A 134,321-nucleotide genomic window follows, 5' to 3' on the forward strand; every position below is an offset into this window, starting at 1 on the left:
ATTAATGTCCTGACTAATGTCCTACCCTCTGAACAAAATTGTGAATTAAGCAAAATGAATTCATTAATTTGTAATTATTTCCATGTCAATATGTTTCTTGCAATGTTTCATTGTCACCACTAAGAGGCTCCACTGTCTTATTACTGAAAACAGTCAGTGGGTGACTTAGCAGTTTCTGGACCTTTGCCCCTAGTGGGGGTCTGGCAGTGACCTGATTTTGTAGCCAGCCAGCTTTGTTTTGATGATATCTCCTGATATATCTTGTGGAGAGTTAAAATAACTGCAGTCATTTTTGTACAAGATGTGCCACTGAAGACTGAAAATGTTAGCTCTGTAGTTTTTCTTGAGTAAATGACAAATTAATGGTTGTGGTGTGTTTCCTGTTGCTTGTTTGTATCTTGTAGTGATGCTGATAATAATTATCATGATTATAAGCAGTAGTCATATTTCACCTGTTCTGCATACTTACTGTGTGTTGCATGATAAGGGTCAGAAGGGTCAGTTTGTCTGCTTAGATGTTCCTCATTGCCTTCTCAGTCTCTTTCCTCTACACCATCTAACTTCTCCTAAAAAGACTTTTTTTTTTTTTTTTTTTTAATCCAAGATCTCTGTTTCAAAAACACATGATACTCAGATTGCTACCCATTGCAACAAAACCACTGGACGTCCAGAGGTGAAAATGGTGTCCAACATCTTGTCTCAGTCTGGGTAAGGTTGAAAAAGCGTATTTTGCCCAAAATGTTGGCGTATTCCTTTAACACTTGATGCTGTTTGTTACTCTTGCTACCATTAAACATTTTTTGAAAAGCACAAAGCGTGTTAGTATCGGGATCTTTTCGTGTGTCTCTTTCCTGCTGAGGAGCACAACTGGTAAAAGAAAACACACACAGTACAATGACTGAATGTGTTTATTAAAATTGTTGTCTCTTAATCGTGTGTGTGAGTCTTGTAGATGTTGGAGCAGCCTCTCAGCAGTGATTGATTGGAGATCTGTGCTGCAAAGACAAACATACATTCAGTTTGACTGGCACAACATGTGTCTGTTTTGTGGTATAACATTGTGCAGGTCACGGCTCCTTTCCAGGATCTTGAGCCAAAAGGAGTACCCCTGGCCACTGAGCATCAATTTAAAGGCTCCGGAGGTACCATGGTCTAATTTAGTGCAGGGGAGGTGTTTAATCTGTTGTTTTGCTTTTTTATGATACAAGTGTAATTTGTAGCACTGATTCACTTCATGCAGGTTATGGGGAGAGATGTGTATAATGTGTATTTTATTGAATGTGTTGCAGTTTGTTTATTTTGATGTCAGCTGAAGGGCAGATTTCCCTATGTCGTGGTAGGGGTGTGGTTAGTGCCAGCAGCAGGCCATATAATGCTGCCATTTGAGGACAAGCATTGCTGCTGTCAGGTCCACAAGCTGCCTGTGTCCATGCTCTGTTTGTGTTGAGTGTTTGGTTCCTATAGCTCTGTTCTTCATGGGTGAAAGTAAGAGCTCTTTAAAGAGACACCAGGTTTCACCACCCTTGTTCAGCAAAAAATTTGGCTGAAGGAAGACGCTCCTGTGCAGCAGAAGGGCTCAAGGACTCCTGAGTGGTTGGTGCCAGAGTTAAAGAAAGAAATCAAGTTGATGCTGGAGTCGGGTATAATTGAAGTTTTCAGCAGTGAATGGTGCAGCCCTGTTGCCTTGGTCCCTAAAAAGATGGCTCCCTCGGATTTCGTATTGACTTTAGGTATCTGAATGCTGTGTCTCAGTTGGAGCCATATCCCATGCCCAGAGTTGATGACCTGATGGAGAGAGTTGGGAGAGCACATCACCTCCCTTGACCTCAGCGAAGGCTGTTGACAGGTGACATTAGCACCAGATGCCCATGAACTGACAGCCATTAGGACTCCATTTGATATGTACCAACTCAATGTGATGTCATTTGGCTTCTGGGGGGCACTAGCTACTTTTCAAAGACTAATGAAGAGATGTATCTGAGTTTTCGGCTATCTACTTGGATGATGTGGTCATTTTCAGCTAGTCCTGGGAGGAACACGTCTCATCTGCAACAATTCCTGCAACCTGTTCACCCTACAGATGGACGCCTATGGAGATTAGATTAATGGTTAAAATCAAAGTATGGGCTGATTAGGGCCATCCAAATCAGGTGGATGTCCAAAATGGAGAAACCTACGGTATGTACATCCAGCAAGTGTGTTGCTCTTTGGTCAGTGCTACAATCTCATTTTCACTCAGTGAAGTCACAAATTAAATATGAGAGGTTAATGTGTGTACATCATGTTGGTCATCTTTGCCTTGTGGTAGGGGAGAGTGGGGTAATTTGTGCCAAGGGGCAAGTAGTTCCACCCCTGTTATCTAGAAAACCATAGAAGAAGTTGGTCATGTGACCACATATTTTTGAAGAGGCATCCATTTCACTCATCCTGCAAAGAAGGGAGACACATGGCTTGAGTGGTAAGCACATTTCAGTTCAAAAAACATTTTTTTGCCCTCCAAAGTAAAATTTTCATGAGCAAGGTTTTTTGATTGCTGTGTTTGAACAATTATAGAAAACTTTGAAAACAGTTCACACAGGTTTTAGTACTTTAGTTAGCTACACCATGAGTCTATACAGTTAGCATGATGTTTGCTCAAAACAGCTGGGGGATGCATTTTTTCCAAAATGGTGGGCTTGGGGTAAGTTGTGCCAAAGGGCCTTGGGGTAAATTGTGCCAGTGGCACAACTTGTGATTATATACTATATATTACTTAATTGTATTTTATTGTTATTGTACATTGTCTTCTTACCTTTGATCACTAAAACTATTCAGATTCAGATTCAGATAATCTTCAGGTGCTCCTTTTGGCCTTTTTATTTTGTTCTGGGTATGTGTTCATGTGGCGCTAGGCCCTGTTATAGAAAAGTGACCTGTGATCTTGTTAAAATAATAAATAAATGTTAAATAAATAATTTTGTATTGAATTTGTATTGCTTTTATATAGCATTATCATTTGTAAGATTAAAATGATCTGTTTTACTTCAATTATCAATGGCACAGTTTACCCCAGTGTATTCTCTCTAATGGCACAATTTACCCCGCACCGGGGGCAAGTTGTGCCACAAAACCACTTTTTTTTCGAAAGCTATATTTCTCAAACAGTTTATATGAGATCCAAAGTGATTGTTCCCAGGGATGCACAACATCCTAAACTATATGTGCATATTTTAGTTGGAGGCATTACTGTAACCCCCTCGCTTTAAAGGCACTTAAAGTAAAAATTGGCACTATTTACCCCACTCTCCCCTATAGAGAGCAGCAGGCCAAGAGGGAGGGATTTGTGTACAGAACCAATTGCAGGATAGCATCACTGATGAAAAACCAGCTAAACCCAGCTTCTAATGTCTACCTCCTAACCTTCAGCTTCTGTTTCCCAGAACTCAAAGCAGCGCTGGAGGCAATTTGTCAAGTTCCACTTGAAAAGGTGAGACTTTCAGTGAAACTTCGAGTCAGAGTTAAATGAAATTTTAACGCCATTCAAAATATTCTACAAGCACATTATACATGCACTACCGAAAACAACAATTAATGCATAAACCATGCTTAATTTTATATGATTGGATACATAGATGGTACAACAGTGCACAATCTTATTTATTATGACAGTTGAATGTTGTTGAATGTCAATACTTGTGTAACATTTTAAAAGTGATTATTGATCTGATTGTAGACGAGCTCTCCGGCTTCTTAAACGACAAACACAGAGAGACTTGTGTGCCGGCCACATCACAAACAGGTATTGTACACTGGAAACTGGAATGCTGATTTACAATCACAGCCTGATTCTGTCTGTTTTGTCTGACAATGATTGTCAAGCTCAGGTTGAGATTAGGTTGAAAGTTAAACAGGGTGGCATGTAAGGTATCAACCTTAGTTAGTTTTTGCTCACACATCTTCTTTAGTACCACAGTTAGATCAAAATATCAAACACCTCAACATTCATTTGGGCAGACTGTTGTGAAATTTGGAGAACAAATTCATGTCACCCACAGGATAAACCCGGTCAGCTTTGGTGATCTCATGTCCTTTCCTCTAGCACCACCATCAAGGGCAACACTGGCAAACCCCATTCTACCATTACTTGCACTCCTGCTACATGGATCAACCCTGCAGGGTGCCAGCGGCCAAGTGCCTATGCTAGTTTTTATGAAAATAACACAGCACCCTCTAGTTGTAGCAGATATATGCACTGTGGCCATCAACCCCCAGAGTAAAATGCCCCTGTTCTGGTATAGGGTTAAAATTAAACCTAAACTATTTGATGGGGCACTCCTATTTAAAAAATGAATTTGTCTGAGTATGATGACATCCAAGCAGTATCTCCCACTTTATGTTTTGTTTGGGACCTGTGAAAAAGTTCTTTCTACTTTCATCGACCTAGGTGATGGAAGAGGACAAGCCGTGCGCTCTGATCTCAGACGCGTGGAGCGAGCATGACTACCTGAAAGAGCTGAGTGACCTGCTGAAACAACACTTCCACACCATCAGCTACAGAGAGTTCCTCCAAAACCCTGCTCTTCATGCCCCTAAAATCCAGGCTATTCTCATGTTGGCTCAAAGTCCTGCAGCTGAGCCCTCACTGCTTCGATTGCTTCCCTCCCTGAAGGTGATCGCCAGTGGAGGCGTGGGCATCGACCACCTGGATCTACTGTTCATCGCCAGTCTTGGGGTGAAGGTCACTAACACGCCGGGTGTGGTCAGCGATGCCACTGCAGATATTGGAATGGGTTTGCTTCTGGCATCAGCACGGAAGATTGTCCAGGGTGAGATCAACACATGAACCAAACCAAAAAATGTGCCACCACTCTGATCCAATACACATGTCCATCCAAGCCCAAAATTTAACCAAGGGCTACAGCTTTCTCGAAGCTAAACCTAAAAAAAGATTTTATGTGTAAGTTTTGGGGGCCTATCTTACACCTAACGTAAAGCACCGCCAAGCAAGACGGAAGTGTGTCAGCTGACGCAGTTGGCATTTTCACTGTGCACTTACATTATTAAAATAGAGCCAAATAGCAAAGGGACAAAATAGAGTTTAAGTTAAGTTTTTAAGTTTTTAAGATAAGTTTTTATTTTTATAATTCCTCAGCACCATTTAGTGGCTACCACTGTCTGCATTTATATACAGTCTTAAGTGGTTGGAAATTACAGTATTTAATTTATCATAGATGCAATAGTCTTATACTACACCACAAGTCAGTCTTACACATAAGATCAGAAATGTAAGGAGCTACAAGTTGTGACAGGTCAAGCAACAGACATATGAAACAAGTTGTTTTAAAATAGAAATAAAATAAAACAAAACAAAATAAACAGGATATATGTCAGCATCAGAGGATGTGCATCCAGTTTTATGTGTTAGTTAGTTGGTTTTTCACTCAGTCATTTTGTTAGTTAGTTGGTTAATTAATTAGTTAGTGTCTTTTTGTACTGTAAAAGTACAAAAAAACATTGGTCCCAATACAGACAGTTGACAAAGGAAAAACCAGCTTAGGTGTAGGTTAACATTGCTGTAAATGATCTTACAATACCATTAGAGACTCTTGCAGAAGCAATTTGAGGTTATTACAAACGTTTGGTGGCACATTGCCTCTTTAAATGTATTTGGTCCTTTTTCCTAGGTCACCAAATACCTGTGGACTATAAAACCACTTTTTTACCAACCAACCTGATGGGATTTCAAGTCACAGGGTCCACTCTGGGGATCATTGGAATGGGACACATTGGCTACAAAATAGCTCAAAGAGGCAAAGGCTTTGAGATGAAGATCCTGTATCATAACCGGAACAGAAGGTAAAAGCAAATACTGTGCTACTGGTCAGAAAATGTATTTCTTAAAGCATATCACAGGGATAAAACCCAAATATATATATATATATATGTATACACTACTCACAAAAAGTTAGGGATATTCGGCTTTAGGGTGAAATTTCAGGATGAACCTAAAATGCATTATAACCTTTACAGGTGAACTTAATGTGACCTTCTGTAAACTTTTGAATGCACATGTCCAACTGTTCAATGTTTCAGTACTTTTTGCACAAGTTGCTGTTCTCTAACAAGGAGTTTAACGGTAAAATTCACATCAGGTGTTTGATGCTCCAGCTCATCGAGGTCGTATCATTAGGGAACGGCTGCTGGATACTGGGGTACCTCAAATGGAGTGGCCTGCACTTTCTGAGACCTGAATCCCATAGAAAACCTATGGAATCAGTTGAGTCGCCGTGTAGAGGCTCGGAGCTCTGTACCCCAGAACCTCAATGTCCTGAGGGCCGCCCTTCAAGAAGAGTGGGATGCCATGCCTCAGCAGACAATAAGTCGACTTGTGAACAGCATGAGACGTCGTTGTCAAGCTGTAATTGATGCTCAAGGGCACATGACAAGTTATTGACACTGACATTTTTTGTTGTGGTATACCCACCACTGTTGTTGGCTTTTGTTTCAAGAAATTGTTTGAGAGGAGGAAATCACCAGTGTATGCTTCTACTTAAATGCCCTACTTTCATTATATAATGTCACTGTAGCGTGAACATTTTACATTTTCCATAAATTTCACCCGAAAGCCGAATATCCTTAACTTTTTGTGAGTAGTGTATATATATATATATATATATATATATATATATATATATATATATAAAGATCCACAGGGCTCAACTGCTCCAAGCCGCGGAGTTCTATGCAGCAACATAAAGTTATCAAGTGTGGTTACTGACCAAATGTGTAGTTTTTGCTACATATATTACAATTTATCATGTAGGCTATGTTATTAACCACTAACAGATTCTCTGAAATCAAAGGGCTTCTGTGAGACCATGTCAACACCAAGACCTATTTAACATCCAACTAATTTATGCACAGACTTCAGATTTCTTTTTAAAAAGAGTCTTGCAGACAAGGAGAGAAGATCTGACAGGAGACTTTGTGGCAAGTCCTCTTGACTGGCCATAACTAACAGAAAGTATGTCATTAAAAAATGTCTTCCTGGAACTCCTACAAAGAAGGAACACATGTGAAGATGAGACATTTCCTTGAGGGACTCCAGATGTTACATGAGCCCATTGGCTGTATGTGTTGTCCACAAGTACTCACTAGGTCCTGCCATAGAGGTGATCAGGAATTGAAGCTATGTCCCAGGGGTCTGAAATAACTTCACTGAACCGCTGCATCAGTATTGCATGACTGACTCTATCAAAAGCCTTATCAGCCAGCGGCACCCAGATCTCTGTGCAATCACGAGAGTCCCAAGAACCAGAACTGCAGCATTTAGTTAGACCAGCTGTCGTTGAACTCGACCTTTTACCACAGAGGGGATGAGATCACAGTTTCCTGTCTGCACACATTTCTCCAAAAGCTTAGCTGTTACACTTGTTAAGGATGTTCGTCTGGTCTGGTTTTATTGATTTGTTCCAGGCTTCTTTGGGATACTTATATTGAAGGACTGAATGAATCATTGAAGAGATGAGCAATGACTGGAGCTCGATCTCCAGCATTTTTTCTGTCATTCATGGCTTGTCTGTTATTTTAACTCTTTAGGCATGCATGTTTCCAACATTGTTGTGGCGTGGGCCTCCACTTTGTTTTCAGTCCCCTCAGCTGAATACACATGGTTCCAGTCAGTCATGGCCATGCATAGTCCCAGTGCCTCCTTAGTGGTAGTATTCACTGTCCTTGTACATACAGACTCCTTCTTTGGCCTGTGAAAATCACCTTTGGGCATCTGATACGATCTGATATGTCCAGGGTGTTGATAAACTGTACAATGTTATATATCACAAGATTCAAAGTTGCATCCTCTCTTGTGATTTTTACTAATCAGTACATTCACTTTTAAAGTAAAGTAAGGAATCAATGAGGCTCATCCCCTTTTTCTGCTGGGCCCTGTTCAGAAGTGCTGAAGATGAGAGGGCGGTGGGGGCGACTTACTGTGAGAACATGGACGACCTGCTGAGGAGGTCGGACTTTGTCATGTTGGCTGTGAACCTGACCCCTGAAACCACAGGTCTCATCGGCCAAAGAGAGCTGTCTCTTATGAAGCCCACAGCAACTCTGGTCAACGTTAGCAGAGGTGAGCATGAAATGTTTCCTGGACATACTGATCCTGATTAAGAGCTTATTATTTGTTGCTGTATGATGAAAACCAGGTCTTTAGCCTAATAACGCTCTTTCCACGTCAGGTCTGGTTGTGGACCAGGATGCCCTGGTCAAAGCTCTGCAGTCTGGGACGATTCATGCAGCAGCCTTAGACGTGACTCACCCTGAACCTTTACCAAGGTTTTGTTTCTCTGAAAATACATTCACTTCAATTTGAATCACTGTCACTTTGTCATATGTTTGCAGTTCAATGTAGCAACTATACAGGAGTTTACTTTGCCACAGCAACAGTGAACATGGTAGCAGAGTCCATACTAACATATGGTACACTTTATCCAGTAGAAAGTCATCAGTCCCACTCTTTCATTCATTGACCATCTAATGATACTCTACAACTCTACTGCTTCATCTTGTGCAGGGATCATCCTCTCCTCAGCCTGCCGAATGTGCTGATAACCCCTCATGTTGGCTGCAGTACCTACCAAACAATAAGGAGGATGGTGGAGGTGATGGTCGAAAATGCCCGGGCTGCAATGAATGGCCTGCCAATCCCAAATGAAGTGAAATCTCAATAACAAAACTCCTGAGTGCTGACACTTTTGTTGGTTCAGAAAGCTCACACACTTGTGTCCCTTCATAAATATGATTTTACAAGTGATTAATGTCCTGCCCACTTAACAAACTTGTTATTAAGCAAATTGAATGTGTTAAATATCACATATTTCTATGTCCATATATTTGTTTTCACATAACACATAGATGTTATGAATATGAACGCTTTATCTTACGTCAAAAGTCATTTTTAAAACTTACAACAAATGAGTGTCTCTTCATTAAAATGTAGATGTGTGCAGTGAAGTGCTTCAAACTCTGATCATATTGTCTTTTCCAATGGGGAGCTTGCAGCGTAAGTATGAAGTGTCTATCAAATTACTGTAAATTACTGTGGTCACAAAAATGTGTCTACAGACAGATGCTGCATGACAATATGTTCTGGACCATGTACCCTGGCGACGGGACAGAAAAACAATTTGGTTCTTATGTTTCTTCACATACAGTGACTTAGATAAACAGTTTTAACAGTGCTGTGCTGTCAGGTAGGATATAAAACTAGAACAATCATGATTACCAATGTTTATTGTTACCACTGGAGACTCTACTCGCTTATTTCTGAAACAATTAAGTTAAGTAAGTCAGTAAGCCGGTGAGTGACAAATCAGTATCTAGGCCTTCCCCCCTGAGCAGGGATCCAGCAGTGACATGATCTTGTTATTCTTCTTCTTCTTCTTATTGTTATTATTATTAGTAGTAGTAGCAGTAGTATTAGTAGCTGTAGTAGTAGCAGTAGTAACAGTAGCAGTAGCAGTGGTAGTAGTAGTAGTAGTAGTAGTAGTCGCTGTAGCAGTAGTACCACTAGTAGCAGTAGTAGTAGTAGTAGTAGTAGTAGCAGCAGCATCAGCAGTAGTAGTAGCTGTGGTAGTAGTAGTAGTAGTAGCAATAGTAGTATTTATTTTTATTTTTTTAAAATAGAAAGACAAATAAGAGTGCACATGCAAATCCAAATAAAAGGCACAAATTAAATTATAATTAAAATTCATTAAAAAAAAAAAATCAGTTCGGCAGTATAACGCATAAAGCATAGATATAGAAACGTTTCTATATGTATGGCATAAAGCACATCTCTGACGTGTAAAATATCTTTGTAGCGCTGCAAGCTGACCGCTCTTCTGCCTGTTTGAAATTAATACTAAAGCCACTATTTTCAAATAATATCCTGTGGGGAAGACACAAGGCGATAAAATAAATAAATAAATAAATAAAAAATTCATCTCATTAAGTGGGAAAAAAAAGAAACGCTGCACTTCTAAAGAAAACTATAGAGGCATTTCATTCAGGCACTTGCAGTGGATACTAACGTGGCCCTTTCGTCATCAACAATCGACGCCGTGCCGCACCAGCGTGAAAATAGTAGTGAAAGCTGCTGAAATCACATCATTTCAGATATCCTGGTGAAATTTCAGCTCCAGCAGTTTGTGATCTGACACACAGCGCCATGTTTGTGGCCGCGGAAAACACACAGCCGTGCTTCAAAGGCTTCACTCTGATCCTGGTGAGTTCATGGACGCTCAGTTTCACTTTGACACTGAGGCATCACACTGTGATTATTTCCTCCAGAGACGTCTTTACAGTATCTTATCCACTGCACAGGTTAGCCAGCCAGCTTAATCCCTTATATCAGGTGATCATGTGTCTGTCATAACAAACTATGGAAATTTGAGAGTTTTGTCTTGAGATTATAATCCTCAGCTCCTTCCTGTTGGCATATGACCCTGCAAAGTCCAGCAGCAAACCCCCAAATGCTATGAATCCTTTATAATGGAGGAGTAGGAGGTTAAAGCTAATGTCATATTTCTCAGTTAAGTTTCTAAACAAATGCTGCTCTTTTCCTTTATAGGACATCCTAAACTCCAAGTGCATGAAGTATACATGTGACCTACATTTTAATCTGAAAAGATTCTGTGAATATCTTTCTTATCATGAGTAATACATCAGCCTTTACTTAGTATTCAATCTGTGTCTAATTGTTTCTGACTGCACTAAACTCCCATTGTCCCTCTGTGTTTCTTGTTTCTTCTCTCTGTTTTGCGTCCAGCCTGCAGTGGCTGTGGGGAACGTGGGCCAGCTGGCGGTGGACCTCATCGTGTCCACCCTCAGCATGCGGCGGGTGGGCTACATCCACACAGACTGTCTGATCCCCATGGCCGGGAACAACCCGTACGCTTCCAGCGCAGAGGACGCCCAGGAGTTGCACACCGCCGCTGAAGGTACCACCTTTGCCCCCAGTTACACCTCCGATCTCCTTATTCCTCATAACCAGCTCTCAGCCGCTCCGGTCCTCCAATCTCGTTCTTTTATCTATTCCAAACACCAAACCAAAGGTGACTGCGCCCCAACTCTCTAGAATAATCTGGAATAATCTTCCCCAACCAATTTGTTTTGCTGAATCTCTGGACTGTAAAGACTCATTTTTATGGACAAGCCCTTCCATAGATCTCCATCGAAGATCTTTGGAATGACTTTGGATGTATATCTCTTCTCTGTCTGTGCTCTTTTATGTACATTTTTATGGATTTGTTTTTATTTATAAGTGTGTAGCACTTTGTAACTGTGTGTTTTTAAAAAGTGCCATCTAAACAAAGCTTTACTTACTTACATGCTTACGCTTATGGATCGCGCTGCAGATTATTGAATTTAGGATGTCCCGTAGACTGATATTCATTAAAAACAGCTTTAAAGGACTGCCCGATGAAGATATGGTCCCATTTTTAAGTCGACAAGATCCTGATTATATTTCTGATCATTGTTATTGATTATTTTTAAGTTTTTTGACAGCTATGCAACAATTGATTCTTCGTCATAAAAAAAAAAAAAAAAACAACTATATAAATCCTACACATTATGAATGCCCAACTGATATTGTCTTTCATTGACAGTCTACACAGAGGCAGAAATGAAGCTGGCAGTGCTGCAGATCAGGGCACCGATTATTCAGGTAAAGCTGCGGTCTGTCTCATCAGCGTGATTGATTGAATGTATATAGACTAGGTGTTTTTCATATGTGTATTTCTATAAGTTGTTTTTTGCAGATCAAATTGCACTGTGACTTTCAACAGTCTGACTGCTCAGAACATCCTCTGATATCTATATTCTCTCCAGTGTCTTAGTTTTCAGCCCTGATAAGTGAAATGTTGTTGAAATTTCACTGAATGGAATTAGCTTTAATTTATTCTCTGCTCTGTGATTTATTTCTTCGTAGACAAAATCCAGAAAGTTCCGCAAATTGCTCGTGTCTTGGATCAAAGCCAGCGGGTTCTCCAGGACAGTCGTGCTGTCCAGCAGCCATGCGTACCAGCGGGATGACCAGCAGCTCCAGAGGTACGTAATGAAAGTGTCTAAGTGAGTACTGGTGGATGAATTTAAATCTGTCTTTCGGCATGGCTGCTGCTTTGTCACCAGAGGGCTCCAGTGAGCAAGTGGAAATGTTTCAAGTTCGAGTTTATTTTGAGCCTAAAATCACTGTTTACCGTCTCAAAGGGATTCACTGGCCCACATGTTTACAAAACCCCCTGACTTAATCCTCATAACAGGCAAGAAAAAAATTCCCAAAACACCCACAGATGATATGGGGAAAAATGGAAAAAATCACAGAGAGAGGAGAGTCCTTCATGGCCAGACAGGAGTGCAGTAGGTTTCAACCCAGTGGGCAAACTACAAACTATACAGTCTTAATGCAGAAGAAAACACACCAGCAGACAAAATAAAGGCAGCAAAAGCAGCAGGGGGGTTGACCAAGGCAGGCGATGCAGACACAGCAAACAGAACGACAAAATGTAGCAGAGACCTCGTGCTCTGGAGGCTGATGATGCATTTCCTCACCCTAGCTGCAGCACTTCAGCTCTCATGCTGCTGTGTCGATGTTTGTGTTTGGCAGTGACCCCCTGAGGTACCTGCTCACTCCGGCCCTGCAGAAGCTGTGTGGTGACGCCCTGAAGGAGCTGGGCTGGAAGGAGATGGAGCGAGTGGCGGCCTTCCCCGGCCTCACGGACACCAGTGCGGAGCCCCGCCTCTACATCCCCGGAGGAGGCATCACCAAGGGGCTTTTCACGGACAGGTACCACCTCACCACCGAGGGCCCCACCATGAACACGTCAAACCACGATTTGACTCATCGAGCACCAGGGAGAAACTAGACCTGGGTTTTTTGGCATATAGTTACATGTAAATAAAAAGTAAATAAAAAATTCTGTACACATTAGGCATTTTCTAGGGATTTTTTAGGCATTCTCAAATGTAAAACAACTCCAAACATAATGCACACACTTCTCAGTCACAGAATCCTTCGCTTGCGGTTGAGAGTTTTTTGAAACGCATAAAGCTTATTTGTAGTCATCTTTTAGCGTGTGGCCTTTACTTGATTTATTTATTTATTCATTCATAATTGTGTTGCACACCTTTTGAGTATGAACCCCTGTGTCTGCTCTTTTTTGCATAGGTTTTTTTCCCCTACAACCTCCCTCTCACTGTTTTTGATGTTTGATGTTTTGATGAAAAACAGCATATATTGTTACTTATTGATGATGGAGAAATCAGTTGCCCACTACACCAGTTTTTATTGATCAGGTGTGGTTATACATACAATGAGTTCGACTCCGGTTTACAGTTGCTTCTAGTATTTACATCTATCACTCAAAAATAAAATAGAAATGCAACAATTAAGAAGTAAATAGGAATAAACAGAGTACTTGGAGGTCAGTATGCACACACAACAAGGTGTGTCACCACCACGCAGGCTGTTGTTATGGCTGAATAACTGACTGTCTGTTTCTTTGGACTGGGACACAGGACTGTCTGTTGTAATACGACACAAGGGAGAGGGGCTATTTACAAAAGTGTCACATGTACACGTTTACAAATGTCCATTATTGTGACATTATTATAAAGTGGGCATGCTGACTAAACCCTGTTTCTGAGCATATTTGTTTGTGTGTGTGTGTGTGTGTGTGTGTGTGTGGCGTGCAGCTGTGCAGAGGAGCTGCCTCTGGCTGTGGTGCTGCTCTTCTGCTCAGAGGGCGACAACATCCCCGACTCCTTCACCCTGCTCAACCACCTCAACGACTGGCTCCACCTGCAGGCCAAACCTGTGAGTGACGCTCCTGAGCAGAGGGCCTGCCTGTGCTCTGCTTTGAGACACAACTCTGTATATGCTATATCCTTGAGACATGTAATAATTTGCACCACTTATTATTAGTATTATTATAATTATTATTATAATTATTTATTCATTTATTTATTTATTTATTTTTGCTGCCTGAGCTAATGTCAGCCTCCTGTCAGTGTTTGTTGATAGATTGACAAGTTTATTGTTTACTAGATATGTTCTGGCTAGTTTGGTACATCGTAGAGATAGGAGCATAAATATCAGAGAAGGAGTTGTTATATAAAGGTACAGTTCACCCAAAATACAACAAAAAATTATATTTTCCCACTTTCCCCTTGGGGATGAATAAAATATTTCTGATTCTGGTTCTGATTGCCCCTGGTGCATCCACTTAGTTTATGAGTGATTTGGCAAGGTTTCCAGGCCGTGATGTCTCCTGTGTCCTTCACATCAGCCCAGTGAGTTGGGATGGGTTTTACATGTGAAAAATTCAGCAGCAACAGCCCTTGCCAAAAACGGTGATACAGTTTGCCAGCGCTCGTTGGCAGGAAATACCTCCTAACAAAAGCCTTCGCTCCAGAGGGCTATGGATCATGCCAGCTACCTGTGTCATTACTTTTTCGGAAAGCGCTGCTGTTGATGAGTTTTTCATGTGCACATTTTGGATGGGTTGAGTTCGTCCCCCATTGTGCCGGGAAACAGGGAAGGTTGTGGCAGACTGGAAACTATCTGGATGAATAGACTGCACCGGGGTTGGGTGGGAAATCTTTTTGTGCTGTTTGAGTGAGTGAACTGCTTCTTTACAAGCGACACAGTGACGTGTTTGTAAATTGATTGTCCACAATATGGATTTATATACAACTTTATAGTACAGTGGGTGATGAGATTATAAAAATCTAATCCGCATAATGTCTTAACTCCATTTCCAGAGCCAAGAGGCCAACAAGTGGAAGATCCCGTCTTCATGGAGGCTTCTGTTCGGCAGTGGCATCCCTCCCGCTCTCTTCTGATACAGTACACACGCACATACAGGAAAGCACCGTTTTATTTTTAGTGTTTTTGAGGTTATTGCCAGTTTACGGGTACAACATGAATGGTCACTTTGTACAGAAACTCCCTCGGGTCCGTCTCTTTTCCCGGGTAACAGCCGAGCTTTCCGGTCACAACGGCTTCGGACTCCTCTGTCAGCTGTGTCTCAGCTGTGGTTTCAGAATTTCTCATTAACGCTCAGTTGGCATCGGATCATCTCAGTGAGAAGAGCGACTATTTGTGTCCTCGGGAGGAGCTGACAACCCTGGAAGACACTGCCTTCAGTTACAAGATGCATCACAGTGATGACTCACAATCATTATGTTAGTAATGTTTAGTTTACCCAGCCCACTCAAGGATGACGGGGCCTAAAATATGATTGTAAATGGGCCACACACAAGCACACAGCCAGAACCCTTCTCTAAATCTGCACTTCTGCAATGCCGATGATATTTCCTAGTATTTTAGCACTTTTTTTTGTTGTTTTTTGTTCTTTTTTTAAATAAAAAACATTGTTGACTCATGCGAATTCGGTGTGAATTTATCTCAAACCAAACAAAAAGACTTGATTGTGGGAGCCTCACTCGATCCTGCCTCCACCCACTTGACTGAAAGTGGTTGGCCAGGTGCCATACTGTATTCCTGGCAGTACCGCCTCTGCCGACATTGTAATTTGATTCCATCCCTAAACATGTTACAACCAGTTATAAAGTTGTTCTTATGACAAAGTGAAAGTGCGCCGATGCATATTTTGATCATATCCTGCAGCATTGCTAGGTCAGTGGTTTTCTTTCTACCAGCATCATTGTTTTGGGTGGGTCGTTGTGGTTTCAGTAGGGAAATATCCTGTTGTTCTTGTGCACGCAGCTGAAATAAGGGAAGAGCTTAATAAGAGCCGTAACATTAAAGTTTGGCTTTGACAATGACACACACATCATTTTAATAATGTGTGAACTACTATATGAGGATTGCTGGCCCAAAGGTAAAAGCCATTATAGACTATTTTTAACCCATTTGTATACTTCTTACAAAACTGAAATGGCTTAGAGTTAAATTTTTATCCAATAAAGCATGTGTAAAGGACACCGTAATGTTATAAAATATTGAAGTACATTACGTAGGGCAATGTGCACTCAAACACATAGCCATAGAAGGCCAAATACAAGTCATCATTATGTAAACTAGACGATACCAGTTTTATTTGTAGATTACACTCTAGGGGGAAAAGGAAACTTAAGACAAATTCATTTCAAAAGGAGAACAAGTCATGAAAGAAAGTTTCGTATGTCTTCAAATCAAATACATTGTCTTCGGTCATTTTTGTACAAACAAAAATATGTCTTTTTACACACATCTTTTAAAAAGAACACTATGTACATCATGGAAACATGCCACTGAATTTCTCATGTGGGGGGAGGGGGTGCTTTCATTTAGCCCTCCCAACACCGTGGAAAACTTCAAGTAATCTCTTATAAAAAATAGAACATTTTATTTTTGCCTCTGAAAAAAGTTCTCTAAAAATACACATATAAACACCATAACAAATTGGCAATGCATAGCCCCTATTTTCAGTTCATAGTGAAACTTAATTTTGGTAAATGCTAAATGAATGACAAAGATGCAAATAATAAAATGAAAAACAAAGCAAAGAAAAAAAAAACAAAAAAAAAAAACAGGTGTTCTGACTGCACTCCGCAGCAGTGGTGGTGGGGGGGCTGGGGTGTGAAGGAGCTGGTGTGTTTGTCATCTCTTCATCAGAATGTCAGAGTGTTTGCTGTAAACAGTTTAGAGAGATGGGATGGGGAGAGGAGCTGAGGAGCGATGGGAAGGCCGTGAGGGCGGGGCACTGAGGAGAACAAGGGAGTAGATAAAGAGGTTGTGGGAGCAATGAGGTGCATGATAGATTGTGTTGTGATTAGGTTGACTGAAGAGGGATGGTGTCAACTGAAAACAACTACAACAAAAAACAAATGTAACAGAAGATGAGAGCTGGTTGGATTCAAGGAAGAGTGGTTTTGGGTCGGGGAAGAAGCACGGAGGTTGGGAGAGAGCTGGAGATCCCTGCCGATGTTGGCTTCGCTGCCAGAGCTGTAGTCACGTGACCGCAGGTGGAGATGGTTAGGTGTCACTGGTTTTTGCCCTGTCACAACACACAAAAGTGTTTGAAAGGTTCAAGTCCAGATGTAAACAGCAGTTTATTTTATTCTGAACGAGCTGGAGAGCGATCAAAGCAACCTGTGCGACACAAAATCCAATGATGTTCTGTCAGAATCATGGGTTAAGCTATGGGATTTAAGCCTGCGCACGTGGTGGCACAGTGCTGCCTGTCAGATCACTTTGATCATCTCAGCATTAGCTTGTCAATCCACAAAAAGCAGCCATCATATGTGTATTAGCGTTAAGATGTCACACTGTGTTCAGATGCTCTTGGTTGCAAACCTTCAAGGCTGTAATTTTATTGGGGAAAAGGCCAATTATGCAAGAAAATTTTCATTTTGTCCTCCAAATTCAGAGAGCATTTGAAGGCACCACCAATCTGTTGCCTGCACCAAGAGGCCAAGGGAGTAAGAAACAGGTTGGTTTTCATATCACAGGATAATCTTGAAGGAGTTTTTGTTTGTTTTTTTTTAAATAGAGCTGACCTTGCCTTCTGAAGCTGTGGTGTACTGGCCTTTAAAAAAATCATGTAAGGAAAAAGTAACCAAGTATGCTGGTAAAATGGACCAGGAGGGGTGGTGTTTCCAGTTAATCGGCTCAGCTGCTTAGTTACTGTAGGCAGGTGCAAAAACTCTTCCTGTAAACTGCATGTCATGATATGAATGTGTGTTATGGTTATATCCTTGTTCAAACAGATTTTTTCTTTTTTTTTCTTTTTTTTTTTTTACAGGTTGAATATCTAGTTCCATTTGTACAACTGTAGCATAGGATGGCAAAACAAAGAAATGTTTAAACTTTTGACAGCTTCTTCAGACACTATATCACTATCAACAGGAGTAGTGTCAGAATTTATCAGAATCTTTTGACAGAATTAAATAATACTTTTTGCTGTCCAAATGGGAAATGTGCCACAATTTCATTCAAACTTTCAAAAGGCCAAAACCCAACACCTGATGCAGTTGAAAACCCTCAAAAACATAGAAACACAGTCATGCTTAGATTCTGAGGAAATGAAAGAATCCATAATAACAAGGAAATAAGAGCCCAGAGTTAGGAGCACCAGCAATAACGTATAATGCAACCTGGTCAAATATGCAATTGTGATGCATGCAACAGACTTTAATGAGTACCAACATTCCTGTTGTGATTAATGAGAGCTTCAGCACGGACAAAGACGTAACGGTCACTGAGGTTGTCACAGCTCAGTGGCACATGCTTACTTTAGGCTACGAAGTCTGCATTGTTGTCTTGCTCATTTAAAGGAGTGATACTTTATCATATCCCATTTCTTATATCCACTATTTCTCCTTTCAACATGTCAGAGCAGCTGCTTGGCTGTGAAGTCTACTGCATTTACTCTCTTAATAACCTGCCATACATTTGAGCCATATTCTGTAAGTTTCATGAGGCTGCCACTGCTTTGTATTGGTTGTTGATTATAACCCTGACTCATGAATAAGTAGATGAAAGATGGACAAAACAAAAGGACTTCAAGCTGTTGACAAAAGACATTTACCTCCTCCCAAATATAGGGTAGGTTGTACAGTTTAAAATGAGTACGCACCATTCACTCATTTCACGATTCAACGTGATTGACGATAAAGGGTTCATGATTTGGTATTATTACAACATTTTTAACAAAATTTAAATTTAAAAAAATTAAGTTTGAAAAATAGTGTTTTTTATTATTTCTGAGGCATAATCACTGCAAAATAATGCGTTTTCTTCTCGTCTTGCGACAAATGTATCTTTAGACTCCTGTTGTAGAGAACTAAACATTTCAATAGAAAATTGTACACACAATGTGTTATAGCAGTTTTACCACATCTAAAATGTAGCATCACGTAACAACACTATAGCACAAGGGCAGGTATCCTCAGTCTCCAGGCTTAAGCTTTTCATAGTCTTGATTTATTTTTCTCCACTGCTTTGCTGTGCATTGGATGCCTTTTTCTCCCAAATGCACTGATTTTTTAAAAAATATTTTCCCCCATTTATAACTATTTATCTATAATTTTTTTTTATTATTATTATAGATCAGTGTTTCTGACAGCTGAGTTGATATCCTGCTGAACACTGTGCAAGTCAATCACATTAAAACAGTTATGCATCAGGCTATTTAACCTACCTGTTTTAACCCCTGGTACAATTTGCATTTGCACTGTTTTGATAGTTTTGTTAGATGGTTTCATAAACTGAGTGCCGCTCTCCACAATGTGCACTGTGACATCTGGTGATGCACATCGCCACATTTTGCATTGCAAACTACCATGACATGAAATATTGTGAACACCCCTAGTTAGCACAAGTGACCACATGGTCACATATTAGAGCCCTGAGTTTCTAAATGATCTCAAACTTTAGAGCTTCAACAACCATCAGCCACAAATACACATACGCGCGCGCACACACACACACACACACACACACACACACACACACACACACACCATGCCATAGTGCAATCCAACTTGTGAACAAAACTAGAAACCACGAGAGCAAAGCAAATTACAAAAAAAAAACCAACAAAATCTCAACAGTAACCAAAAACACAACAGACACAAAGCACACACACACAAACACAAACACTCCTTCACGTACAAGTTGAGGGGGTTCTTTTTAAAAGCTTCCTCCTCTAAATGTGTTCTTCATGGTTGTTGCTGTCACAGAGGGGTTAAAGTTACAGAGCTCCCCACTGGACAGGCCAGCTCTTGTCATGTACAGCAAATGCAGCCCAAACTGTCCGAGAAGAATCACAACAGCAGATTAAGTCTTTGCCAGATATAGTACATTTTGGCCCTATTTACTGGAACAACAGACACACAGCAAAAAAAAAAAAAAAAAAAAAAAAGAAGAAGAAGAAAGGCTTCCAAGAAACACCTTGGTAAGACGTTTTTCTATAGTCGGTACACAGTCATCAGAAAAGAGTGCTTTGTCAGGTCTAAGCAGCCTCCTTGATGAGAACATCACAGAGTGGATCTGAGTGAGATAGTCAGGCTGCTTCATACCAAACGACTGAGACTGTCGAGACTCACAGAGAGGTAGAGAGGAAGGGAAATGTATAAATGGAGAGAATGCAGACTCTAACGGCTGTCATGAGATTGTTGAGTCATGCTCTGGGAAAGCCTAGCTTCCCTTTGTGGGGAACCAAAGACTATTTTGGCCCACTGGTAACAGACGTTGGACAATTCTTCTTTGACGTCTATTCGGTTAAAGGAGATTAAAGTGACTGTTTTTTTCTGTCTAAACAAGGCGACATGAAGACGTGGCTGAAGCTGGCTCAATATTATGAACCAGCTGTTTAATAAGAGTTGCACTGGTTAAAGTCTGTTGGATTACTACATTTCACACACTAACCCCAAAGCACCTTCTTCAACTGTTTCAGCACTGCAGTGTTTTATAAGTAGTGTATTTTTATTATTTGAACTTTGGATAATGATTGCAAAAACAAAAGTAATAGATTAGCACTGATGGATGTGATAGATCTGAGCACCAATCAATATTATATATATTGTATGAGGGATCACAGTGAGTAATGAATGTAAGAGATGCTCTGTGGTGAGGCATGACTAAAGCAATCCTGGAACATACTACTATTAGTTTAATGACTGGTACATATGAAGACATGAAAGGAGATTTTTGTAAAGAATAATAATCACCTTTTCCTCTTCTTTTCTGAGTCATTTATCCTGGCCTTGCTTTGCTGGGGTGTCTTTGCTGTGGCTGATTTGGAGATGCTGTCTTCTCTGCGTCTCTTGCTGTGTATAAAACAGTTAGAATAGGTAAAACAGCCATCCATCCAGCAATGTTATGCTGCAGGCTCACAAACATAATTTAAGAGACACCTAAGAGGTAAGAGGTGCTTACTCATCCAGTTTAGCACTTTCAAGTTTTTCATTGTGGCAGGATAGACTCAGCCTTCTGTCCAGTCTATTAACAGTTGAAATGGTGATCACCCAATCACCAGTGACTTATTTACAATATGTATCAGCCAATTGTGCTTACTGGCCAACTGAATGGTGCACCCTGTCATAGAGCATGGCGTCACATGCGAACACACATACAAACACATGATCAGTTACATGGTACTGACTGTGTTGTGGTGCTGTCCAGCTCCTGCTCCTTGCAGGGAGACTGACTGGGAACTTTGCTGTCCTGCCTGCAGTCTCCTCCCTCCTCCAGCTGGGGGCCTCCCCGCTGGCTGCCGTTGTACCTCTCTGAAGGACACTTGGCCTGAGACGAAGGTGGAGAGTGAGACGACGGCTCTTGGTCTTCCCGGGACAACTCCCGCCACTGCTTCTACACGGACAGAAGGACAGAATTTGGAGGGGGAGAGGAGGGCAGCCACTTAGTTCAAGTTCATCTATTGCCACGTTAAAATAAAAAAATGTATGAGGGACAAATCACATTCTGTCAAATTCAATCAAAACAAACATACAAAGCACTGAGACCAAAGAACTGGAGTTAAATGCATAATGGATGGACAATAGTGAATGTGCAGAGTCTAGCTCATTTTTGTTAGAAAGAAAATCACTACTCCATAAATCATACACTGATATGGTGTTGAAGCTACAAGTGGGATGCAGCAAAAATGTACACTTGGCACTGGCCTTTTTGTCATTGTGAGTAATTTAGGATTTAACAAAAAAACTGGTAAGTGAAAAAAAAAATCCAGCAGTTCACAGTGAACCTATTTCTAATGTGACAATGACAGCAATTTCTCATACAAAATTCACTAGTGTACTCTTTTTCTTTTTGTAGTACTCTTTTCAAACAGGGCAAAGATGTGCAGATCAGTCCTCTGACACAATATCTGAGGCTGTACAATTTTCAAAATAAACTATAACAACATTTTCCCATCACTTTAAAATACATCAACTACTTTTTGGACTTGACTGTAAGCATCACATTTGCCAGTTGCCAGCATTATAAGAAGCAAATGCCTGGAGGAGTGGCCAAAACCATCCAGCCTTAACTTGTGACAATGGGTCTTATTTATTCTACCTGTTGGATGTGAATTAGCCTGGTGTGGCGCATAAAATCAGTCTAACTTGTTTTCCATTACTTTGTCATTGTAATTTTCTGATACACATCAATTCCCAGTGTTTAACAGATTAATAGGATTCTTACTAATATTTCAGTCACACTGTCATTTATTCAAGCTTGCTCTTTAGACTGTAAAAAGGCCCTTCCAAATATTTTTACCTTGCAAACTTGCTAATATTGTGCTGTTCCTGTTGATAAAGAATATGTGCATTCAAATTCTGTGATTTTTCAGTACAAGCAGGGCAGACTGAAGAAAGTGCTTGAGCACAATGTTGAAATTGTGGTTGATTTATGATAGAAAAAATATGCCGTTTTGGTGGAGCTTCAACAAAAAAGTAAATAAAACTAGACTTTATAAAGTTTCTGAAGAAACTTTGATGTGCTTGCCTTGCGAGCGCCTAGACATGCGCTAAACTGCCAGCCCTATGCTGTTTGTGGGCTGTGTAGTGTTGTGGCTCTTGCCCAGGCAGGGAGTTGAACCCTGTTCTCCTGCATGGCAGGCAGAGACACTATCCACTGAGCCACTGGGGCTTGTGTGGGCGGAGCCAGAAATGAGGCTCTAAGAAGCACACAGCATGAGTGACAGCGCTGCTTCTGTGAAAAATCACCTAAAAGTAGTGGTCAAACTACTGCTTTTTTATCAATGATAGTAAGTCCGAGTAGAAAATAAAAGGTATCATGAGAAAGGCAAGGCTTTGGGCTTTCAAACTGTGTCAAAATTATTTTCCAACTCCCAAAAATGCCCACCTTAGAGCGAGTTGGAAAAGTGTGTCCTTCTGCTTCTCTCCTGAGACTTTGCATTCCAGATATAATGGGAGTCTATGGGGGAGAGAGCTGGCACTCCTGCCTCGTTAAGGGTCACAGTTTAAAAAGTTGAAGCTACTTTGCTTTTGTATTTACATTTTTCAAAGCAGAACTAGTTTTCCTACTACTTTCCAAAAAATTATGCATGTGGAGTGAAAATTGTGGCCAGGAGAGCAAGTTAAAGACAAAAGTTTTAGGCGAATTTTAAGGGCTGCTCCACTCTAGCCCTCAGGAATGCCACTCTAGCTCACGCAATACACACTCATTCAAAAGTCAGAGGCGGCTCAAAAATAACTCCAAACTTAAACTGTGTTTTATGCCAAACTAAGACAGACATGAAAAATTGAAGATGACACACATAAAGTTGAACATCTGCTGAGTCATTTAAGCTTTGAATGGAGTCTGTGAGCCAAAGAATGAGGGAGCTGTGAGGCTTTGAAAATGCATGAGTGTCTGCCGATTTCCCATTCTTTTTCTATGAGGGCAAAATCGCGATTTTAAAATTGAATTATGAGAAATCCTAAAGTCTGATCAGTTTGAAAATTGACACACCTCTTCTTCTCCACAAGACGCACATTTTTCGTATTTGGTGCGTGGACGCAGGTCCAAAGCTCTGGGCCCTGGAGCCTTCTGAAGTTTTGGCCATTCATTTCGGATGGCCGAAATTTTCAGGAAAATTGGAATTTTGAGAATTCCGTGGGTCGGATTCCTTATAAAAGTAATAGCACACTTCTCCCAATGGGGCCGCACATTTTCCCAATTCATTGTGGGGGCCTAAAACCAAAGCTGTAGGAGGAGTAGCGCGCCGAAAAAAAGGTGGAATAATAAAAATAACTAGACTTTATAAAGTTTCTGAAGAAACTTTGATGTGCTTGCCTTGCGAGCGCCTGGACATGCGCTAAATCAGCAGCCCTGTGCTGTTTGTGGGCTGTGTAGTGTTGTGGCTCTTGCCCAGGCGGGGAGTTGAACCCTGGTCTCCTGCATGGCAGGCAGAGACACTATCCACTGTGCCACTGGGGCTTGTGTGGGCGGAGCCAGAAATGAGGCTCTATGAAGCACACAGCATGAGTGACAGTGCTGCTTCTGTGAAAAATCACCTAAACGTAGTGGTCAAACTACTGCTTTGTTCTCAATGACAGTAAGTCCGAGCAGAAAATAAAATGTATCATGAGAAAGGCAAGGCTTTGGGCTTTCAAACTGTGTCAAAATTATTTTCCAACTCCCAAAAATGCCCACCTTAGAGCGACTTGGAAAAGTGTGTCCTTCTGCTTCTCTCCTGAGACTTTGCATTCCAGATATAATGGGAGTCTATGGGGGAGAGAGCTGGCACTCCTGCCTCGTTAAGGGTCACAGTTAAAAAAGTTGAAGCTACTTTGCTTTTGTATTTGCATTTTTCAAAGCACAACTATTTTTCCTACTACTTTCCAAAAAATTATGCATGTGGAGTGAAAATTGTGGCCAGGAGAGCAAGTTTAAGACAAAAGTTTTAGGCGAATTTTCAGGGCTGCTCCACTCTAGCCCTCAGGAATGCCACTCTAGCTCACTCCATTAGTGTGTATTGCGTTTGGAATTCCGACTTTAAACTGAAATTGTGGAAAAACGGAAAGTCTGATCGGTTTGAAAATCGACACAGTGCTTCTTCTCCATAAGACGCACGTTTTTCGTATTTGGTGCGTAGACGCAGGTCCAAAGCTCTGGGCCCTGGAGCCGTCCAAACTTTTGTCCATTCATTTCCTATGGCCGAAATTTTCAGGAAAATTGGAATTTTGAGAATTCCGTGAGTCGGATTCCTTATAAAAGTAATAGCACACTTCTCCCAATGGGGCCGCACATTTTCCCAATTCATTGTGTGGGTCTAAAATGAAAGCTGTAGGAGGAGTAGCGCGCCGAAGGATTTGCAGAAAAATAAACTATAACTAGACTTTATAAAGTTTCTGAAGAAACTTTGATGTGCTTGCCTTGCGAGCGCCTAGACATGTGTAAACCGCCAGCCCTATGCTGTTTGTGGGTTGTGTAGTGTTGTTGCTCTTGCCCAGGCGGGGAGTTGAACCCTGGTCTCCTGCATGGCAGGCAGGGACACTATCCACTGAGCCACTGGGGCTTGTGTGGGCGGAGCCAGAAATGAGGCTCTATGAAGCACACAGCATGAGAGACAGTGCTGCTTCTGTGAAAAATCACCTAAACGTAGTGGTCAAACTACTGCTTTGTTCTCAATGACAGTAAGTCCAAGCAGAAAATAAAAGGTATCATGAGAAAGGCAAGGCTTTGGGCTTTCAAACTGTGTCAAAATTATTTTCCAACTCCCAAAAATGCCCACCTTAGAGTGAGTTGGAAAAGTGTGTCTTTCTGCTTCTCTCCTGAGACTTTGCATTCCAGATATAATGGGAGTCTATGGGGGAGAGAGCTGGCACTCCTGCCTCGTTAAGGGTCACAGTTTAAAAAGTTGAAGCTACTTTGCTTTTGTATTTGCATTTTTCAAAGCACAACTAGTTTTCCTACTACTTTCCAAAAAATTATGCATGTGGAGTGAAAATTGTGGCCAAGAGAGCAAGTTTAAGACAAAAGTTTTAGGCGAATTTTCAGGGCTGCTCCACTCTAGCCCTCAGGAATGCCACTCTAGCTCACTCCATTAGTGTGTATTGCGTTTGGAATTCCGACTTCAAACTGGAATTGTGGAAAAACGGAAAGTCTGATCGGTTTGAAAATCGAAACACTGATTCTTCTCCATAAGACGCACATTTTTCGTATTTGGTGCGTGGACGCAGGTCCAAAGCTCTGGGCCCTGGAGCCTTCCAAAGTTTTGTCCATTCATTTCCTATGGCCGAAATTTTCAGGAAAATTGGAATTTTGAGAATTCCGTGAGTCGGATTCCTTATAAAAGTAATAGCACACTTCTCCCAATGGGGCCGCACATTTTCCTAATTCATTGTGTGGGTCTAAAATGAAAGCTGTAGGAGGAGTAGCGCGCCGAAGGATTTGCAGAAAAATAAACTATAATAATAAAAAGAAAAAGAAAAATAATAAGTATGCAGGATAATAAGATGTGTTGCCTTTTCAAGGCAAGCACATAATAATAAAAAGAAAAATAATAAGTATGCAGGATAATAAGATGTGTTGCCTTTTCAAGGCAAGCACATAATAATAAAAAGAAGAAATATGCAAGATTTTAAGATGTGTTGCCTTTTCAAGGCAAGCACATAATAAATCATCAATCTGCCACCATCATGTTTTTGTGCGTTGTCTAGACTCAATTTCCCCTTTGGAGAGAGAAACATTAAAATTTCCCAAAGAAACTGAAGTAATTCACATTTTCTGCTGTAAAGTTGTAGCACTGGGAAGGTGTCCTTCTACACAACTAAACCCCACATACACTTTTTGTGATCCTTCAATGATACCCAAAAGAAACTGTCTTTTGCTCCATAGAGAAACTAGAGCTGAGCCAGAGGGCAGGACCCCTGCAGCTGGTAGGGATTCAGTGTCTTGGTCAAAGACACTTGGTGGATTATTGCTGTCTTTTTTGTTGTGGGGACGTTTGACTTGGAAAGTCTCCTGACTGATTACACCACCCTGCTGAAAGCAGCATGTTCCCGCACAACAAAATCTGCAATAAGCTGAAGGAGGAGTACTTTCAAAGTTCTTCTAGGGACACATGACCTTCCAAAGTTTACACAACGTTGGAGACTATCATCTCTTTCTCTTGAAATGCCGAAATTGGCTTCAATCCAAGGATAGACACTACAGCATTTATCTCTATAACTCTTTCATGGATCTTGATGTTTTTTTAAGAAATGACTTCCACTGAAGACACAAGAATGGCTTCTGGGACTATAGCCAGAAGGAATACTTTACTCTGTGTGTGTGTGTGTTGTAGGTACCTGTACAGAGGAGTCTCCCATGATGTATTTGGCTCCTTCCAGGACAGCCATGTAGGAGAAGCGCAGCTGGTCAGGGGTCTGGATCAGGCCCATCCGGTACTTTCTCATGTCCAACAGGATGCCTTTGATGTCCACTGATGACGGGTCTTTCCTCTTGTCCATCTGAACAGGACAACAATATAATGTGGCTGAGCTAACCAAAATGAACATATAAAGCTGAGAATCTGAAAACCTCCAGGTTCTTGAAGTGATTTACGCTGTGGTTAGTATGAACAAATGATCACTTCGTATTTATCTCCCCCTTTTTTTTTTTTTCTATTCGAAGGAAAATTCCATACTCACACTTATGACCGGTCATGGAAGTTATAATTCATTGGAGCCTCACACTACACACATTTTCAGTATATGTTTTCACTTTTCTGTACATACACTACTCACAAAAAGTTAGGGATATTTGGCTTTCGGGTGAAATTTATGGAAAATGTAAAAAGTTCATGCTACAGTGATATTATATCATGAAAGTAGGGCATTTAAGTAGAAGCATACACTGGTGATTTCCTCATCTCAAACAATTTCTTGAAACAAAAGCCAACAACAGTGGTGGATATACCACAACAAAAAATGTCAGTGTCTCAATAACTTGTCATGTGCCCTTGAGCATCAATTACAGCTTGACAACGACGTCTCATGCTGTCCACAAGTCGACTTATTGTCTGCTGAGGCATGGCATCCCACTCTTCTTGAAGGGTGGCCCTCAGGACATTGAGGTTCTGGGGTACAGAGCTCCAGCCTCTACACGGCGACTTAGCTGATCCCATAGGTTTTCTATGGGATTCAGGTCTGAGAAAGTGCAGGCCACTCCATTTGAGGTACCCCAGTCTCCAGCAGCCGTTCCCTAATGATACGACCTCGATGAGCTGGAGCATCAAACACCTGATGTGAATTTTGCTGTTAAACTCCTTGTTAGAGAACAGCAACTTGTGCAAAAGGTACTGAAACACTGAACAGCTGGACATGTGCATTCAAAAGTTTACAGAAGGTCACATTAAGTTCACCTGTAAAGGTTAGAATTCATTTTAGGTTCATCCTGAAATTTCACCCTAAAGCCGAATATCCCTAACTTTTTGTGAGTAGTGTATATTTTGTACTCTCACATATGTATATAATGTATACAGTATATGAAAGTGAAAATCTTGTACATGTTAGCAGTCCCCGTGAAAAAATTATTATGAAAGATGGGCCCTTGATTTTTTCTGGCAGGCATTATTATTTAATGTATAATAAATTACTTGCTCACCTAGAAGGCATGGATAACTTGCCTATACCCTTACAGATGGAGAAAGTAATAATGAAGATAATAAAAAAATACAAATACGATCATAGAAAACCTTTCTGTAAATTGTGAATTGCATAAGACATGCAGTATGAATCCTGGATCCTTGATCCATGAAAGGTGAAAATGAGTTTGACAGTACTATGTGCACATTTTGGCAATTAATCTCCAGTCCAGATTAATAACACAAAAGGTTGAAGGTGATAAATTTGTTGGCCCAGAAATAATTCTGGCATAGCTTAGTCCTAAACCAATTCCCAACTGCAGTTCACAGGATTAGGGATTTAAGGCCCTATCTTCATGGGTGTCTAAAGACCATAAAAAGCAACGCTATGACCAATTGGTGTTTTTCTTTCCTGGAAACATGCTTTGCCAGTTCACATGGTATTTTCATGCTTGCACCTTGGGCTAGACACAAAAGTGGGAGGTGTGATGCACCGAAATGGAAACTTTACTTGAATGAGGAAGTGTGAGGTGAACAACTTAAGTCATGGAGATAAGAATCAATGTTGTCCTGCAGCCTTCACGGTACTCTGAATGTGTAACTGTTAGGAGACCTATTATGCATGTGGCTTATTACACTGGATATTATGCCAACAATCAGCAGCAACATGCATTCAACAATGTGTTCGAGGGTAAGAACCGTATAATGGAGAAAACATTTGTCATGCGGAAAATGTGTTTTAGATGCTTGGACAAATCAGGTGGCACATGACAAAACAGTGCTCAGAAAGACAGTGTATGCTTTGTTTTACACAATATATACAGGACTATATACTGTATCATGCAGGATGACAACATGCCTTGTCAGAGGAGAAATTAGAAACAATAAGGTGGACAGAGTTTCTATTGAATATGCCAGTGCTAGACCAGGTAACCTTGATGCGCAATGCACAGCAGAGGAGGGACCAGCTGGAGGAGCTGTACCCATGAATAGCATTGTCTTTATTGCATTTGTTATATTGGTTACTTTAAGAAAAAAAAAAAATATAATAATACATAATATAATAAAAAATAAAATGTAGAAAAATCAATACTGGATTCCACGTTTACTTGATTTATTCCTCTGACTTAATGAATTCTGTCAAGGTAACAGTTAATCTCTAAATCCCTCTACTGTACTCCACTACGCCCAGCACTTTTATACTTAGCTCATGTGGGCAAGGTTGCGCTCAGACTAATGAAAATAGCGAGATGTTGGGGGGCACAGAGGTTATCCAGGGTGGGCCTGGCCTCCAAATGTCCCTCCATAATGCCCACTCTGCATGTTAGTGAAAGAACATGTAGCTTGATGAGCCTGATTCCTTTTAAATGGTAAAAAAAAAAAAAAAAAAAAAAAAAATTCTCTTTACAAACTACTTTGTGTTTTGTGTTCAAGGACTTTTTACTAGCCTTACGTTGATTTCCTGGGTAACACTGGAAAAAATCTGCCTGTTATAGAATATTCAGGCAATGTTATTAGATGACATGTGGATGGAAGAGACGGGGCTTACCAGGACCAGACAAGTGTCGACGAGTGAGAATGTCCCTGAGCGTCCAATCCCAGCACTGCAGTGCACCACAGCCGGCCCCTGATCCACCCCCAATGACCCTGACTCCCGAACCTTGAAGAGAAAATTCAGGAAGGACGCTGGGGACTCGGGGACACCAAAGTCAGGCCACGTGGTGTAATGAAAGTGGTAGATCTCTCTTTTCTCCCCTGTCTTTAAGAGAGGAGACAAAAAGAGATCACAATAGTAAAACTTTTACATTTCTACAAAAGCAGTGATACACAGTTTATTGTAAGTGTAATGACAGTTTGTACTTTGTTTATTCGATATCAGTGCATTCAGACCACTACTGAGCACTGCCAGTAAGAGACCAAGCCCCATTTCCCAAAAGCATTTTAGTGCTGATTGGTCCCTACTCTGATTTGAATCAAAGATGAAGATTATAGAGTAGTAACAGGAAGCAAACAGGACCATTAATCTGTGGCTGGGCAGATGAAATATTTAGACTTTTTGTCTTTCTACTCATTGTGACTTAGCCGTGCTTACTTGGAAAGCCGATGGACAGATGTGTTCTCAGCACTGACAAGCCGGGCTAGACAATAATTTGATTACTTTGAATTTATATTTTAAATCGATGAAAAAAAATGTTGAACTGTAAAATTTATATTTTGGTATAACGTTAGTATAACAGCTGCCAAATGCTCTGTCAAACAAGCACTAATTCACTAATCTACATATAATGTGCCCTCCCAGAATCGAATGTGTGAATCACCAGTCACATGGTCATGGCTGTAGACACCCCCTCAGCTAGTAATAGCAGATTGTGTAGAACCAGAAAAATCTAGATTAAAGTCATGAAGTCTTTTAAAAATCTTGATTTTATTTTTTTGGCTGTATCGCCCAGCTCTAATGACAACCTATGTACTACCGACGTCCATGTGACACAGGTTGGTGTGTTGCCACTGAACTGTTTCAAGTGTGGTTCAAGTAGAACCACTCTTCCATTATCTACTTCTACCTTTCATTAGGCAGCCCTGTTATCTTGAATGCTTTGGCCTACATTATCATTCTGCAGCTCCAACACTCGGGTGGTATAATAGGACTTGGTGTCTTCGGACACCAGTGTGACCACAAAACGTGTGTCTCTGAAGGACATTTTCTGCTCTTCAGCCGTGGGCCAGTACTGGGCACATTTCTCCTATCAGAGAGAAAGACACAAAAAGAAAGAGAGGAGTGTGAAACATGTAAAGTAATGAAACATTTGACAGAGAAATATATGTGAGGGAATTTGGATGCAATATTTTTGAGAGCCTAAAGAGGTTAGGTTTTAAGGTAGAATTCCTGACCAGTAACAGCATGGTTGCTGGTTCAATGGTACTGAAAAGAAATCTGGAACAGAAATTAAAGAGGGCTCAGGACAAAATGTCCCTGAAACTCCAGTGATGGTTAAAAAATAACCCCACTGAATATGACTGCGCTAGTTGCTTGTATTTTGTTTTTCCACTTACATTTTGTGTCATGCATTATTTCAACATTAAATTAATTCATAAATTTAACTTTGAGAGAGTTGAAGTTCACCTGCACAAGTACTTTGAAATCCAAAACTCCAATTGACAAATCAACAACTGCACAAAAGAATAACACAATAGTTTCCCTTACATGACTGACACTTAAACCTGTTATTTTATTTTTATCTTCAAGGTAAACCAGCGGTAAAAAAAAAAAAAAAAAAAAACCTAGGTCAGACACAGTTCAAATTAGTTTATCTTCAGTGTTAGAGCCACCTCTCCATTAAATCCCAGGGAAAAAGGTGGAGAAGCTGTGCTCCGTTGAAAAACAATTCAAGTGTCAAGTGTGACTCTTATCTTACATGTTTGTGATACTTTTTCAAGGAACAGCCGGATATCTTTCAATTCTGTAGTCACTAAGGCAAGTATACATGTTCACTATGACATGCCCACAAATAACATTTCGCATGGCATTTTCTTATTAAATGCCACAATGGCTGAGATTACTGATTACTGTTGAAGATAATTCTGTTATGCAACCACCACTCCCTGGAATTGGAATGCTAGCCTAAATTTAAAAAAAAAAAAAAACAGATCCTTGTGAGAGGTTAGTTTTAACAGACTGCATGTTCTTTATCCTCTTTCTCAGAAAAGAGAGCCAATTGGAGAATCTCTTACAGAAACAAGAACCACTCTAGCAATTTTATCGACAGAGAGGGAGGGAGGGAGAGAGAGAGAGAGAGAGAGAGAGCGAGAGAGTGAGCATTATTAGAGCAGCTCTGGGTGAGGGCAAGGGCGATTTTGTGTGTGTGTGTGTGTGAGTGTATGTGGTCAGTACATCATAGAAGCTCCTCGCATCAGAGACTACTTTCACAACAACATGAAGTGTGGCAGTGTTTCATTAAAACCTCTTCATTCATAAAATACTCCACTTACAAACACAAACTGCATGCAGATCATTTATGTTTAATGATTTATGAATCGGGCAAAATGTTGCATAAATTCCTTTTAAAGATTTTTTTTCCATTTCTGCTTTATTTGATAGTGACAGTAGAGAGAGACAGGAAAGGCAGGGGAGAGAGAGAGGGGATGACATGCAGCAAACACAGGTCACTGTGGTAAGAATATAGCCTTGATTTATGATACACTCTCTACAAAGCGGGTGAGCCGCTAGGGTGTCCCCTGTTGCATAACTTCTCAAAAAAAATACTGCGCATGTGTGTGTGTTATTATGTACTGGTTGTTGTGTGGTTTCGTTTTTTGTTTTTTTTTTTTTGCCTCATCTACCTGTTGTGTGTGCCTTTTTGTCTAAAGTCTGTGTTTGCGTGCTCCTGCCTTTTAGCCTTATCTATGTGAGTGCATGTACGTGCCAGACAATGGGACAGATGTCACAACCTGACAAGGTTTGTTTTGTGATTGCTTACCGAGCCTTTCTCTATGATTCTGTTGAGCATGATCACTGCCTTAGTATTCTGTTCCCAGATCATGAGCCAAAAGTGGCCACAGGTGTTCCTGAGGGGGCCCTATGGACAACAGATACACACACACAAACAAACACATATCTTTTAGTCCAGTGGGACAGTGGGAAGTCATTTGCAATGGAAATGTGTGGGCTCCATCAGTCAACAGATGTATTACTCAGATAAAACATTTGGTGAGCAAAAGGTTGAGGGTTATCTTCATTAATGTGATTAACTGTGCGGAAAGGAGGGGGAAATGAAACACCAAATTTACTTGAAGGTCAGGATTGTTGCCACCATGTACTTTAGGTGAAGAAAAAAAAAACAGAACTCTAAGGTTTTGTGTTTCAGGTCTCAAAACTGTCTTTTCAATTAAACAAAATAGAACACATAAAGCTGTGCCCACCATTGCCTATGAAACACTGCTGGAATAAGACTGTCTACCACCAAATCTGTGCAACTTGTGCAAAGTATCATAAATAATTTTAAACTGTTGCCATAAAATTTACATCATCCAAACATAGTGGCTGGCTAGATTTGTCCTGTGGTCCTGTAAAAATACTGAATAATTAAGAGGTTATGCCATGTCTGAACTGCAAGCATCACATCAACTTCACACTCACAAGATGATGAGTCTCCTCTCTCCCCTCCTTATTATCATCTGCCTACTATCAGCAGATATATAGTAATGTAGCAATGAACCCATCTAAAGTGGCTTTCTGGCTGTATGTACTTGATACAGTTGCTGGTTGTTGGTTAGACTTGCCTGAGTCAAAATGTAACTTCTCTGGGCTTCCTCCATCACTACTAGACTGGCATTGATGTAGTCATTTTCTGTGTTCTCCAGCTTCACCCGACTGTGATCAACTGGAAGCAGAAAAACAATCTAGGATTAGATAACACACATGGATTACAGATTTAAAGAAAGTATGTAACTCATAAACAGTTTGAGGTTTGGCTTACACGGGCTGACGTCTCTGTATCTGTTGCGATTGCGATTCTCTGGATACTTTGCGACTTTGTAGGAGCATTCTTGGGACTGATTCCTGATTTCCTGAGGATCGTTCAAAGTTGATGTAGAGACCAAACAAGGTTAGAAGCTCTTACGTCCATTACGGAAAAAACACCACCAAATGCAAATAAGCTGTGATCCAATTTTGTGTCAAACTGATATGTCGGATTCAACTCGATCCCACCAGCACCTGTGCACTCATATTTGATCAGAGCCGACAACAGGGAGGAAAAGCAAAGCAATAGCATCTTATTATCTATCTTATTTGAAACGTGTCTGTCTAAATGCACAGCCCTGGGTCTGGTTACTCCGTGTGCTTTGACTAACGCTACTTTTACTTATCATATCAAGCCTGAACCATATGGTGACATCGTGTAGAGCAGACATCAAGTGAAAAAGCAAATGCTGGTGAGTTCAGATTTACGTTATCAGTGTGTAGGTAACTGTTTACAACAAAAGTTAGACTGGCTTACGACTCCAATATGAAGGAACGATAGAGAGATTAGTGAAGAGAGACATGAAAAAGTAGGAATCTACAACAGTGTCTAACAGCTTTGGTTAGCTAGCCGTGCTATTAGCTGGCTAAATTGAAATGTGCGCTTGGCGTTAGTAAGCTATCATCTCTTAGCTAACTATGCTAAGCTAACAGACTTACTAAGTATAGGTTTTGCCACCGGCCCTCTGAGTCCATGTCTTCAAATTCCTGGTCCATTTTCAGTGTGACAAAAATCGGCCTGTTACAGTCAGGGTAAATGTAATTATTTGTCTGTCTATCTACCTCATTACTTTATTTAAAGAGGCTTTTCGTCAAGGAATATCAGTCGTCCGTGCTAGCCAACCCGCTAAATGTTTGTCCGTTACCTCTGGAGTAGTTGACATCTAAAGAAGGCAGCGTTTGCGCATGCGCTTGAAGAGGGGGGTCCTTCGGTAGCTGTCAAATACAACAAAGAGTTTATAGTGAACAAGATTTAAACCGCTGGGCCAACGGAAGCACGTTTACGACGCATGTTGGTACCATCGTATACCTAATTTTGTAAATAATCCGGTGAACATCATAAGTGTATGGGTGAAATACTTGTAATATTATTAATATTATGTCATCTAATGTGGAGAGGTCTTTAAGTTGTGTAAAATATTCGTTCACGTAACTTAAAAACATGAAAGCGATAGGAAGCGCGTATACAAAGATGATTTATTAGACGTTAGTCTATTATGTTGCCAAACACCAACACCAACCTGCTGTCATGCGTTTCTAGCTGGAGCAGCACACAAACCAGTTTGGTAGAAAATTTATTGGGGTTTCTGTTTGTTTGTATGTTGACTTCAGGATTTTATTTAGCTCTGTAGTGCATTAAACATAAAATGTATAGGCTATAGTGTACAGTTTCAAACTATAGAATACAAATTTAAAAGGTTTCTCCAACTTTGCCTAAAGAGACAAATAAGTCTCTCAATAGGAACTGCACTGGTCATAAAGTGTTGAGGGGTGGCTGTACATTAACATGCCCTTTGTTAAACAATACCATGAGATGGGGCAATGTGACTGTTGTTGTGCTGAGCAAGTTGCCCCTCTGTAATCTGATTCTTGCGGGATTGATTACAGCCGAGGAACGAGGTCAGCAACAGTATTTCTAAAGTTACAGAGCATCTGTTCAGTCACTGTTTGCTCTTTTTCTTTCAGGAGTGGTGTATGAGGAATGTGGGGCGATGTTGCCTTTGTGCCGCAGCAGGAGGAATGCATTCAGTTGAGTGGTCTGGTATCTTGGCATCATTCGCTCCTTGTAAGCCAGGTTGCCAAGAAACACTGGAGCAAAAGCCTTATGGGAGACTGTCAGATCAGACCTGTGGAGCTGGTCTGAACTATACCTTTATGTTCCTCTAGCCTATAATCCAAGTTTTGGTTTATCTGCTACTATCCATCAGGTTTGGGGTAATATAATTTAATATTGCATTTTAGATTATTCAGATACACATACTGTAGGTCTACCTATTGCCAGAATATCTTCACACAAGAGGCAATAATATAACTTATTCCAATTTAAAAAAAAAAAAAATCCTCTGGCTGTCCTTGAATCAGGCATATTAACTAGGCAGCTCCACAGACGTACCATTTCCACTTTCAGGAAAGTATAAAGTCCCAGAAGAATAACACTAAACAGGAAAGAGCAGCCAGCAGCTGTGAGTCAGTGGTTACAGAGACAATTGAGGGTTCAAATGATGTGTCACTGTAAGCTGCACAGTGTCAGCGTCACGGACAGCGCTCCATGTGCCATAATGAGAAGTGTGTGACCAACAACAACTCACAACACAAACTCTGTTAACAGTATCCACCATGAGCCTCAAGTGCTGCCTTTATCAACCTGGAGCGTGTTATCAGTCATTTGTTCTGGCTGTAAATGTCCCTTGTTGTAGTTCTACTGTTTGTATTCACAAGGATAAGCATACTCTCCCGTCTCATATTCTTGTAGTTATGCCTAGGTTTATTAATAAGCATAAACCTATAAAGCCAAAGCACTCGAGCCAAAGCACTTTATAACAGCCCCTCTTTGGTTTGCTGCCACTTCTGCATCTGGATTCAGTTCTGCCTCTATTCATTTAAATTACACTTTTGCCTTTAGTGCAAAGAGAGGTTTTGGGCTTCCTCGTCTAAATATCAGAGGTGGTGCAGTCTCAGAAATTGGATCATCTGCCCAAATATTCGCTCACTGAACCTTGGCTAAAGAAATGCATTGATGACTCTGAATTCACCTTAAATGGAAATACTATAAAGAGGGCATAATTGGAATAGTTGTGTCACATCTCGCGTTTCAGCTTCAGACATACATGCTGTTTCCAGTTTGAATTTCTGGCCCTTATTGGGTCAAAATTGGGCAGAATGACTGTATTATTGCCAGAGGAGTGTGTAGACCTCCCTCTGCTGACTCATCCAATATTTATTAACCTGGCTAATGTGCTTGCTCAGCATAAAAACTCTGAGAGGCCGATTTTGGGTGACTTAAACCATGACTGGTTAACTACTTCATCTTTACTCTGGAGAATTGTGCAGTAACCTTAATTTGTGCCAACAAAATTTTATTATTTTTGTAAAATTACTTATCCAACTTATTGACAAACATGCTCCATATAAAACACTTTGAACTCTCAGAGCCTTTTTAAAGACAGAAATAAGGCATGGACTATATTAAGGCAAATTGGTGACCTTCCCATACTCCTTAATAATTACTAATTTATATTCTAAAAATCGCTGTGCAACATTGTTAATTGACTTATCCACAGCATTTGATGGGCTACAGTTGACCACAGCTTCCTTCTACAAAAAGTATTGGTGTAAATATTTGGAGCTGGTTCCCTACAGCTACCTCTCTGAAAGATGCCAGTGAGTTTTAAGTGAAGCAAATTCCATACTTGCAAAAAATAGAGACATCATAAGGGTATACATTTATTTATATATTTATTTATTTCACATGGCTTTACAACACAATAAGCTTAGATCTTAGATCTAAATAAGCAACAATCAGTCATCAAACATAACATTACTTTAACATTAACCCATTACATTAACCTAAACATAAACAAATTAATATAAACACATAAAGTTGTGATAGAGGAGTGTAGAAAGCAGCGGGTAATACTTTGGATTAACGCACGTCCTGTACAGCGTGTCCCCGCCGGAGTGACGCAACTCCTCGGTGGTCACAAGGGGGCGATAAGTCCACTAGTAGACAACTACAGGCGTAGGTGGCAGTGGGACTGGCGGGGAAATGTGTCAAGTTCACAAGTGCCGATAAAAATATATATTCCGTTGTCGCCTTAAAAATAAAAGCACAAAACACAGGAAATATATTTTATTATATGTACCGCACAGATGAACACAAGTCATATCTCCAAACACACAGTTGTGTCCTATCGTGTGTTTTTATCCTGTGTATTTGGACTGACGTGTTTTGCAGTCTTTTTCCCTCTTGGAATAAAGTATACAGCACACCTAAACATTAGTTTGCAGTTGCAAACCAAATAGGAACAAAGGCTGAAACATCAAATCATATCATAGTATCAATCTTAGGTTTTTTTTTTTTTTCTTTTTTTTCTTAATTCACCGTGTAAATTTTGTGTTCCTGTTTGCTTTGCACTTGCAATGCAATATTCAGGCGTGCTGTATACTCCATATATGAAAATAAACGCTGACGGTACAACTTTATTTTCCTTTATCACAGTTTCTCCTCCACATGTGGCATGATGTCTATCTCAACCTCAACCACGGAGTTTCCATTACTCTGAAAACCATGCACCATGATGTGGCGAGGTCCTTTATTTTGAAAAGGAAAAAAAAAAAAAAAAAAAAAACAGCCAGGAATATTCCGAACCGGAAGTATCGGTTTATTTGTGTTTTGTTTCCTGGCTTGACAACAACCAGCCACCCGGGGAATGTGCCTGGACTGATCTGCGAAGTTTTCCGCAACAAATTTCCACCCTTGTTGTACAGGCGGACAACCGGGTGAAACAACGCACAGTTACTTTGCTCTAACGGCAGAATCGAGGAAATTCAAAGGTAAGTGTAAAATAAACCGCTGGAAACGAGCTTGGTTAATATCACAGAGAGTGAACTTCCTCCTCCTCCTCTGCGGGGCTACCGTGAAGCTAGTCCTTCAGCTTCGTTAGCCAGCTTTACCGAACATCATGTCTGCTAAATGCCTCTTTTCATGTCGGATAAAGTTATGTATTCCTCCTACTTCGATACACCAGTTTGCCTTTCAGCTGTCTCGGCTAGCAAACACGCAAACCGAACCCAAACAAAGCCGAGTCGCAGTTCGGCTAGTGAGCAACTCTTTGGGCGATTAAGTTGGACGTTAGCCTCGGCTACATAAAGTCAATCCACGCTAGCTAGGAGGCTACCACTGGCTAGCCAGCTTGTGGAAAATGTAAACACAAATCTGTCCTGCCTTCCAGGAGAGCTTCATGTCGCGTTTTCGTTTTCGAGTTGAGTGTCTGACTTCAGTAGCAGCCCGAGAGAAAGTTATCCCGTCAGCTGAGCCCCGGGGCGGAGTGGACAGGACTGTTTGTTTGAAATCCTCAACTCAAATGTTAACATGGGCTACAGCTCGGACATCTGCTGATTGTAGTTAGCTTTGAACGGTGGTGAAATGCTGCAAAGTCCATTAACCCTCCTGTTACCTTCAAATTTACTAACATTTTTTTTAACCGTTTGGTCTCAATATGACCCCAGAAAATTATTATAATACTTTTTTTTTTTTTTTTTTTTTTTACCAAAGTTTAAGTGTCAGGTTCTTCATGTTTCTTGTTGACTACCTATATAGTCCTTTAAATAAAACATAACCCCCCACTCAGCCCCTCTTATGCGTCAGAGTTGTTGGGGAAGTTATGTTTTTCCCTTCCAAATATATGAATTATCAGTGGTTCTCTCACGGCTACAGGTGTGGTTACGTTTGGTTAGGGTTTTAAAGAGGAGGAACGATTTTTTAAGATTATAAACTGCATGCCATAGTTCCTCGGTGTTAATCAAAGCAACTAAAACAATTAAAATATTAATAATTCTTGTGTGTGTTATACAGTGAAAAAAGGCTTGGGTCCATTTGACTCCAGAGAAACACTGATGTGTACAAAATGTGTCCAGGACATTGAAAACAGATCATCATCTTAATTTTATGTTTTCCCACTTGTCCTCATCAAATTAGGAAAACTCATGAAATATGAAGCAAAGAAAACTATGTTAAGCATGTATTTCAAGATGTTAAATATTGAATGGGGTCAGATTGACCCCAAAGATATCAAGAGGGTTGATGTTATGAACTTGTTGTGAAACCATGTGAAGCAACTGTTGGTTGTCTGATCACTGTAGAGGCTGTTGTATCCACGACTGTCCCACTAAATCAGTAAGTCTGGAAAAGTCAGCTTTATGTATGGCATTGAAATAGGTATTTTTTCCGTTGACCAGCGATGGAAGGAGTAATAAAACATTATATTTTTGCAAAATATTTTTTTTAAACCTTGAAGCTGCTTATGAGGAAGTGAAATTACTAATGTCAAATGAGTTATTTAAAAACATGCAACTCCAAAAGGACAAGAGGATAGCGTCCAGACTAGATTCTTTTACTTAGAGAGATAAGAACTCACAAAATATATTCTTTCTCAAACAATGTAATAGATTACTCTTCTTTGCTGGTTGTTCATGGTGAACAGCTCTACACCTAGCCAGTTTACAATAGCACAGTTTTTCATGCTAATTGGGAGCCCAAATAATTTGTACTCTGTAATGATGCCAGGCTAAGTAAAATACATTAGAAAATGAACTAAAAATATTCATAGTTCTCTAAAAGATTCTAAATCACAGTAACATGGAAAACTTGCCCTTGAGGAGTGCAATCTGCGTCTCTAGCTAATCAGATGCCTCATTTTTACATCACAGTTTTGTCAGTGAGCCACAGACCTTTCAGCTATTGGAGTGTTTTGATAAAGCATGATTTCTCACTGTGTTACTGTACAGCACATGCATGGTTCTATAGCAGCATTAATTTGTAATGATTAAAAACGGGCCCATATAAAGATTCTGTACACCTTTTATGGTATAGTCAACAGTGTTACAGCCCTGATTTGTCAATGTGTTTGGAAATGAACGGATTTGGTAGCTGTGCTGTTACAGTCAGAGGATGGTGGAGGTTCAGATTGAGTCTTTTGACCCACTTACACTACGAGAGTAGCAGTTCTGTTCTGACCACACACTCTGGTTATTTGTCTGACTTGGAGATTTTCTCTCTGAAAAGTTTTGTGGAACAGACTGTCTCAGTCAAAGCAGGGCAAACATCCTCGATTGACCTTATGTTGTTTTGTCAGATGAGGAGCAGCACGGAACCGCAATATCTTTACATCTCATAGGCAGTTTCTGGCTCAATGTCAGGTTGTGAGACTGGCCATCATCACTGTGTCTTGCCAGCTTGGCCACAGTGTAATACACAGCCAGCCCTGTGTCTTCCTCTCTGTTCAAGCTACTAAGACATGTGTCTTCCAGTGTGATAACAATGGTCTTTTAGAGTATTAATATAAGCTTGGTTAATGTCCAACCATGTGCACATGGATAATAACATAGACTTAAGGTTGAAGTTTAGATGACTTTATTGTCTTCCAGTAAATATAACTGTCCAGGAATCAATAATACCTCCTGTTCCATAGATATTCAGTATCCTAAACCTGTCGCCACAGGGTAAATGTGTTTCTTAGAGCCAGGTTCACTCCTGATCCCATTCCCGGATTAGGCTAGTCCCAATTGGTATCGTGGTGCAAGTATCATTCTTTTTGGATATTTATATCATGGTAACGGACAATTATGCCATAAATACATTTGTTACTTTTAAGAGGGGAGTCATGTACTATAGATACAGTTAGCTATACATTTTTCTACCCATGGGAGCAATTTTCCAGCTATGTTGGGCTGCTGCCACTGTGCTAATGTTTACAGGCTGTATAAAATGAATGAAACAAATGTTTGCAGCAGCTTTAAAGTTACAATGCAGTCCATCAGTGCGTCTGTGGCTTTCATTGAACAGTGAGCCCCAGCGCTGCCGGTGAATTGTGAATGGCTGTTCGTGTCTCTTTCCTCCTCCATTGTAGCGCAGAGCGGAACAGCGCCGTTTCCCCCATTCTACCACCCATCTGCTTCCTACTCCCCCGCTGGTCGGGGTGAAAAGCCTTTAGCCCCGGCAGAAAGGACAGACAGTGAGGGGACTGTCATGGGATTTGGCGGTTGTGGATGTAGATGGCTGATGAGGTGGACTCACCCATGCCACCCACTTCCCCTCATAGCTACTGCTTTCTACTGATTTCCACTCTGCCCTCATATGACACTGGCTCACATCTAAACACTGTTTTGAGATGGACACAATATTCCGTTCTCTCCGTTGGCTTGTGCAGTGGAAAACCCATCCAGCTAGTCATCTTCTCAGTCAAAGCCATAAAAAGTGTTTGACTTGTTTCTCACAGGGGTTCTCTAAATGATCATCCGGTGATTATGATCCACCCCATAAATGTTAGGTATTCTGTTAATGGCCTGTCACCATTACAGCTGCCTGTTCCAAAATGACAGAGAGAGCCTGATAAAATACAAAGCAAACAATAAATAAATAAACAAAGGCACAGGTAGTGGTCAATAAAAGTTTGTATTAAAATAATAAAGTAAGCTATACTCCTTTTCCACATAATTTGAATGAATAATTATTCTTATAAGAAAAAGAGAGAGATAAGAATGTTAACATTACAGCTGTAGTTAGACATCTTAAATTTCAGCAGCCAGGAGAACACAGTGATTGCCACACTTCTCAGAAAGGGCAACTTTGCGTGCTCCACCAGTGGAAAATATGCGAGTGAGGCAAGCACGTCAGTCATCAAATGGTAAATGGTATCAAGCGCATACTATTAGGTAATTAGCACGTTGGCATAAAACCTGTGATTAATTTTCACATGGTTAGACCCACTGTGTCACGCAGCCATTAGAACAATCTGTTCTTTACTGTTTATGCTTGATGTGCACTTAACATGAAGTGCAGTTGGCAACAGACAGCCATCATTAAATGCCGGTGTCAGTTCATGATTGGGTTGGTGATTTACTGATGACGTAGTTTAAAATTTTGGCTTCCAGAATAGGTTGCAGAAATCCTCATTGTGCAGTCATAGTTTCTCACTTATAGTTTGTCATGACATTCAAATGGAGCAGGTGCCTCAGCATAGTTTACAGGATTGAATGGAAAAGTACCTTGCCCTCTTGGCTATAAATTGGAGTGTTTAGTAAATACTGCTGAAAGCTGCCTCAGAGCCTTCACTCTGATGCCTCCTGTGCCCACTCTCTCTTGATCTCCATGCATTCGATAAAAAAACTGTGTTACTGTAAGAGTGCAGTTACTATTCCTAAACTGGATTTTGTTGTATGTGTCTGTTGTCCTTTGTCTGTTCTTAACGTGTTTTATTTTAGAATTTTTGTAACTCTGTAATGGTGTGCTCTTCTTGGCCAGGTCTCCCTCGAAAAAGAGATTTTAATCTCAAGGGATTTCCTGGTTAAATAAAGGTTAAATAAAAATAAAATAAATTCTTAATACACTTCAGCTGGCAGATGACAAGCTAAATAGAGATTCATTAAGGTACAGGGTTATTTTGTTGTCCAGTGAACAGAAATTTGGCCTGAATGTGACGGGTGCTGGGCAGGCAAACAACAACAGGCCTGCATTTGCTTCAGAGGAATGTCTGATGCAGGAGACAGAGCTGACAGTTACAAAAGAGCTGATATATTTCCTCCACACTGTGGTAACTAAACAAAGTTATGTAAAATGCCTTAAGAGCAATGTAGCTTCTCTAGAATACTTGGTGTCTTGTCTCTTTGACTGCTCCAATGTCAAAAGCTGAATGCATTGTCATGATCAGGAAGTCTGTCCTCTGGCAGGAATGTCACCGGAAATTAGTCTACATCACGGAACACTTTGTAGAAGAAACCCTTCAGCCACAAGTTGTTCCCTGTGTTGGGAGCAGAGCATTGTGATTTGAATTGAATCGTTTAAAATGTTAGTGGATGTTGCCTAAGCTGGCTTATCTATCTTTGTGACAGCCCAAAGAGGCCTCAGTTAAGTCACTGTTGCAGCCTACCTGCAGTCTGGTAGCTATAGTGGAGCCACCCAGTATACTGTCCCAACTGAAAATAAGAAAAGTTTTTCTTTGCAGGTAGAATAGAAATAGAATGCCTTTATTGTCATTGCACAGCCGTACAGTGAAATTTGGTGCATCTCCTGAGTGGTACACACAATAAAACACAAGCAGCATCCACCAGTCACACACACATGCATGCACTAGATATTTAAAAAAAAAAAAAAAAAAAAAAAAAAAGGTAGTTACCGGGCACAGAAAACCAGGCCTGCAAGAATCCTCGGACACTTACATCACCCCTGCCTATATTTGGGCTTCAGTGGTGAGAAACACCGCAGAGACTCTTCCTTTGTAATACACAGTGTTTCCTATATATCTTATCTCATCTTATTTATTTATTTATTTAGTTTTGCAGATGTGCTGCTTTTTGCAGTGATTTGAATTTTGCCCTATGTCTCTCAATGGACTACACTTAGTTTTATATAATGTTAAGACTAAATTACAGTTTCATTTTAATTTCACATGTACTCTTGCCGTGGTGGTAACATCCTTGCTGTGATGGCACACCACTGTTAAATAAAAACAGAAGAAGCACTGCTCTTACATCAGCTAAACAAACCCATACAGGCACTATTTGTGATCAGCATTGTTACTCCACTACTGGAGTGGAGAATCAGAGCCAAGACCACTGTCAAGAAGACAGGAAAGTCATCAGTTCAAAACTTAGAGACTACCATAATTTAAGGGGAAAACAGCTCTATGTGAGGGGTTCAGTTGTTCACAGCATGTACCTTGGTGTTGGGATCCAGTTTATGTATTTTTTTTCCTAATTAGTTTAACAGTATGCTGAAAGAGTTACTGATCTTTGAAGTTGTACTTTCTGCTGACATTTTAAACACTCATCAAATGCAATTTTACCTTGTTCATTCAAAGTATGTGGAACAGGATCTTGCTCAAGCAGGACAGGTTCAGAGTATAGCTTAATTAAATTCCAACAAAATTACATGTTGCAATTATGAAACAGGATTTGACCTATAATATGCCCTGGCTTTGCACCAGCCATGCCCCACAACACACAGTGTTCCACTAGAATTTGGTTATGTGCCTAATTGGTCCTCTTGAAAATCACAGGCAGTGGAAACCTGCATATATTTTGTTAAAGCTTTGCAGGAGCCATCATGTTATTTCTTTGTGGTCTGAAGGGCCATACTTACTTGTTAAAACCATTACCACTGCAGCCCAAAATGCCACATTTTGCTTGCTTTTTTTTTTTTTATACCTCATCACATAAATTGTTTTGTGACCCAGTCCCCCTAAAAACATCTTGCGATCCCATGACAGTTTCCTGATCAACAGGATGGGAACCACTAGGGTTTAGCATATTTTTATTCCAATAGGTCTTTAGCATTAACATATCAGCTGATGTAAGCTCTATGATTTCTTCCAAGGGATGGAGGGGTGCATTTTGGGAGTCTGAACAGTTCTTTATTCTGCTGTACTAGGCTTCCTGCCCTGCAGTTCTCTCAGGAACTGGGCCACTATCCCAATGTGTAAGCCGCGGTTGCATGTGAAAGCCCTTGGGCTGCAGAACTTGGACACATGCACATCCGCGTGCACACAGATCCACACACATACAAACTGACCACAGTCACATGGAAAGTCCCACTCACTCTCTCACTAGTGTGCCAAGCTACAGCGCAGAGGCAGGCTGTTCTCTTTTAATTACAGCTCGGGATTGTAATTTCACATTGCCTCGCGGTTGCTTGAAATTGCTCCTCGATCCTGTTTAACTTTCCTCTCACTCACATGACTCAGTTAGCCGGGTCCATATATCATCAAGCCTTGTTACGGTGCAGGGTTTCTGGTCACAGGAGTTTCCCTGTGTGGAAGTACGAGGTAAGGACCTCTAGCCAGTTATAGAAGAGTCTCACCATGGAACTGGGTAATCACCTTCAATAGTCGCAACAGAGGAGCATTCTCTGTTTTTGATGGTCTGTGGCATTGTTCAGTTATGGGCTACACAAGATTTGGATTGGAGATAGTGTGTCTGCTAAAAGGATGCATGAGAGAATTTATTTGTTGATATCAGATCAAAGATAATTTGTTATGATGCTTCAGCGTGTAGTATGTTGAGTGTTGAAATATCTGTAAGTATTGAAATGTTAATGTATAAATGAAACTTTCTGAAAGGCTTTTATGGTTTTATTTTGTGTTGAAGGCTTAACGTTTTTTGCATCACGTTTGTAACAGCCAATTTATGATTCTGCATCAAAATGCTGCTGTAGCTGCAGGTGTCTGTTGTGCCTGCATAGCCCACAGAGGCCGCTGCCATAGCTTACGTGCACCTCTCTGAAAACATAAGTGCACAGAGCAATACATGACCCCATGAATTATGATTTGCTCGCCTTGGTTCTTTGGTTCTTTGTTCTTGTTTTTTCTTTGACCCCTTATCCCCAAATAATAAAGACTGTCACATGTCACTATATTCATGATGAGAAATGTCCCAAAGCATCATTTGGTTATTGTCATCATTGTGTGTAGAAATGTGTGATATTTGCCACGCTGTTTCAGAGAATGCCAACACAAGTGTTTATCTATGGTTTGTTAGCATGGAATTAATAAAAACTTGACCTAGCCATCTACCATTTTTGTGGTCCACATGCAGACCCACCAGTGTAGAACTATAAATGCTAGCCAGCGGCGACACATCTACACAGAAACAATAAATCAGCCTTAAATTAGTACATTGTGTCTCATTGTGGTTGGCCCATCATGATGATGATGTCAGAGGCCCAGATTTAGCTCACAAACAGAGGCTTTGACCGAGTCAGTGGCAACATTGTGTCTTTATTGTCCTGATGATCCACTGACTCAGTCGGTGAGTCATAGTCATGGCTTGGTGCTACATTTGTAGTGCGTGCATAATGCTTAGTGTTGCACCTCTCAGGCTGAATATATTTTTTGAGGTATGTATGATAGGTAATGATGGCCCAGCATCTCAGTTCTTAAACAGCTGAAGGCTCTTTATTCATGAAAGCTTGTGTTGGAAAGCATTATGTAGTTAGGACTAGACAGCGTAAGCAGTGGCCCAGCTTTGGATTTTGCACAGACCAAGTTCTTATTTTTTCTTACTGGAAACCAGTATTATAGTAGCTTCTTGCAGCTCAGTGCTTCTCGTCCTTTTACTCCACACTGTCATGTGATTTGCACCTACAACATAGTTAAGTATGTAGTATATAGATGTCTCTGTTTTTCCTGTGATTCTGGACATTGATGTCAGCGCCAATTGTGAATACCATCTTTCCCATAAATTTAAACCAGACACCTTATGCAATACGCATGAGGTGTCTCGTTTAACAGTATTGGGTCTTTGAAAACTCGCCTGGAAACCACAGATCAAGAGAATCTTTGGCTTTTCTTTCCAGCTTTTGGCAAGATTTGTCTTACATTCAAAATGAAGACTATCCAAAATAGTGAAATTAAGGTATGCAGTAAAACACATAGACACACCCATTTGTGTTCTTTGCGACTTAAGTGTGTCTTAACTTAATTTTATGCAGGGTTTGGTTTTGAAATGTGACACTTAAACTTTCAAAGCTACCATTTAAACAGCATTATCCTTTACAGCTTGGTTACCATTCTGATGCTTGATGAGATGGAATTACTGTTTTTTCGCCTCACGTAATGAGATGATTTTAGCATCTCATTTATCTTTGGCTCATGGTAAACCATATGGGTAAGCCTAACACTACTATGAATCTTTGAATTTACTCACATAAAAACAATTCTGTCATGCCAGTCTTGTTAAAGTACCTTTTTGGTTTGAGCTTATGCATTTCAGCTGAGGGCAAGGGTTGGGGCATGGCCTTTGGAGTTGAGGGTAGCAATTTCATGATGGATGAATGTGGATTACCCACTAACACATTATCGCCTTGAGAATATTTTTTTCCACCACTAGATAGTATCAAATAGCCAAGACTTTAATATAAAATCCAGAAAGACAATATTATGTGATATATTGTCAAGATTACAAGGGTGGATGTATTTCATTACAGGTTTTGGCTTTAATCCACCTTCACATCTTGTTTCTTGCCATTCTTATCATGCCCTGTTTTAGCTTAAAATTCATAGCCTTCCTGTGAATGAATGCTGTCGCTGTTGCTGGTTGATCGCCAGACTTGGCTCTCTGTTTAAATGAAGAAATCACCTGGCTTATGCATTGCTTACTTGACGAAGGTGACAAGATTGGGTTTCAATACAAAAAGTCAGTAAAAGGTACATTTGTTCAGAATATGGTGATTTGAAGTATAATGTGCCATTGTTGCTTTCACACAATATCACATGATTTGTAAGCCAGCTAACAGTTTATACTCTTATTTTGGTGGTTTACTACTCCCACACCCATGCCAGTCTACATAAAACCTGGGCAAACCAGGCACCAAATCGAGCACAGTCGTCTCTCTTCTGGCTTTTGTGTTTTGTCAAAGATCAAGACACACAGAAACACACCTTACTTTTTGAGGAAATTCTGTCAGCTCATATTGACAAACATGAGACTGGAGAGGGCAGCGCAGAGTGGCTCGGTGGTTAAGCGTATCACGTCACAGCAAGAAGATATGGGGTTCACATCTTGGCCATGATCCTCTCTGTGTGGACTTGGCGTGTTCTCCTCGTGTTTGCACTGGTTTCCTCCTGGTGCTCCAGTTTCCTCCCATAGTCCATATAATAACATGCACATCAGGGGAATTGAAGACTCTAAGTTGCACATGGGTGTGAGTGTGTTTGTCTTTGTGTTCATCCTGTGATGGATTGGCAGTCTATCCAGGGTGTTTCCCTGTCTTCTCTCCAATGCATGCTGGGATAGGCTCCATACTCATGCGACACTGAATAGGAATAAGTGAGCATGGAAAATAGGTGGATGGATAGATGCTACCAAAAGAACTGATAAAGAGGACAACATTAGGTGAAACCAAATAAACCAATAATTTTCTGAAGAAAAATGCTGGTGTACAAAGGGTAGTGTTACATTAAGTTAAATATGGACTAAATAATGGGACCTTAGCTCGCACTTGGACTTTGATTCTTACAAGCCAGAGCAGAGTGAGAGGGAATGCTCTGAGCATTCCCATTTCACACACCCATTATTCATTGTGGGTTCTGACTGCAGTTTTGTTTTTCCAAGGATATGACAATCAAGGGTGGGTGTACTAATCAACAACAGATTGTGTTGTAATGTTGCAGTCAGTATTGTCTTCATGTCCATGCTACCCTCTTATAACATGACTGATATCACATTAAGTGCGGCATTAGTACTTGGAACATGACCTTACTAGATAACAGATATAGATGCTTACACAATCCATATTGTAATCACAGCATTCTCCTGATTGTATGACAATCAAAGTATTGTGCATGTAAACAGTCAGTGATGTTACACCAAAGATGAACCGACAGACCTGAGTCTGTGGCTGTCCTCATTTACCCTCTGTCCATTTCAGCCTCCTACATGTATTTTTGTTCTCAGACTTGTAACCTATTTTACTGTGCTCAGCCTTGTTAAAGTATAATGAGGGCTAGCAGAGAGCTTCAATCTAATACGGAGCTTTAGCTTGCAATGGTGTCAGTTGTGGACTTTCTCACATCAACTCAACAAGCCTCCAAATTGTATGTTTCTAGCAAGTGAGCTCTACAGCAGTGCTAGCTATGAAAATTTTTGCTAACATGTTGTAGTGCTAGTAATACCCTTAACTATTTCAGTTCCAACAAGCGTGACAGTTTCACTTTGGACAGTTGGTTTATGTGACGAGGGTCAAGTCAATATCATTCCCAACAATTTGAACTAAAGACCCAGAGTCTAAAACTTCATTTTATTAAAGATATGTATTGTAAGAATGCTCAAATCTTGATGGGAAATGAAAATCATTCTCAAAAAATTATACTAAATAAGAAAATCACAGCTTCCTTTTAAGTACTATCACGGCAGTTATTAGTTTTGTCTTGTAAGGACTGTATACCACAGTTGGCCTCGTGCTCCTTCCAACTTTATGTGTAGTTGAAGAAGTTTTAGTAGAACCAAGACGTTGCTGGATATAGCTTGATAAATGTGTGTTAATATTCTGCTCCATGCTCGACTCATAGCTTTTAGCTTTTAGGAGTCCATGGGGACAAAGGGTGGCTGAGTCAGTAGTGAAACGGTCCCTCAGCTGTAGGACTTTTATTAAAGCCATTGTTGGCATCTATGCTGCTGAATTGCCTTTGGGTGAGATACTGAACCTCTGATCTACGGGGGTTCTAGTCAGGACTAATATTGTTATTATTATGTGTTTCAGATTCATGTGCCTGATCTGCAGGGAGTTGTAGAAGAGGCATCCAAACATTGGTAGTCCAGCCGCCAAACTGAATGTGGCCTCTGGCTGTGTAGCAAAACCCTTTTTTAAAGTGTCCTTTCAAACTAAAGTAGCCCCAGTAAAACTTAACTACTGCCTGATCCTGGGGGAAGGAGAACCACAGCCAGTCAGGCTGAGGTTTGTAGGTTATGTGTGTGTGCATACACTTCACAGGATTCCTGCCCCAGTGGAGATTCACAGTGGGCTTGTTAATCGGTCTCCTTTTGGCTCCCAGTGGAATTTTCCTAAATTCATCCCCTAAAGCGATATACACAGAGAGGCACACTCGCACATCGAGAGAGGGATGTAGCATGTAAAAGCAGGGGGAAGTATCCATTGTCCGTATAGCTTATCTGGCATTAGGTTTGGGGATTTTGAAAGGTGATGAATCCACGAGTACAGTTTTGCTTAGGATTGGTTGGCATGTGGACCAGGGAAGGCCAGGCCTAGATGTGTCATGGATATCTGGAATGTTGTTAAATTCCTGTGGTTTCAAAAGCAGCTGAAGGTGGACTAAAGAAGGGTTCCATCTCTCTACAAGGGCAAAGAGATGTGCTTTGTCAGAGTGGGGCAAGTATTATGCTAAAATGGAATAAGTGACCCAAATAGACATTGTAATTTGTGCGTGCCCCATGGTCAAATTGTCATTTTAGTCCAAGGAGATGCATCCACACACATACAAGCAGAATGCCAGTGTTTTGATATCTGACTGTGTAGTCCTCACCCACAGCAACAGTTGCCATTGTCAGTCTATTGTCCTTAGTGTTGTGTTTTGTTTGTCTCTTCCACATGAGAGATAAGCTCGGCAAATTGGACGACACAAATAGACAATCTGTCACTTGAACTCTTCAAGGGAACACACTCGCAAGGACACACACACAGCCATTCCACAGTGTAGTACAAATCTTACTACTATAATTGGAGACCGGCGTGCCCTGTTTCTCTGAACACTAACATTAACGGGCACACCATTCCTCTGACCTGCTTCATACAGGTATCAAACAATTCATAATGACTTTGGTATTAATCAAGCCTACATTACTTTTGTTGACTTTGAGTAGTTTTCGCTATTTTTGCAATTTTTTGTGTATGAGACAATGAACTATTTTGCAAATTGCAAACCATGGCAGCCCTCCAAATACACACGTATTTGCAGCGAACCCAGCTAGCCCTACGTGTGAACACACCTCTCCTAGACCTGCCATACAGGTGCAGTGACCAAAACGCACCAATCCCTCCTTCTCCACAGCAACCCAGGCTGTTAATGGGGGGTCATTTAAGATGTAGGAATGGTTTACCTGGCATTGGAAAATAATGTTTGATCAGATTTATCTCATGTTAAATGACTTTACCTGACAAAATAATCACTGTGCTACACACTGACTACAACGTCCCTGAAACAGACTCATGAATTGACATAAATTAAAATTAATTTGATAGGTAGTGTTAGCTAAATTAGTACTCACCTTTGCTTATTGCGGCATTATTCACCCATCCTGATTGGAAATACCAGTAACTATCGGTGCTCTTATATGCCTTCATTCTGGCAGCGATGTAGGGTGACGGGTTCTCAACCAGGTAGATGTAAACATCGCCGAATTCGAGTTTCGGCAGGGACATTGCGGTGTTTAACGGCTCGTATACAGCAGCCGGTGCTGTATACGGGTCACAAGTGCCCAACGCTTCCAACTTATTTCGATATCTTTTTTTCTCGGCTGCTGACAGGTGATTTAAATGACTATTCTCTTGTTTGTCAGCAGAGAGTTCTTTGCGCGCCGTCATCTTGGAACGTTGTTTTGCCCTCCAGGGCTCCCGGCAAGTCATGTGACAGAAAACTATCAATACTGCCATCTTGGCTGATAATGTGGCGTGCAAAATGCATAGTGGGATTGATTGGAGGGAAACAGTGGGACAGCAGCGGGATCACTGCTAGCAAAAGTGATGTTGGCAGATACAGTGGTTGTTGCTGATAGATACAGTTTTATCAGTTGGAGAGTTGATCAATTAAAACTATTTTTTAGACCCTGTAAGGGACACATGAACAGAAGTTTTAATTTGACATTGTAATGCGTCAGCCATCTTTAAACTAAAGTGTACGGTTGCGTCAACAGATTACAAAACTGAAATGAGAGGCTGTCCCAGGTAGATTTGGACATTGTCATTAGCCTTCCTAACCCTTCTGTGTGATTAGGAAGACAGCCCATCCGGCTATCCCCATCTCATACAGAGAGATGTAGAACCAGTATGCTATCCAACACAGCAGAACAGATGATGATGACTGAGTTGAATATTAGATGTACCCCTCATTCTTAGCTTGAGTTCAATCTCTGATCTCTTTCTCCACTTTTTTCCCTCTTCAGGTTGGTATCCAACGTCTGACCCAGTCAGCCTGTCAACAGAACTCACTCCAATCCCTGTGATTCGGACCAGGGACCGACCACACCATCAGACCTCTTCAGTCGGCTTTTAGCCACCATGTCCTAGCTTACAACCATCCGTGTCCTTCCTCCCCCCTGACCATCCTGTCCCCTCAACCCCAGCCCCTCTCCCCCCTCCCTCTCCTGTCTCTTCTCCTGATGTCGTGAGCACTGTTTCTGGTCCTAGCACCAGTGGGACCCTTTCTGGCGTGATGAGCAGCCTTCGCCAGCAGCAGCATTATGGCAGCTCAGGCTCAGAGCGAGACCTCCACTCAGCTGCCTCTTCAGTCAGCCTCCCCTCTGTCAGAAAGACCCCCAAAAAACGACGTCTGTCCCTCCACTCTCTCTTTGGTCGGTGCCGCCGACCTGACCGTGACCCGAAACGCAAATCCAGACACTTCCAGGCTGGAGGTGGGGTGGATGGCATTGCCAGCACTGAAAGTGTCCAATCAGAGACTTTCCATGATAAAACCTCTGCGCACTCTGCGCCGGCCGTGGCATCGACTTCGTCAGCGTCTGGGTCTTCATCAGACCTGCGGGAGTGCCCACTGTGCCTGCTGCGCCATGCGCGCGAGCGCTTCCCTGACATCATGACCTGTCACCACCGCTCATGTGCAGACTGCCTGCGCCAGTACCTGCGCATTGAGATCTCAGAGTCACGCGTCAACATCAGCTGCCCCGAGTGCTCAGAGCGCTTCAATCCCCACGATATTCGGATGATCCTGGGTGACCGGGCCCTCATGGAGAAATACGAGGAGTTCATGCTGAGGAGGTGGCTGGCAGCTGACCCTGACTGTCGCTGGTGTCCTGCCCCAGACTGCGGGTAAGAAAAGGATTCAGGTTTGATAAGGTTTGGTTATAAATCTATGAAACTGGGTGTTTTCAATGAGTGGACAACATTAGTCTGGTAGACAAAATCCAATAGACAAATTAGTCCAATATGGTCTTTCCATAGAATAGACAACCAGGTGAATCCAGGTGAAAGGTGATTCCTTTTTCGTTTTATTCATTACATCTTCTTCAGACATGAAGGTTTTTAGAATCTTATTTTTGGTTTTCTATTTTGGATACTTAAAGTGTGCCTGATGTTGCATGCTTTTGATGGCAACAAAACACTAGTCCCAAAAATAGCATTGTAACTAAACTGAGCAAACTTCAAGTCTGTAATCTGGCCTTTTAAGTTCTCATCACCAGATGCCAGACTTATATTGAGGTAGAGTACAGCCGCTTATGTAGTTCCTTTATTAATGCCTGAGTTATCAATATAAAGCTTTATGAATAATACACTTGTTAATGGACAAGTTGATTATTTTGGAACCCAGGCCCTGTTTATAGATTATCTGACATCATCCTCGGATGTGGAGACCATCATTTCACTGATTTCCAAGCACCAAGCTTCTGGTTTCGGAAAAGCAACATTATCTCTGTTTTTCAAAGCCATTTATGATTGCTCCATTGACTGTTGCTCTTGTACCTGAGCGGGAACCTGCAGCACATTGATATCATGATCAGTACTGAAGTGACCGGTGAAAGGATGGTCTCTATGTCTGAGGATGATGCCATATAATCTGTAAATTGTTGGTTTAATGAGTCAGGCATTCATGGAAAAAAGATATGAGCAAACGGTGTGTGATAAGGGAAACTGTCATGACATGATATTATCATCCATAACTATATGATTGTCATTGTCTGTAGAGAGAGGTAGGACTAAATGAATCTCCTTTTTTTGCTGTGTGGAATAGGCATTTCGCTATTGCAGGTTGAAACTAGTGGGACTCTTCTTAAAGTTTCTTATATGGAAGTCCTCAGCACTAGATTCACCTAATTTTTCCAAAGGGAGATTTTATTGCAGTCATAAGTGTTAATGAATCATTCTCATGCAACACTATGTATGTGGTTATGAAGTTAAAATTAGTTTAATTGGAGCAAGGAAGGAAAAGTTAATATTAGAAACCAGGTCAAAAGGAAATAGATCACTAGGATGACAAATGATCTTGTTATTTATTGTGCAAATAACCCACAGGTTAACTAATAATTATGTGGTTACACCTTGCAGTTCCTTTAGCAAGACATCTGCTCACAGTTTGTGTGAAACTGCAGCAACCCATGAAGTGAAATCAAAGGTCATCATGGATGGCATGTTAGTCTGACACCACCCATAAGCAAACAGTCACAGGTTTCATCCCTACCCTCTAGATTTCATTCAGTATCCAGAATTTCATGGAAATGTACATTATATGACCAGTATAAATGGTATTCACAGTGGCTACATTAGAGCCTTAAGGCCTATTCACACTGCAATTGATTCCACAACTTTGTCATTCTCTGAAAAAGTTTGCATACTTACATGAAAGTGAAGAAACAGCCTGTCCATACCCAGTTGAATTTTGCTCATCTTGCCTTCTACTTGTATGTGTTTCACCAACCCCCTTCACTACACAAAAGAACAAATGCTGTAGTTATTGTAAAAGTAGTTGTAACAGTAGTATTAATAGTCATAGACTGTGAAGAAATGCCCATCCTTGCACTTAGTCCAGTTATCATTATTTTGTTTCTGAGTGATTGCTGACCTCAGTAATGGTTTACCCATCACACACACTCTGCTGTGTTGATCAACAGCACACCAGCAGTGGTGACACAGTCTTTTACAGCTTTTTCATCAGTTTGTTTCTTGCTTTCATCCTCTTATCATTTTGCTCTGGTTCACTGCTACACACTCCACTGGCACTCTGTCTCTTTACTGCTTTATAATTGCCCTCTTCACTTCCCAAGCTGTCAGGTTGTGTTCCACAGCTCTTTTGAGATTTCACATTGTTCTGTTACATTATCAAAAGCATGGCGATTAGAGCTGCCTTGACTGCGATAATACAATCTAATTTGTCACCTTGCATTAAGGTCTGTCAAATCAGATAATTTTTCAAATTGTGATTGAAATTTACAGAGCAGAAGGTGCCTCTCATTTTTGTCAACTGGAGCTTTCTGAAAACCTAAAAACATAAGCACACTTGTTTTTAACATCCCAGGATCACATGCAAGGCCATACTGCAAGGACATGTACATGAAGGTTAAGCAGCCCTGCTGACTGGCACCTCCGCTACGCTGTATGGGTTGAAATTTGTGCAAGTATTAAAATGCAAAGAAGTGTAGCATAACAAACCAAAGACCAATAATTGCAAACCAAAAGTATGAACTTTGCAAAATATGACCGAAGTCTTAAATGTGAAAGATAAAAAAAATCTTTTTTGTATCCACTGTCACAGTCTTTGCAAACCAAACTAAAAAAAAAACATATATATATGTGTGTGTGTGTGTGTGTGTGTGTGTGTGTGTGTGTGTGTGTGTGTGTGTATTTTCATTTATACAGTTTCACTCAAATTGTAATTATAAGACTGCAGTGTTTCCTCCGCATTCATTTAGCAGTGGTGTGCCACCCCATCAAGGAAGTTACTACTACCACCATTTCAAGAGAAAATGTTACAGTAATTTCATAATTACATGATTGGAGTTATTTGAGTCATCTGTGATCATTTTGCATAATTTTAAATTCTACAATCAGGTTTCCATTCAAATATCGAGGGAAATTTTAGACATGAACCTAAAGTATCATCATAATAATAATATGGGTGAGGAACTGGGTGAGGTCAGAAATGACGAGCTTGATGATGTAGGTTGGAGCAACATGGTTACCTTTTAACTGCAGGAACCTAGATAAAAATTAATAACCAAGCCCTGCATGACTGACGTAGCCCTGCTATGGGACGCTAACTAGTGTCTCACTTTGCTTTGAGCAGTAATGGCGGCTCCTCCCCTTTAGTGAAAGTAAGAAATAGCTTAAGAAGTAGCTCATTTGAATTGTAGGATTGAAATTGCAGCCTTCTTTTTAGACTCAATACATTTCTGATCAGATCTGATCTTTTCCATGCTGCTCCAAAAGGGTGAGAATACAAAGTTTGAACTAGATTCTTTTAACTGGAAATTTGAAAGTGTACAAACGATGTAAAGCCAGATTATTTTACTAATCTCTGCTGACTGGCCGTTCACAGTGGAGCCTTTATGATCCACTTTATGGTCCAATTTCTGATGCTTATAGAGATCCTATGGAATTTGTACCTGGCAGCGGATGTGATTTAAATGTAGTACATGCACATTACTTCAGCATGAATATACTTAAGTAAAAGTAAAACTACTGACTTAGAAAAAATCCCAAATGTACACAAAGAAACCACTTTGGTCTTACTGTCACCACTACTGCTACTGCTACTAGATACAGTGCAATTCTTAAAACCACTATAGAAAGGAGTTTGGCTACAAGGTGATATCTCCATTTCAAGGGTTTTTTTTTTTTTTTTTTTGTGGCAGAAATTTAATAAATGAGGAAGGTGGAATAAATTATTCAGACTAGACAATGCAGAAAGGTAAGAAAGAGAAAAAAAAGAAGAAAAAAAAACAACAACTGCTTTTTACTGCATCTGTTTTCCTTGGAGCCAAATGCCAAGCTTTCCTTCTGACCGAAAGCTTGGCATTTGTTTTAAAGAATCCTGTATTAGGACCAAAATGTGCAGAGCCGTTATTTCTCAGTATTACACCTTGTTTTTTTTTTTTTTTTGTTTGTTTTTTTTTGGCACCTTAGCAGAGTTCTCAATTAGGAGTGTGGCAGTTTTATCTTAGTAAATACAACTGTTAATCCCGCCAAAAAAGAAACTACTACTGATAAAAATGATAATGAGGTTAGACATTAATGAAAAGCAGATAATAAAATGGATGAAAATAGTCATACAACAGGAATAATTAGGTAAAAGACCAAACTATGTGTAGTGTAACTGCATTAAACTGAATGCGTGCTAAATTATAAAACACCAGTCAGCAGTTTCTGTGAATAATCCCCTGCAGCGGCTTCCTATTTATCTACAGTACGCACATCTGCTTCTTATGAACAAAGGACACTGTCACTGGTAGAACTTCTGACTTCTGATGTCTGACGTGCATTTCCTGTGATTAAAGACTGACAGGCCGACATTTTATTTGATCACACCCGATCAATCTTCCCCTCGTCCTCTTGTAGCTGAGAAAGCTCCTGCCACGTTTAGACAGGAAACCAAAAGTTTGTTCCTTTTCTGTTAGCTCTCATTTCTTCACCCAGTGTGGCAATTCTGCATCACACAGTTGCCCTGAGATCACAGGATAATTTTCCACATCCTTTATATTTACACCCGGTATTTTTCTGTATTTTTGTTGGCTGTGTTCAATATTATGATCAGATCTTAGTTTCACTAAACAATTGTGTGTTTGTAAGCTTTGTAAACATGTATAGCCTTTGTAGTCCCCTTATGTGTTGTCATTTATGGTTATATCCATTTTCTTTGTGCCACTAGTATCATGAATTAGTATCACTAGTATCGTGCCTGAAGAAAGTAGACATGGCTACTTATACCAGTCGTCATGTCCTTGTCACATGGCAGGCACCAGAATAAACACTGATGATTTAAAAAAAAAAAAAAAAAAATGCTCTTGTTATTAATATATTTAAAAAAAAAAAAAATCCAGTGAAACATATTTTCTGACCCCCAACATGCTTGGGGGTGTGCAAAGGATGGTGTTAATAGTAGAAAGAAACCTCCTCCAGTTCATGCCTTTTATTTGTTTCCATAATCTGCCATCACATCTGTCCTTTTTTTTATTGTAATTACAACCACTGTAAATGACAGAGATCTTACTAATTAAATATATACTAATAAAGTTAATAACTAGTCTGTTCACAAGTAACCAATGATATTTGACAAGGTAGGCAATTATAAATAAATGTTGCACAACATGCGGGCCATGCTTTGCCTCAACATAATGAGCATTACCCACACACTTTGGACTGTGTTATCTCATTAATACTATGGTCATGCTCGTTCACCTGTACTGTAAAATATTAATGGTGCTAGGCTCACAGTGACTTTGTTCACAGCTGCTTGGCTGTTACTTGTTGTTTGTCTGCTACCAGCTGTTTGTTGGAAAAAATACTGTTTTTTTTTTTTCCCCAGAAAGTCCAAACTAAGTAAATGCTGCACGTATGATAGCCTAGCTCTAATGTGATTTAACCAAGATTTTCATGTAGTGTAATAGTTGTCTACATTCAGTAATTTAGTTTTAGAACTGCAGGTTCCCACAGCCGATGCCATGTGCATCAGCTGATGCTAGCATGTCTACTTACTCATCTTAAATAATGTGTGGGAATGCTTAACTGAATGCTTAGCTCTGTCTTGTTGTTGCTCAACAGAATGTTTCCATTCATAAATGTAGCTGATGCAGTTCATGTTGAGTGGATCAGCTGATGGATGCATGCAATACACGCATCTTGTCAGGTCATTATTGTGGGTTAATTAAATAATTTGTTTTCTCCAAGATGGTTCCAGTATCTCTCAAAAAGTGTGGGAGAAAAAGATGGAGCGTTGTATTGCTGTGAACCGCTTTTTTACTTTTTTTTTTTTTTAAAACCGTAAATAAGATCTAGACTAATTTAGATAGTGCCCTGCAGGCTCCAGTAGATAAAGACCTGTTGAGCAGATGTTAGCGTGCATTAGCCTAATAACCATTCTCCCTCCAGCCTTGATAGTGCACAGTTACCTGAGGACACACACAGGGGCTAACAGGCAGGTGCTGTCGCATATTAAACCCAGGAATGCTGAGCTGTAGACTCTCTTTGTTGATAATTTACACAAGGCTTGTGTGCTTTTGCATCATTAGTGAGTTGTCTCACATTGTCCGGTACATACATCAACCAAAGTGTTTGTTTTTCCCCATCGTCTGCTTGTAATGTTTCCATGCCAACCGTATTACAGGCTAGACTAAGAAAGTGAGTATGGTCATGCCTTCTGAAAGGCTGCTGCGATCCAAGGGGTTCAGCTCAGGTAAGAATATATTAGTTTACTCAGAATCGAGGTGCTTTTAGATTTTATTGGATTTAGGTGAACTTGTAGGTTACAATAAATATTTGAGCTGTACCACAGGAACACAAATAGAAATGTGAGTAAATGCAAAGACATGTTTGAAATTAATTTCACAGACAGAAGAACTATTTGTTAGAGGCAATTGTGGTATTAGAGTGTAAATGGCTGCTGCAAGTGTGGGTTTTTCATTGCTTAGTGAAATTGCCTTAAGGTTCTCATTACTGTGGCTAGTGTAGATTTGCATGTTATAAGAAAACAGGAATAAGAATTGATCTCCATTCTTCCATGTAATTTTCCTGACAATCAAATTGATAATTTGTAATGAGGGAGACAAGTTGAGACATGCAGTCATGTACAACTGTGTGAACTCTGTGATCTCATTGAATGGTTGTGCTGCAGCTCATTGGTTAAATAATCAGGTAAAGCCAGCTTATTTCCCGTGTTTATGTAACCAAGCACTGCCTTGTGGGTTCCTGGAGGCGCTGCATTGTGTACTCTGCATGTGTCTTCCTGTTGCATGAAACACACCAGCATTTACTCCTGAGTTTCATCCACTCTTCAGTGTTGCTCTCCTTGGGTATCCACATAAAACAGGCTGCCATTTTGGCCTTCTGCCCCCTAGTGTTGTGCTCTGGGCCTACATCATGCTGTTTTACCAGTGACTGTTAGCGACCACCATTTTGACTTCATTTCTCCTTATCCAGGTACGCAGTCATTGCGTTTGGCTGTGCCAGCTGTCCAAAGATCACTTGTGGGCGCGAGGGCTGTGGAACAGAGTTCTGCTACCACTGTAAACAGCTGTGGCATCCCAACCAGACGTGCGATGCAGCACGGCAGCAGAGGGCCCAGAGCCTTCGGCTGAGGAGTTTCAGGTCCTCGTCCCTCAGCTACAGTCAAGAAAGTGCAGCTGCAGGTAGCAAACATGGACACAAACACACATGCACAGACCTGACCTGTGCCGTTGCTATGGATACACATTGTCAGCCGACACATAACTTCATCCACCTATAATTACGTCAAGCAGTAAAGATGTATAGAAACAGCCACACTGCCGCACAGACATGTTCATATATAATATACATACCACAAATACAACAAATATGCAGAATGTTGTCTCCCTCCAATCCCCCTCCACCAGGTGATGACATTAAGCCATGTCCGCGTTGCGCTGCCTACATCATCAAAATGAACGATGGCAGCTGTAATCACATGACCTGCGCCGTCTGCGGCTGTGAGTTCTGCTGGCTCTGCATGAAGGAGATCTCTGACCTACACTACCTGAGGTGAGGCATGTTCAGTTGGCCAAGTTATTGTAGCTTTCTGTTTCCCTTTGTGTTATCTGACTTAATTTTCTGTTGTTCAATTTTGAGTTTGTTTATTTTTCAGAATTTCTTGGTGGGCTCTTAGTTTAACTTCAGTTCAACTAGGGTTGGGCAGGTTATCAATACTGATATTGTGATTTGAGATTAGATATCATCTGGAATTTTTGATAATATCGTGATATGACGTAACTGTTGTCTTTTCCTGAAATACAGTAAAGGGATGCAGTTTTCTGAACTCATTATACTTATCAATATTTTGTTACAAATGATCCTTTATCAAAATCTGTTAATAAATCTGTAAAGGTCTTTTGAAATCACGAATATCAATATTGAAGTATTCAGACAAAGACGTTATGATATTTGGCTTTGACCATATTGCCCAGTCCTCTAATCAACACATGACACTGACGTCTTGACTCCTTGTGGTTTTAATATGTATTAATCTTTGATTTGCAACCCATAATCAGTTATTAGATTCTCTCCCAACTGAATGATTATTTTTGTTTTCATTTTGTTGACTTTTGGAAGCAAACATAATAGTTTCAGTAGTAGTTATAGTTTTTTTTTGTTTTTTTTTTTTAATCACTTTACCAAGACTGTTTTTCATGCCTTCATTTAGTTTTAATTTCAGTTTTAGTGAGCTATAATGACCTTAGTACACACAAACAAACCCACACAGACACCCTCTGCCCTGGTGACCTGCTTCCTTCCTCTCTCTTGCAATCTCACAGTCCATCAGGCTGCACCTTCTGGGGGAAGAAGCCCTGGAGCAGGAAGAAGAAAATTCTGTGGCAGCTGGGCACGCTGGTTGGTGCTCCTGTTGGCATCGCCCTCATTGCTGGAATTGCCATCCCTGCCATGATCATTGGTATCCCCGTCTATGTGGGCAGAAAGGTGAGAGCTGGCACCAAGGATGCTAAGTAGCCGGGCGTCAAACCAGCACCTCATTCAGACAGAGACAGACAACCAGTGGGGTGGCATGCGGAAGTATTTTAGTGCCAAAACTCTGTGCCAAATTGTTTGTTTGCAAATACAAAACACCATTAACAAAAACACACATTGTTTTTGCAAATACAAATACAGAAAGGATTTCAAATCATGCCTCATGATCAAATACAACCTTTTTTACACAAAAAAGCAAAACCACATGCCTTTTGGTATCTTTTCACTAAGATGTTGTTTTTCTCAGTTAATTTACAAAGATTTTCCTCCACAGATCCATAATCGCTATGAGGGCAAGGACATTTCCAAACACAAGAGGAACGTAGTGATAGCTGGTGGTGTGACGCTGTCTGTGATTGTGTCACCTGTGGTTGCAGCAGTCACTGTCGGTAAGAAACAGGTGTTTTTATGTCTTCCCCTCTTCCTGTCTACTCTAAGTCTCTCCAACATCACAAGTGCAACACTTTCCTCTGATTAAAAGTCTTTCTCAACACATTTTTCAGCATTTAGGAAGGGTGATGACATATCTTTACTGTTTGCCATTTCACTTTTTACCTTTGCCAACAGTAGAGGTTGCACCCAAGTGAAGTTGTTGGTAAAAGCAGAACATTTTGTCTATGTGTGTGTTAACGTGTGTCCTACAGGTATTGGTGTACCCATCATGCTGGCGTACGTCTACGGGGTCGTCCCAATCTCGCTGTGCCGTAGCGGTGGCTGTGGAGTTTCAGCTGGCAATGGCAAAGGGGTGCGAATAGAGTTTGATGACGAAAACGACATCAACATCGGGAGCGGAGCGGCAGCCACAGGTGAGCATCTTTAATTCACTAGCTGGGGAAGTAAATAAGCAACATTACTGGTTTCCAGAGTGATGTGTAAGTGCAAAAAATACAGACAGGAACAAGAACTGCGAGCAAAAGCCACAAAGGAAATAAATTAAACATTACAACACATACAGTCATGCTAATAAAATTACTGCCTGCCTCTCTCCTTTTAAATCTTGCTCCATGTATGCTTCTTTGTCCATTCACATTTCTTTTCTCTCTGTTGTGTTATTCAGGTCATCACCCCTCTCAGCCACTTGTTCAAGCTCAGGTTTATTTATAGCCCTCAATCAGTGTTTACAGTCTCAAAGGGCTTTACAGACCAACAGTTTACAGAAAACAAGAACGACACCCCTGAACCCTTGTGGTGGGCAAAAAACAAACAAACAAATAAAAAGTTGGGGCCTACAGGGGGCAAAAAAAAGAAAAAATCTTAATAATCATAATGATTGGGAAACCTCTTCCAAGTTCACCAGGATTTTTTTTTGTACAACATAATCAAATATATCAAGAGTTGATAGTTAATAGTTAATAGAGTTAATAGATGTGCCATGCAATAAAGGTGCATGGTTTACATATAGATGTTGCATTTTAAAGCTTCTGTAAGTAACTTTTGTAGAATGGGTGGAATTTTGTCAAAAACTTTGAACTCAAACAGCTTTTCCACCCCTCCCACCTCAGACTCAGCACTTCCTCCAAGTGCCTCCCACCCACATGCGAGCTAACTTTTCTAATTGGTCAGTTAAGACAATTAATCAATCAAATCCTAAATTACTTAATAAGTGGATATAGGGGAAAATGTTGATCACTAGTTACCAGTTCTCGTTTCTCCTTTCCCATGGCTGTGTGTGTGTGTGTGTGTGTATTTGTCTGCAGAGGAGTGTGTGTGCATGGCATGCTTAAGTGCACCTACATCTGTCATTTTGTATGTGTCATTAATAGTGTACAGAGGGCCAAGCCAGGCGCTGTGAATTGTAGGCAAGTGTTGGAGGTGTGATACAGTGTGAAATTACTCACACTGTCTTTCCTGTTGGTGTATGTTTGTCAGCACCGAGCTGACGCCTGTGCGAGGCCAGGCTCTCATCACTTTCCCACAAGGTGCTGAGGCAAACAGAGATTGCACAGCTTCTGTCAACACTCTGAATGATAATTATGTATCCAAATGGTAGCAGAGACTTTGACCTTTCCAGGAACACAAGGTGTGATTCAAGATGACACATATTTACACGTCTGCATTTATCGGTGTGTTATGCCAGTACAAATTTAAAAACCTGAGACTCTTTCAGTAAAGCTATTGATATATAAATTTGAATCTTCGAAACCTATGTCTGCTCATACTCCATATGAACAAAATGCAGAACCCAGGACCGGCACCTCTGCTGCTCTTCTTTTATTCCCTTGTTCAGTCTGGCTTTGCTCCTAATCCTTCTGATATTTTTCTCTCTTTCACTACTATCCTGTTTTTCCTCATCAGGTTAAAATTATTTTGTCAATAAAACATCACTGTGAATAAATTACAGAGGTTCTCTGGTACTCTCTCCCTCCCCTTTTCCCTAGACACTACCTCAGTGGCGGAGACTCGCCTCAACAATCCCAGCCTGGGAGATGGGGCGAGCGTGGGTGGCCTGACGGGCCTGAGCCTCAGTGCCAGTGGCAGCCACATGGAGCGTTGCGGCATGAGCTCCACACAGCGAGACAACTTGAGTGACAACGCCAGCACCATGGCCCTCGCAGGGGCCAGCATCACCGGGAGCCTGTCCAGCAGCTGCTACAACAGGTAAAAGAAAGGACTTGGATGGTCACTTCGTGATTTTCTGACCTCTGAAAGCGCTCAGTGTCTTCTGCAGTCTGCTGCATATTGTAGCAGCTGTTCCCAAGTCTAAACTATGACTTTTCCCACATAGAATCAGTCAAAGATTACTATTTAATAACAAGAGAAAATGAAAATGATGAAGTATTAAAACTGTTTCAGCTGTTTCTGGTCATTTCATGGAGGCGTGCTAGTGATTTAGCTGTGTACCTACATTTTTACACATTTGTGTGCAAAAAATTAGATTGGGCTTCCCCATCTAAGAGATCAGGATCAGGAAGAGCTGTCCTGATTCCCTCAGACCAATGTTTCACACCAGTCCATAAATGCATATAACTATCTCCTCTTAGATTAGATAAGGCAAATGTAGACAGATATAGTTACTCGTTAAGTAATAAATGACTGTGTGAGACACTAAAGTTCCTTGTTTGTCTGTGTTTAGGTTGGAGGTGCAGGCCGATGTCCAGAAGGAGCAGTGCAGTCTGAGTGGAGAGTCAGCCACTGTCAGCCTGGGAACAATCAGTGACAATGCTAGCACCAAAGCCATGGCTGGATCCATCCTCAATGCCTACATGCCTCTGGAAAGGTCAGCAATCCAAATATCCTTATACTATTTGTAGCAAAAGCATAGTTTTCATTAGTTTTCACTAGTAGAGTAACAAATCCCTGTCCTAGTTTTTGCCAGTAGCTTTTGTTGGACGCCTTGTTGTCAGTGCTAATCACAGAGCCTGCTATTGGTTTATTACCTCGGGAAAAACCCACATAAAGTTAATGGTTGAATTTATGTTCCATTACCATTCAGGATGTACATACAGAAAGGTTGGAGGGGCAGGTACATGAAAACAGTAAATGAGATGAATTGAAGGAAGTGAGTCATTCAAGGAGTTGCTTCGTCTAGTGGAAAGTATGATTTTTCAGGTTGATGGAAACAAAGTGAAAATTAGGGACACTGTAAGCTGGGACAGCCAATAATTGGATCTAATTGGGAGTAAATTAATGTGGAATATGCATACCAAAAACTAAAAGTAGTTTTTGTGTCTTAATGTCTTCTGGTTTGTCTTGTTTTGTAAATACTATTGTTTTGTAAAGACTTTTGCTATCCACCTGTGGTGAAGAATAAAGGGAAAAAGTTCTAGTGATTTATATGTTTTCGTTTGGTTTTGAGGTTCAGTTTTGTTTGTTTGATTGTCTTGCAGAGATAACAGTCTGGAAGTGCAGGTAGATGTGGAATCCCAGCAGGAGAAGGTGCGGCACTGCAGCGCCAGCAGCAGCCTGGATGAAGCCAGCTGTAGTGGCAGCACCACAGGCCTCCAAGCTGCTGGCGGGGGCACGTGCTCATGCTCATGCCCCTCCACCTGCTGTTGCACCCACCACCACGACAACCACTGCTGCACGTCGGCCCGCTGGGCAAAGGAGCCATCTACTTCTTCCTCTTCCTCATCTTCAGGAAGCAAGAAGAGTAAAGGAAAGCTCTGGAAGAGGACGAGCAGCAGCAGCAGCAGCAAAGCGGAAACAAAACTTAGCGAGACACGGGAGGACATGGACACTCAGCTCCTGGAGCAGCGCAGCACCAACTCCTCGGAGTTTGACTCGCCCTCCCTGAGCGGCAGCCTGCCCTCCGTCGCAGACTCACATTGTAGCCATTTATCCTCTGAGTTCAGCTGCTCAGACCCTGAAACCTCAAGACCGGCTCCCCCGCCAGGCCCCTCCTCTGGCCCAGTGGACCCCCACCCTCGCCCCACCCTCGCCTTCAGTAACGTCACCCCCATGCCCGAGGTGGAACATGACCGTCTGGAGCATTACCCAGCTCAGAGCGGCCACGCTGCCTTCACCCGCATGTCATCATCGCCTCCTCCTGCTTCACCAGAGGCGGGCAGCGGCGGGACTTTCCTCTACATCACTGAGGAGAGCGTGGGTGTTGTCATGAATGTGGAGGCAGACTCTGTTTCTGTGGAGCCAGAGCAGGATGAGGACCTAAAAGAGACAAACAACAACAACAACAACAACAACACTGCCATACAGCCTCTCAGCCCAACCAGGAGGCGCTGCATTCAGACAGATATCTAATTCTGCTGCAGGCCCGCTGGCCGTGGCTGTGCTACCACTGCGAGCTCAGTCCGCCTTAACTCACCTGCTAGCCTTACTCTTGTGAGTGAAGCACCTGGTGCATTTTCGGAGCTAGCAGTGAGGGTTAAGGCTAAAGGTCTAAGTCAAATTATTATTACTACTACAATTGTTTTTGTCTGTTTTGAAGGCAAAAATGTATCATATGAATGTTAGTCTACATGGTGACAGAGAGGGTTGAAGATGAAGTTGGAGAGAGATTGGTGAATAATAAAGCCAGGGCCCAGGAAGGTCAAAGCAGATTGGCTGGTTGTACTCTTTCCTGACGGGACGAGCAAAGCTTATAGCAGGTAGAGCTGAATGGATCCGGACAGGTGTGAAGCAGGATTATCAGAGTTGTGTGATACTGTAGAGGGCTATGTTAGCCTATCCAGCTGTTATGATGATCTGCAGAGCCTCTTTTGAGAGCCACCGAGTAATAATCAGCTTTTTAATCAGTGCAGCAGAATGAATCCCATACCAACCCCCAGGGCAGTACCAACAACTTTTTGTATTCCTAAGGAAAGCAGAGCTGATGAAGCTGGATAGGAGCGAGTAAAATATCCAATATTCTATCCAATAGTAAAGCTGAGCTGCTATTATACATGTTAACCATGTTCTGTTTTCTCACATCTGCAAGTATCTAGTTTTGTTAGGGGTTTGTATGAGATTCAGGGATGGAGATGTCATCACTGTGGTTCACCACTGTGCCACCTATTAATCTGTGACTTCACGGCATGGTGCAAACACCACAACAGTCGGATTGTTCAGCCTTCTTTCGAGCATCTAAACCTAAGAGGGACCACTCAATAGCAAATTGTATTTTTTCATGATCATCTATAAAAAAATATATATTATTATTATTGTTACTTCTGTTTTAAAATGTGACTTCTTTGCTCTGTATGTATGTTCAGTTTTATTTTCCATTTTGGGAAAGTTGGTTTTAGTGTTTTAAGCCCTGTGTTGGGTCCAAACTTTTTTTTTTAATATAACCGGCAAGGAGTTGGGTCGACAAGGCCTCAGTGTGAAATCAGAAAGTAGCCTGTGCTCCATAAATTTTATCACATATCTAAGAGAAATTGATGAATCTAGCATGAGGGTATGAGCTAAAGCCAAGGATAGGTGCCATCTTGCATAGACTTGGTCTTCTGAATGCCTTACCCTACACTGGTAAAAAAATGGTTTTGTGTTTGTCTTGCATCTATGCATGTTTAACCAGCAGTTTCCACTGTAGTGTTTTTATTTTCCCCAAAATAATTTTATGAGGTGTACTCAAGTCAACGAATTTCAGGGAATTTCCCTGGAAGGCACAGAAACCTGGGAATCTTGCAAATGAGGGCTTTTTAAAAATGTATTTTACTGCATATTTAACACATTCATACACATAGATGGAGTTAGCGATTATTTTTTAAATATGACTGTCATTGCTAACTGCAAAATCAAACACATTTTACCTGTGCTGGGGTCATTTCAAAATACTTAAACCACAGAATTCAAAATACTATTGGCGAATTTGAAATCATCTTTTCACACAAAATGAAAAAGGAGGTACATTTTTTAATAAGTTACATATAACAAGACAGTTGTTCAGGACAGATATCCTTTTAGAACTAGATGGAACGCAGTACAGACCAAATGTTATCAAAACAAGGAAAGGTCTATAATTTATTGATGTTGTGATGCCCCAGCCTGCTGCTTCAGAGGTGGCAACACATTGGACTGACCCTAACCCTAACTCTTAAATTTACATTCCAATTGTTGATACTAGAAAAAAACAAAACAAAACATATATATTTATTATTTTCAATTAGATTTCATTTCGAAGCCAACTGTGAAAACACATTTTTCACCAGTGTAACCAGTGTATGGTTCAGGAGCAGAGCGCTTGTGGTGATTCACAGCCACTGGAAAGGGAGAGTCAACCTTACAGTGTGTTTGCAATAAGAAGAAAAATCACAGCATTCATATAAGAAGATTAAGAACAGATGTGTCAGATCAAAGGAAGACATCAACACTACAGCAAATGAGCTTTGTGATCAGCTCGTTGTGGAGTCAGGAGATTGGTACCAGTTTGAAATGCCAGCACTTGAGACAGTATTATGTCAGAGATCTTTTTTTTTTTTTTTTTTGGTTATCTTATTTAGAGTTATAGAGTTATATTCTCTAGCTCTGTTGGCTCTGTCAGAAATTGCTGGCTTTTTTTTTTTTTTTTTTTTGAGACTAATCACTAGTTAAGAGGTCCTAGAGGATCATGGTTGTGCTCTTAAGTTTGCAAAGAACACTTTGTAGATCAGGACTGCAGTCAAGAGGATGGCCGTTCAACCCCATGTCATGAAACCTGACCCAGCATGCAGCTTCGAAGCCGCAGGAAGGGACGTTTCCTGACATTTGGGTTGATAGTTGTTCTGTCCACTTTCAGTCTCAGTGTGTTTATGCTGGTTACTGCTACCAGTCCCTTGGCTAGACAACAGTAGGATTTAAAAAAAAAAAAAAAAGCTTATTTCCCACAATGTCATTGTATTCCTTTGAGGCTGATCAGTCTTTTCATTGATGTATAATTTTATAATGGAGTACTATCAGAAAAAAACAAATGTAGAATTCTTGTTTGAGAGGCTCCGGTTGTGTTTCTGACTTTGTATTAAGGATGCTTTCTAAATACCTTGCAAATGATGGATGCAGTTCATTTTATATTTGTTGGACTCACAGTGCCTTTTTGGGGGGAAAATGCTTTTTAGTTTTCCTTTTCATTTCCTTATTCTGTGTCTTCAAATGCAAAAAAAAAGAAAAAAGAAAAGAAAAAGTCATGAGAGAAGTAATTGTTCTTATAAAATCATTTGAGTTCAAGTCTAATGTTAAATACTCACCCATCCTTGAGTGCTAATGCTAGCAGACACACAACCTGGTTTGGCCTACCAAAGACTGCGCTCAGGCTACCGAGGTGTAGACTTCAACACTTTACAGAGATGACGGCACCTCAGCCCTTCTCGCATTGCTCTTCTAGTATAAATCGACTTTGAACCGTAGTAAGAAGAGAGTTTGACCAGTGAGGTCATAAAAATGGCTGCCCTTGCCCATACACCACCATGGCAATACACCACACTTGGGTGAGTTTTGGGCAATTTTTTTTTTTGATGGCACCACATAAACCAAAATGTATTTTTTCATTGATGTTTGGTTTTAAAGTGTTTGTAGAATGACTGTTTCTGAAACTGCTTCCCTAAAGTAGCCAAAGCCCACGAGACAAGAAAGTAGAGCCGTTTTCACTGTTCAGCCCCCTCCTGCTTCATCTGCAGCGATCACACAGCTACTAGGGGTTCACGTGCAGCGTTAGTCGGCTCCTGTTGGCAATAAAAAACCTTTTTATCCAAAGCGACCAGCAGCATCTGTAGTATCTGAATGCGTATACTGATTGTAAGACTACATTTTGTGTTGACCTGAACCAGCGCGGCTCAACATAAGTCTGATAAGGAGCGAGAAAATTGCTTGACTGTTGAAGCAGTTGCTCTCAAAAAGGAGTTGTGGTGCTCGGCGTCAGCAAATCAACCTCAGCAGGTTATTCCCACTGTGGTTTTGTTCCCTCTGTTGAAAATGCCTGTTTCTTTTCTGTGAGTTTTACTTTTTTTTTTTTTTTTGAAGACTAGTGCCAGGTCTGTTTTCTAACTTGTTCTAAAGGAGCATGGCATTTGAAAAAAAAAAAAAAAAAAAAGATTTTTCCTAATTTTTTCTGCTTTATAATGTGCATGTAAATGCATATGCTTAAACAATAAAAATATCAATCAAACATGTTTGTTTATATCAGTGCAATATGAATGATTATTTCATCATGCTTGACTGTTAAGTAGCTCTACTGATGCAGGTAAAGGTTAAAGGTGGAGTGGGGCACTTGACCCTCCAATGACAAACCTGCTTCTCAATTCAACCATTTTTAACTATATGTATTTTTTTTTTTTTTTTTTTTTTTTTGGTGAGCTGAATCAGTTTTGCTAGCATGTTTTAAATTAATCCATTTGACTACAGATCTCCCATGCAGGAGGGAACCTCTGCAAACCCTGAAAAAAAAAAAAAAAACACTGAAAATATCAAAGCGGCCACAGTGCAATTTATTATTTACATTTGCTTTTTAAATGATTTATATACATTTCATGCTCTCACATTCCATGAAGCAATGCTTGTGAAAGATAAAGTTTCAGATTAAGAGTCTCTTAAATGTCCATGAGGTGGTCTAAACCACATGTCAGAAACTTGCCAAACCTAAAGTAATACTGTACACCTATACACATACACTCACACTCACACACTCACACACACCCCGTCATCTTGGTTACATTCAAGATTGAACCTGAGACCAGAAACATACAGTACGTGATAAAGTTAACCTGTAAGCCTAATGTCAGCAGGGATATTTACCTCACAGCCTTGTGGGCTCAAAGTCAGACTCAGAGAAAACACTGATTTGAGCACTGGGCTCAGGTTTCCTAGGATATTTTAATTGGGGTAAATTGTTATTTTATCATCTTATGCTCCAATTAAGACTACACTGCCTCATAAATCTAGAGCATGGGGTGAGAACGTTTTCAAGTTGAACTACTTGGGGAAAAAAACCTGTAAGAGACAGTGCAGCCTTTTTCTGTCCTAAAGCAATTACCAGCACTATGCATGATGATTTATATGCCGTTGGCTTGTCTTCCTTAATTCGACAGCAGTGGACTGCAATGATTTGAGATGTAAACAATGACAAGTGACTCCTATTGAAACAGTAGCTTGCATGGATCCATGAGGGTCGGCCCAGCTGATTACCTTTTTACAACCTCCAGTCTCCGCTTTATCTCAAAGTACAATAAAAAGAATGTAAATACGATAAAATTACACACAATGTGCATCCCAAACACTTTTTTTCCATCATTTCTTAGTCAGCTTCTGCCCCTTTTTGTGTCATGCGCTCAATCATTCATTTTGGAAGTGAACAAAAAAACATAAAAAGGGTAGATTTGGCTTATTTCTTAATGACTGCAGTAGGAATCTCAGTAAGGCACACATACTGTAGCTCTCTTTCTTTCTCCACGTCGCTCTGCCAAAAGGTGCTCTGCCACCCGTTGCATGATACCGCATGTACAGTCCGTTATGTTGCAATGTCAGTGACTTTTTGTGCAAGCGAGACAGAAGTACCTTGACAGTCTGTTTACATAAAGCTGCCCTTTATCCAGGGTTGTGTACTCGAGAATGAATGAATGGTGTGGTTTGCACGTGTCGCAGGTCGTCCGAGGAGTCGAACCAGTCAGTCGTTGTTATTTCCCAGCTCTTCCTTACAGGGGGGGGTCAATGGCATCGACAGACCTTTCTCCGACAGCTGCTCCTTTGTGCCTGCACTCATTCCATTCTTCTGCCTCCACAATGATCCACAAACCATCAAACCTGGAGGGAGTTGAGATTTTTCTCATTAGTGTGTGTGTACTGCATCGCACATCAGCATCTTCAAGGCAGGCTAGTCCCCCCCCTCCGACCCCCATCTCCAGCTCTCGCTCTGCCAACTGTGTGTGTGTGTGTGTGAGAGATCCTTTAATCTCGATGTGACGTGTGTCTGGCGGGATCTACTTTACATTTTGCATGCATGAATTTATCTGGCGCTCTAATGCAGAGTGACTTACAATGAAAAGAGGAGTAAGATAAGCCTGAATTCCCTGATCACTGATGTTACAAGGAACCAAGAGAAATCACAGCTGCACACTCCCTATGATATTCCCGTGACCCAAAAATGAAGTACTTGAGAAATAAATAAGAGAGATGGAGTGGAGCAATTTGAAGAGGAAGATGTGGAAGTTGAAATATGATTTGGCGGGGAGAAGGTGACATAAATCACTTCTGGAGGAAATGAGTTTTCAGCCAACAACAGAAGAGGGGGAGTTATTCTGCTGCAATATCACAGCACGAGCCAGATTTGAAGTCTCACGGTCACAGTGTGTGTGTGTGTGTGTGTGTGTGTGTGTGGTGTGTGTGATGTCTTACCCTTGGTGTGTGTGCAGTGCTGTCCATCAGGCTCTGTCGCAGCAGGCCAGTCACCACCTCAAGCTCCTGCTCGGCCTCGTGCACATTGGGATCCAGCTGGAGAACCTCCTGGAGGTCGCTGCTGGCTGACAGGTAGTCCTAGAGGTTTCCACACACACACACACACACACACACACACACACACAAACAAACAAACACACACACACACAGGACAAATAAAATAGCAAAAAGTAGTTACTCATGACTCAAACGTTACTTATATTGCCGGCTACTTTCTGTGCATCAGACCTCATCAGAAGAGCAAGTCATATGAGTAGTGGTCAGTTTTGCGTATTAAATCATATTAAATAAAAGTTTAAGCCTCATCCTTGACCAGCTCTCTTGGTACAGAAACAGATTATCCTGACAGCTGATCATTCTTCTTAATGCACTCCATAACTTTATGAACATGAACAGGCGAGAGTGATTTTTGACGCACTCAATTTTCCAGCTCCACTCAAGCCCCATGCTGAAGAGTGGAAGTAAGGCAGTTTTTATTAGAAGAGTAACTCTAATCTGATTACTGAAAATTCACACATAATTAAAACGTTACTTCTTTACCGGGAGAGCTAATCTAATTACAGTGCTAAATGCAGGCGTGCGTATGTTACTGGACACTTGAGTCCAGGTTTTTGTATTGAAGAGTCGCAGGCACCTGTAGGCCCTTGTGAGCCAGGGCCCGTCTGTAGAAGGCCTTCTTGTTGAGCGGCTCCAGCTGCAGGGCCGAGTCACAGTCCTGTTTGGCCTCTTCATAGCGACTCAGTTTCAGGAAGCAAATGGCCCTGGAGGAGGGGAAAGGAGAGGATGGCATGTTGATTCCTGCAAGCCAGAGTTTACCAATATGACATTTTTACTGCTGTTTTTTATAGTATCAAACTGATTCCAACCACCAGCCTGATCCATTCATTTTAACTTAACTTTACATCAAAAACTACACCAGGATTGCAATGTCAGATTTACAAAAAAAAAAAAAAAAAAAAAAATTTAAATTTAAATAGTTGTGTTTTATATTTGTCCAGCAGTCTGGCATTTATGGTGCCTGTCCATGAACTGCTCCTTGCTGATGCTGTTCAGACGAGAAAAATGATCTCACTGACCGTGTTTACAGGGTGAAGAGAGCAGAGCGGCACATGTATCATTTACCTAATGATCACTTAGTGCCCTCTACTGTCACTCCCTTTGTATCATAACTCAGTTTCAAAATTCACATTATCCTACATGAAGAACGGTCTTAAAAAAAACAAAACAAAAAAAAAAAAAAACAAATAGACAATATACAATTGATTGACAGCTCAGAGGTCTGGGAACTGATAACATCACACACAAAACTAACTTGGCTTTTAAAATTGAAAACATTTTGCAGACCTCAAAATGTGGTCTCCCCTCGACTGTGCACAGAGCTGTTTTCTGGCTGAGGAAGAGCATTATTTATTTATTTATTTTTTGTAACTTACATTTACTTCGGTAACTTGGCACGGCTATATTTAACACTATTTCCACTGACTAAATCATCTGAGATTGAAAGCATCACCTGCTCCGTTTACTGCTCTCAGAGAGTATTTGTGTATAATGCTTCTGTTTAATTTCCTTTCTCACCTAAATGTGACTGACAGAGGTTTTGTAATCTTATACTTAAATAACATATTCTGAATTTCACAAATTTTCTTCAGATGTATGATTAAAATACATGAATAAATATGTGACTTTTAATATGGTCGGATGTGTGGTCAGCTACAGGTTGTAACCTTTAGAGGGTGTTTCCGTCACATAATGCAGCTTTTTAAGACTCGTGTCCCATGCACACTCATACATGCAGCATCTGAACTTCAACCATCATGACCTGTGTGTCTGAAGCAAGCGTTATTATTGTTATTATTTAAGCATTTCATTGCCTACAGAGCCTGAGAAGTGCAATAAACTCTGTCTGTTGCAAGAATCAAACATCCCCCGCCCTGCCGTCAATAAAGATAAAGACTTAACGTGTGACTTGCGTGTTGTGTCATGTGTACCTGTTAGTGTAGACAGCACATTCGTTGGGTTTTATTTTGAGACATTCACTGTACTTGTCCAAAGCCTCTTGGAAGCAGCTTCTCTTCACCAGGTCATTTCCCTCCTGCTTCAGTAACGTGAAGCGGGACTCTTGTCGCCTGGCTGTCAAGGGGAAAGCGTCCGGAAAAAGAAAAATAATTAAATAGGGAGAACAATGAGGGTGTTGCTCAGCAAAAGGCGACACAAATGAAACCTGCCCGATTAGTGAAAACAACCGGCAGGATGGTTGAACTCTTGAGCGTTCATTTTCTTTCAACTTATGGATGTGTTGCACGTGCCAAGACTGACTGTATTAAATGTGTTTGTCCTACTAGAAGCCTCTCCCATCAACTGGGAGCCCAAGCGATCAATAAATCCATCAGCAGCCGTCTGGATGGGCTGGAGTGGCTGAGTCAAGTCCTGCTTACTGCGCTCTCTGTTGTGCAAATGCTGAGAGAGCCACTGTATCTTATGACTTGGAGGAAACACACACACACACACACACACACACACACCTCATTGCAGTCCACTGAAAACCTCGCAGAGTGAGAAAAACAGCCTCAGTGTGTTTTGAAAGGGTTTCTTCAGCCCAGAGGTGGTAACATTTTCTCAGCCCATAGAGGAGCTTGTGACTCTTTGAGTGAGACCACAACAACTGTAGTAATGATGAACACACAGATCTGTGCACAAACACACTCACAATCCCTGCCTGGCCTTGATGAAAAGGCCCATTTATTGATACAAAGTCTATGTTATTTTGACAAGAAGAGCCAGTGTTTGTCTGAATCTCAGGGAATCACCTCTGAAACAAATCTCATATGTCAATAATAAGAGCCACTTTGATATTAACCAAGCTTGTCCTCAGTCAGGCTTTTCTGTTTTGAAGATGACAGATTAAACTGACACGCAAAGCAATTCTGTGCCCAGTTGCCACGGTGGTTTGTTGACTAAAAGTTCAATAATGTAATGCCTAAGACAATAAAAAACAGTTTTACAAGGCTGCATGAAAAGACACAAACTCGGGTTAAAGAAGAATACATCCTATTGTAAGAACTGATGAAAATCAGTACTTACAAACAGGAAAGTTCCTCTGCTACAAACAAAACAGAGATTCAAGACTCTAATCATGAAACAAATACTAAATTTACATACTCTTACATGTTTGTCAGAACTTAAACCCTTCAGTAACACACTGGTGCTGGCACAAATCATTTAAAACCAGAAAATCAAGATACTGCAGTCAACTTGGGCTGGGCAATACGGACAAAATCATGATATCATGATATCTTTTACCAAATATCTCAAAATCAGTATTGTGCTGATGACTATTGGTGCTCTCACTACATATTTACACAGTGAGATTTTTGATAAATAATCATGAGTAATGCCTATAAAAGAACAAAATGGGTAAAGGCAATGATAGAATGGCTACAACAGTCTGGGAAGCTTAGAAAACTACATCGCCTCACTGTAATGCTGCTTTAAAACCAGGGAGACATCACTTACGTCATATCTTGATATTATGATCCCAGACGATAACGAGTCTCAAATCATAATATTGATATAATTGTGATATACTGCCAATCCCTGCAGTCAGCCTTTTCAACGGTCTTTAACACTATATATTGGTGTGATTTATCTAATTAGAAAGACCAGAGAAATGCTTTTCTTAAGTGCCAGGAAGGAGAGAAACTTGGGGCTGGGGGGTTTGTTTCAACACAAAGAATAGCCGAACTAAAATAGAGCTGCAATACTAAATTAAGTAGACCGGTAGCTATATAAAGCATGAAGATTAGCGTCAAGCAGGAGATTACACAAACTCACACGCCTGTGTAAACAACCAATCAAGTGACATCTTGAGCTATGGCTAATTGTCCTTTTAAAAGGCATTTAAAGTCAATATAAGGGGAATACTGCTTAAGAATAAGAATAGCTACTACATATCCTTTTTTGTTTTGTTTTTGTGGTCTAAGACAGTCTGGTCAATATTTTGAACATGAATACATTACTTTCAAACTGGCAAGAAACCAGAGAACAAAGACTTGAATCTTTGATGCTCGTCAAGCTGAGATGTGGTGTTAATGCTGGGAGCAAGTACAAACTGAACTTTCTCTGTTGTGCTCAAGGCGCTTTCCCCGTCTTCGCTGGCACCAGGGATATGGATGCATTTGTTGCATTTGAGATGAGCTCGGTGCTGGCTTATGGGCAACCGTCTCTTGTCAACAAACAAAACAAACAAACCAAGATTTTATTCAAAATCCCATCCAAACCAGTGATTTTGAAACTGTAAGTTCTTGTTTTACATGTAAAGAAAGTGAAAGTTGACCAGTTCTAAATACTGAGAGCTTCCTTTTTGTCTCCCGGGGTGAACGTACACTGTCGCAGTAACTTCTGGCATGCATCTGAATGCTGGATTGGAGTGAGAGCTAGACTTAATGAACATATGAAATAAATTGAAGTTTGTTAAAGCAACATCAGGAAGGCTACCAATTGAAATGTTAAAATGGAAAACTTTAAGTAAAATTCCCCCGTCAGATACTTTTAAACACATCAACAATCTGCTGTGTTCAAAACGCTCTGATGCTGGCATTTTAACAATGTTGAAGGGTGGATTTTTCTACTAATAGCTCAATCTGTGGCACAGCTCTTGTAGTAACAGAAGGGTTTTTATCAGTGAAAATAAGGCCTTGGCTTTTATCTTGTTTTCACTGTTTTTATTGTGAAGGATTACAGGACTGACAAAGAGTAGAAACAGTCCATTTGCTCGACAACAGCGGCCTGCTATTCTGAGATAAGCTGAGCTCTGCCTGTAAGTGCTTGTGCGTGTGTGTATGTGTGTGTGTGAGTTCAAGTGCCCTGCTAAACTCCGTAATCTTACATGTGTTAATTTCATTTAAGGGTTGCAAATAAACCATTTCGTTTGTGCGTGTGTACGTCATCGATGTGTGTTTGTATATCTGTTCCTATTAATCTAACTTCATGCATGCGGATTTTGTGTGCATGTTTATGCATTTGTGTGTGTGTGTGTGTGTGTGTGTTTGTGTGTGTTGGAGCGTACAGTGCCTTCTAGTCTCTATCCTGCAGGAAACCTGACCTGTATTGTTCCATTACAGCAGCACTACAGTCTGTGGAGCTCGCCTTGCCTTCTACATTATTGATTGTCCACACACACACTGAGACACACACACACACACACACACACACACACACACACACACATTGCTTTTCAGTAGGAATGCCTCCACCACTGCTGAGCTCTTACACTCTGCTGCTCTGACTGACCCACTTCTGCTGCTGCTGTGCTGCTTCTGCAACGGGCTGAATTGCATAATTATTCTCACTTTACTCTTCCACAGTTTTACATGATCACAGCTGCAGTTTTGAAAGATGAACAGTGTTTGTGTGTGTGTGTGTGTGTGTGTGTGTGTGTGTGTGTGTAGTGTGCATGTGGCATGAATGAGTCTGATGGCAAGAACGGCAAGTTGTGTTATTGTGTCAAATGCACCGTTGCACCAAACCATTTAGCCACTTGGTGCGTTAAGAGGAAGTGATGTCACTGACCTTCTTCCTGCGCGGCTCTGGCGGCACGGGCCTGGAGGACCTCAGCGCTGACCGGCTTCTCCCAGTGCTGCTGCTGGACAGACAGGGGGACCGCAGGAATCTCCGGAAGCTTCTCTCTCCACTCGGGCCCGTCCTGCTCGATCAGCAACTTGGTGATCCTGTGGCAGAAGACACCGACAGCACAGAAAAACAGAATCCCTTATCAGATTGAAGAGTCCACTTTCGTGTTAGCTAGAACAGTGGTGCAATCATTTATCACACTGACAGGAACAGGATCTCTGGATTTCAGTTTGCTTGATGCTAGAGGAGACTAAACCTCAGAGGAAACTATGGCTAAAAAGAGGAATTTCAAACCAGTTGAAAAAGGGGGGGGGGGGGGGGGGGGGGGATTCTGATAGCACAAAATTAAAACAAGTTAGAGTACTTTTTAAAGAATATTACTACTGTAAAATGTATTTATTTTTCTGTAAAATTAACATTATGGCATAGGATAGCATCAGACTGGCAAAAACATGGCAATAATGAATTTGGGGATCAATGTCCGGGAATGTTTCGACATAACACAAGATATCTACGACAAATTGAACATAACCTTTTGAGTTGGAGCAAAAGTTTAGGGAAACTGATTTGGCAAATAATATCAAAACCAGCAAAACTAAAGCTGTAGTCCTTTCATGCTGTGGATTATTGACAAGTGGAGTGCTGTTATAGAAGCATGTGATTCTGTGACAAATATACAGGGGTAAGGTTGGAAATCAGTGAAGTGGTCCTTTGATTTTAACAAACCACTGGCCCAACCTTCCAGCCTCCCTACAGTGGGACAGTGGCTGCTCTCCGTGGTGCTGAAAAGGGTGCAGCAGGGTGCAGAGATTTCACTGATCAGCCCACGTTCAACCAAAGTGCTGGAACCCATCAGTGATCACATGTGATTGGTTGGAAAGAAGACCTGCATACTATTCTTGGTTGGGCCTTGATGGCACATGACTGGCTCAACTATGTCAAACCCATAATGGAACCATCTGTAGCCCATTTGGCATTTCAACTCTGTCGTCTACATTTTCTCCTTCTGTCAACCTTATTTTTTTTTTCCAATTAGTGATATTTGTTTTGTCTCCATGATATTCTGTCTGTTTCGCAATATGAAGGACTCTTTTGTCCTCTAAACTTTGCCCAGGCATCAAAAAGGTGAACACATTTTGAATTAAATGTAATATTGCATTTTCTAAATGGTTTCCTCTTTGTTACAGCAGTCATGTGAAAGTGCCTTGCATTTCGTCCACTGTGCTCTTAACCGGTCCTTAATCTAGTCTAATTTGTGTCAGTGTGCTTGGCTCACCTGTGGACGCTGTCATGGGCCGCCTGTACCCCAGTATCTATCTGCAGCACAGTCTTGTAATCCACGTAGGCCTTCCTGTACCGCTCCAGTGATTCATAGGCCATAGCCCTGCGCAACAGGGGCTTTAGGGAGTAGGGCTGCAGCTCCAGAGCCCTAAGAGGATCAGAGACAGGCAAAGACAGAGGATCAAACCCACTACTTGATCTGCAACTCTCCATTCATAAACATGCGTGTGTGTGCAGTTTAGATAAAAGGACTCTTGCAGCCTCAACATGGAAAACTTAACTTATTCTCTATTCACCAACAAGTGTGAATATGTGTTTAGGCGTGCTTGCTTGGTTTCATTGCACCTTGGCTGTAGCAGGCAGGAATTGTAAGCTATTAGCTGGACTTGAGCTCACAGCATCCTGTACAAAATTTGGACTGTACCTACATATAACTTCCTGAGAGACTTTGAGCAGCAGTGTGTAGAGGCCTGGGGCTTAAAAGTGAGTGGCCGTGTGTAAAGCCTCAGACTGCGACAATCACTCCCAGGGCATTATGGACGTATTACAGAGTGAAAATCCCTTCTCCCCAGACGCCATAGCATAGTGTGCACTGCATGGAAATATATGGCTTCTGTAACCCCTTATCAGGCAGCAACTGGTTTTATTCCATTCTGTTCTAGTCTAGCCTGTTCTATGACACTTGTGTTGGTCTAGGTGATTTATGTATAGATGTAATATTGGTGTGTAAACATGGCATACTAGCAGGTGAGAGCTCTTCTTTTTATTAATTAATACCCATCCCACAGTGAGTCAACATGTTTGCTTCTGCTAGTTCAAACACAAAGACAGAAGTGGGGCGAGGGCCGGGCGCACATTGCAATGTGGGACGGCCACCGGGGAGTAAACAATGTCAATCCTGAATACTTGGTATCTTTATGAATGCAAATTAGTAGGAAAGGATGATGTGTATAGTGCATGCAGGTCATTGTGTTTATGAGAGAGACCTAAAAGCAAAACTAAGACTGACATGTGTGATGAAAAAAATAATTACAGAACTGAAATGGAAATAAAAAACTAAACATAACAAAGCAACTGAGGCTGAACTGAAACTATAATTTCTACCTCCATAAGCATCTAAAGCAAGATGAAAATGAACATGAGATCCTATTAGTCCTAGTGATTTCACCATTTTGAAACTGTTAGAACAGTAGAGCAACCTTTGGCAACCATTAACATATTGATACACACATCCAAACACTATTTTCTGTAGGTCCTGAATGTGTTCATAACAAATACTGCCAGCACACTTTATATAGGTTGAGCTACAAAAACAGCATCTAAAGCTGAAAACTATCTTTGTGAGACAGAGCAAAATGAGCCCTATAATCATAACAAAATCTAATGGACATCTCACTGAAATGAATGCATCCACAGGCCAAGCTGACGCTGGTCCTGTACCTGTTACAGTCCTGTATGCAGTCTGTGCTGTTCCCATCCTTGAGGTAGCAGGCAGCTCTGTTGGAGTGGAGGATACACAAGTCCTCTGGGCTGTCAATGCCTGCAGGGGGACAACCACACCCACACTTATCTGGTTTTCAGCAACAAGAGCCTATTCAGCTTTCATCTGAAGATAACACACAGGTCTAAAGCAATGAAATTACAACATTGCTACCAATGGCTTTGCATTCAGCATAGTAGAAATAAGAGGATTTGCTTAGTGGGTGTGATTATTTGGGTATATCTTTGCTACAGCTAATAGAGCACCTACTCCCACTACCTGATGTCTATGTTTGCCCATAGCTCATGCTTATTTGCATGTGTTTCATCTGTTACACTGACAGCTTCAAAGCTTCAGAGGTTTTTTAGAAAATGTTCAGTAAGGCAGATCATTGCACAAGGCTGTGCTGTCAGTGCCTTTGTCTTTAAGTGGCAGTCTATTAGGTTTGCTCGCAAGTCTAGTCTAATCTTTTTAAGCTGTTCTCCAGTGTTGGAAACGCAGCCATTACTCCTCCCAGCTGCTGTATTAAAAGTTGGCTGAGTGCTCTTAAAGGTCTGGTATGACATTCAGTCATACCTAAAAGCTCTATGCACCGGCACGAGTTCAGTCTATTGTCGGAAATGGCTCCTTGTGCCAAAGTACTGAGCAACTGCCTTGCATACCTAAATAAAGTTCTCTCATATTTCTGTAAAAAAAAAAAAAAAAACAACAACAAATGATTACCTCCATCTGTCCTAGCCGCTGTAAAAATGTTGTTCACCCCTCAACCCCTTTATTTTGGACAGATGCAGGAGCAGAACTGACAAGTATACTCGCTCTTGCACTCTTCTTGTCTGCACCTTTGTGCAATGAAAAGGGGAAGGGGGGGGGGCGCTGTGTATGTCTTGGAAGCAGAGCACATTCATAATTGAAATGGGATACTCTGGAGTATTGAGCCAAATGACACTCCAAATGAACTTACTGATACCCTTGATACACAGATTCTAGAAAGTGCTCTGTCGGCCTCGCTGCCACCCTCCAGCTGCTTTATTTTCAACATTTACATCTCATTCAGAAACCATAAGATTCATAGTGAAGGAAAGACTATCTCCATCTGAAAGCATGACACGCTGAAAGCATTAGATCCAGGTTATTTCTCTAACCTCGAGATCAATTTCAGAGCAGGTACAAAGTATAAAACCACATTTCCATTCAAGTTTGGCCTTGCAGCGGATTACACATTAGGATTTAATGATAAAAACAATGCATTAATAGAACAAAGGTATGCCTACATTATACATTAAGGGGAGAGGTCTGAGGATGATCTATGTTTTTACTAAACAGTTATTGTAGAGTTGTTAGTCATTGCTCCTAACATGAAACAGATACTGAAACTGAGTACTGTTCATTAGGTTATAATTCAATGATAGGGAAAACTTACTGAGTTCACAGTTCTTCCTTACCTGCATCAGCACAGCCATCAATAGCCTGGGTGTATTTCTCCAAGGCCGCCCCAAACTGTCCGTTTTTGAAAAGGTGATTGCCCTCATTTTTGAGCCGGCCCAGGTGAGGAGGAAGGGCACCGGCTGGGGCATCCAGATAGCTGGTGTCCACTGCAGGCCTGTCCTGGCTCTCCTCTTCATGGCTCTTCTCTCTCTGAGTACCGTTGGCCACCCCTTTCTGCGGAGATGTCTGGGACTGGGGCTTCTCCACGCTGCCTGCACCCCGGCCTCGCCTCCTGCTCCCCGGTGTGGCCTGCTCCCCCCCTCCTCCACTACCCGGAGGTTTCTCCTGTGCATTTCCCATGGCTGCACTCGCTCTGCAGAGTGTATCCAAACTCTCCCTCCCTCACTCTAACCCTCCCTACCTCTCCTCCTCTCCAAGCTGCAGCTAAGTCCGTCACAGGTTGGGGGATTTCTGTTGGCCACGCCCCCCCACCGGATGATGTCAGAGGTGATGTCAGTGGAGGGGGAGGTGTTGTAGCATTGCAGTGCTGCAGTAGGACACCTCTGATGGGAGATCCTTAGTTTAGACTTCAGGGCAAACGCCTATGGTGGCTTGACTGTGGAGGAACACTCGTGACTTCCTGTTTGTCAAGGCTTGATAAAAACACAAAATGTAAACCTGCTATCAAATATCAGCCAGACAGAAACTAAACTCTCCATGTGGGTTAATTTTGACATTTTGAAACATGCAGCATAGGCATTTTTTTTTTTTTTTCATTCAGACTAGGTCAGCTAGAACCAAATCTTTAGGATTACAGTAAAGCCCGTTTTTATTCTCCCAAATAAATCCACAGTATTTATAATAGTATTAAGTACTTACAGACAATAAACTGGACTGTACATATTGTTGTAATGTTACTGTAGGATTAATGCACATATTTCTACATACTGCACATACTTTTTATATTTCTAATTTCTTATTTCCTTTTTTATCTCTTATAATGTCACTTATGCTTATATATATTCTTGCGACTTTGAGCACTTGTCACTGACCCAATTTTCCCTCTGGGATCAATAAGCTATTTCTGATTCTGATTCTTAATTACTGTGGATTTACTGCAGCAAGCTCGGACTGATTCCTTGTTCAAATCGCAGTTTCAGCAGGATATTTGTCTGAACTCTCCTGTTAAGACAGTGCGTTCCTCAAATGAGACGAGAATGCTTACTGGCTAGGAAACTTTGTTCAGCTCCGTTTTGTCTTATAGACATAAGTGATCCAAACCAAGCATCTGTCACTGACTACATGGAAACTCATTTGGATTTCGAAACCATCAGTAGCATATTTAGACTCACAATATTTGATTTTCAAGTAATATTCAAAAGTTCATTTAAAACACACTGTCGCATGTATTTCAAACAAAATATAAATATATCTATAAAATATCCCTATTTGAAGAGTTTTGTTCATAGATATCATTTCAACAACATGGCACACATGCTTAAAAAAATATTGATAGCAAAATTAATCATGGTACTTCTTCATGATAATAAAAACACCTTTAGTTATTGATATTAGAGAATATTTTTATATGTTGGATCATGTTGCAGAGAGTAATTAATGACCTTGAAGTGACTTCTCACTCCTCATATAGATTTTTAAAACATATCCCCTCAATTAATCTATCAAAGTTGATAATAATTTACTTTCTGGGACAAAAAAACAGTTATGTATGGACACTAGATATGAGGGGTGAAGTGATATTCATGATGAGTCGGTTAAATACGTTCAGAGAGTGAAACGGTGGACACAAGGCAGTTCAGTGAAATGCTTCTTTATAGTAAACCATGACTTTCATCCACCACTCTTGGGTAAATATAAAAAACACCATTGAGAGCATCTGCATAAAAAATGGCAATTTCTGACACTAATTCAGCAATCTGTGGCCCGACCTGGTCCAGATCTGAGCACACAGAGTTGCAATCCTATTTATTTACATGGTAATGCACTACAAGAATAGCACATGCAAAAAAAAAAACCCAAAACAATCAGAACTGCTGCACTCGTCTTCATCTGGCATCGAAAACAACCACTGGAATAGAAGAGTCAAGGAAATGCACAGAGGATTTTCTCAATATGTATAAAAAACAACCATAAGCAACAAATGTAGCAAACATAAAATGAATTTTCATGAAAATCAATGAATATTAATCAATGAATAAAATGTTGCTTTGAATCATTAACAAAAACAGTAACACCATGACAGCTCAGGAAAGTGACATAATTGACCAAATGACACTTGGAAAAAAAATGTAATCAAAAGAGCCTGATGGCAAAACCCAATACCAGAAAAATTGAAAATATATAATAATAATATTCCATTTAAAAATCATGTGAAGCCTGTACTCCATGATAAGCTTCCACCATGACTTTCCATTACACACACACGTTTCTCTCTCAAAAATGTCAGAAGGATACATCTCTTTGTTCTCTTCTTGTACATGATTCTGTAGCCGCACTCTCTACATCGGATCGGATCACGGGCCTTGATTTCATTTTCTGTATGACATTCTGCAAGGAAAGAAGAACAGAAAATCACAGTAAGGAAAATATCCTTGTATGGAGACTGACACACACCCTAAACAATCCAACAATATGATTACTCAGTTGGGTCATTTCTGCTGATGAGTTGTTTGTGGTTGAAAACGCCCGGCATGCAATAATAAATGCAAACGCACAAAGCTGAGGAGCGGTATTGGTCAGACACCACTGCATTCTCACAACCTGAACACAAACTGTCAAAAAAACTAAATGTATGCATAAAATGACAACTTGAAGCTGGTTTGATTGTCAAGTCACATGTATGCCATTTGCATCATCTTACAAATGGCTCAAAATCTGCCTTTTCTGAAGCCCAAAACTGCTTTGACCTCATAAATTGATTACTTTAATTAGCACTATGCTCAAATCTTACTTTATTTTACCAACAGTATTTTGCTTTAATGTGTACACTACCAGCACAGAGCACAAGTTCAGTGCCAGTTCGTTTAATTGTATTTGGGAAATGGTTTTATTTTTCTGACTTTGATATCTGTCACAAGAACCAGAGGGACAAACTCAAACCTCAAGAGTTTCGACAATCATGTCTTACACTCAGAAATGTTTAGTTCAGCCTACAGCACAGCAACGCAGCGTTAGCTTTTAGCGTCACTTTACCTCCACATATGTAGATCATAGGCTGCTGCTTGGGCGGCTGTAGATCCTTCTGGGAATCCATGTTTGACTCTATAAGAAAAAGGGGAAAACTGTAAGTGTAGTGTGTGTGATATGGTCATTAAAACACAGCTAGTTTGCTAACACATCTGAGCACAAGAAGCAGCATGGAGACGGTGAGCCTCGGCCATCACTGCCGGTAAAGCTACCGCTAGCTAACCAGCCAAACAAAGTAGCCAGCAATACAAAACAATAAATGAAAAAATAAACTCAGTAAATGTTTAATATGCGTATGAATATCTGAATTTCGAGATTTCTCACCACTTTATTACAGCAAGTGTTAGCTGTTTACCTCTCTTTTCATCTCACGCCGCCTCCTGCGTGCTTACGTAGAAGCTTTGTCCACCCCGCAGCAAAACGGCTTCTGATTGGTCAAGAATCCGCTCGTACAATTCCCATGTTTAATCATTTTTGCCTTCAAACACTCAAACATATCCTGTGAATGCCCATACAACTTTGTTTTAATTCTGTGTAATAACTGTACTGTTTTATTGTACCAATTATTGTTGGATTTTTGAGTACGGTATAAAGTATAAGTATGTTAGTACATGATTTTGTTATGTGTACTCCGATCCAAAGGGGGCGCTGTGCTGCAAACGTCCATCAGCTGCATCCATCTGACGAAGACTCAGCTGGCCCACCACTTTTTGACAACAAGGACTGTGTCGACAATGTTCAAATCGTGACTATTAGCCCAAACGGTGTCAGTTTATCCTTCGTTTACCGCGTGTTTATTATTTTAAGTCGTAAACAATGGAGCCCTCTGCGCCCAAAAGGTGCGTGCACGTCCGCTTGCTCTCGAGCCTCATTTCATGCTAATAACAGGGTGAACGGCTAACGGCGACTGTATCGCTCGGCTAGCTAGCGACGGTTAGCTTAGCCAGTTTCTCCCAAACTTTCCAGCTTAATTCACCTCGGTGTCCATTTTTAGGTCATTTTTTGTCGAGTTGACAAGCCACTTCTCTAATAGCTTGTATAATTATTTCGTTTTCGGGTGATGTTAGCACAGCCGTTTCTGTAACGGGTAGCCCTTTCAGTTTTAAGTTAGTAACGTCAACAAGGACGTTAGCCACAGTTCAACTATGAATTGATACAGTGTCGAATGTCGGTTTTGCGGGTGTTTGAATTAAAAGTAAGACAGTCCATTCGTAAAAAAAAGTTGCTTAGTAATAGTTTCATTCAGTTTTCTCCTGCCATGTGTCGTAGAGAGCCATGTGGACGCCGGGACATTTCTTGCCAGCCGAGCCGCACACTGAGAAAAAACACCGCCTTAGTGTTTGATAGGAATAAATAGCTTTATGATAAAGCCTTTATCACATAGCAGCAAGCCACTTATTCAAGTTATAATGGTCGAATTGGTTTTACTATATCTCAACATCTTTATTTTGTTGTCCTTTAAGTAAAGTACTCCTAACACATCATAAGTTTTTATGTGGGCTTGTTCTTGCTTAACGATTTTTCCATTTTTTCCCCGTTTGTTTGTATTCACTTAACACTTTAAACTGTGTTTTTATACTGACATTCATTTGGATCTCTTTGCTTTCCTGTATAGCAAGCTGAAAAAGCTGAGTGAAGACAGTCTGACCAAACAGCCAGAGGAAGTGTTTGATGTTTTAGAGAAGCTTGGTGAAGGGTAAGAAGGTTTTCTTGATGTCTAATTTCACTGCATTATCAGCACTAAACTAGCCTAACTGCATACCCCTAGTGACAATTGATTAACCCACATTTCCACAATGGATTACTTTATTTGTCTGGCATTGACTGGAAAAATCTCTAGTCCATTAGGGGATAACACACATAGTAGTTAGTACTTTCAAAGATGCACCTTTTTCAGTTGTTAGAGGCAAAATTTGTTAAGAAATATGCTATTAAATGTTCATTGGACATAATTTGTGTGTTAAATTGTTATTTTGTGTTTAGTTCCTATGGCAGCGTGTTCAAGGCCATTCATAAGGAGTCCGGCCAGGTTGTGGCCATCAAGCAGGTCCCCGTGGAGTCCGACCTGCAGGAGATCATCAAGGAGATTTCCATCATGCAGCAGTGTGACAGGTTGGAAGGGAATATATCATAACATAAACAATTTCCCCCACTGCTAGTAGAAAAAAATTTAATTAAAAAAAAAAAAAAAAAAAAAGTATGGCCCAATCATCCAGAGTGCGTTTTTGATATAAGCATCAAAATATGGAAGTAGCTCCAACCTTATAAGGGATAATGGAACTTGACTCCAAACTTTACCCTGCCCCCACAGCTACCAAACACATTGATGGCAAGGACTAGAACAGAAAAGATTTTGCTTTTGATACACTTGAATTCTAGTCTGACCAAGTCCTAAAAAGTTGTAGCCAGCTAGCCAGTTGCTGCATAAACAAAAACATCCAGTGTGGACCTAAACAGGTTTAGAATTGCTTCTCTACACTAGATAGTTTTAGATTAGAAAGGTATTATGAGCTACATTGGCCCCTAGTGCTGTGACCTGCCTCCGCTTGACCTATGGGGTGATTTTCTCACTTCTGCTATTTTGGTGCTTAACGGAACTTTGTCTTGTGTTTTGATGCCCATTTTGTTTGTGTGTCATTTCCTCCAAGTCCTTATGTGGTGAAGTACTATGGCAGTTACTTCAAGAACACAGACTTGTGGATTGTCATGGAATATTGTGGGGCCGGCTCTGTCTCCGACATCATCAGACTACGCAACAAGACGGTGGGTGTTTCACACTGACTAGTTATAGCTCCTTATGACCGCAGTAGTGGTTTACTAACGGACAAAGTCTATATTCTCTCTGTATTTTGCTGAAAGCACATATCCTACGCTGATATCCTTACCAAACATTTAGTTTTGCAGTTTAGTTTTAAAGTCACACACTTCTTTTCTGAGGTCTGGAGACCTGTTGACCAATATGTTGGGATTTGCTGTTTTGTGGCTTTGGTGGTGATACAGTTCCCTGTTCACTGGCATTTCTCAGTTGCCCGGTGTTTGAGTAAAAAATGTCATCAATGCTGAGAAGATTTCTTTAGTGTACATACATAAGAATAAAAACTGAGAAGATAGAAGGACACATTGATTTTAAAAAAAGAAATCTCCCTAGTTTTAAGAGTTGACAGAGAAACAAAGGCCTTACTACCCATTATATAGAGAATCAATCCTGCATTTAATTCATTCTCACATCTCAATTATCTCCTGTTTTTTGTCTTTCCTGCTGCCCTCAGCTGACAGAGGATGAGATTGCCACCATCCTGAAGTCGACGCTGAAGGGTCTGGAGTACCTCCACTTCATGAGGAAGATCCACAGGGACATCAAGGCAGGAAACATCCTGCTCAACACAGAAGGACATGCAAAACTGGCAGACTTTGGAGTTGCTGGACAACTAACGGTAATGTTATATACTGTTATTCATAATGAGGTGTTGGGGTTTAAAGGCATCAAAGCATATGGAAGTTATGGCTTTCAGTATTGTCTAATTTTTAATTCCACATCAGTAAGTGGAATACTATTTATTCTTAGGATTGGTTACGCCATGCACTATAATGATGAGTTAAAAACTTGTAGTAAGAGACACTTTATATTTGCAGTGACTGCATGATGGCATTTGGGTTTTTCTTTCTTTCTGAAGGACACTATGGCAAAGAGAAACACTGTGATTGGGACTCCCTTCTGGATGGCCCCGGAGGTGATCCAGGAGATTGGGTACAACTGCGTGGCTGACATCTGGTCTCTGGGCATCACATCCATAGAGATGGCAGAGGGCAAGCCCCCCTATGCAGACATCCACCCCATGAGGGTAAGTCTGAATTGGGCAGGGCTGGTTGAAGAAGGGGATGATTGTTAACTGTAACAGTCAGAGCCCAGCCACCATAGTCCAGGGTGGTTTGGGGTAGAGTGCCAAGAAAACAAACATGTGACAATAAATCTCTCTTGGCTTTTCTCTCTCTCTCTCTCTCTCTCTCTCTCTCTCTCTCTCTCTCTCTCTTTTCTCTCACTCCATCTTACACTTTTTGTTTTTTCTCTGTTCCACCAGGCTATCTTCATGATTCCCACCAACCCTCCTCCAACATTCAGGAAGCCAGAGCTTTGGACAGATGACTTCACAGACTTTGTCAAGAAGTGTCTGGTCAAGAATCCAGAGCAGAGAGCCACTGCCACACAGCTGCTGCAGGTCGGTGGAGAGACACACACATGCCTGGACATAAATGTGCAGACACGGGAATGAAAATGCATGCTTTGTTGTACACAGTGGTAAACAAAGACTGATGTAGAAACATGTTAATGGAGGCACCTATAGTCACAGCATATAGCATATTATATGGATACTGTATGCTTTTATAAGTGGCCACTTTTCTGAGAAGTGCAGTGTTGGTCATCCTTTTTTTGAGTTGTTTTGGATGATTCAGATTGTCAGTGTCAAACTGATGACACATTAAGGAAGAGCATATGTTTTTTTGCCAGAACATTCTGGAAGCAGAAGGACAAATAAATCATAAAAAAAAAAATCGTTTAGCATTTAGTGCACATTGCTAAATCATTTGAAATAAAAAGCAACAGCTAATGACAAGTGTAAGAGTAAAGCGTCCAGACAAGAGGTATGACAAATTTTCAGACTAAAATATTACTGTAACATGTTACATTTCATTTAATTCCTTTGTTCCTTAACTGTAACCCTGATAAAACATAGTCCACATATCTTATTTTCTGCTGTGAATGTCCAGCACCCCTTCATCAGCCAGGCCAAGCCAGTTACAATCTTGAGGGACCTGATAACTGAAGCCATGGAGATGAAGGCCAAGAGGCAGCAGGAACAGCAGAGGGAGCTGGAGGAGGAGGACGATAACTCGGTACGTACACCAGGATGTTACCAGCAAGGCTCCTGTAATCATGCAAACCTGGGCAAGTAGTATTATGATATTATAACATTAAGCTTGTACATATGGCTACCATTTGAACGAATGGTAACCCACTGGAAAAAAAGTTGTTGATTTCACCTAAGTGGTGTGTTGTCATGTTAATTTATTGTGTAAATAATTTAAGCAGCCAGTAATATGAGGATTAGTGTGTCTCTATGTTGGTGAAACTGGAGACACGACACAGCTGAAGAAGTAACTCAGTTTCAATAGACACCAATTATGTACTCTTTGTTGAAGAGGACAAGCAAAGTAGTACTGAAACACAAACTCCCAATTACATTTACTCAGATCAAAACATTCATGAATTTTAATAACTTAATGTAATTCTTACTTTCTCAAAGATATTGTGATATTTGATTTTTTACGTATCACATAACCCTCATCTCACTTTAGTTTCATGAAAGCTTGGGGAGTTTATTTGCAGTCTTTTGTTTCAGCGATGTTGTAGTAGGGATTAAGGGTCACATCTTCAAAATCTTTTTTTTTTCCTTTTTTTCTTTTTTTAAGTATACTCATACTTTCAGTTTTGAGAATTTGAAAAACTGAACAGCTTTAAAAATCCCACCTAGTTTACCCATACTAAAATTGCAAGTACTGTAATGCACTTTTTGTTGAAAGGACCCAACAGATTTCATATGTCTGTACTGTAGGAGGAGGAGACGGAGGTGGACTCTCACACCATGGTGAAGTCAGGCTCGGAGGGCGCTGGGACAATGCGAGCTACCAGCACTATGAGTGACGGGGCACAGACTATGATCGAACATGGCAGCACCATGTTGGAGTCAGATCTCGGCACCATGGTCATCAACAGTGATGAGGAAGATGAGGAGGAAGACCAGGGATCCATGAGGAGTGAGCACAGATTATAATGTCATCATCTTCCAAAAATGTTTTTCCATCAATTTGAGATCATCACTGGGTTTCTAACACTGTGGCATGTGTCTGGCCTCTGTGAGATCACTTTGTGATCAAAGTGTGTCCCTCTATAAATTTAACAAGCTTTGCTTCTACTCCTCCACAGGACATGCCACCCCCCAGCAGCCTTTGCGCCCATCCTTCATGGACTACTTTGACAAGCAAGACTCTAACAAAGCAGCCCAGCAGCAGGAGAATTACAACCACAACCAGCCTCAGGAGCAGCCCGGCTACCACATCCAGGCCAAGAATGTTTTCCCTGACAACTGGAAGGTGCCACAGGATGGAGACTTTGACTTTGTGAGTAGCATCTTGCAAGAGCTTGTAGTGGTATCATACTTATTGGAGTATTTTTTGCAAAAATAATTTGGACTAAATTTATATAGACCAGCACTTTTCTGAAAAATGCAAAATTGATCATAGGCATGTGTATGCTGCTCTTTCAGTGCTAGTACAACTGTTTAGGAAAGCCATTTGTCGTAAATTTTAGTTGCATTTTCATAGTGTGTGACACAGCACTCTATATTTTCAGAGTACAGTTTAATTTTTTTTTCTTGTGCCATTTAAGGCCAAGCAGGTGTGTAGTTTGTGTGTCATGAGTGAGTAATCCCTTTTCCACTGTTTTGTGCATTTGTGCTTGTATTCATGTCCTGTCTCCCAGTTGAAGAACCTGGACTTTGAGGAGCTGCAGATGCGCCTTACTGCTTTGGACCCCATGATGGAGCGAGAAATTGAGGAGCTCAGGCAGCGCTACACTGCCAAGAGGCAGCCCATTCTGGATGCCATGGATGCCAAGAAGCGACGACAGCAGAACTTCTGAGTGCCCTCTCCCTTTGCCTGGGTTGCCCAAAACCACCTGTTAAGCATTAACTGATCTGTGTCTCACTGACTCAGAGGAACTTAGATGACCTTATTACTCTTTTTGGAAGCCCAATGCTGTTCTGACCCGGTACTGACTGACTGCTGACTTCTGACTGCAAAGGAGGAAACAACATTTGGCCTTTATAGTGGCCCATGGTGGTGGATCCATTTTAGCTCCTGTATGAAATCCATGCTCACAGACTTTGACAAACCTATTTTTCCATTCTGATCCATCTTTGGACTGGTTAAGAGCCACCCCAGTCTGTTTGCTCTCATTTCTACAGTTACTGTGAAGTTATTTTCCCATGACCCTCAAGACCTCAGCCAACAAGAGGACCAAGCCTTGGCCATCATTCATCTAAAAGTCATAAAATGCACTTCCTCTTCCCTAGTGAAATAACTCTTCATAACATGCTGACAACTTTCTGGAAACCATCGTTAACAGTGAGGAAGGATATCCACCAAGACACTCAGGCCAACATTCCTTCTATCTTTTTGCAGCAGCAGGGGCATGCAGCAGCGTGGTCAATGACCAGCGGTCTCTCTTCCATGAACTTTTCACTTTTGATGTAAGTATAGTTCATAACCAAGTTTGGAAATGCCTGCAACAAAAGCTGTGGAGGTTCGTCCATGACCAAAGACAATCAAGATGATGACAATTAAGTTGAGAATGCCTTAAAAATTTTGAAACCTGGTTTTCAAAAAAAAAAAAAAAAGAAACAAAAAAAGCAATGTAATAAACCCAAGTAGTTGACTGGTTAAGCCGGTTTCCTCGTTTGGAATAAGTGGATTGTGGAAGCGGTAATGTTTGTCAAAATGGACTGAAATAGCTAAAATTGTGAATGGCAAAGATGCATGTCTTCAATCATTTGTGGACCATAAAAATTTGAATTTATATTCATTAGTCTTTTCTCATTTATTTAAATGTGTTTTATTTTTACTTTCTTATTCACGTAAGAAGTTCTGAACTTCATCATGCATCCAGCGCACCAGTGTTGTTGGCAGTCTCCAAGTATTATAGTGCCTCATAACGTCCCTGTTTTCTCTCCCTCTCTGAGCACACACTCATTCAGTGCCCGCTGATACACTTTAAGTCATTGCCTAGGCAAGTTGATCCACTGTTAAAAATACAGAGCAGAAATTCATTACTCTGATACTCTAATTTCCATAATCCAGAATTATTGCAGAGATTGTATTTTAGTTTTAACTGCTGGAAAAATTTGCAACAATTATATTTTCTCTAAATTCCTTAAGGAATGGTTGCAAACTATAATAGACAAAGATTAAATACTTAAGATTCAGATAAGACTTTCGTATTTGGGTTCAGAAGGGAGTTTTGGCCAGGGAATCTTAACCAAACCTAGAGGCATCTGACATGTAAACAGGGTTCCCACTCTTAAGGAAGTCAGTTTCCAGGATTTTTCAAAAACACATTTAATGACCTTTGTACAAGTTAGCCATTACTCATAGAAAGTTGTCTTAGAATGATATAAGATGGACAAAGTGGCCAAATTCTCAGATTACACGTTGTATAACATGTTTATGTATAGTAACAAGTTTACACACCAGCAGTGCGCAAATGTGTTGACAACATGCAAACAGTGAGTCTTTTATGCAAAAGCGGCATCTTGTTCAAAGTGTCTGTTTTGTGTTTTTGGCCTGTTTGGACTTACACATGTGATACTTCAGAACAACAAAAGATGACCGCTGGGTATGACTGGGCACTGAAAATTTATAGTGTGAGCTCAGGAAATCTTTAATATGATCAGCTGAACTTGGACCCTGGAAAACTAGCGTATAAATTTAAAGGTTTTCCAGATTTTCCAGGAAGCGTGGGAACCCTGTAAGGACCAGTTCAGGGCCTGAATGGTACCGTAAAATAGTTTGCTTCAGGACAAACACATTCTTCTGACCAGAGATTTAGATAATAAACTAAAGATAATGACTATTATACTTGGGTAGAACGGAGCTGACCTCAACACACCTGAACAAAACCTCTTTGTTGTTCACCTACATGTTTCAGCAAACTATTTCTGCCCATGTTGTTTATTTCTCTACACCAGAAATGGCCAATAGTTTCCTGATGTTGAGGTGTGACGTTATTGATGAAGGAAATGGCTCAAGGTGCCTGACACACGACACATGTTCATGCTCAGTGCTTCATGTTTGTTGGACATGAGCTACATTTTGACAGCTAAGAAATGTTTATTTTCCTGATGCTATCCAGATCAGTGATTTATTGTGTGGTGTGACATCGTCCTCTTCAGTTTCGGGCATAAAGGCTGACACATTCTTATCATTCCCATCTATTCGCAGAAGATATTATAGTTCCTAAAACCGTATTTGCCTAATAGTAGCAAACTAGTGACATGTTGAGTCTCTTTGTGAAGGAAACTGCCCATCATGGCTGAAATTTTGTTTGGCTGTTGAAGAAGGCTATGAGTTATGTGTGCTAATAACGACACATTCAGCAAATTATGACTGTCTATATTACTATATTCATGTATGCCTGCAGTAAAGGGTCATGTCCATTTGCCTGTAGGTTGCTGTTACATTCATACTATTATCTCCAGTTTTGACCTAAACATATTACTTAAATGGTAAATGAATAAATAAATGATCTTTTAAATGGAACTGTTACACAAGCAGCGCTTGTCTGATCAATAATGTGGCCAAAATAATTCATAATATTTTCAGCACCTGAATCCAGATTTTAATTCACTGTCTTGGATGCTGCATTATGTTTTATTTTTTGTTTTTGATAAGTATTTTCAAACTTTTTTTTTTTTTTGCTTTGCTGGAAATGTTGTATTCAACCCAACAGGACCAGGTCGACCAACGCTTTCACAGAAATCATTAATATGCTCTTTATGACTTAACCTTGTGATTTATTAATGCATTTCACTTCATATTTAAATCTGTAATGCATTGTCAACTTTTTTTAAAGTCACTTATTTATTAAACGTTTTTTAAAACTTGTTTGCTGTTTTTATTTTTATTTTTGTGACACTGGTTTAAATATGGTAGCTAATTTGGCTGTTGATATTTTTGCCCTTTGTCAGATATATGGTTTGATTTCTGCTTGTTTTAGACTATGCATGTTTATAGTCATGTTTGCTGTGTAGTGGAATGATACTGTATTAGCTGCACAGGTAAGAGGCCTGTCAATTTGGAAGGTGGCTTTTCACAAACACTGTTTGCTCTGTACAGTAAATTGTCCATTTAAAAAAAAAAAATCACATTGACAAGTATCTGCCATATTCAGTATAATGATCTGGATAATCTTTTTGTATGATTTTATTTCTTATATGTCACGATTGTTTCCACTATATGTACATGTACTGAGTGAGAGTGAAGAATGGAATGTAACCATATGTTTTAAAACTCTAATTTATTATCATTTGTTTGTTATACTTTATAAAGGTTGGAAAAACTGCAAGTAATAAAGATTCCTTATAGGCGATCGCAGCCGTAATCGGATGCTTATATCTTATCTTTGACATAAAAACAGAGGGCATGTGTTCAGAGGCCCAAGTCAAAGCACCTGTCGCTACCGTAAATGCCCCAATACTGACGCATCTATTTTTTTAGTCTGCATGCTCCTTGTGCGCTATAACAAGGACATACACTATTGTTGAACATCGATTGCTGATTCCACTTTTTAATACTAGTTTGTGAAAAAATATTATCTCCCTTGCTAAAATAAATAAATTCCGACTCGTCCCTAAAAATTAATATGCTCCCATTGACCAACAGTACGGTCACTGCCTGTCTCTTTTCAAGAAGTTGCACAAGATTCACCCTCCTCTCATTCACAGCTACTCCAGTGTGCAGAGAGACAAAACATTAGGGAAACATGTCTGCACTTAGTAGGAAGACCATCAACACAGCTTCAGCCCCGGCTGCTATTGGACCTTATAGGTAAGAAAACCAAATCTCAGTTTTTATTCTATTTATAGCGACACGTGGTGCCCTTATAATCAGCGTGCATCTGAATGAATGAGTGTCGGACCGTAGTCAAATATTTGACCAGAGGCAGGTCATAGTACAAGGTTGACTTACCTGGCTGAGCCCGTGAAGCCTCGGTAAACCAGTGAGAAACTGTAAGGGTCAAAGGTTTTCTGTGGCAGCGGTGCAGGGTGGAAGTCTCTCTGACAGCAGACAGCAGACCTGCGATGGCAACGATTCGCCGACAAATTCCTTATACACCAAAAGCCCCGATCAGACAGGGCATCTACAGGTAGGCATGTCATTTCTGTGGGAAAAAAATCTGCCTGCTTCACGTTGGCATTACCCGGCTGCCAAGAGAAAGGGGGCAATTAACTTAAATCCTAATTTCTCGGTTGCTTGAATTTAAATCCTACCTATTATGCATAAGAAAAGTTTTTTTTTCTTTCATTTTTTCCCCCTCTACTTAAATTAATTGCTCTCATTCGTCATCATTCATAGGGCTACTACAGAAAACGAGGGGTGTTCCTGCTCCGGCCAATAGGCTGCCAGTAGGTGGAGTTAGTTTGGTAGTTTGGAAGAGAAAGCAGGCAAACTGCAAATAGAAACTGCAGGCCCCCCATTCATTTTAGAATAATGAACAAGTTTGCTCTTACATCACACTTTACACTGTTTTCATCCCACTCTGTAAGTGTTCTCCTCACATGTATGTAAATGTACAATACATCTAACATTGTGTGTGTGTGTGTGTGTGTGTGTGTGTGTGTGTGTGTGTCCAGTCAGGCGGTGGTTGCGGACAGGACCATGTACATCTCTGGTCAGCTGGGGCTGGATGTCGCCTCCGGTCAGCTGGTGGGCGGAGGGGTGCAGGCCCAGGCCAGACAGGTGAGAATCAGAGGGATTCAGGTATAAACTGACCTGAACTTGATCAAGTACCACTTGACCTCACAGCGTAGACTTTTAATTGTAAGTATATGTTTTTGATGAAGTTTTAATTTAGACTTAATTTCTCAACTTTGGATAGCTGTCTGAAAAAGTCACTCAATGCCACTGGTTCGATTTAATTTAATGTAAAGGTCTTATGGTAACAGAAAGGTTTGAGAGGTGATTTTTAAAAATGATACTGTCTTTTACAAATGAACCTGCCTGAGCTGTGAATAAGTGATTGATAGATGGCTGACATGATGTCATCCCTCGCTCCATCTCTTCCCCCAGGCGCTCGTCAATATGGGGGAGATCCTGAAAGCTGCAGGTTGTGACTTCAGCAATGGTGAGATCTCATTATCATGCCAGTGTTATAGTTCAGCTGCTGCTCACACTTCTAATGTGCTTTAAATATCTTCTCTTTTCTGTCTCAGTGGTGAAGACCACCGTGCTGCTGGCAGATATCAATGACTTTAACAGTGTCAACGACGTCTACAAGACATGTAAGTATTTTTATTTTTATTTTTTTCTGTTTGATGAAACAGCATTGTAATGGAGAATGTGAGTGTCCACAAGGGGGCACTCTTTCCCCATATGATTCAACACCCAATGGATCACAACACTATCCAAACTCTTGTCAGTCATACAACAGCCTGCTAGATTCACCGGCATAACTACATAAATTACAGATAAGAATAATTATTGTGCTCTCGTCACATGACACCAGCTAAAACAGTTCATGTGTTTGCTGCGTGACTGCAGGGTTCAGGGCTCGTCTCATCCAACCTGTCGATGAAGTGCAGCTCCTCGTCACCACATCTTTCTCTGTGCAGGACATTATGATCACCGCAAAGCTATGATTGGGGACTAGGGAAACTGGCCTTCAAATTAAAAGTCTTGTCTCAAGCCCCATGACATTCGGTGCATTTGCCCCCGTTGCCAAGTCAATGGTGAACCCCACTTCTCATATTGCACTGTAACATATTTGAGAAAATAACTGCTGACAAGGTCATATGATCATCTCCTCCACCTTAAAGACATGTGCAGTCAGCTGTTCCCCGCTCCATATGAACACAAGCCCCCACCGCTCTGTCGGCGTTTCCTGTTCGATCACAACGGAGAGGTGTAATGGAAGCTGCGGTGCCCACACAGCTGTAAGCGGACACCTCCATGTAGGCACACAGATGTAACCCAACCCGGCTCTGCCAAACCTGCGACAGAGCCGTGGCTCAGCTGCAGGTCAGGGCTGCAACCCTGCAACCCCCCCACCCCGACCCACCCCCACACCCTCAGCAGGGAACTCTCTCTGACCCTGGTTAGGGGGGCTAGAGGACATGTTTCCCCTCTGAACCAAGGTCATATGTGTTTTCATCACTAATAATGGAGGGGGGACTCTCACCTTGCTGAATGGGAAATTAACCAGCCAATTGTGATGATAATAATAATAATAAACAAAATGCTAGGAACTCCATTTCCATTTGCTTTTATATTTTTTTAAAAAGTACTTATCTTTAAAGGAACCCTGTTGACTGTGTGGTTAATTTTTTTGTAAGCCCCCCCCTGTCAAAGCAAGTGCTATACCCAACCCCTTTTAATGGATAATACTGCACAATTACAGTACTCAGGTGTAATTTGTAGATCTCAGAGTCCAGTTTATATTTACTATACAAGCTCTAGCTTTGTTAATGCCACTGTGTTTGGGGGATTGTTTGCCACATCGCTGCCATTAGCAGCTAAGATGCTTGCATTGGAGGTCTTTTGCCGGGCTTCTAAGGTCATTGAAGTGTAATGTATGTGTTTTTCCTTTTTAGTTTTCAGCGGAAACTTCCCCGCCAGAGCTGCTTACCAAGTTGCTGCTCTCCCCAGAGTAAGTAAAAAAAACAACTTTATTGTACGCCACTGCCCTAGATACAGTACATGTTGCTCATAAATACACAGGAAGGTAGAAAAACTAATATGATACACATACACCCATCTGAGCCATGTATCTTCCCATCATCATCAAACCAAACTTGAACTTCCAGTGAATGTCTGTCACAGTGTTAGCCATGTTGACTTCTGGATTTGTAGCTGTTTCTGATGTCAGTGTAAAATGGTGTGAATTAATAACAATTTATTGCTGACAGGCATATAGAAAGACTAACCAAAGGCTAACCAGTTGGCTGTAAACCATAAAATGCCCTTTGACGTAATCGCCTCGTCTGTGTCTCCGTCTCTCTCTAGGGTGGACTGGTGGAAATCGAGGCCGTTGCCGTGCTCGGCCCCCTCTCAGACTCCTGACTGGCCGACCCCCTCACACACAAGCTGTAGTCTAACCATCACGTGACTTTATAGCTCCACCATGGAAACAAGTTTACACATGAAAGACCAAACTTGGATCTTGGTGATTTAATGTTTCCTTCTCGGTGGAACGAGGAACAAACTTCTTTGTCCACTGGTCCCTATCCTTTTCTCTCTCCACATTCATGTTTAGAACAGGAAAATCAATGATTACCAGTGACCATTAGAGTAAAACCAGTTAATAACAAGCATTTAGATTGCGCTGATTTCCCACAGCACTTAACAGGTAAACCTGAGGATGGGAGGTTGTAGCAATATTAAGGTCCAGCATTCCTCGGCTAAAGCGGCCAGATATCATGTCATATAAACTTCCTGTTTTTACGTCTTTGTTTGGTAACTCATCTCCTTCTTGGGCCAGAACAAAGCTTACATCATTATTCAATAAATGCAGTAAAAGCTCAAATCCAAGTTGTTTTTCTTTTATAAATGCCACATCCATAAAATATAATTAGACATTTACCAAAAAAAGCATTTAGATGTAGTTTCATTTATTACACCATATCACGGCTCTAACTATTTTTTCCCTAGAGAGAAATGACACATTGGAGACAAAAAACGTGCTCTCGCGTCTTTACTCTGACATCGTGTGTGCTCATGTGAAATTTATACTGCTAATCAGCATCAATTGGACAAACCTTACATCCTTGGCCTTCTTACAAACATGGTCCAAAAAAAAAAAAAATCAAAGCCAACTACCCAAACAGAATGCCGTTTTAAGATCAAATGTATTTTGGCTTTGCTCTTCTTATAACTGTAATTTCGTAGAAAAGTAGAGAATTGGTTCATGGATTCAAGCAAGATTCCTGATTCATGATGAGAAATATATCATGATAACTGAATTTCTATACAGGGAATAAATATGAATGAAACTTTTTTTTTTTTTTAAATCACCAGAGTAATTCTCAAATGATTATATCCTCTTAAAATAAACACACCCACTAAGTGCTCTGGAAGTTTCTCTATATACAAGCAGAAATTGCAGCCGGACACAATCGTGAGGAGGAGAAGGCACGGTGATGACTGAGGGACCCTGACTGAAAGTAGCTGTCACAAGGTCTGCATCTTGGCAACGAGGCGATGTCTTTCTCACCAACACTCTCGTACACACACATACGCAACATGCACACACACACACACACACACACAGACAGACAAGGTAGGACACTTGCGCAGATGTTCAGCCATCCACATTAGCTGCACCTCACTCACTGGGAGCTGAAAGCACAAAGGTGGAAATGTCTCAGTAACGTTTTGATGCTGACATATTGATGTGACAGTGTGTGGCTTTATATGTGAACTTGAAACTATACAGCCCTGCTCACCGGGTGTCTCTTCTGTTTTGGGCTCTGGTTGGGGACCCGTGGCTTCAGCACTTCCTGTTTCCGAAAGGGAGAGAGAGAGATTTGTTCATGTGAATACCAAACACATTTAAACTCTGATTTCCCTTTTAATTTCCCCTGAAGTTGCTTCAAAGTTAGAAAAGACAGTTTTTCTACATTGCACAATAATGCTACATTCATATTCTGTATTTTCCATTTGCAAGGTTTCACAAAAGCAGTAATAATACAAATATAAATTTTTATATGTCTTGTGCTTGTTTATACGCATTTCCCTGTAATTTAGAAGCACATGGGTTGTATCTTTGGAAACTTTGGGGTCTCAGCTAGAAGTTAAAATAAAGTTCTGTAGGTTTGAACAAAGCTCAACTGTGCAGCATGCATTTGTAAGGATGCACTCACGGATGGGAGAAATGAAAAAGGTTAAGACCAGCCAGTACAACACATTTAGAGTGAGCCAGTACTTGAAAAAAAAAATCAAGGTAATAACATCAGATATGGCATTTTGAAGGAATTATGTAGCCTGGATCATGATTTAATCTGTGTTTGTGAAACCATGGCAATAATACACAAAGGAAAAACGCATTTATCACTTCGATCCAGTGGCATCCACGTGTGTTGCTGCATTGCCTCATAGTTTCCACAGGAATCTCTCAAAGACTTGGAGCCTTTTTTCTCCCCACTAAGCCAATTCTACCCCAAGAACCACCTGATTCAAAAGTGGAAGAGCTGCCATGTCCGCTGCGCTAATGCGACACACGATCCTGTTTCTTCATTGGCTGTGAAAAGGAGGCAGGGAGGCTCGGTGGCTCAGCGGCCCTGACATCATTCGTCACTGGCAGCCCTGTGTGTGTTGGCATGCTCTAGTTTCTCTGTGGACTCAGATTGCACCTTAATGACACCAGGCCGACAACAAAGTGCTGGCAGGACTGACCCTGTACCGGGACTGTGGTCAAATTGAAGACCAGAGGGGGGTCGAGATCAAGTGAGGACCAAGATCAAAGAGAGATAAATCTTATCAAGACCACAGTTTTAAATTAAGGGAAATGCGGCATATTTTACAGCTACACCAGACTGGATGATGGTTTTCTACACTGGGGAAAATATGGATACACTAGTGTCATTTTTTTATGTGCCAAATATAAAAGTCACTCTATAATCTTCATACTGATTGCAATAATTCATACTGCTGTTGTTGTTAAGTGTACTGCTAAGCCATTTTTAAAACCAGATTTAAACAACAGCACACCATGCTGAAACTGTTGGATACAACTCCAACATATGAAATGATTTCCACAAACCCAGTCCTGAGATAAAAAGCAGAAAAGTTTCAAATGACAGTAAAAAAAAAAAAAGTCCCTACAGCAGTGGACTCTGGTGTAGGAACTGTGCCTACACAGCATGGCTCTTTGCTTGTGAAGGGAGAGCTGAAACACAGCTTCACATCCATGTCGAAACTGGAAGCTATGAGTAAACCATGACAATAGATTTTTAATTTTAATTTATTATTTAAATAAATTTTATTTAATTTTTGTGGAACTACTTGATGATTATCCAAGGATGCAAAATAAATTCCCTATCGCTTAGTGGGTTGATTATATTCACAGTTTCTAAGCTCAACTGTTTCCTTCCTGCTTTTATATACATGACCCTACATGACCGGGTCAAAGATTTTGCATGAGACAAACAGGATAATAAAGACTTAACATCAGGAGTGTGTGGCCTGCTGGTCATTTGCATCATGAGGCAGTAAGTGAATTGATAGCAGTGGATGTAATGCTGTCCTGTGTAAAGTCGCTCTCTGTATGCCAGGTGCAGCCCTGCACTTTTCCCCTGAACTGCTGTGGTAGCTTTTACAGCACAAATTGTTAAATTTCACACACTGTTATTAAGAATTAGCCTGCTCCTCTGAGACACACAGTCTGTCACCAGAGGGCCAGGAACATTGCCGTATGCCACAGTATGAGCACTTTCATTTAAAATATCTTACTAGTATCCTGAGCACATTTAGTGTGGGTGGCTGAAGTGGCAATGAGGCTCACCAAGCTTTACTAGACTGGTTTACATTCAGCATTGCACCTCATCCTATTGTTCTCTTGCTCTCTCAATCCATCATTATGTGTGTTATCATATATGCAGCCTATCAGCTGTAAGTCATGTTTGACCTTTGCTGATGGCTTTCCCATACTAGGAGTTGAGCCCAGGCCAACCGGTTGGAAAGCATGAAACCTAATTGCCAAGGCATATCACATTCACTTCACCTCTTCACTTCACAAGCACACATTCTGAAACAGTAAATCAAAAATGAAAAATGATATCTTACACTACATTCAGCATGCTTTTCCTCCACCTGGCCAGCTAAGATCCTTATACTACCAGCATACCAAGAGGAGGAGATGAGAAACCGTATTATAAACAGTTTTTCAATGTCTAGATTACAATGAGAGGCAAAAAAAACGTGAGTCCAAACAAGCATGAAATTAGGCATACTGTCACACTCTTGACAGTTTAAGATTTTTAAGTGTTGTTTAATCACTGATCCTCATGAGATGTCTTGGTGCTAACTAAAGTAATTGGCCATGACATCTAAAAACACACGTCGGTGTCTCCGCCAGTGTGTTCATTAAAAGCCTAAGTAATGTCTGTGTGTTGGATACCACCTGGTAACAGTCATTGTAAAGGGACTGGGAAGGGTCTGGGGAAAGGGACGTTATTCACCTGGGCACCATGGCTGCCCTTGTTCACTGGGTCATGATGCAGAAGGTGGAGCGCTGCTCAGGTTACTGCTGGTCAACACAATCATTTGTACATTGTGTCCTTATGGAAGTTCCCTTTTCCCTGGTAGAGGCACGCTAACACAAAAACTGAGCGTTGTTTTCTACCTATTGTGGCCAGGGCAGGTTCACAGGCATGGATTGTGATGTGACAAGAAAACTCCTCTAAGCCTAAGCTGCTTTTAACCCTTTAATCCCTAAAACATATGGAATCTCATATACTTCAAAATGTTTTCCATTAGAATAAACAGTTGGGCCAGAGGCGGTGATGCAACTTGTCAACAAAGGTTTGATAAAGGCAGATTGACTTCTCCCTCCCCTACACACACATACACACATATACAAGTGTGTAATTCCATCCTTATCAACTTTGTTAAGTGATAAGGATAGAATTAGAAGTCAGTGAGTCTGATACATATAACTAAACCATCACACAGTTCAGTGTTAGGAGATGGAGCATCGAAATATGTCATTTGCATAGGATACAGCAGAAGATGAATAATGATGAAAGTCTGATGAAAGATCATTCATTTTCTACTCAGTATGATAAGGATTAAAGGGCCACTGCATCTAAAGTACATTCATCTTCAGTCCATAGTTTACTAAAGTGATCTTAAAACAGTTCTCTCCAGGATGTAAACTGTGTCTCTGACCTGCCACAACACCATCTCACACTCACCTTGATCAGGAGCTGCAGGTGCAGGCTCTGAGGAGCTGGCAGCAGCGTCTGCTGCCGCCGGAGGAGCTTCCTCTGGTGCAGCGGCTGCCTCCGGTGCTGCGGCTGCCTCTGGTGCTGCAGCTGCCTCTGCAGGCTTACTGGCTGCATCAGGCTGCGCCTCCTCTGCTGCCGGTGGAGCTGCGGAGGTGCTCTCTGCAGACTTGGCAGCTATGGCCACTTCTTCAGCGGGCTTAGCAGCCCCTTCTGCAGGGGTCTGGTCAGGAATAGTTTCACTGTCCTCAGTTACTTTGCCATTCTCATTTGCTGCACCTGGCAAGAATACAAAGATTATAACAGTATTAATTAGATATCATAGATATCATATCATATAATTAGATATGCTGTTGAGTATATGCTAAATATCTTACATCAGTATCTGCAGTACTTCAAAGTCTCCCAAGTAGTTTATCAATGATAAATTAGCAAATGCACAGTAAGCTACACTCACTCTCATAACTGTTGCACATATAAATAGACATATATTTGCATGACAGGAAAACCTGTCCATGTATTATGTAATAATCTGTTGCTATGCAGTCTGCATTTACTGACAGTTGGACAGCTCCACTGAAGAATGACCATTTTCCAGGAAGATCTGATATGAAAATATATTTTGGTTTATGATAAAGAATGACTTGTTCAGATGCCATACTTGAACAACTGAACTGAACAATTTGAACTGACAAATAGGTTCAAAATAGTGGGAGTGAAACATAATGTTAAAGTAATGACTTATACTTTTGTGTACTATAACAATTTCCAGTAAATCAAATTACAAGATATTCCTCATTTTGCTGTGAGCCCCTTGAAAGTCACTCAAGGATGCCTGGGGGGTCCCTGAGCCCCATTTTGAAAACCACTACACTGCACCTTAATGACGCTGCTCATGTAGCTAAGACTGATGAGACAATGAGTGTGGATGTAATAACGGCAAAAATATTGTGAGTGACCAGGGTAAGAGTTGAGTTCTGTTGCGTCACGTTTATGAAGCCACATATCTACACAAGAAAATTCATCACCTCAAGAGCTAATCCGAGATAGAGTATGACACCGGGGTCAGGGTCGGTGTTAACTTTCCAGTAGAATAACCTATGCAAAACATGCGTGCGCTTGCGGTATGGAAAGCTGCTTTGAGGACAAAAAACTTCCCTCAAATGGCTCTGTTATTAAAATGTCTTCCACTTCACCTCACAAAGAGTTAACCTCATGGCAACACAGAACAATAGCAGCACATTCGGCTGTGGTGTGGTATTAAAGTCTATGGTGACTGCAAGCCAACACAAACAAACACACTCAGACCCAGTCATGCAGGTATCAGAAAACGAATGCCACGATTTCAGAGAGAGACTGGAGCATTAATACCATTGTCTTGGATTTCCCTGTTTGCTAATGTGATGGCAGCAGATATTGTGGAACCAAAACCAACAGAGTTACAAACTCATCATTAATGTGACTTAACGGAAAGCTGAATTTCTGCTATGCATGCTGGGCAACAGTGAAAACAGTTTTGGGACCATTGTACACTATTTAGGCCCCTTTTGAAGTTCATTTGCAGAACTCTAACATTATACGACTCTGGAGCAGTGTGTAAGGATACATCTAAAGAAAAACACAATCATTCTGCATATGTTTTGACAGGGAAAAAAGAAGAGGATGCTGTTTTTTATGTTTTTATGTTTTTATATTTTATGCTGTGTTGGATTCACTCATATTTAATACTTGCAGAGCAGAACCTCTGGGAATGTAAGAAGCTGATACAAGCAGAAGGGCCTCTAAGGCAGAGTTTGAACTTTGGTGTCTGATCACTGGACCATGAAAAGTAACCACATTTCACCAAAATGTAGAGGAGCAACAGGAATGTGTGCAACTCTCCTCAAATATCCCCAAACAGCATTCTAGCCGATCAACTGTAATTTAGTTGAAATAAGTGGAACAGGAACGCATATTCTCCTCTGTTACTTGGCGCAGCACATAATCATGCAAGGGGGAAAAAAAAGGTTTGAGTTCACTTTAAGCTGACACATAATCTGAATGACAAAGTGTTAATGATTATGTGGATGCTCATTTATACACATTAACAGGCTCAAACCCACAGAGCATTGCTCCATGGAAAGCTAGGTGTGCTTTCCAGAACTTTGTAATCACTTCCCTTTGGGTCAATTTGCATTTGAAATATTTGCATGGAATATATAAGCCATGTCCTCAGAGGCAATTGCTTTGACCTGAGCAAATATATGTGGCTGCTTAAAAAAGAGGTGATACTGTTAGGAACTTTTCACAATAAATGTGATACAGAAATGTTTCACTGAATGAAATTCAGGACGATGACCAGATGTATGTTTTTGGACATTACACCTGATACTGAAATAATGTCTAGAAATGAAAAGCATATTTAAAAATGAAAAACTTCACGTGACAACCCCTTCTTTAAAATGATCTTTGCTGAGCAATGGTCTCAAGGCAGCCGAAATTTTTAAACATTATTAAAGGCTAAGAGTGACTTTGAAGTTCCGTGAATGACAAACTCTCAAGTGTTACAAATGGATAAACCTCAGGTTAATAAATGCCATTCCTCTTCCTTGAAAGTGGCACCGGGCCGTGGAAAGGAGCCAATGCAAAATCAAGAAAACATCCCAGCCAAATTTCAATTTGACTTCCAAGACCATGATAACATGAATGCCTTCATGTCGTTCAGGTGAGAGAAAGACTTGCAAAGGTGCTCTGAAGCTCCGCCATCATCACCTCGAAATAACTGTGTGATTCTTAATCAAGCCTTGTATGCTAATTGTTTTTATGTGTCTCCAAGGTTACCTTTTACTGGCACAAATACCATCATATCCATAAAAGGACTGCAGAGAGATGATGAGAACAAGAGAGAGGATGTCCCACTGAGTGAATTTTATCACCTATTTATTCCTCACTTCTCTCAAACTGTTCTCAGTCATGGTTTTAGTAAAACTAAACTTTGGCAATCCCTGAGGAAACACTGGGTGATTCCTCCACAGACGCGTCCTTCTGCACAGGTTAAGTCCTGAAACACTGCCTGCTTTAAGGTGGTAGCTGTAAAACACACCCACAACATCCAGTATTGAGGATTTACCTTTAAACGTGTGCTACTTTGCGCCACAGCTGGCCATGTCTGACCCAGGACAAGAAAGGTAGTGTCCACAGCGGCTTCTCCATTTCCTTTTGAAACCATAGACTGTCACCGAATCCCCACCCATGCCAACGTCTCTCTCAGGGAGGACAGAGCCAGGAGCCAGTGTGTTAAACAATGACATTAGACATCCCCATGCTGTCCTAGTGGATCTCTGGCTGGTTACAATAAGGATAGTGGCGTCAAAAAGAAAACCACAATGTTGTTTAAGGAGAAAAATGCCAATAGCTACTTTTTTTTAGACCTATCATTATATGGATGCCAATGAACTTTTCACTTATGAAAACTCATTTCCAACAACATATTTTAGATCCATGCATGTTACTTTGAGATTAATTTTATAAATACATTTGAATGAAATAATTGTGTTGAAACCTATTGAATAAGCCTGGTATAAGTCTGGCACATAAATGTTATTAACATCCCTCAAGTGAAGTTGGTCAGTGCCAGCCCTGTTTGCTCATACTACAAGATAAACAAACAAAAACAAATATTTATGGAAATCTGAAATCTAAAATCTTTAGATATTTTTTCAAACTTTGCAAAACCTGGCCAAAAATACAGCTGGTGTAAATTGTTTTTTTTTTTTTTTTCCCCTCCAATACTCTGTTGACAAAGCTATATCTAGGTCTAATAATAATTATGTATAATCCATATAGGCCTATATTTTGGCCACTTGAATATTTCGAATGTCATTTACTAATACATGTTTTCTTTTTTAGTTTATTAGCGATATATCTCTGAACATACAGTGGAGTTTGTCTGGATGTGAGGTGTGTTTGCGCCTCAGGTGAGCTCACCTGTCGTGCTGGCTCCGTTGCTCTCCTCGGGCTTAGCGCTGGGTCGAGTCGTGTCTACGGCTGCAGTTTGGGAACTGGTGGAGCAGCCCATCCTGTCTCCTGCACATAGAGGACTGCGGAGTGAACTTCAGAGTTCCAGCTGTGGAAAGGTGCCACATGCGGCGATGACGTCGTGCATAGATAGTCTCTATAAATGGAGAGGACTCCAAACTGTGGACAGCGAAAAAAAAAAAAAAAAAAAAAAACGGGAAGGAAACAGGCCGCTGGTCGGATTCCTCCAGCCCCGTGCGTAATTGCGCACCGGTGGAGGCAGCTGTTCCGCGTAAAGAGGTGTGCTCAGGACTTTGGGTCGTGCCGACAAGTTCCTAAACAGTTCGCAGCGCCAGTGAGATGCACGGTGTGTTGTGTCCTGTAGGCTTGGCTGTTTCCAAGAGGCACAAGCAGGGAGACCCAGAAGCCTGTTCAGTCAGTGCGCAGTTGCCACCTATCGGGACGGGGGGGACTAACCCCGCTGTCGGAGGCCCTGTCTCCACTTGGTGCTACAACGCGTCTTAGGCGATCCGATCACAAGTGGACAGCTGTCAGTCACACCTGGCATTAAAATGTCTCCCGTTTGTATTTGCAGTTTTTTTTTTTTTTTTTTTTTTTGTAAGAGAGAGAGAGATTGAGAGGGAGGGAGAAGGGGGCACAGTAAAAAAAAAAAAAAATGGTAACACCATACAATGAAATTCTTACTTTGCTGGTACTCCTTCCACATAAAATAAATAAAAAATAAAATAAAAAATAAAATTGCATTTAACAGGCACCAGGCATTTGACAAAAGGAGATATTCTTGCTCACTCCAGCCTCATTTTAATGCGCCGCCAGTTACTTTAAATGTATTTCACATCTGTAAATTATTACAGACTGGACCTCTAAATGCGCAGGTGGGTGGGGAGTCTCCCTCTGTCCTGGCTCTGATGTGTCAGAAATGACAGATGAGGTTTAAGAAAAAAAAAAAGAAAGGTAAACCCAGACAGTGGTGAAACGAGTGGACATTTACATTGTCGGCTGTAATATATTTCTGTTGTATTCCTATGGTAACTCCATCATGTCAAGGGTTGGGGAGAATTGCACTGCCACAAAGTTTAAGAAAGGTGGCCACCTCTGAATTTTATATAGAAGAAAAACCTTGCATGTTGTCAATACATATTTTAAAATTGTTGTTGTATGTGAATTAATTGCCTTGAAAAAATCAAATGTAATAATAAAAAAAATATATAATACCCCCCCCCCCACCCCCCCACCCCCCCACCCTCTTGGACTGCTTATTGATTGGTTGTAGATTAATTATTTGTTTGCAATCTTGTTAAACTACTTTTTTTTTTTTTTTTTGCATTACAGCTCTCATCTGTAATTATGAGACCACTTCAGAAGCAGAATCTGAATCAGAAATACTTTATTGGATCTCCGTGAGGAAATGCTGTCAGCTGGAGTTGCTCACATTCTTAAGAGAAAAATACATTATAAGCATAGGTGAAATTAGAAGAAATAAAGAAAAAGAAATATAAAAATATGTGCATTTGAAATTTGTGGGGAAAAAAGTATGTGCATCTTGTATAAATGTGTACATTAATCTCACTTGTGCATTAATCCTAGTTGTAAAAAAGGTATATGCATTATGTGCATTTTGCATGAACATATGCATTAATCCTACAAAAATAATCCAACAATAAATACAGAAATAATAAAGTGGGTTCATGAACCACCTCTTGAGTTGACAGCACGTTAGTTAACTTCTTGTTCTCGCGACATCACGGATTTCTCGTTGACGCGCTGGGCAGGTTGTCAGATCTACAAGTCATCTGCACCGTGACTCTCCGTTGCTGTTCTCGATGCGCTGTCCGCGACGATCAGAGCTCGTGCGCAGCGCTCGTTCACGCGGGGCCGCGAGAACGGGCGGATAGGAGCGCGGTGCACCATGGGACTTCCTTTCTCTCCGAGGCCATATTGGCGATAAGTTAACAGTAAGACGAGCTCTGCGTTTTATGATTAAAACTCATTAGGATTTGCCTGATTTTGTGCTTTCTTCTCACCCGAGTGTTAACGAGACCTTTCTGCTTCCCCCTGTCGCCTCCAGGTCGGCCGGATCGGACTAAACAGCAAACATGGTGGCCGCAAAGAAGACGGTGAGTGTCGGTGTGTCGGGCCGTGGTACACGCCGCCGCCAGGCTCCGGCTTCACGTGGAAACACGTCTCTGTCCGGGCCTGCTAGCACTGTAGCAACCACCAACACAGCTTTCACAAATATAACATGTACAAAATCATGTAGAAGCGGTGCTACACGCTGTTATTATGTCAACCAGCCGTCTCTCCATGTGGCCTTGTGCAGTATGTCAAGCTAATTGTTTAACAACGTATGCTAAAGTCAGCCTCCAGCGTTGCGGCTAATTTGGTTCGCTAGCTCTGTTATTGGATAAAACAGCAGTAATATGAATTTGGCAGCATTTCGTATACGTACAGTAAGTCATTTTACCGCATGTGCTCACCGTGTCAGTGCATACAAACTAAACACGGACTTGTATTTTCATTGTTATGTCGTTTTGGAGAGCATGTCACCGAGCTTTCTGCGAGGCTCGCTAGTGAGCGTGCACAGAGTTGAAGTGATAGCGGTACTGACAGGATTCCTCCCGTGTTTCGTTTTAGAAAAAGTCCATGGAGTCCATCAACTCCCGGCTCCAGCTGGTGATGAAGAGTGGCAAGTATGTCCTGGGCTACAAGCAGTCCCAGAAGATGATCCGCCAGGGGAAAGCCAAGCTGGTCATCCTGGCCAACAACTGCCCGGCCCTCAGGTATCCGGCTCCGGCTCACTCTGCTGCAGCTCATGGCTGGGTGGAAATAATACAGCTGGTTATTTCATCTTCACGTCAGTGGAGGCAGTAGAATATGTATTCACATCATCTCCAGTGTCCAAGGCATGAGCTTTGGCTTGTTATCGAAATTAGACATTAGCCCCTTAGATTTTTTTTTTTTTTTTGCCTAAAATTATTGTGTATGACAGGAGCAGGTCTATTTGTTGTCAGCTGCTACTGCAAGTTTCCAAACACAAATAATATATTCATTGCTCAGAGTAGCCTTTTTTATGAAGCAGCTGATTGTATGTGTTCCCGTGAAATTGTTTTATTTACAATATTTGCATACAGATTTAAATTAATGAGGGGATCAGATGCAAAATGACTCACTTAAGGAACAAAGCGTATAGTTTAGGGTAAAGAGAATTTTTTTTTCTGCTTACATTTTTATCCACTGCATCAAGCATGATGTTGACAGCTTGGTGATGGCCCTGTGTCTGAACAGCAGGTTGCTTGCTCGTTGGATTATGTGGGACTTATAGACTGCAGGGCTGGCCGATGTGGACGGAATCAAATATAAGATCATATTTGATCCAGTACCTCAATAACTATATTGTGGTGATATTGTAGGGATGACTATTGGTGCGTTCATAAGATATTTACATACAAGAGATTTTTGGTAAATGGTTATTGCTCATGTGGATATGATGACCAAGCAGGTAGAAACAAACGTAAGAACACCTACAACAGTCTAATAAGTTCAGAAAATTACATCCCTGTACTGTAATGGAGCCCTTTTAAAAAAGACAGGAAAAGACAATACTTACACCATATCCAAAATTGCTGCCAATATCTAGTCTAATATCATGATATTGAAATAATGTCAATATGTTGCACAGCCCTAATAGATTGGTTAATTCTGAACTGGCCACTGGTATGCCTCCTGTTACTGCCCTAATGATCAGAAGTCAGTTCACATCCATGCTTGTCTTTAGGGATGCATGGCTGGCCTTTGTCAACATGCCCAAAATGTAAAATGTGTATTACAACACACCAGTAATTGGGAGTTAGTATCCATTACCATTTGAAAGTAACTTGCTTAGCATTTTAGGAGGGCTTCATTAGTGCACATTTTGAGTGCATGTGAGGTATTGCAATGACAAACATTTTCACTGTGTTAGTGCACTTGTCCGGTGTTATTTAGGCTGAATGGGTTTTGACTGTATATCCCTTTAGCTTTCACATTACATTATGTACCTTTCAGATAGTGGGTTAAACAGGTGATGCTAATAAAATAGAAGTCATGTACTAAGGCTGTTTGGGTTCCTTAGAATGGGTAGGAAAAGGATGATGTGGTTACTATTAGAGAAATTAAAATGGGCCACAGGGCTTCCAGGCCAGTAGACGCGTTGATTCAAGAAGCTACAGATTCTGATATCTTCTGTAATCTACATAAGGAGTAGTATCACAACTGATTACTGGAATTGTGCTAATTTTCAACACAAACTGTTGCTTTTTAATTCCAAGTTTCTCTACTGTTGGTAGACATAATAAAGCAGTGGGTGTCTTGTCTGTTTGAAAGGGATATAAAATGCTCTGTCACACTGCATCCATCTTGTGTTGAAGTTCAACATAACATCAGCATCAAAGTATACCAGATAGTCCCTTTGAAACTTTGTGGCTCTCTTGTCAAAGTCAGGTTGTGTTTTGTTGTCTCACACTTTTCCTGTTTCTTTCACCTATTCAGGAAATCTGAGATTGAGTACTATGCCATGTTGGCCAAGACTGGCGTCCACCACTACAGTGGAAACAACATTGAACTTGGCACAGCCTGCGGCAAATACTACAGGGTGTGCACACTGGCCATCATTGACCCCGGTGAGTGCCCACCCCGTCCCACTTATTATGGCGTTTATCACCCTTCCTGTGGCAGTTTGTCAAGCTGCTCTGAAACACCACAAACTGTTGGCTCCTTCTCTGGGTCTGTCAAGCTGACAGTGACCCCTACTAAACCGAACTGGCTCGGTTCCACGTTTGAACATGAGCTGATCGATTGGTGATGTGATCACACCCATGGTCAGCTCATCAGTGTGAGACCCAGAGAGTTTGGGCATGCCTCTGCCTGGGGTTTGTTTCAGCTGTTTGACTGTTTTCTTTGGTACTCCCTGCCACTGCTCTTCCTTGTACGCAATTTTTTCTGCTTGTTTGCTGTGCTGATGAAAGTGATCCATCAGGACTAGTGATTTGCTAGATGAATGACAGTCGAGCACCAGGCTGAGCTGGCAGCGCTGGCTGGCCAGCACATGAATGCTGCGTTGGAGACATTTAACCAAATGATGGCAATTCCAAGTTCAAGTTTGTTTAGAGCTCTTAATTTCTGTTACGGTCTTTTAAGGGCCCACTTTTTTTTTATAGAAAACAAAAACAACCAATAACTCAAAATTCATGTATTCGTACAGGCCGTTTTAAAATAGGTAATTTGGGAATTATATACATTGTTTTGTATATTTTGGAATATATTGATTTTGATGTAGCTGACTGTTTGCTCTCTCCTCTTCCAGGCGATTCTGACATCATCAGGAGCATGCCAGACCAGCAGCAGCCCGCTCAGTAGAGCTGTTTCCCCACATTGTTATAAATAAAGTTGGTTGAAAAGATACCTGTTGTTGCGATTTCATTTTTGATTGTGTGCTGCAGAAAAACCTGGGATTGGGTTTTTGCTGGTGATGCTGTTTTAAAGGGTGGAACCTGCCTGTCCAGATGTGGTCTTCCACTCCTCACAGACCAACCAGGTGTGAGAATCTACATCAAATGAGCGCAGGAGTCAATTTTTTAACATCCAAACCAGACTCAAGGATGAGTGGCATTAAAATAAACTGTTAATTAGTGGTGGAATTTGAGAGAATTATCCCGTATTAATAAAACTAATTTGGGACTAGTGCTGGGACAGCTGTCAGTGTAGAAATTAGGGCTGATTACAGCAGAATCAGTTTTATTGTGAAGCGGACACTCATTGGCAGCTGGACTGGACCAGGTGTCAAGTCCAGTGTTTATGTCAGAGTTCAGTTTGTCCACAAGAGGGTGCTGCAGTCCTATCTGCTGGCCATGGATACTTAAACTAGATGGGTCCCAGCATTTTCCTGCTCTAGAGAGAGGGATTTCCCTCTGTTTTGGTAAAGCTGGTTTCATTATGGGAGAGTTAGCAGAAGAGCCGTCCAGGGGAACAGGTAACAGAATTTACCTGGTTTATTTAACAAAGCTCCATAATTGTAATTGTGAGAAAATCTGACAAATTGGATTTTGCAATTATACACAAACCAATGTGACAAACACCTTTCCATGTGGATGTTAAAATTACATAACCATACATCTTGGCTAATGGTTTTTCTCACTTACATAAACCTTGGGGAAGACCGGCTGCACACTATCAGCTGCAGCCTGTTGACTGACTGTAATCGAGTAAGGACGCGTTCCTGTCAGAGGTATTAAAAGCTTTACTGGGTTGTAGTTCTCCTACATACGTACTGAGAGTCAGATGTCTTGGTCAGGGCGAAGAGGTATATACAGACCCAAAAAGTGAATAGTTGGTCAGCTGGGTGTCAAGTGAACCACAAGCAAAGCACTTGTTTAGGGTCCTAAATCAGAGGATGAAGAAATTTTACACAGTATTTTAAAGATGAGTTCAAACTGAAGGAAGGCGGTGTATATTTAGGCACTTCTTTTTTTTTTTTTTACTTCAATGGTGAACTTTGTGAACATGTCATATTAGAAACAACTAGACAATTTTAACAAACAAAAGGCAGTGTCAACATTTTGAAGGGATCGTGATTGACTAAATTGTTCTGGTGACATGTCCTTTGTCTTAGGAAGCTAGACTCAGGCCTGGTGCACCAGTTGCTAAGCAAAAATAAATTGGACTCAGTACAGAGATGTTGCCAAGTACTGGAAATGGAAAAGTCAATAACAGCCCATGAATTAAACATAGACACGTGTTGTTATGTGATGTGCAAAGATCAGTGGGAACCTAGTAACAGCTGACACACACAGGCTGTGTCATACTTGAATGCTTTGCATGGATATGAAGCTGTTTCAGATCTCAGACTTCATCAACAACCACCTCGGCTCTTGCGTAACATCATAATCCATCATCAGAATATCTTCTGGACGTGTTGGCAGGCAGGGGCCTGGTGGGCTCGTGGCCAACCTGTGCTGCGAGTGGTGTGGTGAACATCACACCAGCACAAGTGACCGTGTGTATTTTTAACTTCAGAGAGAGAGAGATGAGTAGAAAGACACACTTAATTCATCCTTCACACAGTAATGGATATTTTTGTATTCACTGCCAATCTGAGGCCCACGTGCAGCTTTGTGTTTCCACAGAGAAATCCACTGGAAGGGCCCCAGTGCCTTGCTGAAGGGTACTTCACCAGTCCAAGTGGATTAACTAGATCAGCCTCTCTCTATAATTTATGTTCAACATCCTGCACATACCCTTCTGGTTGTCACACGCACCGAATGAGCAACCCTCGGGCTACACATGTGTGCATGAGATCATATCAGCAGTTTCCTCAGTAGGCTCTTCATTCTCAAAGCAAATTGGATTTGCATGGGTCAGATCGAGTTCAACAATCATGAAAAGAAACAGCAGCACCGGGGCAACCAAATACCAACAGTCACCTAAATTGAAAAGTTATCAAAAACTGAATGACATATGAGTTCATATGCCATCCTACTTTATATTTTGCAGTTATGGCAAATGTTGAGCTGAGGTTTTCTTTAGGTCTATGTAGGACATTTTGTTTATTTTGGTGAAGGAAACCAAAGCAAGATTTATCATTATCTCCAAAAAGTGTTTTAAAACATCTTTTTTTCCATATTAATAACCATATACATGTAATGGAATTTTGCTTCATGTCTCCTTGTCTTGCTGAGCACATGGAAGAAAACTCACCATGTAGGAGGAGCCAGTAACACCAACACTGGCATTATGAAGTCCTTCCATGACAATAGTAGTTTTCCCAGTCTCTTTTAATTTCTTGAGTCTGTCATGCAAAGGTCATGTTTATAATTTTAGACTAAGTCAGTGGGTGAATCACCTCTAAAACCACGTGGCCTTCATTCCCTCAGGGGGATGCCAAGTTGTCAGGATTAGAAGTTGAAGATATTTTCCCCCTCCAAGATTAAAACCCTGGCCATCCAACAGGGAGTAATTTATCTACACAGAGACAGAGACATAAGCCCGACCCCCCCCGTCATTCATTGAGTGGTTGGCCCAGTTTTTCCACTCATTGCCTCGCTAAGCCGTTTTCTTGATTCCCAATTAAATCAGATGAAATCATCCCATATGATCTGTGCACGTGCAGTGGATGCCCTACACAAAACGAGGCCAATATTTCAAGGGCCAGAGGGTGTTCAGAGCAAAGATGAATTAACCGGCGTGAACGACCTGCACCATAAGCAGAAGTGAAGCTTGTTGTAGGCCTGCAGCTACTTCAGCAACTATTAGTCTTCCTTCACTTATTTTTGGGGCAAAGGGATATATTCAATAGTGAATTTGTGAGCTTAATTTGTTTGCTAAATTCTATACATTTACACACAATCCCAGATGAGTGAAGTATTAGACTTTTTTTCTAACATGAGCTGACTGGAATGTAACATTGATTTTTCCTAAATCCACATTTTACTGGACGCTATAGGTTTTATCTCACATATGTTGAGTGGCATTATTGATCATAAACTGCTTTGATGGTTTCTGGACGGTATCAGAACAGCACAGGCTGATGGAAAAATAAAGTTTGACTGTCTTGTCTAATATAGTCCATGCAGTTCTACTTGATCATGTTTATGCTTATGAAGTAAGTTTAGTAGTTGTATCGCTAGGTGAATGTGATAGTGAGAAAATTCACGAGATCTGCTCTAAATCTGATGCAGGTCAAACAAATTCGACTGATGAATTTTCCCATAAGTACAATTTGGGCTTTGTTTCCTCTCTCAGACACAACCCACCTTTTTGAAGCTCATGTTTCTGCACTTGCAGACCATTTTCCCTCTCACATCAACAGTGCTGAACTGTTTGACAAACATTCCAGCAAGAAAAGAGACAGCGTATGACCTACTTGTTTTATTCCCCCGTCCCAGAGGCAGAAAGTAGGTGAGCGTGTCTGACGCTGCCAGACCCAAGGTAATGCCAACCTCCATTTTGAAGCAGGGAAGTCAGCCGAGTAAATCCTCGCTGATCCGCCAGCCTGTGGGCCCTCGCTGGGTGAGGGACAGTGAACCTTGGAGATCAGCTCAAAATCATTCCCTAAGCAGTTCAAACTCTTAAATCAGACCTGGAATCAGTCTGTGTGGCAGTATAGAATGACCTGTTGGGATTTGGGAATGAATTATGATGATGCTTTAAATAATAAAGTTTATAACTGTTGTTGGTTACATATATGGAGAATATGTACAGTTACAATGAATTATTATGATTTGCACTGTTTATGCTATGTGAATAATAAAGCAGGCAAAGCGATTAATGTGATATCAAAATTAAAATAAAGCAAACTTCAATTTTAACCACCCACACCAAAAAGGCTTCTAGTGTTTAGGGACTGGAATGGAGTCAGTTGAATCATCCATCAATGGGCCAGGCAATGTTTCTTCCTTTCTTTTTTTTTCTTTTGGAGGGGGCGTTTGGTCACTGCCAACATACTGGTAGTCACTTCGACTAACTTTCAGCCCACCATTTTCGATGTGAGTGGTGGTTTCCAGGATGGAAATTCGCTTATCAGCAGGACACAGATGAACAGCCAGAAGTTTGGAAAGGATGTTTGTGATGTTAGCTGCATACCAAAGCCAATTCTGATAACAAGATAGTTCAATTTAAAGTAGATTTTTTTAACAGGCACAGTCTATCAGAATATTTGTTGATAATGTGTGGTATAGAAAAAACAGTACTATAAAGTAAGTAGACTAGAGCCTACCCAACCCCATAACAGAGTTATTGCCATCACGGTACAATGAGCAATTCTTCAATATATGGATTGTCTGTGATGCTGTTCTGTGAGCCACACATGGCTGCAGCAACGACTGACCGTAAACTTAAAAACAGACAAAATCAATAAATAAATGCAACAAATAGCGCTTGAGGTTTTTATTGTTCAGAACTGAAAAAGACATGAGCCCATGCAGATCCAACAAGAAGATGTGTGTGACAGTCAGGAATGAATGACCAGTGATGGAGAACAGTCTTGAGTGGTTCTAAAGAAATGAGGCATCAGCCAGCCCTGGTTCAGCCTGAAGTCTTTAGACCTCTATTTCCCACATGACAGTGAAAGTATGAAATGCTGACTCACAGTTGCTTTCATGGTTTTGAAGCTTGCACCAGCCAAACCAGGGTGTCCGATAACATTAGAACCACTTTAATGGTGAGAGCCAGGTACAGCACATCATGGTAAAAATCAAACAAAAATACACCAAAATTGTGCCCAATGATCTTACATTGACTTTAAAGTGCAAATTTGTCTTCAGTTTTGTTCAAACATTGTTGGATTTGCAGAAGCTGTGGTCATAGCTCACACTGGGACAATGATGAAGGGGCAAACGTGGCTACATTATGAACTACAGTATTAGCTAGTATCAAATGCAGCACTACTTCATGATCTTGTATTTTCAAAGCCTAATAAGTTGCTGAGTGCACTGTTGCATAGCTTCTTGACTGATTAAAAAGTAACTTTGATTTTATGATATTTTTCTGTTGACAGGAAATACTACATGGAGATTAATGAGAAAAATGGGGTAGTGTATCTAATTTTATATCTCCCCCAGTTATTTTGATAATGCTATATCTATTGCCAAAATAACTCGAGGCAAAAGACAAGCATTTACACTTTCTTTGACTAGCTGCATATACAGTATATTTATTTTGTGCTACTATGCTATGCTAAATCAAAGCTTTAGATTCCCATCAATGGTCAATTCAAAAGCTCATCAGCACTGAAACATACCAAAATGATATCACTGCATGTGCAAAAGAAATTGTTCCTACATACAAAGGGCCTAGGGGTAACAGCATAACCTCATACAAACAGCACACGCAAACACACACACACACACACACACACACACACTCTGCACGTACAGCAGCATGTCACGCCATCTTTGTAAGAAAATGCCCTCAGTCCAGCTAAGTTAGCTCAGCTAAAATCATCAGATTATACATCATGATCCATGTAAAAAAAAAAAAAAAAAAAGACACAGTCGATGCTGTTGCAACTACAACTCGACAGAACACAAGACAGATGTCACATACCCATGTTTACATATTTATATTTTGTGTATTGCCTTGAGTGTGTTTGGGTGTGCATTGTATATCTGTAATGAGTGAATGCATGTTTAAGTGTTTTACCGCATAAAGATTAGATAGGTGCCAGTCTTTCAAATCCTTTGAGATCTTGGAATAGGATAGCAGGGCTAATTGGACTGCAACTGCAGACTGCAGTTGCAGCCAATGGATGAACAAGTTTTTCAACGGCAACCAATGGGTTTATACTTTTACAGACATTGTGTTACATGGATACAAAAGGAAGACGTCATAGTGGTTATTGGTCAAGGAACCCTTTTCAAGATCTTCCATTTCCTGCTGGACATGCTACATGGTTACACAAATGAGTATTCTAACTCAACAGGACGTCCTCTCGCTATTCAATTCTTTTTCTCTCCATTTATACTGTTATACAAAAAAGTTGTACAAAAATACCCCCGACATTACATTCAATGAGGGAATTTGTCAATTTCTGGAAAAGTGCTCTTGCATAACCGATCATGTGTATCGCATTCCACCTCCCTGTCTCTATTTCTCTGCTGTTTTTCAGGTAGTTCATTTCCAGACAAGACCACAAGGGAGATTCACAGTATTGGGAGTTAACAGTTGCTGGCCAGACCGGTGCGCATTTCAATCACAGAAAAGTGCAAATTAAATGGGGGCAGGGTAGTCAGGGTGTGTGGGAGTTTAGCTGACACGTATGCCGCATTGCCAGAGAACAGCAGCTGCCGAGAAAGAGGGTTGGTGGGGGAATCACTGTGAAACTGTCCTTGGAAGAGGACAGAGGGGACGAGTGGAGAGGACATCACATACCACAATAGCCAGTAGAGGGGGGAGGAAAGGGAAGAAGAGGTCAGAGCAGACAGCAATACTGGCTCAGAGTTGCCCTAATCTAATCTAGGGTTGGATCGTCATCCAAATGTTTACCTCTAGTGGGGAAAGGGCAGGATCACAAATCCAACCTGAAACCAGCCTCTAAGACCTAAGATCTTTTAACACGTCTTGGCCAGCATTGAGCTTATATTGTTGGAGCGAGACGTGGTAAGTGTGTCGAGATTGAGTGGTGGAGTTTTGGGGTACAGGATCCAGCGGCGAGGATGTCCCTCATGCCTCCATGTACTGGGGAGGGGGCTCCTTAGGCGGAATGGCAACAGCCTCTTCATAAGGTGGCAGCAGAACCTGAAACCCAACAGAGAACCAAATGCCAGTTTAGTGTCAATTTACTGTGTCTCAAATATGGCCTCATCTATTTTGCTGAGAAAGCCTTACCAGATTTATGTTGTTTAATCGTGACAGATAGCTTTGCTACAGTCATGTGCACTGCATATTGTGCTGCATAAACTGTATATTACCAATGTTTATCTTAAACGTAATTAGGTTCTTAAGACTAGAATAAACTGATGGTGCACATGCATGCACATTTTTCACCTATGTGGGAGGAAATAACTCTGTTTTCCACTAAGGCGCCAGAGTCTAAAAGACCAAATCAGAAACCTCAAGATCACAGAAAAATAAAGAAACAAACTAGTGTTAGCCCCTTATTGTCACACCACTCTGAATCTGTTCAAATGATTTTGTCATACCAATCGGGAATGTGTCTTTCAGCCTGAACTAGCTCTTTCTGGTAAGCAACTTTTCTGGCAAACAACTTCTTTTCAGAAACTCTGTTCTCTTTTTATGCCCAGATTTGCTTAGGGTCAGCCAATCAGAATGCTCTCTCTTGGTAACTGCCCACAACTGGCCAGCCAACAAGACCCGATAGTGCAGGACAAACCACACAAACTATGGGTGGCTAAGGATGGCTGGAAGAGGGTTAACAACCGATGGTCGGCTTAGTGTGTCACTGGCTTTACATTACCAATTTGTTCTTTAGTAACTCACACTGTATGTCATACAGTATATACAATTACATTTTTTTTTATTTTTTTTTTTTTACAAAATTTTATAGTTTTGATTCTAATTTAGATAGCTTAATCTTTATTACAACTATAACTAGTACTCCAACACCCCCCTCTTTCTTTTCTGCTCTAAATATGTTGACCCTCTAGAAGTCGTTGCTAGCTGCAGGATAACATCCATTGACATTTCTAGGGCTGCACCTGACTCACAATTTACGGAGTCGACTCCAAGTCCGCCTTTCAATACTATGAATTGACTACTGCAATATATTCCAAATGCATTTTTAAGAGAATGCGTTTTGTTTTATTGTCATATGGCGATACCTGGTATCTAAAAAAACAACAACAATCCATGACTTTTCAACTCTACCTTCTGATTTGACTGCGTAGGTCTATGGATCATTTAACTCGCCAGTGTTCTCAGGGCACCCCTACACATTTCCCTGCTTTAAAGGCAAGACTGCCTTTTATCTTAGTCAAAGGTCTTCCTCCCTAAATGGTGTTATAAAACCACCACTGCTGCTAAATTCAGGGAAGAAGGACATGGGGGGGAGGGCGAGAGAGAAAATATGCTCCAAGGGAATGAAATTGTGAAACAGCTAGGGAGGCCAGGCAAACACATCACTAGGAGGATTTGAAATGAAGCGGACAAGCACAGACAATTATGTAACGTGTCCAGAAGAAGAGAGGAGGAACAGAGGGGGGGTGGGGTGGGGGGGGGGTAAGAGCGAGTAAGAGCGAGAGCAAGGGAGAGTGTGCATTTTAATGGTATTTATATAAAAGGATGGCGGATAAACAGCTACTTCATGTAGCTGCACTTCATGTTGGAGGCTGCAAAAAGCCATTTAGAGACACCGCTGGCTTTCTAATTGTAGAAATAGAGAGCGCTCTATTCACTCAGCACTCGGCTGGAAGGAGGGGATGCTGTGATATAACCATGTGGTCAGTGCTTTGGCCTATATTGGAGCCATTTTAACCTGTGCCACAGATATTTGTTGCATTAAAATACTAACAAACCCCAGGCACATTCCTAAATGTACTAATTAAAATGCTTATGACTTGTGCAGTGGCCTCTATTTTGACCTAGTTATTTTTGCCTCTGGATTTTGCTGCATTTTAATTTAATTTTAAAGTTTTCTTGGTTGTGTGTGTGTTTTCTTGGTTTCCGAATTGATTTGGATGATTCTTTGATTGTAAACATTCATGTACAGTGATGGGCTGATTCCTGATTTAATGGTGGATCGCCCAAAAAAACAACTTACAAAAAGCTGATTGTGGTGAATTTCCATGATATGGATAATCAAAAAACAGGATAATCGTGAATATCCTCAGAATGGCATGAAAAGGCTGTCTAGCTCACTAACATACACATTGCAGTGTTCACACAAGTCTGAATATGTCCTTGTTTGTTTTTCACTAAAAATGACGCTCAGTATTAAAACATGTCTCCTATCTGTGATGCAATAAAAATACTTGTTTTTTTTTTTTGTTTTTTTTTTTAAATGTAAGGAAGCATGATTTCAGTATGTTTTCCTGTTTTTTTTTTTTTTTTTTGTCTTTGACAAGCCTAATGATAGATATTCCGTCAATATTTCATTGATTTGTTAATATAATTCTGTGGGGTTTTATTTAAAAGCATAAAATGTCCAGACTTATCTTTTAGTATTGTTGATTTCTACACAAATATATTTGCAAAAATCTAAATTAATATTATTATTATTATTATTTTAAAAATGTACTGCACTAATTTACTCACTTGAAATTACACTGTATATTTAACAGCATGGAGGCATGGAGCATGGAGGCTTTATCCAGTTTTTTATTTTCACAGTTCCCTAAGCTGTGTTTAACACTACACAAAATGACAAATTTAAGCTCATTAACTGTTAAACCAAAAGAATTTGCTTCAATCAGTTTGGGAGATTATAGGCCTTACAATTCAAGTCAATTCAGTTCAAATGGAGCTTTATTGGTGCAAAATCGAATAAAGAAGTTTGCCAAAGCATATTGTTATATCACGTAAACGGTTTAAAGGTTTTTGAAGGCCAGTACAGATACCAGTATTTTTAGACTGCCAACTGTCAATTAACACAATTTTGAGGGAATATTCAAAATATTTAAAAATTTGACCATTTCCAGTGTTATGTTTATTTAACTTTATTCTTTTATTCTGCTTCACACACACCGAGACCTGGGTAACTGTGTTTCATTCACTCATGTTTCATGGCTAAATGACAATAAAGTCTGAGTCTGAGTGTTTCAGCATCTGAAACAGCATTTAATCAAGAGAAATTACCAATCTCCACTAAGACTTATCACATTCTTTTAGATGGGTGGCAGCTGGGTGAGGTGACCCACCTCACCCATCAAATGGTAAGGGAATCTCTTTGATGTATTATTGCTTTTAGATGCATTAATTCACAAAAAACAATCAATTAAACAAATTAATGAAATGCCAAATGCCAATGCTTGCATGTCTTGTTGTTTTTATGTATCTATTGACAAGAATGAAGTCCCATCTTATTGCTGCAGTGGTGATATTTAATAAAAGGCCAATATTGGGCCAATACTTCAGCAAGGCAGTATGATAGTTTAACCCTAATTGGTTGGTAATCATGTTTAAAAAGTGTTTCACAAGGTGATAAACATAAACAGTATGAGCCAGGGTTGCAACAACACAAAAACAAACTGACAGAATCACAGATAGATTCTTTAAGGGCTACCTACTGGGATGACAGCGGGTGTGAGACAGATTAGAGACAGATTTATGTATCAGTATGGAGGATTACAGCAGAACACACTCACAAACAGGCAAATGGAAAGACTGACTAGGCTAAAGCCGCCAAGAAACCCTGAGTCAACACTAAGGAGGACAAGAGGGGAGGACGATGTCTGCCCAACAGCCAATCACACCTGAGGATGAGGATACCTACAGCTTCCCACAACACCAATGTCACCTCACTGACTGTCAATCAGCTGTGACAAAGTATCAGCACTGTGAGAACACAGATAACAGCTCCAGAACCGAGTCTGGGATCTAAACATTTTCCACTGTATTGTGTATATTAGAGGGTTACTGCTCTAGTGGTGCTTATGATACAGAGCTTAACTATTTAGGTCAAAATTTACAGGGGTGCAAGTAAGCTTTATAGATTACTTAACAGTCCTGATCAGTTGATATTTATAATACTGTTCGTAAGGTGCCATGTGCTGCCATTTTAACATCAATAGATTGCTTTCTGGCACAAAAATGAAAGAGGTTGCTGTCCTTTCAGTGCAAATGGATTCGCTTCAAATAGAATCACTCCAAACATGTTTATCCTCTTCAGTAAAAACAAAGTGAAAAAGGTGGGAAAAGAGAGATAAGTAGCAACATCTTTGCAAAGAGAAAGCAATGAAATGAGATGAAATAATGAGATATTTGGACTTCATTTTTGATAAACACTAGCACTAATACCAATACCAATGGCTGGGATAGATGTTACAAATTATCACAGCCAAGGTCTCATATGTTAACTGTAATTATACCAAGGCATAACAAATAATTTAATAATGGTATATTGATATATATGTTTAAAACGTGACACATAGCACCTTTAACTACAAGTAACAACTGCTACATGATATCTGAGAAATACGTAACACACCATCACAATGATTTTATTGAACCTCACTCATCTGAACCGCTTAGAAATGAAGGGTTATTTGACATATCAAAATCCATGGATGGACAAATACAGTGAACCACTCTAAAAAAAAAAAAAAAAAACAAGACGCTGGCATGACCATGTTTTTAAAAACACCTTATGGAAATTGCTTTGGTAAAGTGCAAATTCTTTTCATGATATGTAAATAATGGAGTCCCACCAAATGAAGTCTTTGGACACAACAATCGAAACAGTCAATTCACATCAATACGATGATTTGTGTCGTGAATGTGATACTTCTCTTAGAAATACATAATCTCTATGGTTTGGGCCAACCATGAATGCCCCCAACATTCAAATTTACATTAATGACTGCTCACATTTAACAGAAAAGGATTCATGCCATACTGTGGTACATCTTCTCAGTTAACCTCTCAAGTCTGAGGTTGAGGTAAATGAGGCTCTAGTGTATTCAGTATACTACTTTTAGAAGTGGAAGATCCGTTTAAGACGCTAATTTACTGCTGTAAGCACAGTTCAAATTACATAACTATGTCAATGCAGAGTGCTCACAACAGTAATTATATTGTGGTACAGAGAATGTAATGTAAAGTGCTGCCTATAATCCTTACCTTTTATATTAAGTGGTATCAACTCATGCAACTGCAATAACATGCAAAAGTGAATATAGTCTCTATTTTAGTATAGTTAAGTATAAAGCTTCACAACTGTGAATCCTAAAACTGTAGTATGAATTAATTAGGTATAGACCTAGATCATTTACATGAAAGCAAAAATCAGTAATGTGCTCAGTAAATATCAGTGTGTGTAGATGTGTATTAGCTTGACTTGTGCGTAGTTTTATGTGTCCTTGTGTGCATGTACCTGAGCATGCACGTGTCTACATACTGTACATGCAGACGGTCAAATTTGTGTGAATGCAGGCATATTATGATGTCCTTGAGGTGAGGAGCTGGAAGGGAAATGAGGGGACTCACCGTGGTGTCATTGGTGGTGACGTAAACCAAGACCTCGGTGGTGCCTCTGCCACTCACGTATCTGTAGCAGTTCCATACACACCCAATAAGGTAGGCCTGCCGCAGAAAGGTGGAGACACAGAGCCTTTAGCAGCAGCTTCACTACAGTTTATCATAACCGTATGTTATCTGGCATGAACTCATCCTTTCATCAAGGTTAGGCAAGCTGACGCAGAGATGAATCATATCACTGCTTGATAAGGACTGTGATATAACAGGACAGGACGGAACAACGTACCTGCCAAGAGGACTGTCTCAGAATGACAGATACAAATATAATTCCTTTTATGGACAACAAGAAATCATGGGGAAAGTGGGGGGACATTTTTTGGACAATGTTGCCTTTTACACTAGCTAGTGATGATATATGGTGGGCTAGGTAAATGTAGTTATTTGATCAGTAGGCTAACCTAGGCTACATTCTTGCCTCAGTATGTCTGTTGTAGCAGTGAGGCTAGGTTAGTCTGATTTGGCAGAGGAATAGGAGGTTCATTGTGTATGTGTGCGAGTAGCCTGCTGGGCTGCAACTTCTGCCAAAAGGGACAGCAACCAACCAACCAAACAACCAGCCAGCAAGCCAGACAGATAGACAGCCAATCGCCATCTGCTGAGGTGACCTCCTCTCTGTGATGGGAACTCTGAACTGAGTTCAACCTAAGACTTAAGTTCAGTTCCAGGCATTGTGGAACAAGCATGCTGCTCTTGGCTCAACATACAGCTCCCAAACCATGGAAGACAGGGGGAATTACACTGCTACTGCTTCTTCCATTGCTCGCCAGTGTGACTGCCATCTTACTTATTAAACCAACATGCACCACTGTGTTCACAATTGTACCTTCAACATTAGGGGCTAGCAATGTTGATGACAGAACTTACTTTACAGCTGCAACATGACCCCTTACATCTGTTATTTCGATCACAGAAACAAGAGCCACTTGTCTTCATCATCAAATGTCATTTTAAGGTGATGACAGCATTTAAAAAAAGATAAACAACATGGGATCTTGATTAACAATTTAGACCCCGCCCCCCGCCCGCCCGCCAAATTGTCAGTATCTGTCAGAGCTTTCCTTTAAAATTTCCATTCTGACAGATGTGTTTTAACAGAGAACCATAGTTTTTGGTGAGAAACAGACTGTACTCCTATATCTAATAATTTCATAAGAACACTTCTCCACAATGTCCAAAAGGCATTCTTTTATTACATTTTTCATTCAGTTTGTCACTGATTTTAAATCAGCCATTTTGTTTGTGGGGGAAAAAAACAAAACAAAACAATATTAACAAATAACACACACCCTTCCCTAACTGGAGCATCTCTTTCTCTTATTCCCTCTCAGGCTCTTCTTTTTTGCCTAGAGGCTGTTTCTAGGTCAGTTTCATTCCTCATGCAGTCAGCTGGAAGATGCTGGCTTCAGCGGGAACTAAGGTGCTGGCAGTCATTGTGCTGATAGCTGGACACTTCTTTAAGGTTCTGGCCCTACTCCAGCAGAGTGATGTGAGTATCATTGACTTCAGGGGAGCAGTTTAGTCATCACAGCCAAACATCCATCACTAAAACTGGGGCTCTGCAGCCTTGCTGTGTAGCATGTCATTTTTTGAGCCAGAGCATTTTCATATTTGTTTCTGGCAACAGATCTTTAATGCTGAAATTTTAGGTAATAAGCTGTTCAACTACCCATGTACACTGTGTCTTACAATCTCTCTGCCTAAGACATCACATTTTTAACCTTTCTATATCTTTCTTTCTGTGAATTCAGCAATGTGTTTTCCAGTGGCCACTTCCCATCTTAAAACCCCAGCTCTGACTTTGGTGAACTGCTAAGAACACTTTCCCAACTCAGCTTGGGGGAAAAGTGACTTCATTTGATTGCACAGATGACTGCTACTTCTTGTCCTATCTCTCCCCCAAGAGCGGCGCTACGCCTGGAGAGTCACCCATGCATTAAGGGGAATTAGCTTGATAGGAATTGGTTTCCTGTTGTCCCTGACCCACTGCTCTGTGACTGCGCGATGATCCTATTAAGGGCACTGATAATAGGAACGTCAACACTGGCAGATTCATTATGTATGCCATATGGTTCATGTTCCAATGAGTTGGTCACAGTGTGACATTTTATTGCATGTATCACACTGCAATATGGTGAGAACACTGAAGACGCAGCTTGGTCACAGTTGTAGATTGATTTCAAGTGCACAAGCATTTTGTGTGTGAATGTCTGCTGCTGTGATAATGTGCCGCAAGCACATCTTTTTATGTATTTTTCAGAGGTGTCTGTTCAGGTTGCAGGTTCAAAAAAGCATGGCTAACAGTACAAAGAATATATAATGCATGTACATTCTTGCTTCTCTCTCCTTGTATTAGAACTTCTGCTAAATATTATTAATCCCAGAGTAAAAATCTGGATGCCTGTAGCTAAAGCCAAATGCCTGGTAGATTTGAAGGGTCATCAGTGATGCAGACTCAGGAGCCTTACCTTGAAGGAAAGGATGCAGCCTACGAAGAGGAGCACTGCAAAAACTAGGCACATGTTGTTGGTGGACATGATGTCCTCTTTGTAAGGGAATGTCCCCGGCTGACAGAGGGCGAGGGGGTGGAGAGGGCGGGAGAGTGAGAAAGAAATGTCAGGTGGGAGACGAAAATCAATAAACAAAATGTAAGACATCAAAGTAAGTCAACATCTTCTTTTCAAATCAGCCACTGTACACACTTAAGTCCTCACCAACAAATAAAATCAAACACACCTTGTTAAGCAATGTCACTGAACATATACTTTTGTGAGGGGTAACTATAAGATTGTTTGAAGAGAGGTGCTCCACTGCTTATGTTAAAATGTTCTGCATTGTAATTCTTAGCAGCATTTTGACATTTTTTCTTGACAAAAAAGAAAAAGAAGCCTATGGTGTAGGGAGAAGCTGTTTAAATAGTTTTTTTTGATTTGGAGATAAATATATGTGTTCTCACCAGCTGCTGGAGGTAGTCCTGCACTGTGTTGGGGTAAACCACCACACTAATGGCTACCAACGTGTTAAGGGCAAAGTCGAAGATTTGGTAGCAGAAGAATGGAATGATCCAGGCGGCATGTTGCTGTGTGGGTAGTGTGAGGGAGAAAGAAAGTGAGACAGGAAGAGATAGAGTGGTGATAAGTTGACAGCAAAGGCTAGAGAAGTTGGTCATTGCTGAAACTTTTCTGTTTGGCAGTCTACTTAGACAATGCAAACTGTTTGATTTCATATGAGGCATGAACATTTCACATTTGTAGGATTACCTAGGATCATTACCTTGTAAGCACCATAGGTTGCCATGCCACATATAAGAATCATGAGTAGGGATATTGCAGTGGCAATGCAGATATCTGTAGAGAGCAAAGTAAAAAGCACAAAAAGCACAATGTGAGGAAGAATCATTATCTATTTTGCCAATGAAGACCAAGAGCAGTAACATTTCACATCACTGGGACTTCTTCAACAGATGCATTGCCCATCAGCGCTAATGCCATCTGATGTCTATGATGTAATACAAAAGTCTTTGTGGTACATGGATAAAAAAGAATTGCACCTCAAATAACCTTGCTATTATTAACACTCATTCAGTCTTGGGGAAAACGAGGATGTTTCATTGTCTGCACCTGCGTACTTGTTATGCAAGAGGTGCTAAATCTGACGACATGCAACACCACTCTCACATTCCCATCATAGCTTTGAAAACTGTTTGATGATAAGACACTACTGGTGTCAGTAAGGCACTCAAGCTAGAGATACAGTAAAATCAAGGTAGAACAGAATTTTCCCACTGCTAAAATTTGATACCATGTCAAACATGTTAGAAATTCTTACACAGCATATTGATTTTCTGCCTGTTTCACACATAAAGCAATGCTGGAGCTTGCTAAAGGGGAAACATAGATTACACTTCAATCATTTTTGTCCAGTGACCTCAAACTAATGATCTTAGTCTAATGTTCAGTAAAAAGTGGTGGATCAAATTAGTATGCAACACTGGCTGATACTGTCCTTAGTATTCAGAATCAGTTCGTGGTGTGAAAAAATGGAGTCAATGCATCAATGCAGCTTTACTTCAACCTACTATGACGAGTATAAAAACCTTAGCCAGTCCATGGCTCTGGACACACTCTGGCCTTACATAACAAAATAAAAACTCACACATGCAGACTAAATGAATGAGCTTGCGTCATGACCGTCAGTTTGCCCTTACACTTCGTAACAGTGATTATTACAGCACTGACACTGTGCTAAGACCCAGGAAATGATGGTACTCCTCCATCTTAATCCCCTGCCATACACCCACACATTTCACATACAGACATAAGACCTGCACACACACACACACACAAACAAAAACTCACACCTGTGTGATTTCCATGAACTTTTGTACTATTGACGCCTGCCTATTATAAAACCAAGACACCAGCTCATCTCCATCCTCCTCCTCTTTCTGACAACCTTCGGCTGATGCTGCATTGGCAACAATGCTATCTGAGCCGATGGAAACCGGGGGAGTCAGTCATGATGGCCGTTTTAATCCGATGAAGAATTAGAGCAGTCGTTTTAAATCAGAGTAACCAGTGCCAGGGTCTGTGGCCTCCGAGAGGCAACTGTGATGATGATAGCTGCTGCAGGGGAAGTACTGAAAATGCACATGCTCTAGTCTGTGATTTGCTCGCTACATCGCCTAGCCTACTCAGCTATGTGTGTGCTGAGTGCAGCATTCTGGGAAAAAGTAGTGAGAAGTACGGAGAGAAGAAATAAGAGCTGCAGAGAAACAGATATATGTACAGGCTGCGCATTTTAATGATCCCTCTCTGGCAATTATGTCTCTGGACTAAAGAAGTGGATGAACACTTTGAAGAAAATACTATAGGAAAGCAGGCAGAAACACTAAACTTGATGTATTTTACTTTTTTCAGATTTACATATATTTTTATACATTTATTAATACTTACTGGTTTAACCATTAGGCTTTGCATTTGCACATGCCACTATTATGATGTACCTGTTTTTTATGATCCATGTATGTGTATGATTATTTCATGTGGATTCAGTTATTTTTATATTGATCTCTACTCTGTCCAGGTGGGGTGTGATTCCCAGACTGGTCTATTCCAGCCTGGGTTGTACTATATAATATGATGCTTCTCTTGAACAGCTTTATTGATGCCTGATGAAGGTCTGTGTTCCAAAACGTTGCTCTGGTAAATACATTTTGTAGTGCACACACTGTGTGGGAGTTGACCCTTTTTATCACAATGAAAAGTGCATTATCAACGTCACTGAAATGGGATGAAAGCATAACAGCAATTTACGTAAATGGATTAGCCTACTGACTGTGTGCTATTTGTGTTTAAAAACCTAATGCCCCATTTTCCATCATCCCAAATAAAAACTCATTCTGATCAACCATCCTAGTGAGATGGTTTATATTCAAAAACCCCTGACTAATGACGGCGACCCCATTATAAAAGTTTTGCAAAGAATATTGCGCAACAATACCAAACTCTGTTTAACACTTTGGAGTGGGTATGTAAATTATGGGTCTGCTCTAACTGTTTATTGTTGTTGAATTCATGTAGCTCAATTAATTACCTTGTTGAGGACATTAAAGGTTTGTACTGTAATCTAATCTTATCTAATCTGATCCAAGTCTGACATGTGACAATTACAGGATTAAGGATACTCACTTGCATCATCCATGACATCGATGTCGGTGCCCAGTTCGGAGCTGGTAAGGTGGTAGCGGTACTGGACTGGGTCATTGAGAGCCGACAACAGGATGAGTAAGACCACTGCATTGATGAGCTGTGGAAAGAGGGATATCAGTATAAATATCAGAAGGAGTGGAGCCTGGCTTGGATTCTGCTTCAGATAGTGTGTCAAGCCAGGTTAATTTGAGTACCATCTTGTGGTGAAGGTATTCTTCCATGTTTTGGGCTGATTCTTGGTCTGATATAAAAGTAACAAAGGAGAAAGTATGACAACAGTAGCTACAGGAGGACTCTTGATGATATTTTGAGATTTTGTATTGTTGTTGGACAGCCAGACAGTTGTTACAGCATCTGTCCAGACAAAAAGGATACAAGCAAAAACCTCTGGAACATACACCTATTGCTTTTACTTTGTAGTTTTAATAATAAACAAGTCTTTCTACATTTAGATCTGTTTGTTGCTTTTTGTGGCCTCGACCCTACGACAAAGGTCAAGGATTTACCAAGCTTACTGAACTATTTTTATAACTTAGGAGTTATCCTGCAGGTGGAAACAGAAGCCAATGTCCACTTTTTGACTCGGGGTGAAATAATAGAACAAATTAAACGCCATAGGGGAGCTGGACTTGAGATTTCTTTTACTATCCCACCTCTACAAAATGTGTCTAAGACTACAAATGAGCGACCACAAATTTTTCAAACGCATTTTTGCAACGTCAGCCCTCGCTAAAATGTATCAAAATAACAGCAATATAATGATAAGTTAATAAAAATGTCTTGAAGTGATGGTGACAAAGTAATATTGTAGTCTGCTAAATCAAATACACAGCAGCCTGAGCAGAGGACATCTCTCAAAATGGCCAGTGAAGGATGGGTGCCGAAAAACAAACGCCAAACAGCAGTTAAAAAAAAAAAAAAAAAAAAAAAACACGAATAAAACATTATGACCCATCTTTATGTTTGTAAAGATGTAAAGCTGTACTTGTGGCATACATTCCGGTATAACATGACATTTTTTACTTACCATATACCATATTCCCAGGATAATGGTGCCCGTTCGTACATGGCAGCAAAGGCAGCAGCTAGTCGAATACCACCGGTCCCACGGGGAAATCATTATTTATCCTGTTAGAAACGTGGAGCTATTTCATGAAGGCTGCCGGAGACGATAAAATACACGCTAGGGTATCCTAAAAAAAATGAAGCCTTTGTTGTTTTTTGTGTTTATCCGCGCCACATTGAGTGTATCTGAACGGGTCCTCGTCTGTTTCCGCCGCTCGACTGCTGGGCGAAAACCGAGAGCCGTTAATCTGGCTCATCCCGGAGTCACGTGACCACGGGAGGATTTTGACTGAGATCAGACTGGTTGATGGATGCAATCTGGATGCAGAACACCATCAACTGAAATATCACTGTTTTATTTTTCTTAACTTCTGAGATATTGTGGCTGTTTTTAGATCCACATGTTTTCGCAACTAGTGAGGGTTTCCCTTTTGTGACCTGAACCGGCAGTGAAAGCGCCTCTTTTTACAATCTAAAATTACTTTGATGCACACTTTATTATTATAAAATTATTATTAAATTACTGAATTCCACAGGGTTTCCGATTGTATGGACGACAAAGTGCAACAAATTATTAAAAAAGTGATACGCAACTGCAGACTTGAGGGCCCTCAGACATTTTTTTTTTATTATTGATTTATCACTGGTTTCCAATAACTAGTAATTACTGGAAACCATAGCCTAATCATTAAACTATATCAGAGGCATTGGAGCTGGCAGAAAACACAAAGGGGTAAGACTGAAATCACTGCATTTCATTTAGTCTTACGTCTTAAAATCAATGTTTTCTTTGATGAGTGCAAGGCCAGTAACATAATTTCACCCATTTTGAATGAATGAATGCTTTGAATCCATCATTATTCATCTTATTCTTTGTTATACACATGACAATATCTTGAAATAAGGCAGGTGGGTCTATCAGTGTCAAGATAATACATTTAAAGACTCAATACAAAGGGAAAAGACCTGTTATGATACTTATATTTACAGTGTAGCCTAATAATATCCTGACAAGAAGCCTTCACTTTATATGTGTGTGTGTGTTTCTGTCCAGGCCAAGCTTAACAGATGGACAAATGACCAGAGCTCTAAGCCCTGGTGGGCGGACAGCAGCATCATCACATCAGGGGATTTTAAACTCATGCCATGACTTAACACTGAGCAGGGACCAGACTGCAACCTATTTAAATGCTGGACTGGAGTTTGAACAGGAAAATATCAAACCAAACAAACATCAGCTTGTTGGAGCTATTTAGTGTTATGAGCCATGTGGATTTTCATTTAGCTGCTGCAGTGTAAGTGCTGAGGAATAAGAGGACTACAGGTGTGACATCATGATAGGAAATACAAAGCCTTTTAATCCTTTTTTCTCAGACCATCTGTAGAACAATAAAATGCTGAAGCCAGTGTTTTGGTGAACAGCTTGGTCGGCTTGATCATGTAACGTCACCTTACTTACCCTCCTTCCTTTCTGTTCCTTCCTACTTTGACATTTGAAGTATGTAAAGAAATTACCATTCCCATTTGGGTAACTAGTGCATAACTGATGGACACAGGAAACGGTGAAAGTGAGCCCTTTCAGCAGGCAGTGGGCCTAAAGTTTCTCCAGCCACACTGTGCTGTGCTATAGATTTAGAGGGGAAAAATGCCCCTTTGACCCTGTGGAGAATACCCTTCATTATGACCATGAGATCCCCCATTCATACACAAGAAATCTCATCAGCAGAGAACTCAACAGGGAGGACTGAAAAAACGTGATATCCCTCGGAAGTGAAGATGAATGAACAGACAGATTGTGGGAGATTAAATGATACTAAATCCTAAATGAATCATGAGGGACGGGATGAGAGGGGGAGAGAGAGAGAGAGAGAGAGAGAGAGAGAGAGAGAGAGAGAGAGAGAGAGAGAGAGAGAGAGAGAGAGAGAGAGAGAGAGAGAGAGAGAGAGAGACAAAGGTTGTTAGGCGCTGCACGCATGACACGCGACCTCCTGGCCACATTGACTGCAGCAGTGCTTTGGCCTCAGGAGAGCCCCTGGCATGCGAGTGCCCTT

At 40.8% G+C, this 134,321-nt stretch overlaps 11 protein-coding genes across 13 annotated transcripts; 6 read left to right on the forward strand and 5 right to left on the reverse strand.

Moving 5' to 3' along the window:
- Positions 1-4,417: 4,417 nt before the first annotated feature.
- On the forward strand, positions 4,418-8,711 carry LOC115367763 (probable 2-ketogluconate reductase). The gene is made up of 5 exons (XM_030063672.1): positions 4,418-4,805; positions 5,664-5,835; positions 7,932-8,110; positions 8,220-8,316; positions 8,555-8,711. The coding sequence occupies exons 1-5, from the start codon at positions 4,427-4,429 to the stop codon at positions 8,709-8,711; spliced, it is 984 nt and encodes a 327-aa protein (XP_029919532.1). The 5' UTR covers positions 4,418-4,426.
- A 1,351-nt stretch (positions 8,712-10,062) lies between these two features.
- Positions 10,063-15,413, forward strand: psmg2 (proteasome (prosome, macropain) assembly chaperone 2). The gene is made up of 7 exons (XM_030063540.1): positions 10,063-10,246; positions 10,790-10,961; positions 11,631-11,689; positions 11,954-12,072; positions 12,629-12,808; positions 13,717-13,837; positions 14,785-15,413. Exons 1-7 carry the CDS (start codon positions 10,190-10,192, stop codon positions 14,863-14,865), a joined length of 789 nt encoding a protein of 262 aa, XP_029919400.1. The 5' UTR covers positions 10,063-10,189; the 3' UTR covers positions 14,866-15,413.
- Positions 15,414-16,056: 643 nt separating this feature from the next.
- ptpn2b (protein tyrosine phosphatase non-receptor type 2b) lies at positions 16,057-34,465 on the reverse strand. The gene is made up of 10 exons (XM_030063539.1): positions 34,225-34,465; positions 33,521-33,611; positions 33,324-33,424; positions 32,522-32,620; positions 30,650-30,787; positions 29,593-29,802; positions 26,767-26,928; positions 21,135-21,340; positions 20,701-20,799; positions 16,057-17,024 (listed from the first exon to the last, which is right to left on the reverse strand). The coding sequence occupies exons 1-10, from the start codon at positions 34,279-34,281 to the stop codon at positions 17,003-17,005; spliced, it is 1,185 nt and encodes a 394-aa protein (XP_029919399.1). The 5' UTR covers positions 34,282-34,465; the 3' UTR covers positions 16,057-17,002.
- A 3,509-nt stretch (positions 34,466-37,974) lies between these two features.
- LOC115367652 (E3 ubiquitin-protein ligase RNF19A-like) lies at positions 37,975-68,439 on the forward strand. Its single transcript, XM_030063495.1, has 10 exons — positions 37,975-38,118; positions 51,955-52,834; positions 59,651-59,859; positions 60,085-60,229; positions 61,000-61,162; positions 61,485-61,599; positions 61,855-62,016; positions 63,589-63,808; positions 64,284-64,427; positions 65,038-68,439. The coding sequence occupies exons 2-10, from the start codon at positions 52,224-52,226 to the stop codon at positions 65,906-65,908; spliced, it is 2,640 nt and encodes an 879-aa protein (XP_029919355.1). The 5' UTR covers positions 37,975-38,118; positions 51,955-52,223; the 3' UTR covers positions 65,909-68,439.
- A 1,584-nt stretch (positions 68,440-70,023) lies between these two features.
- spag1a (sperm associated antigen 1a) lies at positions 70,024-82,202 on the reverse strand. Its single transcript, XM_030063297.1, has 8 exons — positions 81,839-82,202; positions 80,357-80,456; positions 78,912-79,064; positions 77,576-77,733; positions 73,996-74,137; positions 72,642-72,768; positions 71,948-72,085; positions 70,024-71,356 (listed from the first exon to the last, which is right to left on the reverse strand). The coding sequence occupies exons 1-8, from the start codon at positions 82,179-82,181 to the stop codon at positions 71,351-71,353; spliced, it is 1,167 nt and encodes a 388-aa protein (XP_029919157.1). The 5' UTR covers positions 82,182-82,202; the 3' UTR covers positions 70,024-71,350.
- A 1,434-nt stretch (positions 82,203-83,636) lies between these two features.
- Positions 83,637-85,474, reverse strand: polr2k (RNA polymerase II, I and III subunit K). Of its 2 annotated transcripts, none has more exons than XM_030063299.1 (4): positions 85,384-85,474; positions 85,035-85,103; positions 84,297-84,389; positions 83,637-83,910 (listed from the first exon to the last, which is right to left on the reverse strand). In XM_030063299.1, the coding sequence occupies exons 2-4, from the start codon at positions 85,093-85,095 to the stop codon at positions 83,888-83,890; spliced, it is 177 nt and encodes a 58-aa protein (XP_029919159.1). In that variant the 5' UTR covers positions 85,096-85,103; positions 85,384-85,474; the 3' UTR covers positions 83,637-83,887. The 2 variants fall into 2 exon arrangements, with proteins under 2 accessions (XP_029919159.1, XP_029919158.1); XM_030063298.1 differs by having other exon boundaries at positions 85,353-85,473.
- Positions 85,475-85,678: 204 nt separating this feature from the next.
- On the forward strand, positions 85,679-94,957 carry stk3 (serine/threonine kinase 3 (STE20 homolog, yeast)). Its single transcript, XM_030063296.1, has 11 exons — positions 85,679-85,867; positions 86,644-86,724; positions 87,012-87,140; positions 87,677-87,791; positions 88,298-88,462; positions 88,703-88,870; positions 89,108-89,245; positions 89,796-89,921; positions 90,641-90,842; positions 91,012-91,205; positions 91,567-94,957. Exons 1-11 carry the CDS (start codon positions 85,845-85,847, stop codon positions 91,723-91,725), a joined length of 1,500 nt encoding a protein of 499 aa, XP_029919156.1. The 5' UTR covers positions 85,679-85,844; the 3' UTR covers positions 91,726-94,957.
- Positions 94,958-95,534: 577 nt separating this feature from the next.
- Positions 95,535-99,647, forward strand: rida (reactive intermediate imine deaminase A). The gene is made up of 6 exons (XM_030064572.1): positions 95,535-95,687; positions 96,494-96,599; positions 96,930-96,984; positions 97,073-97,141; positions 98,450-98,505; positions 98,862-99,647. The coding sequence occupies exons 1-6, from the start codon at positions 95,623-95,625 to the stop codon at positions 98,916-98,918; spliced, it is 408 nt and encodes a 135-aa protein (XP_029920432.1). The 5' UTR covers positions 95,535-95,622; the 3' UTR covers positions 98,919-99,647.
- Positions 99,648-99,671: 24 nt separating this feature from the next.
- Positions 99,672-108,134, reverse strand: LOC115368439 (skin secretory protein xP2). Its single transcript, XM_030064570.1, has 4 exons — positions 107,765-108,134; positions 103,769-104,077; positions 100,301-100,354; positions 99,672-100,193 (listed from the first exon to the last, which is right to left on the reverse strand). Exons 1-4 carry the CDS (start codon positions 107,853-107,855, stop codon positions 100,180-100,182), a joined length of 468 nt encoding a protein of 155 aa, XP_029920430.1. The 5' UTR covers positions 107,856-108,134; the 3' UTR covers positions 99,672-100,179.
- Positions 108,135-109,659: 1,525 nt separating this feature from the next.
- On the forward strand, positions 109,660-113,254 carry rpl30 (ribosomal protein L30). Its single transcript, XM_030064464.1, has 5 exons — positions 109,660-109,770; positions 109,884-109,932; positions 110,450-110,595; positions 112,343-112,473; positions 113,157-113,254. The coding sequence occupies exons 2-5, from the start codon at positions 109,912-109,914 to the stop codon at positions 113,207-113,209; spliced, it is 351 nt and encodes a 116-aa protein (XP_029920324.1). The 5' UTR covers positions 109,660-109,770; positions 109,884-109,911; the 3' UTR covers positions 113,210-113,254.
- Positions 113,255-117,718: 4,464 nt separating this feature from the next.
- On the reverse strand, positions 117,719-132,498 carry laptm4b (lysosomal protein transmembrane 4 beta). 2 transcript variants are annotated; one of them, XM_030064166.1, is made up of 8 exons: positions 132,233-132,498; positions 131,185-131,302; positions 128,768-128,841; positions 128,451-128,573; positions 127,963-128,061; positions 125,447-125,542; positions 125,081-125,111; positions 117,719-120,082 (listed from the first exon to the last, which is right to left on the reverse strand). In XM_030064166.1, exons 1-8 carry the CDS (start codon positions 132,323-132,325, stop codon positions 120,063-120,065), a joined length of 654 nt encoding a protein of 217 aa, XP_029920026.1. In that variant the 5' UTR covers positions 132,326-132,498; the 3' UTR covers positions 117,719-120,062. The 2 variants fall into 2 exon arrangements, with proteins under 2 accessions (XP_029920026.1, XP_029920025.1); XM_030064165.1 differs by lacking the exon at positions 125,081-125,111.
- Positions 132,499-134,321: the final 1,823 nt, after the last annotated feature.

The sequence above is a fragment of the Myripristis murdjan genome, chromosome 11 (assembly GCF_902150065.1).
Source record: "Myripristis murdjan chromosome 11, fMyrMur1.1, whole genome shotgun sequence".
In the NCBI taxonomy this organism is placed as follows: domain Eukaryota; kingdom Metazoa; phylum Chordata; class Actinopteri; order Holocentriformes; family Holocentridae; genus Myripristis; species Myripristis murdjan.

Excerpts from the sequence above, each read along its gene's own strand:
- LOC115367763 (XM_030063672.1), top strand. The coding sequence starts at position 4,427 with ATGGAAGAGGACAAGCCGTGCGCTCTGATCTCAGACGCGTGGAGCGAG. Across the intron at positions 4,806-5,663 it reads AGCACGGAAGATTGTCCAGG|GTCACCAAATACCTGTGGAC; the intron begins GTGAGATCAACA and ends CCTTTTTCCTAG. Across the intron at positions 8,317-8,554 it reads CACCCTGAACCTTTACCAAG|GGATCATCCTCTCCTCAGCC; the intron begins GTTTTGTTTCTC and ends CATCTTGTGCAG.
- psmg2 (XM_030063540.1), top strand. The coding sequence starts at position 10,190 with ATGTTTGTGGCCGCGGAAAACACACAGCCGTGCTTCAAAGGCTTCACT. Across the intron at positions 10,962-11,630 it reads GTTGCACACCGCCGCTGAAG|TCTACACAGAGGCAGAAATG; the intron begins GTACCACCTTTG and ends TTTCATTGACAG. Across the intron at positions 12,073-12,628 it reads GATGACCAGCAGCTCCAGAG|TGACCCCCTGAGGTACCTGC; the intron begins GTACGTAATGAA and ends TGTGTTTGGCAG.
- ptpn2b (XM_030063539.1), bottom strand. The coding sequence starts at position 34,281 with ATGGACCAGGAATTTGAAGACATGGACTCAGAGGGCCGGTGGCAAAAC. Across the intron at positions 33,612-34,224 it reads GGTGGCAAAACCTATACTTA|GAAATCAGGAATCAGTCCCA; the intron begins GTAAGTCTGTTA and ends AACGATCCTCAG. Across the intron at positions 33,425-33,520 it reads ATACAGAGACGTCAGCCCGT|TTGATCACAGTCGGGTGAAG; the intron begins GTAAGCCAAACC and ends TTCTGCTTCCAG.
- LOC115367652 (XM_030063495.1), top strand. The coding sequence starts at position 52,224 with ATGAGCAGCCTTCGCCAGCAGCAGCATTATGGCAGCTCAGGCTCAGAG. Across the intron at positions 61,163-61,484 it reads CCGTCTATGTGGGCAGAAAG|ATCCATAATCGCTATGAGGG; the intron begins GTGAGAGCTGGC and ends TTTCCTCCACAG. Across the intron at positions 64,428-65,037 it reads GCCTACATGCCTCTGGAAAG|AGATAACAGTCTGGAAGTGC; the intron begins GTCAGCAATCCA and ends ATTGTCTTGCAG.
- spag1a (XM_030063297.1), bottom strand. The coding sequence starts at position 82,181 with ATGGGAAATGCACAGGAGAAACCTCCGGGTAGTGGAGGAGGGGGGGAG. Across the intron at positions 80,457-81,838 it reads TGATGGCTGTGCTGATGCAG|GCATTGACAGCCCAGAGGAC; the intron begins GTAAGGAAGAAC and ends GTCCCCCTGCAG. Across the intron at positions 77,734-78,911 it reads GCCCATGACAGCGTCCACAG|GATCACCAAGTTGCTGATCG; the intron begins GTGAGCCAAGCA and ends CTTCTGCCACAG.
- polr2k (XM_030063299.1), bottom strand. The coding sequence starts at position 85,095 with ATGGATTCCCAGAAGGATCTACAGCCGCCCAAGCAGCAGCCTATGATC. Across the intron at positions 84,390-85,034 it reads TATGATCTACATATGTGGAG|AATGTCATACAGAAAATGAA; the intron begins GTAAAGTGACGC and ends CTTTCCTTGCAG. Across the intron at positions 83,911-84,296 it reads CAAGAAGAGAACAAAGAGAT|TGGTTGTTTTCGATGCCAGA; the intron begins GTATCCTTCTGA and ends CTTCTATTCCAG.
- stk3 (XM_030063296.1), top strand. The coding sequence starts at position 85,845 with ATGGAGCCCTCTGCGCCCAAAAG. Across the intron at positions 89,246-89,795 it reads CTGCCACACAGCTGCTGCAG|CACCCCTTCATCAGCCAGGC; the intron begins GTCGGTGGAGAG and ends GTGAATGTCCAG. Across the intron at positions 91,206-91,566 it reads AGGATGGAGACTTTGACTTT|TTGAAGAACCTGGACTTTGA; the intron begins GTGAGTAGCATC and ends CCTGTCTCCCAG.
- rida (XM_030064572.1), top strand. The coding sequence starts at position 95,623 with ATGTCTGCACTTAGTAGGAAGACCATCAACACAGCTTCAGCCCCGGCT. Across the intron at positions 96,985-97,072 it reads AGGTTGTGACTTCAGCAATG|TGGTGAAGACCACCGTGCTG; the intron begins GTGAGATCTCAT and ends TTTCTGTCTCAG. Across the intron at positions 98,506-98,861 it reads AAGTTGCTGCTCTCCCCAGA|GGTGGACTGGTGGAAATCGA; the intron begins GTAAGTAAAAAA and ends GTCTCTCTCTAG.
- LOC115368439 (XM_030064570.1), bottom strand. The coding sequence starts at position 107,855 with ATGGGCTGCTCCACCAGTTCCCAAACTGCAGCCGTAGACACGACTCGA. Across the intron at positions 104,078-107,764 it reads CAACGGAGCCAGCACGACAG|GTGCAGCAAATGAGAATGGC; the intron begins GTGAGCTCACCT and ends TATTCTTGCCAG. Across the intron at positions 100,355-103,768 it reads ACCTGCAGCTCCTGATCAAG|GAAGTGCTGAAGCCACGGGT; the intron begins GTGAGTGTGAGA and ends TTTCGGAAACAG.
- rpl30 (XM_030064464.1), top strand. The coding sequence starts at position 109,912 with ATGGTGGCCGCAAAGAAGACG. Across the intron at positions 109,933-110,449 it reads TGGTGGCCGCAAAGAAGACG|AAAAAGTCCATGGAGTCCAT; the intron begins GTGAGTGTCGGT and ends GTTTCGTTTTAG. Across the intron at positions 110,596-112,342 it reads AACAACTGCCCGGCCCTCAG|GAAATCTGAGATTGAGTACT; the intron begins GTATCCGGCTCC and ends TCACCTATTCAG.
- laptm4b (XM_030064165.1), bottom strand. The coding sequence starts at position 132,325 with ATGATTTCCCCGTGGGACCGGTGGTATTCGACTAGCTGCTGCCTTTGC. Across the intron at positions 125,543-127,962 it reads GCTGCATCCTTTCCTTCAAG|GCCTACCTTATTGGGTGTGT; the intron begins GTAAGGCTCCTG and ends TTTCTGCGGCAG. Across the intron at positions 120,083-125,446 it reads TCACCACCAATGACACCACG|GTTCTGCTGCCACCTTATGA; the intron begins GTGAGTCCCCTC and ends GTTGGGTTTCAG.